Here is a 144,179-nt window from a genome sequence, read left to right as displayed (position 1 = left end):
GGGACACAAATATTTAATCTACAGCAATATTGTAAATAAAATGGAATATATTGAGTCTATAAGCAATATCTCCAGGCCTCCTGCACTAGACCTTCCAAAAGAATGTTTGAGGAAGCCTTCCAGTTAAGATCTCCATGTTTGATGATTCATTTGTTCATCCATCTATTCATTCATTCATTCATCTGAGTGCCTCTGCTAGCATCAGCCTGGCTCACAGCTGAGGAGGAATCAGCCAAGTGCATGAGATACTTCATCTCATTTTCAGGAAGGTCATGGGCAGCAGGCAGAGCATTGAGGGGGCAGGATGAGCCCACAGTGCTCTGGGAAGGCCTGGGGACAAGAGGAGGGATCCTTGCTCAGGATCACTGCTCCCAGACGACCAGCCAACATAAGCCAGGTCAGTGAATTTTCCAATGCCCACCACTCCAACTGAATTCTGAAAATGAGAAACCCACACAACCCACACTCAAATTCAAAAGGCTGGGGCCATGATGTTCTTTCAGCCATCTGCTGTCCACCTGTCTTCACAAGCCATTGGTCAGATTCACCGTCAGATCCCGGGCACCATCAACATGCTCACATGTACATGTGTGCATGGTCTCCTGGCTAATGAACACCAGGGCTCCCCTCCCCTGCGGGGCTTGGAGTTAAGTTCCAAGGCCCTGGGCTGCACACACATCTTTCTTAAATCAAAAGCCATGCGTGGTCCAGTGCTTGGACACTCAGAACCAGCGCAAAATGAAACGCTTGACAACATGCATTGTCCACAGTTAACATCACAGAAACTTGCATGGTTATATTTCATTTCTTCAAATGAAATGAAACCCAAAGCTCCATCCTGCATCTCAAGAATTCCTGTCATCCAGGCTCTGGAACTATAACCATGAAACCTAGTAAAATTCGGGGCTCTGATGGAGGTCCCAGGAGCCTGATTCCACCTAAGTCAGCCATCTTGATGTGATTGACATTGACCAAGAGTGGCTGTGCTTTATCATTTTCTATCTGATTGTGTCTAATTGGCGCAGTTGCCTTTAAACTATTTGTGTTTCCTACTTTGGGTCTCTGTGTTTACCCTTTGAATGGCCTGGTTAACAACTCCTATTTCACCTCCCTCTTTCCTTTTAGAAAAATGAATCTCATAAAAAATCACCAGACTGGTGACTGAGCAAATACTTTGGCATCATAAATTTTTAATTTAGAGGTTTAGCAAATGTGATGGAATATTTTTGTGTGCCCTTCTGATGTGTGCAAACTATTTTTGGTGTGAGGGCATTTACATAATATTGACAGACACAGGCTTATTTCACGCCCCCCTCCTCTCTTTTGAAATGGGAAGTGATGAGTCAAACCAGGACAAAACAGGTTCTGAGTCAGAAGACACGGGTTTGCCAGGTCAAGCAATTCAAAGTAACGTTCAGGCACAAAGTACTGGAGTCAGATGGTGAGACAGCCTTGGAAAGGTGAAATACCAACACCCAGAAAAGAAATATGTTTGTGCCCATCATCAGGTAGTTGCTGCTATCCCAAGTGTGAGAGGATGGAGCAAACTTTAATCACCTTTTGAGTGGAGGTAAATGATTTGAAGTCAGGCAGTGGGTCCCCAGTGGGGTCATGGGACCATCTGCAGGTGACTGGAGGGGTTATGGGAATGGGACCCTTCTTTCTCCCCTCTACATCACCCAGGAGGATGCATGTACCACGGGACACATTCTGGAAAATGGCTACTTAAAATTATCCCCCCAAACTGGTGAAACAGATACAGAAATGGAGATTCAAACAATTGGTGTAAAAATGCCCCAGACTGTCTACAAGAGAAGAATGAGAATTGTCTCAAGATGAGGGTAGCTGACCCACTCCCTACAAGAAGATGGGATCTAGGATCTATGGGAAAGAAGAAAATGGCATTTCTGTGGGTTCCATAGGAGAAAGCCTGGAACTGGACTTGATGTTTGTAACCTGCTTGGATACTTACAATAAGCTTATGATGAAATATGAAAGCTAGTTAATGTTTATTGTGGGCTGACTGCAGGGTTAGCTGTTGACTTGTGTTTCTGAATCCTCATATCAACCCATTTTGCAGACGGGGGACTGAGGCAAACCAGGTCTTTGCTACTTGCCTAAGGCCATCCAGGAGGTAGGGCCAGAGTTCAGATCCAGAATCTCTGCATTTCATGCTGCACAGGCTGCTTCTAATTTCTAAATTATGGCTCTGCTTCTCCAGAAATGGAAACTGGGGCTCAGAAGGGTCCAGTAATTTGTTTGCAGCCCCACAATGACAGTGAGGGAGCCTGGATCCACACTCGAACTGGCTGACTCCATAGTTGGTGCTGTTTCTGGGACACACCTGTCCTCTCCACCCCGGGGGCAGCTGGCATGCTCTGCCTTAGGGTATCCACTGAGGGCTGGCTGGATTGCTGGTTCAGTGGGAAGGCATCCTGTTGGCATGGAGACCACCCTAGCCATGGCTGTCTTCTACCATCTTCACTTCAGGGCCCTTGGGCTGTCTATGAGCATCCTGGCTTCTTGCTATCATGTTCATTTCCTCCATTATACTTCAAATTGCTTGATCTACATTGTACTGTCTCACCATTGATTCAGTAGTTAAATTAGCTGCTATTTCTCTCTCCTGCATTACAGGCTCAGAGAAATTTGCTTATGAATCAAATGTTCTGTGGGCTTGGAAGGAAAGCTTAATATATATTCATTACAGCTGAGCCGTAATCACCTTAAATCACAGGAACCTCGGTCCCAGGCAAACCACTAGTCTTGCTTGGAGCAGAAGCCCATCTTTTACTTGACTGGAGTATGCTGCTTATGCATGAATTTTCATCAGAATTCATGGAAGGACGTGCAAAGAGGAAGCAATATGTTTTAAAAATCTGTAATTTCAAACCGATGCAAGATTTTTTACATGTCCCCCTCTACATGTTCAGAGAGCACCAACCCCAGGTCCACCCACCTGACCTCCAGCCTGGGTCAGTATCACCATCCATCTCATGTGGAAATAAAGATAAATGTGGATGAGCTCAGAGCAATGATTGGTGAGATGCTGCACACTTCTGCTACCATCTGGGGCCATGATGCAGGTTCACACTTCGGCACTGCAACCAATTGGACCTTCTCCAGAAGAGCCTTCAAGGTCCCCACAGCAGACACTGGCACGTGCACCCCAGGGCTCTGCTCCCAGTAGGTGGTGGTGCTCAGAGGGCTGACTCAGACCCACGGGGTCTCTCACACCAGACCCTGCCCTCGAGAGGTGTGGGGTCTCTGCCCCTCGGGCCTGCTTTTCCTCATCTCCTGTGGACCCGAGCCCAACCCAGCACCTTCCAATTCAGAGACAGGATAGTAAGTGGCAAAGGGCACACTGTCACACTTCCTGGTCACTTATCTACATTTTAATAGGACAGTTCTAGACTCCTGACTATGGTCCCTGCAATAGACTGAATGTTTGTGTCCCCCCAGAATTCATACGTTGAAACCTAACCCCCAAAGTGATATATGGAGGTGGGGGTCTTTGGGAGGTGCTAAGGTCATGAGGGTGGACCCCTCAGGATGAGGTTAGTGCCCTTATAAAAGAGACCCCAGAGAGCTCTTTTGCTCCTTCCACCACATGAGGACACAGCAAGAAGATGGTCATCTGCAACTTGGATGAAGCTTCTGACAAGACACTGAATGTGCCCACTCCTTGATCTTGGACTTCCAGCCTCCAGAACCATGAGCAATAAATGTCTGTTGTTAATAGAGCACTCAGTCAAGGGTGTTCTGTTATAGCAGGCAGGACAGACTAAGACAGTCCCCCTCACCCTCCAGTGGGTCTCAAACAGGAGATTCTGGAGATGGAGGCAGATGAACGAGGGAGAATTCCAGGTGAGGTGCCTTGGAGAAATCCTAAGACGTGTCAGGTGTGGCCTTTCCTGAAAGTGGGCCCAGAGGTACCCCCAGGAGCATCAGGATGCTGGCATAAGGTGGAGTTCCCCAAGGATCTGTGAGTCTGTGTCAGGTCTATCTGTCCTAAAACGCCAGACTCCAATGCTGAAGCTGAGGGGTCAGTGATTTAGCTCAGACTGACACATCTGGGCAGGTGTGGAAGATCGTTGGGGGCTGAGCTTACCTGGAGGGCCTCTACCTGTGGGTGGTGATCCCACAGCTGAGATGGGCCTGTACCCACAGGCACCTGGAACTTCCTGTGGTTTCTCCAGAACATTTTTCTTTCCCAGTCATAAAGGAGACCAAAGCATTTCAAGTCACATTGCTGGGAAAACCAAGAGTAAAACTCCCAAAGCCAGAAGCTCGGGATATTTCCACTCTGCATGACAAGCACTCCCCGTCAGAAATTTTATTTGCGGATTTTATTAGAAACTAGTTTATGACACAAATTATGGGATGCCAAGGAAGTGTAAACGAATCAGAACCTGCTTATCTGTTTCAATGGCGAAATCCATGTCATGCAGGTTTTTATTGCCGTCCATTTAAAACAAAGCCTGATCCATTATGGTCTTACAAAAACATGCTTTACTCCTAATTCCATGGACAATATTCTACTTAATGAAATGTCTGAAATAACCACATGATAATATTCTTGACTGTGACTTCACATGGAGAGTCCAAGGATGGAGCAATGCCCAACCTCTTCACTGTCTTTGGAAATCCTAATAGAAACTCTGGAGTCAGTGTTCAAACCTTTATGGGGAACAGTGGGCAGAGGGCATCCCAGACAAGATATGGGAACTCTTGGGGCCAAGACTGAAGGTAAAGCAGGTTTAAAAAAAATTTTTTCCCCTGGAGGCTAAAGCGGAAACATTCTCATCCTGCTTACCACCTGGGCCTTTCCTCTCCCCGGAGCTGCATGCCTCCACATCTCCCTGGAGTGTGATTCACGGCCAGGGCTGACACTTAGGACTGAGTCACCTCCAGATCATGGGTGTGTGTGTGACAGGGTGATATATTTGTGTACAACACCCAAGTGCCCCAGGCTGAAGCAGATTTTTCCTAATTACTATCCTCCCAATGCCATTTAAAAATGTAATGAAGGCGATTACAGAAAACTCTTTAAGGTAGATCTAAATGAATAAATTTATTTAAATTCTTAATGAATTTTCATCTCTCCAAACTGGCAAGCTCTGGGGCTGGAATCACTAATTGTGGTGTTGGTGGGAGCTGAGGATGGGTGGCAGGGCTGACAGCCTAACGCTTAGCTGGGGGGAGTGGAGAGCTCATTTATTATCTGGGTCCCTGGGAAGCAGTGACCAATTACTCCATCTGCTCAACACCTCTCTTCCCAAAACAGACAAATTTAGCCCTAGACCAAAGTCCCATGTATCAGATCCAGCTGGGATGTAGGACCACCCCCAACCTAGAGACAGTCTCTAAATGCAAAAGCAACCAAAAAGAAGTACCTGGGAAAGGGGTCTGGGGGGATGCCCCATGGCTTGTTGGCAGGGAGGAGGGCCAGAGTGCTCTATTTTGTTCAAAGAGACTTGCCCTTGCCAGAGGCCAAACCGTGGACACACTGGATGGCTGCCTGCAGGGCTAGTGTCCTGGGACCCGTCTGAGTGCACCTGGGAACCAGCATCATGTATGCTCTGAGGCCTCCTCTCAGAGCAAATGTCCCTCATTTCCTTGAGCCTATTCTGCCCCACTTTTAGACACAAGAATTTTCAGTACTGTCCAAATAGCCCAAATCTACAAACGCCGTCCTTGACCTTCCTGAGATGGGCTTCTCTTTTATGAAGATTTGGGTCAAGGGTAATTTGCTTTCCTGCCTCTTTCCTTTAAATGCCTCTCTCCCCAAACTTACCCCACCCCTTCTGGACCTTGGAGTCACCACCGTCCCCATTGCCCCAATGAGCACATTCATCCATCCAGTTCATGGAGAGGCCTCTGCTGTCCATCTGTCTGTCTGTCTGCAGGGCTGGGTATGCAAGGGGTGTTCAGTGATGACTCACAGAATGAACCTCACTGGATTACTTGTGAAAAGCTTATCAAGAAGCTTAGGAATGCCAGATTTTTCTGGGCTCTGAGCAATTTATGAAGTTTAATGTGTCAAGATGTAGGGACAGAACTGAGAATAACCTAATCGTCTGTCCAAAGGACTCTCAACTTGACACAGGTTGAGTACCCAGCGTGCTCTTTGTTTTCCATCACCTTGAAGGGACCTTCTTGAGCCGACTGGTGGGTCATCAAGATTAATAAATACAAAGGCTTTAGCTGATGCTCAGCCACAGAAAAGGCAACTGGAGCTGCTCTTTCGTGACTGATTAATTAGGGAAAGACTCGGGGGCGTTAATTAGCGGTTGAGTATTTTCTGAGTTTTAACATTCATGGTATGCAAGTGTATCAATTTCTAACAATATCTAACAAGATCATTTGAAAGTGAGATTCTCCTGAGAAATGCAATCATGGTTTGGGGAAGGTGTGGGGCCCCTTTGGTTTAGTACAAACTCATCTAAGTCAACAGAAAGTTTGTTACCAATTGTACTAATGTTCTTTAACAAATGGAGAGATTGGCCAATAAATAAGCATTAGATGTAATTCTATCTACCTGTTGCATTTAATCCCAGAAGCAAGGACCATTACATTATGGAAGTTTGATGAATGTTTTCATGTGCTCATATGACTTGGAAATGAGTGAGTTTGCCCAGATGAGGAGAGAGAGCTGCATGTGAGGCCGAGCAGCTTCACGGCTTCCACGTGGAAAGCTCTAAATTTAAATCTGTACCTTTAGGGATTGTGAGACCAGAAGAAAACTGTTGGGCCCCAAAGGGACCATTTCCCACCATAATGAGGATTTTAAATGGAGCGTTTAAATTTTTTGAAAAGCCTTTCAGAAACGTTTGCATATGATGGTTTCTGAATTACTGGCAGAGATGAAATTAAATTAGAGAGAGAATATCTCCTCATTCTAACTTCGCAGCCTGAAGACCCTTCTCCCTACCCCAGGAGGAGGTCGGGGGGGGGGGCACATCCCAGGTACAAGCAGACCGGGAACCCAAGCAAAGGATTCTTCAAGTGGCCCCAGCTGCTGAATTTAAGCCCAGAAAAGAAAGATCCACCGTGAGAGGGACAGCCAGGTAAAGAAAGGTGGCAATGGAACCTGAGATTAAAGGGTCCAGAGAGTGGGTCCCCAGTGCATCTGCCTCTTCTTCACCTGGTTACAAGCTCACTAACCCTGGGGAGCTGTCAAATGTTAGCAGAACCCCCCTCAATTCACCCACAAGAATGGGTAGCTCTAACAACCATCCGCCAAGCATGGGTCAGTGCGGGGCTCCCTCTAAGTCCCGCCTGGGTCACCCCCTTGCATCTTCAGACTCTCCTGGACAGTGCATACTGTGAGTGCCCCATGAGAGTGGAAGGTGATGAATCTGAGAGGCTTCATTTAGAACATAATAGTTAAGAAGGCAGGAGGCAGCCTGTCTCTTGGGTTAGCTTCCTGCCTCCATCAGTTCCCAGGTATGTAGGTGGGTTACCTTTCTGAGCCTCCTCACCTGTACAACCGGGATAATAGGATTACCTGTCCCAGGGGAGTATTGTGAGGATAACATGAATTCATCCATGCCTTGCATGGACTCCACAAAAGTGGTCGTTGTTACAGAGGTTAAGTAATGTGACCATTGCAAGTAAATAGGGAAGCTGGGTTCCTACCAACTGTGAATCAGCCCCATATTGTACATTAAGAAAGGGGCAGTTGGGAGGAAATTGACTTTCCATTTAAAAAACATGTGCTGGACGACTGACTGAAGAGTGGTGAATAACGTGGATGACAAGCTGCAGAGCTGACAGTCATTTTTAACTTCCTAAGCCTCAGGGAATAAATGTTAGTGGTCATAGTAAGGGTGGTTGGTTCAATGTTTGGGAATCTGGTCCAAGTTCAGACTTCTTAGCAGAATGTACAAGGCTCCTTGAAGCCCAGCACCTGCCTTATCTCCTGGTGCTCCCATATTCTCTGCCCCAAACAGCTGCCAAGTCCTACCCACATGGCATGACGTGATAGGTGGAATAACAGCCCCCAAGATCAGGTTTCAGTTCCCCGAACCTGTAAATGACACCTCATTTGGAAAAACAATCTTTGCAGATGTGATTTACTTAAGGATCTTGGGATGGAGAGTTTATTGTGGGTCATCTAAATGGGCCCAGATGCCACCACATGTGTCCTTATAATAAGGGGGCAGAGGGAGATTTGACACCTGCACAGAGGAAAGGCCAGATGACCACAGACACACAGATTGCCAGCAGCCACCAGGAGCTAGAAGAAGCAAGGAACAGATTCTCCCATAGACCCTCTGGAGGGAGAGCAGCCCTGCTGATAACCTGATTTTGGACTTGTGGACTCCAGAAATACAAGCAAAGAAATGTATGCTGTTTTAAGCCACTCAGGTTGTGAGAACTTGTTACAGCAGCTCCAGGAAACTGACACACATGGGTTTTTCCATCTCTCTGCTCTTGATCAAATTGCTTTATTCTACCTGGAAAACACCTCCTGTTCTCCTATATCTAAGTGATCCCTACAAGTCCTTCAAGGCTCATCACAACCTCCTCCAGAAAGCCTTCTAGGACTATACCTCCCACTCCTCCCTCACTCCTCTCCTCTGTACCCCTCTCACAGCAGCCCTGGATGGCCATCATCTCTTTCCTTATGTTTCTCCCCAGCTAAACCAAGGAGTCTTTAGGGACAGGGATTGTCTTTCCTTCCAGTGACATGTGGCTGTGGGTGAACTGATATGTTTTATCTTTCTTATTAAAAGATCCCCCTGCAAGACTCAGAGGTGCAGCCATTCCAGGGACACACAAGGAGATTTCCAGGTGTCAGCACCTCCACTGTTTTGTGGGTACCAGTGGGGTTAGGTTCCCTACAAAGAGCCCACAAGTAGAGGTTAGCTTCTCAAAGCCACTGCCCACTGTGAAGACTGGGGTGGGGAAATGCCACCAGACCATGATGAGAACCACAGGAGACCTGGAAAAGCCTCCAGGGCTCCTGAGAGGAGAGTCCAGCACTTTGCATGGAGACTTGAGGCTCAGCTCACCAAGGCTCCACTGGGAGTTTCTTCCCGTGCTGGGAATAAAATGTCAGTGTGGAAGCTGCAGAAAGGGGCAGAAATGACCCTCACCATCATGGTCACTCAACAGGCATTGAATTGGGACTTGGAGGAGTCACTCTGTCCCCAGGTGAGCTTGCTTGGGCGAGCAGGGCCTCAAATGCCCTGCTTCTAAATGAGGGCCTTGAACTTGGTGGTGTCCACAACCTTTCCAACTCTCAAATGAGATGACATTTAATGAGGGCCTCCAGTGGAACAGTGCTGTATTGTTGATGGACTTGGCCAGACGCCAGTGAGACATGGACTTGTTTCTTCATGTCCTGGCCGTGGCCTCCACTTGACAGCTTCCAGACAGCAGAGTGTCCACATGTATCGGGTGCGGCTTCCTCTGCCAGCAGAGAAGGGATTCTTGTCTGTACTCACCACCGCTCTGCTGCCAGGGTGCCTACCCTTGCTCTGACCACCATGAATCTTAACTCCATGGGGATGGCCTGGGCAGAAGGCTGTGGTACCTGGGATCTCATACGTAGGGACTGGGGGCTTGGGTGTCATTAGGGTTGGTTTCCTTGGCCCCGGCAGCCTTCTTTGATGGCCGGTGGGTTCTGAAGATACTTTAGTGATGTTTCGGTGCCATCAGTAGCAGATGAGGCTCCAACTGGACCTGAATAATTAGGGTGTGGAATTAGAATAAGAACCAGAATTGTAGAAATGGAATAGAATAGGATCCATCACTCTCTAAGATGACCGTGGTGCAGTAATGACAGTGGTGGAGCATATGGGCTGAGTCACTATTTCTATTTCTTGCTGGCTGTGTGGCCTTGGGTGAGTTATCTCAATTCCCCAGGATTCTGTTCCCCAGCTGAAATGTGCAGGGAACTATAGTAATTGCCTTATTGGGGGTTGTGGTAGGCCACAAAATGCCCCTCTCTCCCCCAAGGTATACAGGTCAGAACCCTGTATATTCCTGCATTTGGAAGAAGAGTCTTTTCAGATATAAGTTTAGGATCTTGAGATGAGATCATCCTGGATTATCCCAGTGGGCCCTAAATGCAAAGGTAACTGTCCTTATAAGAGACCCACAGAGGGAGACAGACAGGCACACTGAGAAGACAGAGACTGGAGTGATGCAGCCAAAAGCCAAGGATGCTAGCAGCCACTGAACTCTGGAAGAGGCAGGAAGTATCCTCCCCCAGAAACTCTAGAAAAAGTATAGCCCTTTGGATGCATTGACTTTGGACTTTTGGGCTCTAGAACTGAGAGTCAATTTGTTTTAAAACATGTTTTTAAAGCCACAAAGTTTGTGGTAATTTGTTACAGTAGCCATGGGAAACGAATACAGGGTTTATGAGGATTAGGTAATTTAATACGTGTGAAGTGCTCAGAACAAAGTGAGAGCTCAATATATATCCGTAATTATGGCATTAACATGGGTTTCCACTTCGTTGATCTGCGTCTGCCTGATAACATGGGCAGTCTCACCCCATGTGAGACTGCACTGTGTGAAGATTTTAGTACTAGTCAGTCGTATAGTACTAAGCATTTCCTCTCAGAATTTATTCAGATAAAGTGGGTGGAAATCACCCATGGCCTCTCCCTTCGTTTACCAAATAAATATATTGAAAGCCTACTCAATGCCTGACACTGTGTTAATTTAATTTGTTATATATTATTAATTTTCCCACAAGCCCATTCATTAATCCAACAGGCATTTAGCGAGTGTCGACCGTGTGCCAATTATCATTCTAGGTTTTGGAGGTGGAACGGCAAACAAAATACACAAAACTATGCAAAGCTCCCCACCCTCAGGGAGTTAACTTTGCTCTGAGGAGAGAGGCAATAAGCAACATGAATGAGTAAAATAATAAAATATATTAGATGTGGTAATGAGTGTGGAGAGAATAAACAGAGACATAGGAAAGGCCTCACCAGGAACATGACCACTGACCAAGGTGCTGCAAGTGAGAGAGCAAGGCATGAGGACACATCTGAGGGGAAGACCACCCAGACTGAGGGAAACCTGGGGGGAGGCGTGGAGAGTGCAAAGGTCAGCGGCGAGGTGGGTGGGTGGAGTCAGATAGGGACGAGGTCAGAAAGGAAGTGGGTGGACCATTGTGAGTCCTTAGGTTTTGATTCTGAGCTTGCTGGGAACCAGCTGTAGGGTTTGTGCAGAAGGGGAACCCGACCCAACTGTGATTATGAATGTGTGTTCTATTTGGGATGAAGCTAGAGGGAAGTGGTGGTTGGAGCAGTACCACGTGGGTGGTCCGGGGAGATGTGATAGGTGTTTGGCTTCAGGGTAGCGTGCTGGAACAAGGACGGATCCCTTTATCCTGGGGCTGGGAAGAAGCAGCCAGTGAACAGGAATGAATGGAGGAATTGTGGTATGAAAGGGCCAACGGACAAGTGTGTTTCTGGGAGAGGCAGGAGACTTACAGGGTCAAAGTCTGCCACAGGTCAAGGAAGGTTATCCTGGGAACTGACCACTGATCAGTGTCCTGGAGGAACCTCAGAGACAGACAAGAAGCTGAATACCAACTCCCATTTTCGGTAACAGCACCTGGATTTTCCTCGCAGGAAACCCAGCTCCCTTAAGACATGAATCTCTGTAGAGCTGTCATGTCAGTCAAGAGCCCTGGTTGTCCTTGGCCAAGGTAGAACGTGGGGCCCAACTTAGACATGCTTTCTCACCTTCTCTCTCCTGGAAATTCTCATCTTCCACTGGCATAAGGTAAACCCAACCACAAAACAAAAGGTCATACTTAATCCCATCGAGAGGCACATGAAACTACTATCCACTTTTCCATCCTTCTATTTCCTTAAGGCTGCCTTAATTCCTGGGTATTCTAAGACTTTCTCCTTGATTCTGTCATCCCGTATAATTCTAATGGACCTTCCCTTTGCCGCTCAGGCTGCTACTTGGGCAGATGAGGAGACCTCTCGGATTGCCGGTACGCCTCCTGGTCAGTCCACCAAATACAAATGTGGCCTGGGAGCGACACCCTGAGATCAGGAATTGCACCAATGGCTACAGCAAACAGGACAACTCTGGGCAATTTTTGCAGTTTATTCTTCTCAGCAAACCTGAGAAGTCTTTTCACTTTGTCTCAGGATTGACTAAGGAAAAAAAATTTGAATGCTAAACCACATGTGCGTGCACTGGAGCATTTAACCTGTCCTGCCCATCCTTCAGGGACAACAGTTTCCTGTGGTGGGTGACCTGTCATCTACTATCAGTTTGCCTCACGCTGTAAACCCAAAAAGAGGTTGCCTACCTTGGATTTCTTACTTATGCATGTTCACATATACTCAAAACGATACCTGACTCACACTTTCCTTATTTCTATCTCCTAACAACACATCACAGACACACACACACATATGCACACCTGCATGTACAAACCCACGCACATATATACCACTACACACCACACACACACCTGATTTTCCTGACTATTCACTTACTTTTTGGTGAGTTTTACTGTCTAAAATGTCCCAATTACCCCCTCACTGGATAAGGTTTGAATTCACCTTTTGAGTTGCCAACTTTGAAAGAAAGAACACAAGACAAAACTTTTGGTTTGGCTCTGTTTCTCTCCTAATTTCATCATGCGTGCTAAATTTTTACTGTTGACATTCTCATTTAGGGGGAAAATCATTGGTTTGGCTTTTTAAAAACTATCAGATGTTTTACAGACCTTCTAATGGCATGTTTGGTGTGAAATTAATTATCAAAGATGCGCAGAGTTTTAAATTAGATTTTCTCTGTTCTTCAAGGCAAACAACTAGCTCTGTTTTTGTCCTTAATATAAGGTTCTCATTGCTGCCTTTTTTCCTCTACAATGAAATGATAAAACAAATCTTCAACTTATTTTAATGTGCTAATTGGGGGTTATTACAGCTCATTTTATTTACATTGAAATAAAAAAGCATCAATTCATTTTCTTTGCACAAACAACTTAGAAAGGATTTTAATTGCCTCCTATACAACACATATTTGTAAAAGGAAATGATATATAAAACTAAAGGCCTGGAAAAAATTTTGTTTGGGCAATGTGCTAAATTGAATCTATGGTTTTCTAAATAGACACCTAATGCCTTAAATGATTTCCCTTTTGAATGACTGATTCATACAAATGATGCTCCATACTTTGCAAGAAATAAATGCTGGTAGGAGGTAGAAAAATCCAGAAAAAGAAATGAACAGGAGATTATTTCAGAGCATTATGGGTGTCCCACTCAACATTTTAAGTTTTTTGTTGTTGTTTTGTAATAGGTGAACACACAATAGTGTAGACTAGTTAAAAGCTGAAATGCAGGGTTAGTGGATCCCACACCCGTGGATATGGGAAGATGCACAAAACCAGTCTTTTATGCTCAACTTTGACCCTCTTCCAGATTCATCCCTGTCAATCTCCCTCTGGTCCTTCAAGTTTCAGAATACTCACTCAGGGTTTTAAACATGTCATAGCTAATTATCGTGTGGGATGACAGATGCAAAGACATATAATCAGAATATTATCAGAAAATATTTCTGATTAATAGCTCAAGTCAAGCAAATATTTATGGGAAACGCTCACAAGTCACTGGTTTCTGGAATTACATTTTCTGCCTTTAGGCTTATTCTCACTTTTTTCATCTTTCAGAGTCAGAATCTTTATTTACAGAGGCTGGGGGAAGTCCAGCTCCCTCTGCTATGTTTTGCTCGTATGGAAAATGCGGGGAAGTAGCAACGACACACAGACACAGTCTTTGCAGACTCCCTACACCCTCTAGCTCCCTCTCTCCTGTCCTCTAACTCCTAACTGCGATGGACAGTGGATGCTGAGGGGCCGGAGCTGCTAGGGGCTCCTACTCCAAGCCAGCGACTGTGCAAGTTACGATCTTTCATTCACTCCTCATGACTCATGACCCCATGGGATGCACTTGGGTTTATGACTTTCAAAACCAGTGGATGGCTCCTGACTCCCCTTGTGGAAATGATTGGTCATGAATTTATCAAAGAAAACTTGCAGGGGACTGAGCCAAGTGGGCAAGGAAGCCGTGAGTTAATGCTGCTCCAATAGGGGTCAGGACTAACACAGTGAGGGAGAGAGATTAAACTCAGCTCAGGATACAACAGGACAGCAGGGGAGGGATTTATAGCCAACAGGAGGGCAAAGGGATCACTGAATAAAAAAAATTACCTTGAGGACCTTGATTGGATATTGTCAGGGGAGAGTCTCCCTAAACTGGCTTAGCAGGATTCTTGCTAAAACTAAAGTTGGGTCGAGGAGGAGTCCTTATCACCGTGCAGAGAAATTTGGAAGCTTGCGGAAGAAAGAGAAGGTTACTGGGAGACGCTTTAGCAACATTCTCTGCTTGGCTTAATGAATGAATGAGCAGAGCCTTGTGTGGGAGGAGGCTGGGACATAAACTGACCTCTTCCTGGGGTCACTAGAATATTCTAGCAACAGACAGGCTTGGGCCGACAGCCTTACTCCTTTGGATACTCTTCCCCCTTCTCCCCTATAAGCCTGGAGTCTCCTGAGATTGGGATGCCAAGACCCCAGTGTTCACTCAGCTCCACAGAGAAGGGGCTCTGAGCTCCCACCTGCACTTTTCCAAAACCAGTCTCCTGCTCACTCTCAAAGGTAAGGAAAAGGTGCCCCCAAGGATGTAAGCATCTTGCCGGGGACCAGTCACAAGGCACCGCCAGGGGTGGGATTTGGACTTGGCGGGGGTTTGGATCCACCTGGTGAGGGATGGATCTGAGCACAAGCGTGGCTCCCCACCGGCCCTTGATTCCCGGGATCACCCCATTCTCTCAGCTCCCAGATGTGCACAAAGTATAACTATGGACATTCTGAAAGCCACCTTAGATGTTGGACTGCAAAGTCTATGTCTGGCTGACTTAAGTTTCCCCTCATCTTTTTGGAGGCTGTGGAACGTTCCACTCAGCTGGGACCCTGGGTGTCCCGTGCTCAGAGCTGGCATCTGTGTGTTTCATCTCATTTCACAAGCATCCTGACACAGAGCCTGCAGTGTGTGGATCCCCTCAGGGTTCAGGAGGAGAAGCGGCTGGGTGTCGGGGGAGGAAACAAGCCAGATGGGAACGACAGGAAGATTGACCATAAAGGTAGCTAATCACACCAGGATCTGGTGAAGGCGAGGGAGGGGCCGGCTGCCCATGGTCTGGCTCATAGGCTGTTGCCTCACCTGTGCGACGCTGGATGCTGTTCTCAACCCTATTTTTAGTGCTCTGCAGGAAGAAGCGAGTGGTCAGCTTAGAACTTGAGTTTAGAGTTTCTTTTGCCCCCACCCTGGGGGAATTGAAACTGCCATCTCTTCCAGATGGTTGGTCACATCTGACCTCACCCTACCTAGATAACCAATTTCCTATGATTCCCCCAAAGAGCACAAACTCCCAACAAGAGGGTCCTTTCCTGCCCCAGATGTAGCAGGTTTATGGCACCAGACACCCCCTAACTGGGCCCCGTCTGTCTCCAAGGAGACACGCTCTCCCCAAACATTGAGTTTCAGCTGAGACCCATGAAGCTGGCTTTGATACCATCTAGTTTCACAAACCCCTAGAAAGGGTGGCAGAATATGACACCCCCAAATATGCCACCTTGGCATAGGACTATTTTGAGCTAAAGGCACCTGAGAAAACAGTAGGTGCAAGAAAGATATTCTGAATCCTTTTTCTTCCTGAAAGCAGGACATAATACTCCCATGTGGAAGATGTCCTCCCTGTACCAGGAGGAAAGAAATGTTCTTATCCTCAGAGATAGGAGTCGAGGATGAGAGAGAAATCTGTACAAACAGGCTTGTTAGCATGACTCCCACTGTCCTGAGGTTTCCCCATATGTTCCAGTTATTTTCTACAATCGTCCTCTTTATCCAACCTGGTTTGTGGGCATTAAGGTTTTGCCTCTTCCGTGGGTCTTCATTTTCCTGTGGGAGCTCCTATGTAAATGTGAAGATCTGCATGCTTTTCTCTTGTTCATCTGCCTTAGGTCAATTTGACTCCCAGGCCCAGCAGAGACCAGAGAGAGAGGAGGTAACATTTCGCTGACCCTCCACCTTCCTTGGTTTCCCGTGGCATTGAGAGTGCCCCCCGCCCCCATGCCCCTCTCACACATCCTGGGCTCTTTAACAGATTCAAAGCTGTTTGAAGAGTGATGAGACTCTAACATGGCCTGTGTCACCCTTATGGCTGAGCACCTAATAGGTATTTTTTTTAATGTGTTGTCCAAGCCTCACACTCTTGAAGAAAATGTCCCAAAATGCTAATAAACCCTAGGTTTTCTGATTGTTGTCCTAGGATGCTGTGCTGAAGAGGGGAGGGTGAGCCTGCATCCTCGGTGCAGCTGTTCCACCAAACCTGGGAAAGAATTTGGCTGTAAACTCGGCGAGAGGCTGCTTCCATCTTCTGTGTGTCACCAGCAAATAAGGGAGGCTCTTTATTAGCAGGGAGCCCTGGCCCCCCTCCCCTAAATTTTGCTGGCTGGGGAGATGGTAGCGCTCAGAGCAGACGGCTGATGGCTGATAGCTGGTGACGGCCACAGATTCTGAAGAGGTAAAAACAACTCATGGTCTCAGGTCTCAACAGTCTCTTCTTCCTCTTCCTTCACTCTGCCCTGCTTGCCCTCAGTGCAAATCCATCCTTCATTGCCTGGACAAGAGATCTTATTCAACACATAGTGCATCAGCAGAGGTTACCTTGAGCTGAGACCAGAGACCACTGGCTGCATATCTTCATTTTAAAACCGTAGCCACAGATGCCAGCTGTATTGACGGTGTGAGTTTCTCCCCGGGACCCACAGGGAGAAAAGATGCTGAGGCTGCTCCAAATGTTGCTGCTGCCCTGCCCGCAGGAGACAGCCTGCAAGGCGGGACCACTTGCGTTAGTTCAGGGAGCTGGGCATGGGGACAGCTTTCCTAAGCAGAAACAGCTGTGCCTTCCACCAGATGTGGAATTGTCATATTGTTTCTCCCCCCACCCCCTTCATTCCAGGGACCTTAGGCTATAATTGATTTTTGAATATGGCAATAAATCAAAGCTTTGAGAATTACAGAAGACTTTCCCCCCTGTTCCAAATGGCTCTGCTGCCCCTTCCCTTTCACACCGCGTTCTCTAAGCACCGAAAACGTGTGCGATATCCCAGGAATCAATGCCGAGAACAAATCTGTGTTTCAGTCTACAGCATTTGGAGTCGAAAAATAAAAATAAAACCCGAAATAGCATCCATCAATCACAGAATCTGTATCCTCTTGCTTTGGATGGGATGCTGACGTCCCCCTAGATGCTGGGGTGCGGAGTCAAGAATGACTCTCCATGGCAAAGTCAAAAGTTTCACTCCCAGCAAACGCTGTTTATTTCCATTTTTAAGAGACACATTTTGCATATAAAAGCATCCTCCCGCCGCACCATCTCTGCTCACTGTTCTCTCCTGAAAACGGGCCTCTGTAATTGGTGAGGAATAATAATCATAAAAAAAAGAGTGGGAGAGGCTGTACATAAAACCCTCTGTGTGGAAGCGAAGGATGAAAACAGAGAACGGCCTCTGGGCTAATCCGTGCGCTTTCAAATTTGCTATTTCTTTTGTTTTCTCTCCCGTGTCCCCCCAACCCTCCCAGATTTAAACCTCTCGCCTCTGCAGCTTCAAGCAAAAAACAAACATGCTTGATTCTCTTAATGAGAAAGCCCCAGCTGAGAAGCAAAGTGAAGGGAAACAGAAAACTCCAGATTAAACTCGATTAAACCTGAGCAACTCTTGACTTGTCACCGACTCCTCTTCAAATCTTACCTTCATCTAAAAAGTCTGGGGCGCCAGAGGCAACAGGTAGCCAGACAGATGGGGACGCCCTCTGAGGGAAGTTTGCATTCATTTCAGATGCCAAGGTCTGAATCCTGGCTCCCCCCAACCCCATCAAACAGCTGTGTGATTTGGGCAAGTTATTTCAGCTCCGTAGGCTTCAGTTTCCTCATCTGTAAAATGGGCCTGAAAAAGAGTATCTCTCTAAAAAAATATTTTTGTGTGTGAGGGTGAAAAGAAATGACCCATGTAAAGCATTTAGGATCTGTGCTTTTATTATTTTAAAAATACCACCAGCCCAGTGGGGTTGTGGATTCGTGAGCTCCAAGGCATCACCGTGACAGACCTGGTCCCTCCTGGCCCTCCAGGGAACCACGGCCTTTGGTAGGGCTGGCAAAGTCACCTGAGATAGCAGGGTGACAATGGTGGACAAGACAGGATGCTCATACACTGTCAATTCAGGAAGCGTGTATTATGGAAATCTGGATGAATATCTAGGGAAGATGCCAAGAAGAGGCAGGTGCCTGATTTGGTCTAATTGAAGAAAGTGTTTTCTAGCTCTGCTTAAACTGCTTTCCCGTGTTGATTTCTAAGCAGTACTTGGACAAGCTGGGCCTCTCCCTGCACACTTCAGGAGACTCTCTCTTAAAATTGTGAAACAGCTCAAGAAGTTAGTGGGAATAAAAATATCTGGAGATACTCCCAGGTGTCTGCTAAGTCATTGACAGCCCTTGGAAAGTTTCTAGTTTGTGGTTGTCTCCACAAAAAGATCTATTATGATTGCACACCATGAATTTACTCCTCAGAGTATGGATAGTTCTGGAAGGTTATGGGTCTTAGTGGAAAGGCTGTAAACTCAGATGATGTGGGTACACATCCTGCATCCCATCTTTGCCAAGTAACATCTGTGGGCCCTTGAGCACGAGGCTCCCCACCTGCTGTTGCGGACCCACCTGCTTGCTCAGAGGAGAAGTTGAGGATTGCGAGAGAGGATGCTTGGGAATCTGGCCTTTGATGGGTTGGCTGTAACTTCCCTTCCTTCCCTGACATTTGTTTCAAGACTCTTCCAGGTGTCCAACCCTCCTGGGCAAGAGAGAACTTTGATGTTAACTCTCAATTACCGACATGATGTAACGCAATTAGTTTTCCACTTGTAATGAATTCATTTCATGATTACAGGGCTGCTTAAAACAATGTGCGTATAATGAATGAATCTTCCATTAGCGTGCATGTCTGCTTAGGTGTAAATATTTGAAACACAGCTGTGTAAAATCAAAATTAAATGACATCATTTTGGTTGAGTTTGGTGCCAGAAATTGGGGGATATGCTCCCTCCACATCCAACAGGGTTTATTGAGGCTCTACTAGGTGTCAGGACCACTTTCCCAGGTGCTGGGGATGCGAGGGCAAATAAAACTGACAGCTCCTTGGTAGCATTGCATGGACGATGCACACATGTGAAGCCTAGTTCTTGACCCACTGTGTGCTTCTTTCCCTAGCGGACAGGGTGGCACCTCACCTCTGCCCCCAGCCTCACTCTACCCTCTCCTATCTGGTCTCCATCCTCACTGCACCATCCAAGTGATTTTGGTTGAAGCCACCTGTGATCTTCATATCTTAAATCCAAAGCACGTGTCTCAGACTTCATCATACCCACCTTTCTGCATTCTTCACATTAAACCATCACCTTCTCCTCAAACTGACAGCCCCTCTGGGCTCTGGACTGCCATACCACGAAGTGTTCCTGCAGGGGCTCACCTCCCTGCCCCCACAGGCACTCTCACCCACACCCGTGGCTTCATCAACACTGCACACGGGCACCCCCAAGACCTGCATCTCCTGCTCCCACGTCTTCGTTGAACACCAAAGCCTCATGGCCAATCGTCTCCTTGACCAAAAGCCTCCAATGGATCACCAAGTCAAAAAGTTAAAAGCCCCGATTTTCCATAACAAAGCCAATCTTACTTATTTGAAAGGATGGCCCACCATGAACTCAGTAAATAAGCCAGAAATCTAGGAGTCCCTCTGGCTATCTCTCTCTCCCTCACCCCCATATCTAACCCATCACTGAATCTTCCCAATTTTATCCCCAGACATCCAGCTGTTCATACAGTGTCCTCTGTCTCCAGTGTCCGCACCCCAAAAGCCACTGGTCTCTTTGCAAGTGCGCTTCTCAAATGCTCTTCACCCACTCTTGTCCCCTTCAACCCTTATTATTCTTTTCTTTTTAAGAATAATTACAAAGGGGGCAACTGGATACCCAAGAAATAGTCCTTGGCCAGAGTCTCAGAGGGCTTGTCCCTCCTCCATGCCTTCCCCAACCATACCCCTGCTCCTTTTTAACAACAATTCTCTTGCTTTTATTTATTGCTTTGCCACCTACAGAGGTATCCCTGAACAACAGGGTTTAGATTCTGTCGGCTGCTAATCTTACATAAAAAGAATTAGACTACATGTGTTCTCTGTGACTTGCTTGTGTAGCTTATCATTTATTGGTGAGTGGTTTTAGCGCTGTAACTTATTCATTTCCATTTCAAGTATTCAGCAATTCATTTATCTGATGTACAGCTGATAGACATCTGGGGTGTAGTCAGTTTGTTGCTCTGAAAATTCCCTGTGCAGGCCCCCTGTATAAAATACACAGCACCGCAATGGGAAGTGGGAAGTCCTGCAAGTTCTCATCCTTCTCATCACCTCCTGTTTTCAGGTCTTTAAGCTTTTACTCTTCTGAGGTATGTGGTATAGCTCATTATGGTGTTAATTTGCATTTTCCTAATTGGCAACGAGGTTGGGGTATCTTCATATATGTTTATTGCCCAATTGGATTTCATTTTTTTTGGCATGCTTACATAATGCCTGTGAGGCTGTATTGTAGATGCTTTTAATTTTCTGTATATTAAGATGTTATAGCATCCTAAAACGAAACAAAAACTTTCTAGCTGGGGAGATACTGCCCCTCTTTGAGGCATCAGATTCAAAAAGAGGGCAAAGGAGCCAGCAGGGAGCAAGCCTTTGATGTGCAAAGTGACTAACCCAGAGCCAGACCTCCTTTATCTGACCCTGCATCCCAGGAGGCAATTTTCCTTTGCCTTAATCATCCAGAGCCAGCTGCCATGTAACTAGGGACCACCCCCATAGCCCAAAGCTGGCCAGAATTATTCAAACTAGGCAGTCCTAAGCTGTTCACCTTGCCCCACCTTTTCTGCAGAAGCCTCACTGAAGACCTTGACTAACTGCTCCCCACCCCGACCCTGCTCCTGCCTGCTGACCACCTTGGTGCTTCCCCATGGGGCCCTGCATGGCACGCCAGCTCCTGTGTCTAGGACTCCTAAGGGGAACAAGCTGTGTTTTCCTGCACCTCTCCTCCACCTCCTCTTGCGACCACACCTGCCTGACCACCCCATAAAAGAATACAGAACAGGGGCTGTGGATGGATCCTGATAGGTTGTCCATCATCTCCAGGTTGATTCACACAAGTTCTCACTATCATCTGGACACTGGTCCTCTACTGATAAACGAATCCAGACACCTCTCTTCTGCTTGAGGTAAACATTCCTAATTTTAACGTCATCAAATTTATGGATCCTTTATTTTATAGTTAGTGCTGTCAGCACCTTGTTAAAAAAAAATCCTTCTCACCCTTCGTGATAATTCTTGGTAAAGGAAATGATCCCTCCGTGCTCTTCAATAGCTTTATGTGTTTTATCCTCCCCTGAATTTGTTGGTTGGCTTTTATGTGTTGCCTTTTTTATGTCTATGTCAATACAACACTATCTTACTCATTTAAAGATTGTTGTGGCAGATTTTTGGAGTAATGGTCCCCAGTAGATCACATCACTTGTGTGTTTCCATCTCACACTGTGACGGGCTCTGGGCAATGGGACATCAGAAAATGGGACAGAGAGACTTGATAAGTGCTCCTTCACTGGGGATTACCCCCTGGAATGCTGTACAAGAATGACCATGGCATGAAAGACCACATGGAGAGAATGGCTGGGCCATGCCAGCCACTGCAGCTGAACCCAGGCACACACTTCCAAATGCAGCCAGCGAGACAAGGCAAGCCTAGCAGAATTTGTGGGTCACTGCACAGAGGGGAAAAAAAGAGCCACTATTGCTTTGGGGTGTTTGGTTATCAGAAATAGATTAACTGAGGCGATGGCCTTGGTAATCTTGGGTCTCTGTGCTTCTATCTGGTCCACAGCTTTCTCTCCATTTCCCACCCTTCCATCCTGGTGTGAAACACTGACACCTCTGCCACAGCCTCTCACTGGTACCTTTGTGTCCACTTTGCTTCATACAATCTATCTGAATTCAAACATAGAAAAGTACTCAGAAAAATGTAACAAACTCCTTTGTACTCAGCATATTTTAAAAATGTCATTTGATATTTCAATTCAAATTGTTTTGAATATAAGAGCAATAAAGTCCCTTTGAGCCCTTTCCCAATAATACTCCCATCCTTCCTCTCCACAGGAAGCACTCCAGTAGGAACCATTATCCAACTCTTTGTATTGACTAAGATTCTCTCCTTGACCAAACTTCGGGTAGCCTCAAAGATTTTGTTTGTTTTTTGCGGTACACGGGCCTCTCACTGTCGTGGCCTCTCCCGTTGCGGAGCACAGGCTCCGGATGCACAGGCTCAGCGGCCATGGCTCACAGGCCCAGCCCCTCCGCGACATGTGGGATCTTCCCGGATCGGGGCACGAACCCGTGTCCCCTGCATCGGCAGGCGGACTCTCAACCACTGCGCCACCAGGGAAGCCCCAGCCTCAAAATTTGTGCCCTGTTCTCCACTAGGCCTCATCAGTGGGCCCTGTCTTCAGCCTGCCGAGTCCAGTGTTAGCAAGAATCCTGATAAGTCAGTTAGGTAAGAATGCCTCCACCCCTGATAGCTTATTACCTTGGCCTGCTTTCATCAAGAATCCTGTTGAATCACTTTAGCAAGAATCCCCCCATCTTGATGTCTGCTCTTCATAATTTTCATCCACTGACCCCTGCACCCTGCTTCTTGGCTATAAATCCCCACTTATCTCTTGTCTTTTGGGTTGAGCCCAATCTCTCTCTCTTATAGCAATAGTCTTCAACAAAGTCTTCCTTACCATTTTAACAAGTCTCAGAATGAATTTTTCTTTAACAAATCGCATCCTTTTGTCAAAGTTTTTATATGCCTACTATGCACACAAACACACATACCATGTTAATCTATGAAATATTTTTAGCATTGTATGTGTTACATTTCCATAAGGTTAACAATTCTGTACATTCTATTATGCCTTCTAAAATTCAACCTCATATTTTGAGCACTATCAGGCTGATTCAAACAAAACAGAGTCATTTTTCCAAGGACTGAGTAGTATTCCATCGTAAGACTACACCAAGATGTATTTACACATTTCCCACTTGGTGAACATTCAGTTACTTCATGTTTTTCCCTCTTGTTGACCTTATTGCAAAGGAGATCTTTGTGCACATAACCTGGTGCATGTAAATAAGAGTTTCTAGTGTAGGATATAAAGAGCAAAGCAGCATTTCTGGGATTTAGGGTTACACATTTCACTTCCCTAGGCAATGTCCAATGTTCTTTCAGAGGGGAAGCATCATGTCACATCCCACCAGCTATGGATGAGTCTCTCAACACCTTTGCCAACACTTGATATTTATATACATTTTTAAAATTTTACATATATATATATAATTTTATAAAAATAATTCCCTTAGAGGTTATTTAAGGAAAGGCCTATGAATATAAAATCTCTTCATCTTTATATGTCTGAAATGCATGTATGAATGTTCTTATTTAGCTTTCAACCTTGAATCATAACTATACCAATATAGAATTCTGGATTGGTTATTATTTCCTCTTTGCCTTTTGAAAATCTTTTATCTTTCCAAAGTCTTATGGCATTTATGTGCTCTCATTCTAATTGCCATTCCTTTATAGATAATCTTCTCTTCTTCCTGGAAACTTTTAAAATTCCCTCTCTGGTTTTTCAACCTCCTGCAGTTTTGTTACACTGTTTCTAGATTTGGATTTGTTTTCAGATTCTATCCCTTCAATACCTAAACTTTTTTTCATGACCTCTCTCTTTTTTTCAATTAAAGTATAGTTGATTTACAATGTTGTGTTAATTACTGTTGTACAGCAAAGTGATTCAGTTATACATATATATACATTATTTTTTAAATATTCTTTTCCATTATGGCTTATTATAGGATATTGAATATAGTTCTTTGTGTTCTATATTAGGACCTTGTTGTTCATCCATTCATGATCTATTTTTTATCTTCTTTTAGAGTGTCAATTTTTTTCCTTTTATCTCTTCTTTAAGTTTCCATCTCTTCATCCATCTGTGCAACATTTTGGCTGATTTCGTTAATATTCTCTTCAGCTCTATCTAGTTTCTTCAGTCCACCCATTGAATAGATTTTTCCCCTCATAATGTTGTTTTCTGGAATTTCTCTCTGGTTATTTTCACAACTACCTACCTATGTTTCTTACTGTCTGATCTTGCTCACAGCTTCTAGCTTTTCCTCTTCATGTCTTATCCTTTTGTTCCCTCATCTATTGTTTCTGTGTTATAGTTTATCCAGTATTTCTTTATATTAGAAGCAGGATAGGGAATTCCCCCACTTCAAATTTTTCCACCATTTTGCCTAAACATTTCCTACTTGTTTTTCACCCAGCAGCAAAAGTGAGCTGTTAAGAATGTATATCTGCCTAAATGGTTTCACTGGAAAATTTTACTAAATATTTTTAAAAAGAACATCAATGAGGGCTTCCCTGGTGGAACAGTGGTTGAGCGTCCGCCTGCCGATGCAGGGGACACGGGTTCGTGCCCCAGTCTGGGAAGATCCCACATGCTGCGGAGCGGCTGGGCCCGTGAGCCATGGCCGCTGAGCCTGCGCGTCTGGAGCCTGTGCTCCGCAACGGGAGAGGCCACAACAGTGAGAGGCCCGTGTACTGCAAAGAAAAAAAAAAGCACATCAATTATACAGAATCTCTTCCAGAAAATATAAGAGGAGGAAACACTTCCCAATTTATTTTATGAAGCTAGTGTTATCTTGTTACCAAAACCGAGAAAAAGACAATATGAAAAAACTCTAATGACAGCAACTACAGACTAATATTCCTCATGGGTATAGATTTTTTAAAAAATTCTTAACAAATTATTAGCAAATAGATTTCAGAAACATAGAAATTACACACAATGAACAAGTGGGGCTTATTCCAGGGAAATAAAATGGTTCAGTATTTGAAAAGTAATCAATGTAATCCATCATATTATCAGGTTAAAGAAGAAAAATTGCAATAATATATCAATTAATGCAGAAGATACATTTGACAAAATCCAGCACCCATTCATGATGAAAAAAAGAAATCTTGGAAAAACAGAAATACAGGGACACTTCATCAGCTTGATAAAAACATCTGCAAAAATAAATAAATAAATAAACAACTAACATTCTACTTAATGGTGCGAAACTGTACACTTTCCTCCTCAGAGTGGGAACATGGCAAGGATGTCTACTCTCATCACTTTTATTCAATATAATGAAGGATTTCTAGCCAGGGAGGTAAGGCATGTAAAAGAAATTAAAGACATACAGATTGGAAAAAAAGAAATAAAACTGTCCCTCTTTGCAAACGCCATAATTGTCTATGAAGAAAATTCCATGGAATCTCCAAAAGAAACTCCTAGAAGTAATAGATGAATTCACTAAGGTTGCAAGATCCGAGGTAAACATATGGACATGAACTGTATTTTTATATATTAGCAATGTACACATGGACACCAAACTTTAAAATGCAATATAATTTACAGTCACTTAAAAATTAAATGTTTAGATATAACTATAACAAACCATGTACACGATTTGTTTGCTGAAAAAAAGGCTGATGAAAGAAATCAAAGATCTAAATAAATGGAGAGACATACTGTGCTCACAAATTAGAAGACTCAAAACAGTAATATGTCCTCCTTTAATTGAAACACAGGTTTAGCACAATACATATCAAAATCTCAGCAAGATTTTTTGTAGGTATAGAAAAAATATTTTAAAATTCATATGCAAAAGCAAAGGAGCTATACTAGCTAAAATAATGTTGAAAATGAATAATAAAGAGGAAAGATTTAGTCTATCCAATTTCAAGACTTATTATGTATCTATAGTAATCTAGAATGTGTGGTATTGTCAGAAGGATAGACACATAGATCAATGGAACAAAACAGAAAACCATAAATAAACCCATGAAAGTGTTTCCAATTGATTTTTGACAAAGGTGCAAAAGTAATTCAACAGAGGAAAGATAAACTTTCCATCAAATGACATTTTTTATGGGTTAAATTGCATCTCCCCAAAAAAGTATGTGGCAATTTTAAAATCCAGCACCTCTGACTGTGACCTTATTTGGAAAAAAGGGTCTGTATATAAGTAATCAACCTAAAATTAGGTTATTATGGAGAGTTCTAATTCAACATGACTGGTGCCATTATAATAAAGGGACCTCTGGACACAGAGAGAGCCAAACATAGAGGGAAGATGAAGTGAAGAGACGGGGAGAGGCCATGTGAAGATAAAGGCAGAGGTCAGGGTGTTGCTTCTACAAGCTAGGGAGCAAAAAGATGCCAGCAACCACCAGAATCTAGCAGAGAGGGCTTGATCAGATTCTCCCTCACAGCCTCCGAAGGAACCAGCCATACTGAAACCTTGATCTTGGACTTCTGACCTCCAGAGCTGTGAGAGAATAAATGTCCATTGTTTAAGTCACCCAGTGTGTGGTACTTTGTTAATGGCAGCCCCAGGGAACTAATACAGTACTGGACCAAGTAGACAGCAATTGTCGAAAAAATAAACCTCAACCTAAATTTCACATCTTAAACAAAAATTAACTCAAAATGGATCATGGAATTAAATGTAAAACTATAAAACTTTTAGAAAAACCACAGGAAAAAAAATCTTTAGTATCTAGGGCAGCCAAAGAGTTCTTAGATTTGACACCAAAAGCATGATCCGTAAAAGGAAAAATGGATAAATTAGACTTCATCAAAATTAAAATCTTATGCTCTGTGAAACTCCCTATTAAGAGGATGAAAAGGCAAGCTACAAAATGGCAGAAAATATTTGCAAACCACGTATTTAACACAGAACTAGTATCTAAAATATACAAAGTACTCTCCAAAGTCAATAGTGTTAAAAAAAAGAAAAAAAATAAAGCAATCCAGTTAGAAAATGGACACATGACATGAGGAGAGATTTCACCAAGGAGGATACGCAGATGTCAAATTACCAAATGAGAAGATATTCAACATCATTAGCCATGAAGGGAATGCAAATTAAAATCTCAATGAGATACCACTACCTACCTATCAGAATGGCTAAAAGAAAAAAAAAAAATCCACAACTCCAAATGCTGACGAGGGTGCAGAGAAACTGGATCACTTACATTGTTGGTGAGAATTAAACATGGGACAGTCACTCTGAAAAAGTATGGGATTTTCTTTATAAACTAAGCATGCAACTAGCGTATGACCCAGCAATTGCACTCCTGGGCATTTATCCCAGAGAAATGAAGACTTATGTTCACACAAAAACATGGCCACAAATGTCTATTGCGTTTGAATGTCCTAATAGCCCCAAATTGGAAGCAATCCAATGTCCAATGTCCTTCAATAGGTGAATGGCCAAAAAGCTTTTGTACACTCACACCAGGTAATACTACATGCAATAGAAATGAACATACTATGGATACACTCAGCTGCCTGCATGACCAAAGAATTATGCTGAGTGAGAAAAACCAGTCTCAAAGGTTACATACTCTATGATTCCATTTATGTAACATTCTCGAAATGATGACATTATAAAATAGAGGACAGCATAGTGGTTGCCAGGGGTTGAGGAGGAGTTGGGGATCTGAGGGAAGTGGACATGGCTATAAAAGGGCAACAATGTAAGATCCCTGTTCTGTATCTTGATGTATCAACATCAATGTCCTGGTTGTGAGATGGTTTATAACTTTGCAGTACGTTACCATTGGGGAACATGGGATGTCCCTGTATTAGTTCCTACAATCACAGATGACTCTATAATTATTTCAAGGTAAAATATTTAATTTTTAAAATGAGGATGTTTATTACTCTCCATTGTGTAACCCCCCCATATGAGCTTCCTACCTGTCCTTGTAAGAAGACCTGGCCGTTATCATGGCTAAGGACCCCTGTGATCTTGTCTCTACCACCTTCACTCCCTCCCAGCTCTTCTTCTGGCTGCTGCCCGTGTTCCCACCACACTGCCCTTCCATGCCCTCCATCCTCAAATGCGCCATGACCTTCCTGCCTCAGGGCGTGCAATGCCCTCTCCTCTTCCTGAAAGTTTATGGTACGTCACACACTGAATTATTCACCTATAGTGAGAATTTTTGAACAAAAAATGTCCGGGAGCACCTACGATGTACCAGGTCTTTTCCACGCAAAGAGGAAACAGCAGCAAGCAACCCAGCTGAAATGCTTGCTGACACACAGCCCACCTTCTGCATTGTCCGTCTGTGTCTCTGAGGAGGGCAGAAGCTGCAGGACAGCATGGCATATGTATACCCCATGCAATATCTGGGATATACTTATACCAAAAGTTATTTGTTACTTATCTGAAATTCAAATTCAGCTGGGTGTTCTGTACTTTATCCAGCAACTCTAACTGGTAGGGCCTTCTGAGAAACCTCACGAGGTATGTCTTAGATCCACATGCTCAGGGGCTGAATGGGAGCATTCATCCATCTCTTCCTGTCCCCATTAGTGAAGGTTGACACATGAGATGTTAACTCCTCTGCACTTCTGGTTGTCTACATGATACAAAACACTTAGGCCAAAAATTAGTTGTTATTTCTTGTTCTATTGCAAAAGTCTCTCATGCTCATCCGCACATAGCAAGTCCATGTCAGTAGTTGTTGAGTGAACCAGTAAATGAATCATTGATACCTACACCCGTTCTCTGTCCCTCCTAGGAAACTGTGTGCTTTAAAACATCTCTTAGATCCCATATCGGATCCTCTTGGGCTCACTCTTCTTCCAGCTGCTGTGATGGGGACCAGTTCTGCAGAGTCTTGGCTGGCTTTATGCAGGTGCTACCTGGTAGCAACTTGCCTGAGGCCCATGGCACACCTTGCACTGCCGTCCCCAGGGTTCTCTGATGTCCAGTGTGCATGGGAACCCTATGCAAACCTGATCAGCTCTCTCATGTCAACAACCAGAAGTGTGGAGCAGTTACCATCTCCCCTGGCAACCCTTGGCTAATGGGGACAGGAAGAGATGGATGAATGCTCCTCCATTCAGCCCCTGAGCAGTGGTTCTAAGACACAACTCATGAGGCTTCCCTGATAAAGTACAGCATACCCAGGTAAATTTGAATCTCAGTCAAATAATAAATAATTTTTGGTATAAGTATGTCCCAAATATTGCATGGGAATATGAACTGTATCTGTATGAATAAGAACAGTAACTGCTGTTCATCTGAAATTCAAACTTAGCTGGGCATCCTGTATTTTTATTTGCTGAATCTGGCAACTAGCTGCTCATTAGTGGGGCCACGTCTGTAATGTGTCCTTGTGTTGACTCTCCCTCCTTCCCTGGAATCACAAATAAGCTGCTCCCGCTTAAGCCTTTGTCTCAGGCTAAGACACTCTTTTTGATTTTCAAAGAAAGACTTTTTAAAAAAGTCAACCAATCCAAAAATTAAGAAAACCCTCTTTCATAATCTGGGTCACCATGGTCTAAGTTAAAGGCATGCTCTCCACCCCAAGCCCCTACTGAGTTCACCGAATTTCCTTCTGAATATTCTTTATACCTTTTGAAGTCTGAGGGATATTAGCTAAGAAGACTAGTACTTAAGTGTAAGCCTTTAAAAAGTCGTTTGACCTGGTTAAGTCACCTGTGCCCTACTTTGGCAAAATGTTTTTGAAGTCTTCATCTCAATAGCAACAAATCTTCCCTTTTAAAAAAGCCCCATGGAGAAGCAGAGGGTAGTAAGGCATGATCCCCTCAGTGGGCTAGTTTCAGCTTCAAGAACTTTCCTTATTAGTGATAGACTAGTGTGTGCTTACATAATACACCAATTACTCAAAAGGCTTCATTCAGAGACAAATTCAGCCACAGATATTCTCCCGGGAGAGAGGCCAGCCTTCAAACATCTGTTTTCAGATAAGGGATCTGCAAAGCTTGTGTGTGTGTGTGTGTGTGTGTGTGTGTGTGTGTGTGTTGCAGGGGAGGGGGAACAGTGGTTATCAGAGGGAATTTTCCCGAACTACAAGGTAAGTCAAGGGCAGAGAAGAAGTCAGAGGTCTTAATAAGGAACAGGATGGTCAAGAATGGTCAATCTTTGGTGAGTGTGTATTTTTTTGTTACCATCTTTGTTAGCACACCTCAGAAATAGAAAGCTCCTGTTAGACCCAGAGATAAAGCCCTTTCTGCTTTATACGCATCATCTTGGGCGAGAATGTTCTGTTTCGACAGATTCATGATGTTGTGCCCATCCTGTGAAAGTGCCAGATGGGACTCACAAAATTATCTCAGTTTAACTGAAAGCTAGTTTTGAATGGCTGAAGAGTAAAGGGGCATTGTCACCCACCCGTGTACTTGGGCTGGTTCGTATCCCAACCCCACTGAACCTGGTCTATATTCCAAACTCCTCAGAGCATCATGTGTTGACCCAGAAACCAGGGAAGGGGTGCAGGCTAGCTACATCAGAGTCTCCGAGTGAAGGCAATGAGCCCCCCAGTCCTGGCACCCACCCAAGCCCCTGGATCAGGCTCTCTGAGGGTGGGGTCCATGACTCAGCATCTAGATCAGCTCCTCAGAAGGACTTTGTGTGCTGTACAGTTTGCTAACTGCCCAGTTAAAGGAGAGAGACCTCCTGCTCTTTCCTCTCTTCCTTCCCTTCAGAGTCACAGAGGCTAAAATGTCCCGTGTCCACATCTGCCTTTACTCCTGTTTCTCTTAGCTTTCGGTCTTTGTATGAAAAGAGTGGAAACTATTTCAGGCGGCTGAGTGCCCTCGCAATCCCATCCTCAAAGACATTTCATGTCACCTGAATCCCATTAGAGGCAAGACTGTCCCTGCTTGGGTACCTTCTGTCCTCTGCCCCTCTCTCTGCAGCTTTCTTGTGTCACCCACCGAGCCTCCACACCAACTCAACACCAGGAGAATGGAGCCCATCAGCAAGTTCTCAGCTCTGTGTATATCTGAAGCCTTGGCATCACCACAGCTGTTACTTTTTATAGCTTCTTTGCCCAAGTTTTTGGGTACCACTGAGAGATGAGTCACCAGGTGTGCCTCTAACTAGAAAAATTAGGAATCATTCAGTGCTTTGATGGTGCCAATTAGCTTCCCAGTATGAGCGCCAAGATTTTTTCTAATTAAGGCAGAAACGTTTCTCAGTCTATAATAATCTCATTTAAAATGTGTCCAAAACACCTAATGTGCCTTTGTTTAGGAACATCATTCCTAGGCATTTTTCAACTGTGTGAAGATAGATGGATCCCTGGGATGCTTACTGGTTATTCACCAGACACATATGTGGTACTGGTGTGGGGCTGTGGCTTTGCAAGGCAAACGGGCTGTTCAAGTTGAGTGTGCACCTCTGTATACTAAAGACCTGCTCATCTTTGGAAAGAGACTCATACCTTTAACCCCAAAGGAACAAAGATGTCCTTCGGATAAGAATAGTAGGTCTCTTGTCCTCAGACTTCTACCTCCCAAACACTGTGGAGGCATAGATTCAAATTTGACAAATTGCAATACCTAGGATTAAGGCTCTTCTAAAGCCCCAGAAAATGGAAAATCAGTGTCCAAGGCTGTTCCTGAATCCCATTTTTAGCAGAGTTCCGTACAATCCAAGATTCACTGGACCTTAAGAGCCAAGAGAGTGGGGATTGGGGTGTATTGTGATCACTGCTGCATCCCCAGAACCTGGAACAGTGCCTGGCCCTTGGGGGTTGCGGGACCAAATCAACTGTTGTCCAGCAAGTCACGTGACTTGCTCTTGTACTCAGTGAGATGCCTCCTCACAGAGCTTCATGACCCATGTTTCTGATCTCTTAGGTAGAGCTACAGAAAGCTAGAGCTCTTTGGAAGAGCTGTAGTTTACCCTGCATGCAATAACCATTTTCAGTCTATAAAACAACCTAATCCAACTTATTTTTGTACCCGTCAATTCCATAGTGTGTGAATGCCCTGTATGGAAGCTATACAACTCAGAGAAGTCTTCTTCCTCCTGGTAAGGGACATCCTCTCCCCATCGTGCGCTCTGTTGCACAGTAGAGCGATAGTGCTTTTGTAGACATTTCACATCTGCCTCTTTCCTGACTAAACTATCATTTTAAACAAGATCTGTGGTCAAGGGGGGAGATGAGCTGGCCTGACTTGTGCATTTCCTGCCCATTCACTGAGAGAGACAGGTGCTCATGAATGGTCAGGAGGAAGTAAAGCAAAGACCTGGGTTTTGTGTCTCTGGTGTGAGTCCTCAGGTCACTAAAGTTGTTGGGAAGCAGTTCTTTAGATGGTGATGTCAGTGTCCAGGCAGGGATCATGCCTCACTTTTCTTTGCATCTCAGGGCCAAGGACTGCATTTGGTTTTAGTAAATGCCGGTTGAATGAATGAAGAGGCTCCTCAGATGGTGTGTAATTAGAAAAGGCACCGTCTTCTCTCCTGCTGTCTCTAAATATTCCATCAGTGAGAAACGACATAGCCCCAGGAAACAACAAAATGAGCTGGCGTGGAAACCAAGCGGCACTTTTTGGAATTCAGTAGAGAAGCCAGAAGCCACTTCCTTGAGCAGTCAACAGGGATGCCTGAGAGCTTCTGCCCTTTACAACTTGGAAGACAAACAGCAAAAACTCTGAGATTACAATAAAAACCCCTCTGCAAATAACCACCGAGAACAGTGATGGGAGGGGAGGGGAGGGTTTGGCTCCTGGCCTCAGACTTACTGAGCAGGATGGGGGAAAGAAAGGAGAGAAAGAAACCCTCTTTGATCGGGAGGAAGTGAGAGCTCTCATTTATAAGAAAACATTATCTCCTGACCCATATGTTCCATTTTCTATTTAGCGCTAATTTACTGTAGTGTGACTGTGCAGCCCCGAGGGACAGGCTGGCTTTTGGGCACCTGCCAGGCAGCCCCTCACTGCCCAGTTTACTGAAGTCAGATCAGCTGGAGCAGATGCGAAGCAGGACGGTTAGTGCTGGCGGTAGTTCTCTTCAACCCCCTGGGTTGCAGGGTGCACCACTAACAAGCGTCCTTGCCATGGGGCTGCCTGGCCCAGGTGTCCCTTCTAAAGAGTCCCAAGGTCCCACTTGAACTTCACTTCTTGACCTCTCCTTTTCCCTCTTGTGTTAGTTTTCTATTATGACATAACACAAATGTAGCCACTTTCTACAACTCTCAAGAGTTGCCTTGCAGTGTCCCTGAGTCAGGAGTCCAGGCACAGATTAACTAGGTTCTCTGCTCAGGGCGACACAAAGCTTTAGTGGACATGTCAGCTGGGGCTGTGGTCTCACCTGAAGCTCAACTGGGGAAGGACCCAGAAGCTCATGGTTGTTGCAGCTCCTTGAAGGCCACCCAACTGAGGGCTCTCTTCCTTGCTGACTGTCAGCTCCTCACCAGGTGGCCCTCTCCAAATAATAGCTCACAAGATGGTGGCTTGTATCTTCAAATCCAGCACGTGGGTCCTCAAGGCAAGCACGGCAGTGCTACAACGTAACAATTGTAAGAATCGTGGTAACATAATCATGTATGTCCCATCACCATTACCATATTCTATTTGTTGGAGGTAGGTCATAGGTCCCACTCACACTCAGGGGGAGGGAATCCCACAAGGACCTGATCCCCTGGAGGTGGGGATCGTGGAAGCCACCTTAGAATCTTCCTGCCACTTCTGTCCACATTCCGTCCCTTGATTTTAAATTCTCTCAAAACCCCCAAATTTAAACACCAACTCCAAAATTCTAGACTTGCATATGTGATGCCTATTCTATATCTCCATTAGCAATCTAAAACTGAGATTGGATTTAATACATTCATGACACAATCCTGATTACCAACCCTTCAAATCTGCTCCTCCTGTGATTGTCCTCATCTTGTTTGATGGCAGCACCGTTTTTCTGAATTTTCAGACAAAAACTGCCTTTCACTCTTCTCTGTTATATCCCAAAGCCCAATTCCTGCTGCCTCTACATTGAAATTGTGTCCAGACTCTGAAGACATCTTACACTCTGCCCCACTTCTGCACCCAGACCAAGCCAGCACCCCCATGTTTCACCTGGACCAATGGCATCCCAACTGGATTGTGCTTCTGTGCTTGCCGTCCTTCTCAATAGTTTAGCCAGAGTGATTGTTTTAAAGGATTCTCCTCTACTCAAAACACTCCAATGGCTTCCATCTCAATTAGAGTTAAGTCCAAAGCCTCCACTATGATCCATATGGCCCCAGGTGATGGGCCCCAGAGTATGTGTTTGACTTTAATAAATGCAACCTTTCCATTGCTTTCTCCTCTCAAACCTCATTCACCTTCTGCTGTTCATCAGACACACAAAGCATTCTTCAGCCTCAGGGCTTTGTACAGGCTCTTCCTCTGATGCAATGCATGTCTCCCAGATATTCCAAGAAATTATTTCCTCTCTTCCTCAGACCCCTGCTCACACCTTACATTCTGCATTCTGAGCAGGACCTTCCCTGACCCTGATATGTGTGTGTGTGTGTGTGTGTGTGTGTGTATACACACACACACATACATGGCAGCCTAGCACCTTCTAACCCTCTTACTCTACTCAGTGTTTCTCTGTAGAACTGATGGAGTATGTGTTTATGCGTATATGTGTTGTTTGCTGCCCCCACTAGCATATAAGTTCCACATCTTTTAGCTCTCTTTCTCCAGGGCATAGCATCCTGCCTACTCAATAAATGTTGATTGAATGAATGAATGAATGGGTCCTAAAGTCACTCTAAATTTGCTATTGTGCCTTGGGGCACAGGGAAATCCTTTTATCCATCCTCTCTGTGTGTATGAGGTCTTCACCTCAATTATTTCTCTCTTCACTGAACCCTAGTTTAAGCCTTTCCAGGACTGGGGTCCAAGCTGTCTCTTTAAATAAACAGCATTTCTCCTTTTGTTCCTGTTTTCCTCTCTACTCATTTGGAAAGTTTCAGCGCGCGATTATGCTGGTATGACTAATATTTTATCCTGGCAGACGCATAGCTTGCAGGAAGTGATGCTCCCTCCCCACGTTAACTTCCAAGGAAAACAACAAAATGACAATGGTGAAGTCTGTGACAATAGTTATGGAGATGAGAAGGAGCCCTCCACAGAATAGAGCCTTTCTGTAGATGCAAATTCCTGATCCAACTCCTGCCAGCCATCTGACCTTGGCCATGCTGCTTGCCCTCTCCAAATCTCATTGTCTTCATACACAGAACAGGATAATCACACCACCCATGCCAGACTATTATGAGGAATACATAATTGAATGGATTCTCAAATGTCTACCACCGTGCCCAGCATGTAGTAGGAACTCAACAAATAGCTAAAATTAGCCTTCATGGGAGGCTGACAAAGGCTTCTACCTTGCAACATGGTACAAAGAATGAAATAACACCCACCTTTTTCCTTTTAAGAGCATTTTTGCTTTTAAAATCACTTTGGGCCACCAAGGGAGCTAGTTAGTTATGGTCTACCCCGTCACCAGGTAGCCAAACACTGAGTTAATCCTGATGGCGTTCTTGGAATATCAGAGGGCTTTCTCTAGAACATTCCACCCCAACCAGGAGAGGGCATGCTTTACTACAGCACAGTCAAGCGGATTTCTTCTAAATATTTGCTACACTTTGAATAGTGTGACTGAATCTAAGAACAAAGACAGGGAATGAAGGGACTTTTTGTCAACAACTCCTTTCTGCTTCAGAGAACTTAGCAGAGTGGTTTCTGAATCCTGACAACTTTCAAAATCTTAATTTGGGAGGTAAGCTTTCTGGTGAGGTCAATGTGGTCTCCCATAGAAATAGAGTAATAAAAGACAGATGCAATCCCCCCCTTTCCATCACCTCCCTCCCATCCCCAACTTCATGTCACTGACAATCATTGTTCTAATTATGAAAATATCACTTCCTGACAGAAAGATTCAAAGAGTTATATGATCTTCAACTAGATATTATACAACCACATTTTAATATCATTTACCTCCACAGAAGCAGCATAAAGAGATTAAACTTCCATCAAAATCGTCTGAGGATTCAACATTCTAAGCACAAGATATGAGTGGGCGAATACTGCTTCCTATGGAACCCAGAAGAGTGTTTAATAACGTTAGGAGCTGAGGCAGTCAGCTCCTCTTCTTTCTTAACCCAGCAGGATGCTTGGTTGTACCCACCCAATCCATTTTTCTTCATTTTCATAAACCTGGCATAGGTCCACCTTAAATTAATGTTAAACAGCTTTAGTAAGGCAAATTGACTTCAATTTCAAGGCTCTCCAGGAGCTGGCATGCATTAGTAGGCTCCAGTGGTTTCCAGTAGGTTCCAAAAGCATTTTTGTTGTTGTTTTAAACATTGGGGAACATCAAGGCTGGGAATGTTAATACACACTATGATTAAGCTACTGTTTTCTTTCTCAGCAGTTTAATTGTTCACAGTAGGACTGCTGCTAACAGGTGTATTACATATCCCATCACTTCCTTTACCAAGCTTTGCAGCCAGCTCATTCTGAGATATAAAAATCATATCAGCACAGAACTTCTTGTTCTGCTCCAGAAGAAAGGAGTCGCTATTGTAGCAGGATGGCAAACCCCATGGCATTCTAACAACTCCACGTCCTCATTCTTTCCCTCTATGAACAGATGCAGACGAAGTTCTCTTTCTTTATTGAGCAATTAAATCACTTGCAGGACGGCAGGATTGCAGTGGACCAGTGATCAGGGGTTTCAGGATCTCACGCTACATCAGGCACAAAGCAACAAATCCAGCAGAGAGGCCTCCATGGTCTAATCGAAGTCACTTTCCCACTCAGTTCAGGGGTCCTGCTGGCCGACCACCGTGCCACGTGGGAGTCCATCAGTCTAGCTAGAAGGCTTCAATGAAAAAGTGGTGTGTGTGTATGTTTCTTTATGTGTGTAAGTGCCTTGACGGATGGATGAAGAAACAGAAGGGTGTGTGTGTGAATGTGTGTGTCTACATGGATGAATGTCTGTATGTGAGTGTGTGTATCTGTGTCTAGGTGGATAAATGGATGAGTGGGTGGGTGGATGGATGGATGGTTGTGTGTGTATGTGTGCATGTGTCTTGATGACTGGATGGATGGATGGACACGTGAGTGTATGTGTGTGTGTCTAGATAGATAAATGGATAGATGGATGGGTATATGTGAGTGTGTATGTGTGTATGTATACATGGATGAGTGGGTAGGTGAACATGGGTGGACACATGTATGTGTGTGTGTGCATGTGTGTATGTCTAGGTGAATGGATGGATGGATGGACATGTGAATATGTGTTTTTGTGTGTGTGTCTAGATGGTTGGATAAATGTTTGTGTGTGTTGTGTGTGTATATAGTGGGATGGATAGACAGTCAAATATATACAAATGAATATGTATATATCCCAAACACACACACTAGCTTTCAACTTTATTAAAAACCCATCACGTGTTTGGCCCCCACGACAAGACTTACCCACTGACAGTTGTCATGAAGCTGAGAAAACTGCCTGAGGACTGTGATACCCAAGGAAGCCGCTGAAGATGCCCCTTGGAACCAACTTTTAAGTAATATGTTTTCCAGAAGCTCACACATCATGCTGGGGTCAACACCAGTCCCAACTTCCTTTCTCAGTTAGGAAGTTGGATGTATTCTCTGGTTACTCCCAAGTTTCCCTAACTGTTATCTTTATGAGATTTGGGCTATGAGATTCTTGGAAGAGATGGGAAAGGTTCAGAGGGGCACGGCCCACCGGCAACAGGGGGTCCTGGTCCTCCATCACTTGCTGCTGTGTCTTTGGCTCTAACCTGACACCCTCTGTGTTCAACTAACCAGTAACTCTGGATGATGGCTGGGCTCAAGCCACAGGCAGCATCCAATACCCCCATCCCACTCCCAAGGAATGGCACCATGAGGGCTCACACTTTCCCTGATTGCAATCTGAGAGCAGGGTGAGCAAACTGGGTTGGCAGGGCTGGGGGCTGCCCTCTGACCAATCCCAGGAACACTCTTGAATGACAGGACACCCCTACTCAATTCCCTATCACATCTTGGATAAGTGTCTAGAGGACATGGTCTTGATCAACTATGGGGCAGATTCGGCCTGGAACACAGCAAAATTGGAAGGTCCACTGTGTATGCACGGGATCAGCATCCTGAGGGCTCAAAGAAGTGTTTCAAGAGGTGCTTACAAATGTTACAAGATGCTTCTTTTGGTCCCAATGTGCTTACAGTCTAAATGGGGGTGGAGACACCACGTGACCACTCATGTAAATATTGCCCAAGGGTACAGTTCTGGGGGAGGTGCAATGTAACTTCAATAAAGGAGGCACAGGAGGCACAAAGAAGGTGCGATCCTTCAGCCAGGCTGCATGGAGGACCTGGAAGAAAGGAAGTGAACACCTTTTGAGCAGATGAAGAGGTGAGAGGAAGGCATTCAATAGCAGGAACAGGGAGGTCACCCCATGACATCTTAGGGGAGCATTAAAGAGGCTGTCTTTGCCTGAGCTCAGGGAACTTGAGGAGGAAGGGAGGCGGAGAAGGGGAGGGGGAGGGGAGGGGAGGGGGAGGGGAGGTGGAGGAGGGGAGGGGAGGAGGGGGAGGAGGAGGGGAGGAGGAGAAGGAGGGGAGGAGGGCGAGGGGAGGAGGGGGAGTAGGAGGGGAAGGAGAAGAAGGAGGGGAGGAGGAGGAGGGGGAGGAGGAGGAGACAGGTGTCATTTGCAGGATGGACAGGAAATGAAGAGAAATGTGCTTTTCCATCAGATCATTTTAGAACTTTCTAAACATCAGCACAGCAGCACTGAAGACGGGAATGGTTCCACTCATTCATGAGTGAGACCAGGCTTCACTCAAACATATTTCAATCGCGCCCACAGGTGAGCAGCGAGAGACGTGTGACTCTGAATTATTCTTTTATCATGCAAAGCTGCTTCCCTAAGGAGCCATGGGCTACACCCACAAGATGTTCACAAATGCCCTCTGTGTCCCCAGGGGCATGGCATGGGGGAAAAGACATGGGAATAAATGAGCCCTGAGCAGATCCCCCTGATCCAGACCACTGAGCCCTCCTGCCACCTTCCTGCGGGCTGTCCCCATCCTCACCCGTGAACACAGCTGCCTCCCACCAGCCCTCTCCCAACCCCTGTGTGTTGATATGATCACTGGTTTCTCTGCCCCTGCAGGTGTCTCTTCATAAGGAAACCAACATGCTAACATTTCATGGCTCCTATTCACAGCTTCTGATTCATCGTGCATCCCCTCCCCAGGATCTGGGGTCCTTGAACTGCGTGCTTTCCCTCCCAGATTCCTCTCTCCTCTTTTCCCCAGCTGGCTTAGCAAGTTTCTGCACCAGCCTCGGCCGCCCCACCCCTACATCAACTCCCTTCATTGGCAACAACCCAGAAGCTTCCACCAGAAACCGTAATCTGAATACCTAGAATGCTGAATGCTATCCTGCTCTCTGCTCCAAGGGCTGTTTCTTCCAGAATGCTCTGCACACAGCTGAAAAAATAGCCCAGTGCACTCTGTACAAACATCAGCTTCCATTCTTACAGATTTCAGGCACCACTGTGAAAAGATATGGTGTTTCTCCTCAAGAAGCTGGCAGGCATCTGGAGCTGAGACACCTGATTGCCTGAGATGAAATCTGAGGGTAAGAAGTGGATAGGACAGGGCAACAAGCTTTTGAAAAGCTGCTCGAATGGGCCTTGCAGATGAGAAAGGCCTTGGCCCTGGGGAGGAATGCAATGTCTGGGCTTGAGCAGGGATGGAACTGTTAGATGTGGACTTTGGAAATGGCAGCTCAGGGAAGCTCCCCGTATGCTCTGTTTTAATCCATCAGACAGTGGGTAGCTGGTAAAGGATTTGTGTCTTATAAGTTAATGTCTATTAAAAGGATTGCTCCAGAGCTCTGTTTATGCTGTAATTTTAAAGACTTAGAACTATAATGATTTTACTTCTTGAAGATCTTTTATTCTTCGGAGAAACACAATCTTACAGTGAAAATCCATGCGTACGAGTAATGTCAAGGTGGAGGTCAATATCCCCTGGTGTTTCCTCTACCTCAAAAGGTGTGTCTGTACTATTTCACAGAACAAGGACCCCAGGGGAGGGGACCATCAGCAGACCTGTCCCTGGTGTCATCTTTCCTTACTTACTCCTGCATTTTGTTACCCTGCAGCCAAGTCAGACAATTAGCCTTTAAGAATTTAAATACTGTGATGGCTTCCTTGGAACTTACCAACCTTCTCCTTCCCACTTTAGACTTTACTGTCCCATGACAAATATTCTCAGTTTATAAAATGGATTCTCAGAGGCTCTATTTTAACCTACACGCTTGTGCTTTAAATCAATAACCAATAACCAGCTTAAGCTCATTGCCTTATTAGCTGCCACACAGTACTGGTACCCAGTACAGTGTCAGAGCTGACAGCTGATGTTAAAGAATGCTCGGAGGTCTTAGCTTTCTGGTGTTTTTTTTTTTTTTTTGGAAGTTCTACAGCTGTCTGCAGTGTGACTGGAGAGCTAATAACTCTGAGACGTAGTACCATCCTCTCCAAGTTCATTTTAATACCGAAAACCAAAATGAACTATTAAAACTTAATGGTGCAGATTCCATTTCCTATTATTTTATTCTCATCTGGAAGCAAATCATATTCGCATAAGGAAGGGGAAAACTCTTGGGTTTTTTTCTTTTTTTAATTAAGAAAAAACATACATAAAAGTTTCTAGGGGAAAGAAAGTGCCAGTCAAACACATCCGTTAAGCAAATCGAACTCCACAAAACCTGATGTTATGGGCTGAATCATGTCTCCATCAAAGTTGGAGACCTAAACCCCTGTACATTCGAATATGACCATATTTGGAGATCGGGTCTTTATAGAGATAATCAAGTTAAAATGAAGTCATTACGGTGGGTCCCAATCCAATGTGACTGGTGTCCTTATAAGAAGAGAAGATTAGGACACAGACCCGCACAGAAGGACGACCACAAGCACAAGGGGAGAAGACAGCCATCTACCCACCAAGGAGAGAGGCCTCGGGAAAAACTAACCCTGCCCCTGCCAACGCCTTGATCCTAGACTTCCAGCCTCCAGGACTGTAAGACAACAAATTTCTGTTGTCTAAGCCACTCTGTGATACTTTGTTACAGCAGCCCAAGATGCCTCCCACACCTGAAACTGAGAGGTTACTGGAGTATCAAAGTTTTGCTCATTGTAATGATAACAGTAGGTAACATTTATTTATCACTTACTGCAGGCCAGAAAATGTCCTAAGTGTTTTCACATATCATCTCATTTAATCCTAAGAAATCCCCGTGAAGTGAGTGTTACTATGGTCTGCAGTCTTGCAGATGAGGAAACTCACCACAGGAATGCTAAGTAATTGGTTCAAGGTCATCCCATTATTGGGCAGAACCAGGTGGCCTAATCCAGAGTCTATTCTCTTAACCAGGAAGCCCTACCAAGTCACTCTGGAACCTTGGCTTTTGCTGGATGTGAAGCAAAATTGTGTGAGCCAGGAGTCTGGCTCCATTAAACCACCATACCTGAGCGCAGGCCTTTTACTGATGACTACCCACATCAACACACACACACGTGTGTTTCATCCAGGACAGCAAAGATGAGCTGACAGGAGAAGGAAGGACACCTTCCTTGCCATTGGCTGCCCTAGGACTGGCCTGCCCTTCTTCTGAGGCATGGTAACAGCCCAGAGCAGGAGAGCCAGGGTCTCGGACAGAGACAGCAGGGCCTGAAAGGAGTCAGGGACTCCAGGAACCGGATACAGAGATGCAGCAGGTGGTGGCCCAGGGTCCAAGGCCAGGATGTCCAAGGCAACAAGAGACAAGCAGAAACCTGGAAGAAGGGGCAAGTTCCAGCCTCCTTGGAACTGAGCTTGGGAAGCCCTGGGTCCCTGGCAACACTTTTTTTCTGGGCTGGGACCACATGAAGAAAAGGACAGCCCTACCCAGTGCTGGGTACCATGATGATACAAGGAACCCTAAACACATTCCCCAGGAAAGGTATTTGGCCAAAAGGGGCTGCATCTGCTTCCCCTCCTACCATCGAGGGGGCAGGAGGTGACCATCTCACCCACTCCCAAATGCCAAGATTCTAAGAGTTTCACATTAAGTTACTAACACTTACTGGGGACTTACTGTGCGCCAGGTTCTCTCCTCTGTGTTCCAACACCCACGATGTCTAAAACTGCTGTCACAGCCTTGTAAGGTGAATGTTATCACCGTGCCCATTTTAAAGATGAGGACACTGAGGCCCAGAGAGTGAAATAATTTGCCCAGAGACACACAACTAGCATTGAGACAACATGTGAACCCAGGTTTGACTCCAGCACCAATGTCAAACGTTAAGTGTCATGCTTCTCTTTATAACCCATGGGCTAGTCCAAGAAAGTAAGGCACATGCTACCCCTGCTGGGGGCATGGCTCTTCTCTCAGAAAGATGTGCTATTGAATATTTAATTCCCATGTAGGCCCAGGACCAAGTGGTGATAACTGAGTAATAACTATTTCTGATCAGAAGGATACTTTGAACCCTATTATATAACATCAAAGTATTTTTCAGGGACAGATAACATTTCACTGGTATTTCATGAAATATGATTAAAACGAAGAGAGATCCTGGCATTCAGATTTTCTAGGGTCTGTTCAAGCTAAAGACTTGAGGAGAACAGGACACCTTGTCTTAGCTCAAGCAATGCATCCATGGGGACACTTCTTCCCTATGCAGGGGGCCGACACAATGGATGATCACACTTACCTCAGCTGTGAATATTCTTAATAAAATTAACAAGAATCTAGAATTATGGGGGTACATACAACGTACCAGAGAGACCCATTCAAACAAGAAGCCACTTCTGTGATGGAGGGTAAATAGTTCCATTTAACAGATGAGGCAACTGAGGAGTCAAGGTTGGACCATGTGCCCAAAGCCTGTGTCTGGGGATCAGCAGAGCTGGGAAGTGAGTCTACTCTCTCCTCCTAGATCCCACAGAATAGCAGGTTCTGCTTCCTCCTTAACCAGCCAGAGGGCGGACACAGAGCCTGGATGGAAGGAAGACGAGGAACCCTTGTGTTCTCTGTCATGGCAGGTCTTCACTCTACTTCCCTAATCCAGAGTAGTAGTGTTCATCCTGGGACACGGCCACCACCTGGCTGCAGGTTAGCTCTCCAGCCTCCCGTTTTTCTAGGAGCGACCATACATGGATGTGACGCGTCCAGATTCCAAGTTGTGCCTTCAAGGAAGCTCCCACTGCTTGGCTCTCTCCCTGTCACCATTGAGGACAAGAGTATCACAGTGACATTGGAGGGATGCCCAGTAACAGACAAGAGGTTTGAGTCCTGCACTTTCTGGGAAGGAAATATATGAATTGTTATTTTGGCCGGTATTATTTGGCATCTCTTGTTTACAGCGGTCAAGTCAATATCCAAATGCATCTATAAAGACATTGGGGACAACTTCATCACTTTCCTTTTCCATTTTTGAAAGTTGTGAGGCTCTCATGCACACTTATAAAATAGCGTGTCACTTTCCAAAGCTTAAGATGATTTGGAGCAGAAAATGGTTCCCCAGTTTGTCTTTTGAACCAGTCAATAAATCTGGCAGATGTCCCTGAATTATAGCAAAGATGTTGGATCTACAGAGTACAACCATCTCAGCATCGTTCCTCGGAAGGAATGTGTGTGTCTCCTGGAAACCAAGGGCTCGAAGGATTTCTCTGCAGGTTCTTTATCACCTGTCAGCTTCATTCTTTCTTCCATCAACTGCAATGATGAGGCTGTAAAAGAATTATGTGGAAGGCGTTTTCTGGGAGCAAACAGGGATGGGGAGAACTGGAGTGGAAGGGGGGAATGGCTCCCCAAAGAGGCAAACTCAGTGAGTGGAATTGATGGAGACAACTGAAGATGCCAGGGGGCAAGATAATTGCAAAACACATTGTAGTTCTGATAACAAACAATTTTAGCAGGGAGGGCTCAGGGGCTCGGTGCAGCTTGGGGAAATCAAACTCAGGAAGACAGAAAGCCTTGGAAACCATCATCATGATGAACACTGGAGTGTGCCCTCCCCTGAAGGTCAAAAAGGCGCTGAAGGACAATCCAGCCCAGGCAGCGCCTGTCCATGACTCCTGGTTTTTAAGGGTAGCTTGGACTTTTTCAGAAAAAAAAGATGCTCATGGTCAAGGCACAGCATTTAGAGTTAATATCACAACCCAGGCAAAAGTAAGGAAGATGAAGTCACCCAATTATCTACCAGACGATGAATTTCAGCAAGAGTGTAGATTAAAATAGACTCAGAGAGGAATGTTCTGGAAACTGTTGTACATGTTCACTGAGAGAAACACACAAGACTATTTCGGACAGCATTCTTGGTTCTAGAAACAACGGGAACCCCTGAAATAAGGACTGTGGATGCATAAGTGTGTTGTGTCCACACTGTGGAATACACACAGCCATGGAGACAAAAAAAGCACAGACACAAGTATCAGCAGGGATGATTTGTGCCGAGGCCAAAAAAAAGGCAAGTTACAGAAGAATGTATACAGTTCATTCTTGAGAAATATTTATCTGTGGAGAGTCTACTATGTGTCAGGCACTCTCCTAAAGCAAGAGGTATAGACACACAGTCTCTGCCTCCAGAAAGCTTACATTCTCGTGGGAATAAAGACATTAATTCAATAGTTGTCAGATGGAGATGGTGCCATGGAAGCAGGGGGCAGGAAGGCAGACAGGAAAGGGCATCATTTAAAATTTAATTTGAAAGGTGTCACGAAGAAGGCAAGATTGAGCCACAAAGAAGAAAGAGTGGGGGAAAGGCATTCTAGGCACAGAGCAAGAATGGCATGTGCAAAGGCCCTGAGGTAGAAGGGTGCCGAGGATGTTGGAAGAACAGCAAGAGGCCAGAAGGTGGGACCAGAGTGAGCAATGCAGAAAGTAGCAGAAGCTGAGGTCTGTGGATGGAAACCTGGGAGCTCCAAAGGCAGAGGAAATGGGTGGTGCTTGGAAAGCTGCCACCATGAGGAGCTTGGCTTTAACTCTGCCATACAAGTGTCTTCAGCAGAGAGAAGGCATGAGCGGAAGGAGGGAAACTGAAGACGTTTATCCTGATGACCCAAGGGAGAGATGATGTTAGCTTGGGCAAGCAGGGGCACCAGACATAGTGGAAGGGTAACTGGTTTAAAAGATTCAAAAGTAAGCATATCATTTACAGACACGTGGATATTTAGAAATTCTCTAAAGAAAAGCAAGGGGTGAAGAGACATCATGGAAAAAGTTTATCTGGGGGGTACGGACAGGGAGAGAGGAAGGTTGATGGCAAGACATACATTCAGGGTTACCTATGCAATGGAGACCATTCATCCTGGTATGTGGGAATTTCTTTCAGTATTCTTTACATGCCATGTATATTGCATATAGTCTTTTGCATGTGTGAGATTTCATAATTAAAAATGACACATGCCATTAGTTGAAATCTCTAGCTACCTAATGTCTCTTTTAACATAAGAACATAAACCTTAAAAAAATAAAACAAGAAAGTGTGTGAATTCATCCATAGTCTTGGACCTAAAACCGAGGAGTCAGAAAATATAAAAATCAATCAATGCAACCATAAGAATATTAAAAGCCAAATGCAGAGTCAAATGATGAGAATGAAACAAAATAGACCAGAACTCCTGGGAAGGGCTCACCCTGCCCCATGGCAGATGAGTCCCCCTCTTCACACCCTGGGAGCAGCACACAGGACCACGTTGTTTGACCCTGGTGTCTTGGCAAATCCTGGGATGAAATATAGTCATTGCTACTCATGTTTTCAAAGGCACCAGAAGATGGGCTTGTCAAGAGACAGGTCTTGTAAGGGACACTTAAGAATTACCAAGAACCAGGGTTCAGCCAGATTAAAGCTCCATAGAGTTCCATCTGGATTCAGCTCACCTTTTTAAAACCATTTCAATGCCTTTTTGGAGGCTAATACAAAGGATCGGAAGATGAGAAAATGTATAAGGCTGATAGATACTGTCTACGTTTTATACAATCTACGCCATAGATGGAACTCTGTGCCCGAGGTAAAAACTCATGCTTCAGAGCACGTATATTCTGAGTGTTAGGACTGAGCGCCAGTGTAGAGTGGACGTTTACGTTTACAGGACTTGAAATTCCTCCAGCTCATGTTGTTTCAGTATGTGGATATGCTTCTGGCTGTTTTATTATTTAAGCCAATAAGTGAGGATTCCTCCAGAGCCCAGACCCCTCTTGAACTGGAGAAGGGGGTTGCTATAAATATTATTTGATAAACGATGTCAAGTTTTAATAAAAACAGGTGTCACAAAATTTTAAGTGCTTTCATTTCTGGGTCCCTGGGATTCGTTCCAATTTCAGAGTATTGCCAACTCCAAAATGAAATTACCTTAGATAAAGTGAGGTGTTTGGAGAGTATTGAAGAATGGTCCTGATTTGGGATTTTACCCTATGGCAGAGAACTGCCTGGTCAGGGAAATTTTGCAAGATGTGGGTGTGGTCCACAAAATCTTTTCAGAAAAAATCGATTCAATTCAGGGGCATATTTGCCTTTGTTTTGCAATAATCAGGGAAGATTTTCCAGCCAAACACTTCCGAAATATTTATTAATGAAACATCATGGGTTTCATAAATACCTTGTTTTCACGGGTTCTATTTCTTAAGATGTTCAAGATAATCTTGGTAAATAAATAACACAGTTTGGAAATTTTTGCCTCTTTCAAACCAGCTGGACTAAACCTATTCAAGAAGCTGAAGAGAGGAACATTTTGTGTGTGTCTTGGTTTATTTTCACATTGTTTCACAGCGCACGCTCCACGTTCCACGTGGGTGGCCTCAGGCCAGCCATGTAACCTGTCTGAGCCTTCATTTCCTCATCTGTAAATAGCCGTGTAATAATGGTGCCTCCTCCTCCTACGATGATGGAATTGTCAGATGATCCCACAGGGCTCGTGAAGGGCCTGCCATGGGGTCCATTGACAACAGCACCTGGCCCCATGAGCAGGTGCTGGGTCTGAAGACTTGCTAGACTGGCTGAGACGTGAGCACTTCCAGCCTCATCAGACAGGCGTGGCGGGGCACAGCAACACAGAATTTGCAAACGCACAGGCTTTCTCTGACCTCTCATTACTGAACAGCTCCCCTCCCCTCTCCTCCACACATTTCTGTTGTTGCTGTTGCTTTCATAAGAGGGGGACATTTGGTCAATTTTTCTTTCATTCAAGAAGATACAGCAAATAGCTCTTCTGTGTCCTGCCTTGTATATTCTCATTCTACTGGTGGAAATTGTTCCTCTTTTTCCTTTAAAAAAAAATGAATGAGTCTTCTCTACATGATCTCTTTGCATCATTGCATTTTACAGAATTGTCTTAAAGTTCCTTGTTTTTAATATGTGTGGTGACAATTCTTTCATCCATTTCTACTCACAAATATATATATATATATATATTTCTACATAAATGGAATCTTATCTTTCACATTGTTTTTATCTAAATTCTTTTCATTTTTAAATTTTTCTGCACACCAGTCACCCTTCTGCACAGGTAACTTGGTATACATCCATTCACACCTTTTCGTGTGCTCATGTGATCATATCTGTTTTTGTGTTTATACTGATATACACACATAAAACAATAGCGAACTCTCACAGTGTATGTACTATGTTCTCAGCATTACTTTCTCTTCACTCCCACTTAATCCTCACAGCTCTTGGAGGTAGCTGCCATTATTATTCCCATTTTTACATGTGAGGAATCAGAGGTACAGAGACGTTAAGGAAGCTGACCAATTTCACGTAAGATTCAAATGCAGGCTGGCAGTGTGGCTACAGGTCCATGCACTGAAGGAGTTCTTGGTCATTGCTTACTTTGCAAATTGGGATAATGTTATGTAAACTCTTCTGAGTCTTGCTCTTTACGTGTCACAAGACATTGCAAAAATCCATCTAATTCAACTCATTATTTTGTATGGCTGCCTGATATTCCACTTCATTCATATTCCACAGTAGAATTTCTGGGCATTTCCTTTGTTTAAAGTATTTTTGCCCCTATATACAACATTGCTAAAAAAATGAAAAATCTGGAACATTGCCTTAGGTAATGGTGCTTCTGTTTCTCTGAGATAATTTTTCTTTTTTTTTTTGAGGTACACGGGCCTCTCACTGTTGTGGCCTCTCCCGTTGCAGAGCACAGGCTCCGGATGCGCAGGCTCAGCAGCCATGGCTCACGGGCCCAGCCACTCCACAACATGTGGGATCTTCCCAGACCAGGGCACGAACCCACGTCCCCTGCATCGGCAGGCGGACTCTCAACCACTGCGCCACCAGGGAAGCCCTCTCTGAGACAGTTTTTTAAAAAGTATGAATGACACCAAAACTGACTGCAGAAGAAACAGAAAACTTGAATTGGCCAACTGACAAAGAAAACATTGGAAAGGCAATTAAAGATGTACTATTTGTAAAGAAATGAGTTCACAGTTAAGTCCCAACTACCATGTAAAAAACAGATAACTCCAGTATAATTTACACTTTTAACGGCATAAGGAAATATGGGAAATTATCAATTATAACATCCTGACTACCTCCAGCCCCTGTGGTACCTTCATGTAGATTAGAAAAGCTGCCCTGTCTGGGGTGATGCAGATCTGCCCATGATGCCTTAGACAAAAAAGAAGTACCCCTGCCTATGGACTTTCCCATCTGCACGGCTTGGTCACCAGAAGGCTGGATCTCAGTGTCACCTGCCCCTCACCAGGCACCTTTGTACACTTCACAAAGCACACAGCTCCTCAGGACAGTGAACCTGACCTCTGAAACCATAGTACAAAATGTAGTACAAAGAAAGACACTCATAGACTAGCTCCATTTATCAGTGTAGACATCACTGTTCCGAACAGTGTTTCAGCAAATTCATATATCTGGTGATATATGAAAAGAATAAAACTCTATAACCAAGCAGTGTTTGTTCCAAAAATGGAAACATGCTTTATATTTTGAAATTCACTACCACACATTTTTAACTTATTAAGGGGGAAAAAAAAGATATAAAAAAGTCCTGAGAAGACATTGGACAAAATTTTAGTAATCACTAGTAATAAAAATTCCAAGAAAAATATAAATTAAAAAAACCAATAATATAGGGCTTCCCTGGTGGCGCAGTGGTTAAGAATCTGCCTGCCAATGCATGGGACACAGGTTTGAACCCTGGTCCAGGAAGATTCCACATGCCATGGAGCAACTAAGCCCATGCACCACATCTACTGAGCCTACGTTCTACAGCCTGGGAGCCACAACTACTGAGCCCACATGCTGCAACTACTGAAGCCTGTGAGCCTAGAACCCGTGCTCTGCAACCAGAGAAGCCACCGCAATAAGAAGCCCGCTCACCGCAATGAAGAGTAGCCCCCCGCTCGCTGCAACTAGAGAAAGCCCACGCGCAGCAATGAAGACTCAATGCAGCCATAAATAAATAAAATTTTAAAAAACAATATGATAAATGTTATTTCTTCAAAACAAGCATCAAGTATCATTTTGAATGGTGAATAACTGAAATGATGTCTATTAAAATCAGGAAACGGGATAGTTGTTATCACCATTATTATTGACCATTCTTCAAAATTTCAGAGAATGTAATAAGAAAAATTAAAAAATCAGGACAAAGAGGAAATAACGCCCCCCTTCCCCATGTTATGATCACATATCTAGAAAACACAAGAGATTACAGGAAAAAAAATAATTCTGGTATTATTAAGGGATTTTTATTAGGTGCACAAATTAAAAAAACAAATAAAGAAAAACTAGTAGCTTTTCTTGGTCTTATAAATAATTTTAGTAACAGAAAACAGAGCTTGCTATATACCAGGCATGTTCTTAGTTCTTTACATGGATTAACTCATTTAATCCTCACCACAAAGCTGGGTAGATACAATTATCATCCCCATTTTCAAGATGAGGAAAGAAACCACAGGGAGGTGAAATAGCTTGGCCCAAACTAGAGTCATGGAAGAGTCAGATAGGAATCCAGGCAATTTAACTCCAGATGTGCCTTTAACCCACCTCCCTCTGCTGCTTCTCACTGCAGAACAGAAATGGGATAATTCAATTTAAACAGAAAGAATCTATATGCACACTGCTAAAAACTTCTCTGGTCATATTTATGTTCATTACACACACAGACACACACTTATATTCTTTTACATAAGTCATAAATGAATAACAGAATAATGTTATGCATGCTGAAGTTTTAAAATTTTCTCCCTTTATCTCCCTCTCTCTGTTTTCCTCTATCTCTGTCCATCTGTCTCTGTCTCTCCATCTTTCTCTGTCTCTCTCTCCCTCCCTCTTTCTCTCTCCCTCTTTCTCTCTCTCTCTCTCTTCCTGTCTCTTCACCCCCCTGCCATGCTACTGCCTCAACTTCCATTCTTCTTCTCCATCTACCATAATCACACCACTCCCAATCCATGTTAATTGATGTTTGCAAATCAGTGTCTGTCCATCCATATTTTTCACCACTGCCATATACTTACATACAAACGCACATATTTTCATACATACCAAAATTTTGTACTGTTTTCTAAAATGATGTCTTTATAACAAGTTTATTCTTTTAACCTCTGCATAACATTGATTTTATTATTGTAATTGTACCATTTTTCATCCAGTCATTACTTTCTTGGGAGGTATTGTTTTTTTTCCCCTGGGTTTTTAGTCACGTGGAATAAAGCAGCAGAATCTATTTATCATCTATAATAATTACATATTATATAATTATGAGTATATAACTTTAGGTACTGGCTTTTGTATTTTTAGGTGAAAAGATGGAATCCATATTTTAAATTTTAATTAATTTTGTCAAATGCTTTCCTCAATACCTGTTAAATGTACATTTCTACTAGAAACTAATAAGAATTTGCTCTCTGGAATATCTTGCCAACAGTAAGTGTAAAAGTTCTTAATTTTTCTGGCCAGATTGTTGTACAGAGATTTCTCTTTTTAACTTCAATTTGCTTTTGCCTGACCGCTGATGAGTAAGAGAGCCTCTCCCTATTTGCTAGTCACTTGGATTTGCTCATCTCTGCATTGATTACTTATATACACGGTCCATTTTTGGTTGAGTTGTCTTCCTGTTATTTGCCAGTTATTAGAGCCTTTTATATTATACTTATTAACCCTTTGCCTGTCATAGACACAGCAAATATTTTACAAATCTCTCTGTTTTTAATTTTAATTTCTTGTCAGCAGAAGCTTTTTTAAAAATTTAATAAAATCTATATTTTATCTTATAGCTTCTGGGTTTCTGGCTCAGCTTAATAAATTATTTCTTTCTTCTAGATGCTTTATATATTTGCAGTTGTATTTAGTGCGTTTGCACTTCATATTTTTTGTGGTGTAAGGAAGGAGCTGAGCTTTATTTTCTCCCAGAAAAATGACCAGTTACACTAGCACCATTTATTAATCCATCCTCTTCCCAGTGAAGTAAAATGTTCCCTACACTGAGATCTGTGTCTAGATTTTCTATGCAATCCCTCCACCAGAATGAATTGTGTGCAGCCTGTTTTGAAGTCTGATAAGAAGAGATCAGTGTTCTTGGTTGTCCCCAGTACCAATTCCTTCACATGGACCTGAAGATTATTTTTCTTCTAATTTCCAAAAAAGCCCCCACAACTAACCAGCCAACCAACAAACCAACCACCCAACCAAACAACACAGAGCACAGTCTGTCTCTCTGTCTCCCTCCCTCTCCCCTTCTCCCCCTCCTCCTCCTTCCCCTCCTCCTCTCCCTCTTCTTTCTCTCCTCCCTCCTCCTCCCCTTCTTCCCCTTCTTCCTCCTTCTCTTATTTTCCCTTCTTCTTCTCCTTCTCCTTCTTCTCCTTCTACTTCTTCTCCTTCTCCTTCTCCTTCTCCTTCTCCTTCTCCTTCTTCTCCTTCTCCTTCTTCTCCTTCTCCTTCTTCTCCTTCTCCTTCTCCTTCTCCTTCTCCTTCTTCTTCTTCTTCTTCTTCATCTTCTTCTTCTCCTCCTCCTCCTCCTCCTCCTTCTTCTTCTTCTCTCTTTTCCATAAAAGTCCTATATCTTGTTTGTTGTTTATTTGTTTCAGGTGCTTATCACTATAATAAAGAAAAACTATTGAGTTGTGTACACTTCTCTTTTAGTCACCCATTTTGTCAAATTTCTTTTTTAATTTCAGTAGTTTGTTACTTAACTGTCTTGGGTATTTTGATTCTGCAATCTCATCAGCAAAGCAAACAAAAAAGGACAGTTTTATCTCTTTTTTAATGTTTATACTTGTTTTTTCATTTTCTTATATCTTTGCCTTTCCTACAATGACAAAACAATGCTGAATAATTGTGATAGTAGAAATGTCTTAGTTACCAATTTTAAGTAAAACAGATGTAGTGTATGTCCATTAAGGATAATATTTGTTACTTTTTTTTTGTAAATAATTTTTGTCATATTTAAGTAGTATTTATTTATTCCTATTTTACTAAGGGGTTTGTTTTCATTTTCAATGGTATCTAAATTTTAATAATTGCCTTTTCAGTATTACTAGTTTGATCATAAGTGTTTTCCCCTTTTATTTTCTGTTAGAATAGATTATGTTGATAGATTTTATAACATTCAATCAGACTTTCATTGCTGTAACAAACATCATCTAAATTATTTAGATGCCCATTGACAGACGAATGGATAAAGAAGATGTGGTACATATATACAATGGAGTATTACTCAACCATAAAAAGGAACGAAACTGGGTCATTTGTAGAGATGTGGATGGATCTAGAGACAGTCATACAGAGTGAAGTAAGTCAGAAAGAGAGAAAAAGATATTGTATATTAATGCATATATGTGGAACCTAGAAAACTGGTACAGATGAACCAGTTTACAGGGCAGGAATTGAGACACAGATGTAGAGAACAAACATATGGACACCAAGAGGGGAAGTGGCAGGGGATGGGGGTGGTGGTGTGATGAATTGGGAGATTGGCATTGACATGTATACACTGATATGTATAAAATGGATAACTAATAAGAACCTGCTGTATAAAAAATTTAAAAATTAAAGAAAAGCCTAATGCTAATAAATAAATAAAGTAAAACAAAATACTTATTAAAATAATAGAATATCTATTTGTTGATTTTTTATTTTTAAATATTTAATTGTTTGTTATTTATATTTATATAACTTCTGTTTGGTAAGTTAGATTGGACTGGACTTTCCTCTTTTGATTTTACCTTGGTCATATTCAGCATAAGGCGACACTTGATTTTACTCCTTCCATCTTGCTTTATGTTATTTCTTTTACCTTGTTATTTCCTTCTCTTTTTTTCCTATTTTTTAAAATAGTATAATCAAATCACTATTGGCTTCTCTTTCCCCTTGTTCACTTGGAAGTTGTATTTGGATCCTTTTAATTAAAGCCTTCAGTGACTCTCTCCTCCCTGTGTCCACATCCAATAGCATTCCCATCAAGAGATGTGTAACAGAGCATGGTCCTATGGGGCCTTCCCAGGTCACACCCCCTCCTCCATGTCCTCTGCCTGCCTCTTGTATGTAGAAAACGTTAGCCAAAGAATAAATTTAATCAGAGAAATGAGAAAATGCAGAAACAAAAGAAAACAGTCAAACAAGACAAAATAATAATAGTTTAGCCATTAAACCAAGTCAGAGACCTTTAGTTTCTCCTCAAGGGCTATAAATGATATTCTGAGCCATGTCCTTGGAGCTGTTTTGCAGATACTGAAACCCCCACAAGGTGGAAGAAGTTAACAGCATGATGACCAGAATGCAGCCATTACATAAGCTGTCACAATTCTAAGAACTGGCCTCAAGGAAATAGGAACAAACTGACCCTGGAGTTGAAGATTAAATGTACTTAAAACAATCAAGATGATACTGATCAGGTCACCAAATGACCAATTTCAAGATGACTGCCAGAGATGGCTGTGCTGTTCTGCATTTACCACCCCCCAACCTGTGCACGCCTGAAATTCCCCTTTAAAATCTCTTGCCCACTGATCGACAACAGGGAGTTGGTTCTTTGGAACATGAGTCCACCTTCTCCCCAAGATTGTCTGCTTCCTCAATAAAGCTATCTTTCCTTTCACTCAACACTTGTCTTTCAGTATTTGATTCTTGAGCAATAAGCAGCCGAACCTGAGTTCATAACAGATGGAGTCAGTGTCCCCATCCTCTTGCATCTGAGCGGGGCTCGTGACTTCATTTAACCAAGAGACTGGGGCAGGGCTTCCCTTGTGGTGCAGTGGTTAAGAATCTGCCTGTTAATGCAGGGGACATGGGTTTGAGCCCTGGTCCAGGAAGATCCCACATGCCACAGAGCAACTAATCCTGTGTGCCACAAGTACTGAGCCTGTGCTCTAGAGCCCAGGAGCCACAACTACTGAAGCCCACGTACCTAGGGCCCGTGCTCCTCAACAAGAGAAGCCACTGCAATGAGAAGGCCAAGCACCATAACAAAGAGTATCCCCCACTCTCCACAACTAGAGAAAGCCTGCATACAGCAATGAAGACCCAGTGCAGCCAAAAATAAATTAATTAATTAATTAATAAAAAGAAAAACAGAGTGGGGCAGGTAATGTTGTGAAAATTCCAAAGTTGAGGACTTAAGGATCTTTGGGGCTCTGCTTCTGCAATTTGGTCCCTACCTCCATGCGTAGAAGCTTGGGCAATGCTCTTTAAGTATAAGAGACCCTGTGAGAACCTTCAAGGGACCTTGATAGCACATGGAGAGGGAGAGATCCAGGGGCCCCCGATTCCTAGCCAAATGCAGCTACACCAGTGACCACAGTCAACCCAAACAAATCATGAGAAATAACTGTTGTTTTAAGCCATTATATTTTGAGGCTGTTGTCATGCAGCAAGAGGTAACTGATTCCACAGTATTTTTCCATCTGCTATATTCATAATCAAACAAGCATTTCCTCATTATTGTATGAAAACAAGATACCAACTATTTTCTTCCACCAAAATAGTATTACCCCATCTGACGAGGCAGATGTGAATTTCAAATACATTGATTTCCACCTTCTCCCTCCCTCTCGGATCTGCTGAGAGCTCCGTGGTAGTCTGCAAGTATGTTCACTTCAGTCAGCAAACATATCTTTTCTATTTCAGGAATTCATATTTGGCAGTTATTTTACTTGCTTTACACATTTCCAGTCACTTTATCATTGTACATTTATATTTAACTCTGTGTGTGTGTACTTTCAAGGCTTCTGTCAGCTTTAATATTAAAAACCCCAGATATAGTCTCTGTGTCCCAGCCATGTTGGAGCTCTTTCTCACCTGTCAGATGAAGGGTTTCTAGTTTCCTGGAGGGCAATCCTTCTCCCTCTGTATCTTGTCCATGTTATTCCAGTCTTCAGTTTCCAAAGCAGCAAATGAAGAGCCTGATGCCAACCTGATTCCACTTTTCCTCTTCCTCTTTATATTTTGTGTGTTTAACTGGACTCCAACTAGTCAGGTAACTAATGCAGAACGGTATAATCTCAGGGGCTTGGTGAGAAGTAAAAAAGGACTGCCCCGTGGCTACATGGGATGAGACTGGAATGGTCGGCATCTTGGGGCCTATTTCAAAGAATGAGCTGCCTATGTTAATACCAGCAGATTGACTTTGTGTTGGAATGAATTACACTATGGTGCAGAGGTCATTCTCATGCTACTGAGCCATACTTAAGGACATTTTAGGTGGTGCATAATATACAAACAGAGAAGTGCAAAAATATCATCCTTCGTGAAGACGGCATAGAATACCCTCACACACAGAATGAGTTAAAGCTTCTGTTAACTTCTAGAAGCTTTATTGAGTTACCTGTGGTATCAAGGTCTTTGACTCACCTGGAATTGATTTGGGGGTATGGTGTGAAGTGACAGGGAGTCATGGTTTGTTTTTGCTCTTCATATATGATTACTCAGTTGATACAGTCCAATAATTGGTTACCTAATTGTCACAGGCCATTAACTGAAGGACCATTATTCTGGACTCTTTATTCTGTCCCATTCATATATACTTGTGCATGAATACCATATAGATTTAATTACTATACTTGTTAACAAGAATCTTTGAGTCTATTCTTCTTCAAGGTAATTTTGGCTATCCTTAGGCCTTTGTGTTTTCATATATAATTTAGAATCTAATTGTCCATTCTCTCTTTCTCCTTGACATGGTTGATTTAAATAACCATATTTCTATTTGTTTTCTATTTGTCCTATCTCTTCTTTGGCTTTTCTTTATCTCTTTCTCTTTCTTTTGGATTATTTTAATGTTTTTGTGTTGCCATTTTATCTCTTCCATTAACTTATTATCTACACTTCTTTGTTTTATTGATTTTTATAGTTGTTGTTCTAGGGTTTACAATATGCATATTTAACTCATCATAGTGAATCTTCAAACAATAGTATGCCACTTCACATACACTGTAAAATCTTTACAAGAGTATGTTTTTCTTTCTCACTCTTGTAGTTTGTACTATTGTTATCACATATTTAAATATGCATATGCTATAAATACATTTTTATTATTTTTATATTAAACAATTTTTAAAGATATTTAAAAATGAAGAAAATGTATTTTATATTTACTCACACATTTACCATTTCTTGTGCTTTACCAACTTTCATTTTGTAGAGCTAAATTTCCATCTGGTATTGTTTCTTTTTCCTCAAAGAACTGCCTTTAACATTTCTTGTACAGTGATGAATTCTCTGGGGTTTTTTTGGGGTTTTTTTGTCTAAAAATGTCTTTATTTCTGCCTACATTAAAAAAAAAATTCACTAGGCATAGAAGTCTAGGTTGACAGATTTTTTTCTTTTAGTACTTTAAACATGTTGTCCCATTGTCTTCTGGTCTGCATAACTTCTTTTTTTTTTTTTAACATCTTTATTGGGGTATAATTGCTTTACAATGGTGTGTTAGTTTCTGCTTTAAAACAAAGTGAATCAGTTATACATATACATATGTTCCCATATCTCTTCTCTCTTGCGTCTCCCTCCCTCCCACCCTCCCTATCCCACTCCTTCAGGTGGTCACAAAGCACAGAGCTGATCTCCCTGTGCTATGGGGCTGCTTCCCACTAGCTGTCTACCTTACGTTTGGTAGTGTATATATGTGCATGCCTCTCTCTCGCTTTGTCACAGCTCACCCTTCCCCCTCCCCATATCCTCAAGTCTGTTCTCTAGTAGGTCTGTGTCTTTATTCCTGTCTTACCCCTAGGTTCTTCATGACATTTTTTTTTCTTAAATTCCTTATATATGTGTTAGTATACGGTATTTATCTTTCTCTTTCTGACTTACTTCACTCTGTATGACAGACTCTAGGTCTAACCACCTCATTACAAATAGCTCAATTTCGTTTCTTTTTATGGCTGAGTAATATTCCATTATATATATGTGCCACATCTTCTTTATCCATTCATCCAATGATGGGCACTTAGGTTGTTTCCATCTCTGGGCTATTGTAAATAGAGCTGCAATTAACATTTTGGTACATGACTCTTTTTGAATTATGGTTTTCTCAGGGTATATGCCCAGTAGTGGGATTGCTGGATCATATGGTAGTTCTATTGGTAGATTTTTAAGGAAATTCCATACTGTTCTCCATAGTGGCTGTACCAATTCACATTCCCACCAACAGTGCAAGAGTGTTCCCTTTTCTTCACACCCTCTCCAGCATTTATTGTTTCTAGATTTTTTGATGATGGCCATTCTGACTGGTGTGAGATGATATCTAATTGTAGTTTTGATTTGCATTTCTCTAATGATTAATGATGTTGAGCATTCTTTCATGTGTTTGTTGGCAGTCTGTATATCTTCTTTGGAGAAATGTCTATTTAGGTCTTCTGCCCATTTTTGCATTGGGTTGTTTGTTTTTTTTGTTATTGAGCTGCATGAGCTGCTTGTATATTTTGGAGATTAATCCTTTGTCAGTTGCTTCATTTGCAAATATTTTCTCCCATTCTGAGGGTTGTCTTTTGGTCTTGTTTATGGTTTCCTTTGCTGTGCAAAAGCTTTGAAGTTTCATTAGGTCCCATTTGTTTATTTTTGTTTTTATTTCCATTTCTCTAGGAGGTGGGTCAAAAAGGATCTTACCTGTATGCAGAAAATTATAAGACACTGATGAAAGAAATTAAAGATGATACAAATAGATGGAGAGATATACCATGTTCTTAGATTGGAAGAATCAACATTGTGAAAATGACTATACTACCCAAAGCAATCTACAGATTCAATGCAATCCCTATCAAACTACCACTGGCATTTTTCACAGAACTAGAACAAAAAATTTCACAATTTGTGTGGAAACACAAAAGACCCCAAATAGCCAAAGCAATCTTGAGAACGAAAAATGGAGCTAGAGGAATCAGGCTCCCTGACTTTAGACTATACTACAAAGCTACAGTAATCAAGACAGTATGGTACTGGCACAAAAACAGAAAGATAGATCAATGGAACAGGATAGAAAGCCCAGAGATAAACCCACGCACATATGGTCACCTTATCTTTGATAAAGGAGGCAAGAATGTACAGTGGAGAAAGGACAGCTTCTTCAATAAGTGGTGCTGGGAAAACTGGACAGGTACATGTGAAAGTATGAGATTAGATCACTCCCTAACACCATACACAAAAATAAGCTCAAAATGGATTAAAGACCTAAATGTAAGGCCAGAAACTGCATAACTTCTGATAAGATGTTTGCTTACATGATTATTTTTGTTCTTCTATACATGATGTGTCTGTTTACCATAGTTATTTTTAAAATTTTCTCTTTGTTTCTGGTCTTCAACAATTTAATTATAATGTACCTTGGTATAGATTTTGCCTTGGGGTTCTTTGGTACTCTGATTTGTGGATTTGGGGTTTTATCAAATTTGGAAATCTTTCAGCTATTATTTTCTTCATATATTTTCTCCTCCTCCTCTTTATTATATGCCTACAATTATATGTATATTAGACAATTTATCCATAAGCCACTGAGGCTTTGTTAATTGTTTTCATGTTTTTCCTTCATTTGGAACAGTTTCAGTTGCTATGTCTTCTATTTGGCTCATCTTTTTTGCTGCAGTATCTCATTTGTTATTTATATCTTTCATGACAGTTGTATTTTTCATCTCTAGATCTTATTTTTAGACTACTTTAAATTCTTTCATGTTTCCCCTCATTGTATCTCCTTCATTCTTGAACATTTGTAGCATATTTAAGTAGTAGTTTTGGGGGGGGGGTTGTTTTGTTTTGTTTTGTTTTTTGTGGTACGCGGGCCTCCCACCGCTGTGGCCCCTCCCACTGTGGAACACAGGCTCCGGACGTGCAGGCCCAATGGCCATGGCTCACGGGCCCAGCAACTCTGCGGCATGTGGGATCTCCCTGGACCAGGGCACGAACCTGCATCCCCTGCATCGGCAGGCGGACTCTCAACCACTGCACCACCAGGGAAGCCCTAAGTAGTAGTTTTTATATGTTCATCTCCTAATTTCATCATTTTGTCCCTTCTGCCTTTAGGTTCTGTTAGGGTAGGTCTAGAGCAGAATGCAGTCCAACATTAATTTCATTTGTGTTTTAAGACAATCACTTTATGAGAGCTCTTTAAGTGTCTCTTTACTCTGGTTGGAGGAAACACAAACTATTTCCATCCTTGTTCTAGTTGCAAGAATGTTTTAGCTTATTACTTTTTAGAGGTTTCTTTTTTCACTCAGCCTTGTGGAGTTCCACTCCACACACATGCCAGTCCGCGCTCAGACACGTATCTGGGCACACTCTGCAGATCTCAGATCTCTGGGTCTTTCTCTCTCTCTCTCTCTCTCTCTCTCCAGTGACCTCCTCTCTGGTGTCTTGCCCTACTGATTCTAGCTCTCAGCTTCTGTGAACCCCAATCTCCTTCTCCTCAATTCAATGAGTCTGCTGTGTTCTATTTGGGTTGACTCGTCCTATACTAAGGACTGGAAAATGCCTCAGGCAGTGTGCTGGGACAGTCCCATAGCTTACTTTGTTTCCATTCTCTCAGGGGTCATAGCCATGTGCTTCCTGTGTCCAATAATGAAAAATGTTCTTTTATTTATTTTGTCTAGTTATGACAAGGGGGCAATTCTTGTAGTAGTTAATTTGTCACGGTCAGAAATGGAAATCTTATCTTGTAATTTTCCTGTCTCATAAAGTTCCTGTATGGTTTTGGTATCAAAGTTATGCAGATCTCATAAAGTGATTTTGATGGTGTTCCATTTTCTCAGTAAAAGTTTGCACAATATTGCAGTATTGAAGTTATTTCTTCCCTAAATGTTTGAATGCATTTACTAGTATAGCCATATGGGCCTGGAGTTTTCTTCGTGGAAAGGTTTGAATTACTGATTCAATTTCTTTATCAGTAGTAGGTTTATTAAGATTTTCTTTTTCTCCTTGTATCAAATTTAGTAAATTTTGTTGTTAAAGAAATTCTTCCATTTAATCTACATTTTTTAATTTATTGGCATAAAGTTGCTCAAAATATTCTCTTATTTTTATTTTTGGTAAGATGACCCTCTATTCTTTCAATCTGATATTGAAAAGTTGTGCTTCCTTTCTTTCTCTTAATTAGGCTTGCTAGAGATTTATTTATTTTATTAGTCTTTTCCAGTAACTAATTTCTGTCATTGTTGTTCTTCTTTATATGTGTATGTGTGTGTAACATATGTATCTTTATTTTTATTCAATATAATTTTTCTACCTTTGACTTTTCTATCTTCTTGATATTTAGATCATTGGTTTTCAATATTTATTACTTCTTTATGCATTTAAGGCTAAATCTTTCCCTTTAGATACTTCTTAAGCTGATCCCATAGGTGTTGATATGTCATATTTTCATTATCATTCAGTTCTCAATATATTCTGATTTTATTGTGATATATTATTTAAACCTGCCTTAATTGAGAAATATAATGCTTGATTTCTAAACATTTAGGGAATGTTCTAATTATTATTTTGCTAATGGTTCCTAACTTAATTGCACTCTGGTAAAAGAACATATTCTGAAAAATATTTTAACACTATACTATTTGCTGAACATTTGAGCAGTTTTGGTTAAAGTTTTAGGTAAACTTGGCAAAAGTGTGCATTCTGTATTTGTTGGCTACATTGTATTTGTATTTGTTCTCTGTGTTATTTAGTTCAAAATATTAATTTAATTTTCAGTTATTGCTCACTCTCCTGATTTGTGGCTTTGGAAATTTGTAAGTATTAATAGGCTTTAAATATTCTTCACTTATCTCTTAAAATACTGTTTCTTTTCCATTCTCTCTCAACTCTCATTTTGGGAACCCAACTGCAGGTATGTTAGAACTTCACACCTTGTTTCCTGTATCTCAGCACTCTTTCATGCAGGCTTCTTTTAATCTTTCTTGACCTTCCTAATTCAATCAGAATATTTTCTACTGTCTCATCTTTTAGTTCACTTGTCCGTCCTTCAGCTATACTTAATCTGTGATTTTACCCATCTAATGATTTCTTAATTCTAATAATTTTATTTTTAATCCTAGAATTTTTAGTATTTTTAAAATAGGTTTTATCTTACAGGTTTTGAAATGTACCATCTTGTCATGTACATTACTCATTCTGTAACACTAAGTATAATAATTCCAATATCATGATCAACAAGACTGTTTATATTGTCTGGTTTCTCTTTTAGATTTTGGTCACTTGGTTCTGTCCCCTGATGTCTCTTTCAATTTTCATTTGATTGTCTAATATTGTGTAAGAAATGTTACAGTGATCATTGGTATTCTAAATGATGTTACCTTCCTCTGCAGAGAATTTACCTTTGCTTTTAACAGCCAGGCACCTTAAACCAACTAGCGATCAAGCTCACTTCAAACTGGGGTCAGTTATATGAGTGCTGGTCAATTTCTGCTTCATTCTTAGTTTTACCGGGTAGACTTCAGAAGTCCTAACTGAAAACCCAGTATGCTTACTACAACCCCCTATCAGGTCTTGAAATTTAACTTTATCTCCTCAGCATCAAGAGACTGCCAAAAGATCCAGTCAACTGCTTATCTTCTTAGTTTCTACTTTCTGTTAAGTTTCTCATCCTCTGGGCTACTGCTTACAAACTGGTAAAGATCTTAAGGTGAAAAGTGATGGCAAATACTCAGCCCCTTCTCTCTACATTTTCCTCTTTGCCATCATTTTGATCTTTAGGTCCTGGTTTCCTTGGTAGCTCTTCAATACCTCCCTTAAATATATTTATTAAATTTTATTAATTCATCTTTTCTAGTTCTCTATGGAAGCCTTGGTTTAATTCAGGCTTGTCCATCAGAGCCAGAAGCCAAATCTCTTTTTTTCTTTTCTCATGTATTTTGTTTTTCCTCATTGAAGACATGTGATTTCTTTTCTTATCCTTGGAATTAGGAATTTCACAAAGAGTATGTTCTTTTCCATTAATCCTGCTTAGAACTTGTTAGCTTTTAAAATTGAATATCCATAATTCTTTCTTTAGCACATTCATTCATTCAATAAATATATCAATCACGTCCAGCAATTTCACTTCTAGGTATATGCCCAAAAGAATTAAAAGTAGGGACTCAAACAGATATTTTACACCCATGTACGTAGAACCTTTATTCATAATAGCCAAAAGGTGGAAATGATAAAAGATATTAGCCTTAAAAAAGAAGGAAATTCTGACATATGATACAACATAGATGAACCTTGAAGACATTATGTTAAGTGAAATAAGCTACATACAAAAGGACAAATGTGCTATGATTCCACTTATATGAGTACCTACAGTAATCAAAATTCACAGATTGAGAGAAGAATGGAGGCTTCCTGGTGTTGGGGAGGGGAATGAGGAGTTCATGTTTAAAGGGGACACAGTTTCAACTTGGGAAGATGAAAAAGTTCTGGAGGTGGATGGTAGTGAAGGTTGTACAACAACAAGAAAGTACCTAATGCCACTGAATTTATGCTTAAAAATGGTTATCAAGGTAAATTTTATGTTATAGATATTTTATCACAATAAAAATACATGTATACCAGGATCTTATTGGGGAACAGGCAGCACACTTGAGCTGGTGATCAAGGAGCTCTAATAAGGGAGCATGTACAAAGGTGGGACAAGGTAAGAATTGCTCAGGATGGCAAGGAACAGAGCCTGGGGAGGGTTAAGAGCCATTAGCACAGAGCAGTTACCAGAACCTGAAGAGAGCTGATGGAGAGGGTGCCCTGGTAGTAGCTGTGGCTTCTTGACCAACTTCCCTCTGACCTACGGTTGCCCTCCCCACACCTTGGCAGAATCCAACAGGACTCAGGAAGGCAAAAAGGCCCGTATGTGCATTTCCTCCAGGTCAGCCTCCTGAGAAAGAGAAAAGGTGGGTAAATGTGGAGAGCATACCTGGTGGAGGATGAGAAGAAACCCAGCAGAACTGATAGCTCCTGAGCACTTCTGAGCCAGCCATTGCTCCAGGTGCTTAGGTTAGAGTAATGAAACAAAGACCCCTCCTTATGGAAGACCCCTTCCACCTAACACCCAGAAACTAACTTCTATGACTTATGTAAGAATTACTGTATTATCGTCTTTCTTCTGATGTTTGTTGTTTTTCTGGAACTCCTATTATTCTCATATTTGGGTTTTGGATGCATATTCCAAATCACCTGTTCCTTTTGTTAATATTTCCATCTCTGGCTTTTTTTTAGGTCTTGAGAAATTTCTTTCATTTCATCTTCTAGCCCAGGAGTTGGCAAAATTTTCTGCAAAGGGCCAGGTGACAAATGTTCTAGGCTTTGTGGGTTATGTAGTCTGTCCCAATTACTCAACTCTGCTGCTACAATGCAAGGCAGACACCAACATATGCAAAGGGATGGGCGTGGTGGTGTTCCCATAAAACTTTATTTACAAAAACAAACAGTGGGCTGGATTTTGCCTGTGGCCCTTAGTTTGTGACCCCCAATTTAAGCCATTAAGTTGGGTCCTAACCATGATTTATTCTAACCTTCAATTCATCTATTCAGTCATCTAATTTTAAAAAAATCATATTTTGTTAAATTGTTGTTTTCCAGAAGGTCTGCTTATGTAATTTAATCTCCTCAATTTTTCTTTGATACTTTATCCAGCACCTTGGGTCCCTAAAGCCCACCAGTTTGGGTGCTCTGTTTCTTTCTCATGCTGGGTGCAGGTCCTTTGGGAATGTTGTTATTTTCCTTTGGCAATTCATGGCTGCATTGATCCTTGGTTCTGGGGGTACATTAGGTGGTCGAAATTCAACAACTCTCCTCTGATTGGCAGCAGGTGACAAGGCATCAGTTCCCTATCTGGGAACAAAGCACAAGGGCAGGGCTCTCTCTTCCCAGCCTTCTTGGGCTCCAAGGTTGGAGTTTCTGGGGCAGCAGCCCTTCTGCCCTCCATTTACCTGTACCCCAGCCCTTTGTGGATCTGTATCCCAGCAGGTCTCATGAGATGACACATCAGGCTGGAGCTCCACCTTCCTCTAAAGAATATGTGCTGACCAGTCCTCACCCCAGAGTCCCTCTGCCAGACTCTCACCAGCCCAGGAGGCACCATATTCTGCACAACTTCTCACAGCCAAGAACCCCAATGTATGCCACCTTGGTTTCCCCCTCCAGGCTCCACATACCTGCCAACCCAGAAGCTTCAGGTATGGCCTTCTGCAGCTGAATGTCGGCTGGGATGGAGGAAGAGCAGTAGGTGGTGATTTTAGGCTGCCATCATTTACTGTCAACATTAACACCAGAGCTTCAATCTGTCTAAGCATTGTGAGTTTTCAACTGGCAGCAGCCAAAGCTTTTCAGAGTCAGAATTTTTGGTCATCAGCATGAAGAAACAAGGACGCTAGGTGAATGTGGTGATGAGGTTCATACAGAAGAATCCAGGTCCAGACAGCAAACATGGATCCCCAGGCAGCCTGAGGGCAAGATTGGCATGGAGAGTGACTCTGGAGAAAGAAGATCTCTGGGCATGTCTGCATCTCAGAAAGTTGTTTTGCCTACCACGCTATGTGATGGGCTTCAGGCCAAGTGTCTGCCATGCTCCTTCCATGACATGAGCACGACCCAGAGCAGGTCCATAGGGTTGTGGTGTGAGGGCTGGAAGAGACCATTGGGACCATCAGCCACATCACCCCCAGTCCTCTGGTACTTCTCTCTTCCATCCTCTCCTCCTTCTAAACACACGCATCTCTAGAGCATCTTCAACCACCATGGGGTGGCCAGCATGGACCCTTAGCCTCTGCCCATTTATAAATATATCATGCACACAGGATCAGTGGTGCTGCTGAAATAACAAAGAACATGGCAGCAAAATTATCACTTGTTCACATTATCTTTAGAGAGTGACAGATGTCCATGTTCCTGACGTGGGTGTTTATGCAGGAAGACATTAAAACATTAAATATGACTTTATTTTTGACAGCAGACCCAATCCCCTATTCAATATCAATATGCCAGCATTATTATTATTTTATGAAAACAATAATTCACAGTTTGCTGAAAGAGAATAACAGTATTGATCTTCTGAACAGTGCATTTTATTTTCCATAAAATTTTTATGGAGCATGACAAGCCGTGTGCTGGCTCTGATCTCTTCTGCACATTACTGTACTAAGCTTTTGCAGATATAGAAATTATGAGAGCTGTGTTAATAAAATCAGCTCTGATGGTCTAGGAACAAAAAGTAAACATTTCCTCACTGCAGTTTTCTCCAAGCTTATTAGTTTTTGAGGTTTGTGAACTGACCTAAAAAGAAAACAAAAATCTCTCCTTAGTGAGCAGAAGGAAATGTGTTAGCAACCACCAGAAACTCTTTCTCAGAGGCTTCTTAATAGCATTGCAAATGCACATTTCAGAAGCAATTGAGCGTGAGCAAAGACATGGGGTGATTCAGACAGACCACAGCATGTCTCCCTACCCTGAGATAATATCTGTCTTCATATAAGAGTATTTCTAACATTGCTTGGAGTAGCTTTGTCCTTGGAAATACTTCTCTGAGGATCTCTAAAACCACTGCATTTCTCTAATTTCATTAAGTTCCACTCAGAAGTTGTTATTCCAACTGGTCCATTGGCAATTTGAGGGTGGAGTTATTTGGGTGATCTTTCTCAAGTCTCCAAATTCTATTTTGTGTACTACAAGGATTCACTACTGTCCATAGACATGATGTGTTTTAATAGCTCTCTCTCAAAACAAAAACAAAAACAAAAGAGTTACCATGTCAAAGTCTTGGTCTGATTGTGGTATACAGAGATACTCCCAAACAAGGGCATTTATGATTAACATCTGGAGTAGGATCATGGGTTTAATAGCCTCTTTAGCTGGCCACCTTCACTCTGCCACAAATATATATGGTGTGTGCACGCGTGCACGTGTCTGTGTGTGTGTGTATGTTTTCCAAAAACAGCCAACTCTCTGACAGCAACTTGGTGTCCAATAACTCAATCCAATTCTGTAATTAACTACCTGGAGTTACTACAGACCTTACAGGTTAAGAGCTTAATTCCACAAGGCTTCCCCTTCTTCAGATGCTAGCTGGAAATTGGATCCCCAGGTTACCTGCCCTTCTGCCTAGCAGACTACAAATTTGGGGATTACCACAATCCCCCCTCAGGTTCAACAACTTGCTAGAACGACTCCCAGAATTCAGGAAATCACTGTCTTTACTCTTACAGTTTTATTATAAAGGATATAACTCAGGAACAGCCGATGGAAGAGATACAAAATATGATGGAGGGTGGCCATGGAGCTTCCATGCCCTCTCTGGGCAAGTCACCAGCACTTCAATGTGTTCATCCATTTAGGATTTTTAAGGTGAGGTTTCATTATATAAACATGATTAAGTCATTGGCCATTGGTCATTGATCTCAATCCCCAGCTCCTCTACCCATGGGGTAAGGCTGAAAATTCTAATCCTCTAATCACTTGGTTGATTTTCCTGGTGACCAGTTCTCATCTTGAAGCTATCTAGGGGCTCACCAAGAGTCATCTCATTAGCATACAAAACACACTCATCACTCAGGAAATTCCAAGGGTTTTAGGATCTCTTTGTCAGGAACAGGAGACACATGTTAGGAGGAGGAGCAGGGAAAGGAAGGCATCCATCTCAGCAGCAGAAACCTGTATTTTATCTCCCTGAGTATAGTATTATAGAACATACATGCACACCCAGGCATTAGTGCTCTGCTGGACAAAGGGAGAAAATGTGTCTTCTTATCATTAGATTAAATCAGGGAGAGAGAGATTTTTATGAACTCATGATCTGAGCCTACTCCTGTCAAGGAAGCCATCAGTCTTCCAGTATCTTTCATTCTCTCTCCCCTTATTGTAATTAATCAAAAGTGAACTGTAAACTGACTCCTTTTTTTTCCCCACAGAGCTCCCAGAATAACAAATCCACTCAGCTTTTTCTGGTTATTAACTTATGGCATTAAAGAGATTGGCCTCAAGCATCTGCAGAGCCAGTTACACTGGACAGTGTGGAGACGTCCCATACATCACTTTCCAAGCTGTAACCCACTCACAGTGCGAGACGGAAAGGCTTTCACAAGATGGACAAAGATTCTCAGCAGGTAGGAGATGAGAAATCCCATAGCACCTTGAAGCTATAGTCTCAGTCCTACAGGGACTTGGCATGACCCAAGCTGACCATCAAGGAGACCTCTCCAGCTGGAAGTCGACTGCTATGTATACTCTAATACCCACTCCAAGGACCCATCCACTGTGAAGCCTGTCCTAAATCCCCTTGCTGAGGCTGGGTGTCTACCCTCCCCTTTGTCCTTCTCATTCTCTTTCTCTTTATAATGGCCAGCTCTGTGTGGGTATTACCTTTGCTCAGCCCCTCTGGACTGTGAGCTCCTTAGGCACAGGGCTTCACTCATGTGTTGTGCACATTGAATGCTGGTAGTAAAATTGAGGATGTGGAAGAACACAGGGACATTTGGAAACAGGTGGAACTCTTTTCATCACCATTCTTTATCATCTCTTGTGATTGCCAACACTGATGAGGCTGCTCTGCAATACAGATTGACTCACAAAACAGGTCAAGGATATTAACATTCTGTTGGAAATTTACCAGTGGGTACAAAATACCAAAAATAATCGGTTTGGGGAAAACATGGGTTTGAAAAACAAACTTAATCTAAAAATCAAAACAATGTTGACTCAGAAGAATGAATTTATTTTGGAAGCCAGCAATTTCAGATTTAATTGTGCTGATTTGTCAGTTTTCTCCCCCCTTCCCTTCTCTACAGTGCTTTGTTGAAAAAAAGGCTCAGAGCTGCCTGGGCTTTGATTTATCTTGCATGGCAGAAGACCCCCATGCTTTCAAATACAGACCTCCTAGCTAACTCTTACTTCAAGTGCAATTAGAAGGACTTGAACATCCCATTTGAAATTTCATCCTCATACTTTAAAGAAATTAGTTTGATGAGTGATTGCAAAGGAGTGAAGCTAATAACAAAACTAATTAATGCTGGAAAATACTTCATAGGCAGAGAAATTGCTCATGTACCTTCCTTATATTTAAAGAAAACTGAAAACCCCAGTGTCAGAAAGGGAATAAACCAGGAGGCCAAATCCCAACTCCCAACAGTTTGCCCACTGCAGCATAATTAAGAGATGCTTCCTGACACCTCTCTGCTTGAACCAGCATTTGTAAACAGTGAGGCCATTTAACCAAATTCACATAATTGCTACAGAAAACATGGCCCAGACTTCTAAATATCACCAGCACTCAGGAGAGAATAACAATTAAGAATGATGAAAGCTTGGGTGATGTATATGGGGAGGAAGAGGTTCTTCATCTCCATATCTCATTCTTAAACTTACTCCACAAAACTTGACAAGGCTTTTCAAGGTGGAATTCAAGATCATGTTGCCGAGGAATATGTGAATTATTTCTATTCTACTAACCTATGTCACATGACCCCAGCAGAATGGGGATGCCCGAGCACAGAAGTACTTGCAGCATGAACTCCCACTGTGTCCATCCCCAGCAGCAATCTCAGAGGAACAGTTTATTCTCATGCTTCTAAACTAAAGAAGTCTCAAGACTTCTTCATCTGTCTTTACTACAGACACCAGGCATCTCCAACTCCTTGTAAAATGTTCTAGTCCCCTGAATCCCTGATATTTTGTTAAACTGTTCTCCACCTTCAAAGTCCTAGTCACTCACTCTGATCGACCCAAGTCTTTGTCTTCTGGCCCACTTCTTGATTTTATCCTTCATAGAGAATCCCATCCAATCCACTTGCTTCTGTATCCCGTGCCTTCTGTTATGGACTGAATTCTGTCCCCAACCCCTCCAGTTCATATGTTGAAGCCCTAAACCCCAATGTGTCTGCATTTTGAAAGATGGCCTTTAGGGATGTAATTAAGGTTAAATGAGGTCATAAGGTGGGGTCCTAACCTGAAAGAATGGATGTTCTTATAAAAAGAGGAAAACACATCAGAGATCTCTCTCTCTCCGCACATGCACCGAGGAGAGGCCATGTGAGGACACAGCAAGTAGGTGGCCATTTGCAATCCAGGAAGAGAGCCCTCACAAGAAACCAGCCCTAACAACACTTGATCTGCATTCTGGCCTCCAGAATTGTGAGACAATAAAATTCTGCTATTATAACCCCCAGCTGTGATCTTGCCATGGCAGCCCAGCTGACCAGGACACCTTCTTTATATTCTCCAACCGTTCTCAGTTTCTTGTGTCCAATGTCACCCTTTATGCACTATTGTCATCACTACTTCTCAAAACTTCCTCTATGGTCAAAACCTCTTCCTTCTTCCACCTCCTGTATTCAATGTGCCTCAAGTTCTCACCAGAACCTCTGGTTTACTTACCATCTCCACATCCTCCCAACTCACCTTCCTCTCCTTCCTCACTTTTCCCCTTCTTTGCAGATATGTCAGCCCACTATTTCATTAACAATCTCACCAATGCCCTAAATTCTCTCATCTTTGGCCAAGAGAGCCCCTTCTTTTGGTTCCTGTGTCCTTTTGGCATGACCCATGGGTTTCTGAAAGCTTCCTTGCCTTCAAGCCAAGGTGTCCCAGATGCATATGAACGTTTTCTACTTCAGACCTAAAAATACTCCTTTCTGTAATAATCTCTGTTCCTTTTAGGGGGAAGTGGTATTTAGCAACCACAATCTGGATGGCAGGATGTTTATTACTTTTGGGTCATCATTGCTCTTAAGGTTTTCAGTGGATAGAATCAGAAAATACATATTTTTGGAAAGAAGAAAAAGAATATGATTTACACCAATACTTCCTATTCAGATTGAATCCATTGATTTCTAACGTGTTAAATGTCCTCCCTTCCCATCTCCACCCACTCTCCTTGGTAGCACCCTATTTATTTCTGCAAACCTTCTGAAGAGACTGTTTATACTTTTACTAAGTCAATTTATTCACACACTTGCATATTTACTCCTCCATCCACTCAGATCTAATCTGCCTTCCACCACACAGCAAGACTTTTTGTTATGATAATCAAACCCCTCAACCCAATGGACCTCTTCCAATTTTCACCTTTTTAAAGCAATATTTGTTTCTATAGACCCTCTGGTCTTTCTAAAACATTCTTCTGTTAATCAAGCCTCTTTATCTTTCTGTCCCTGTAAAATTCTTCTATGTTTCCTCTAATTTGCCATGAAATGTTTGTGGCACCCAAGGTTTGAGTCTATGTCCCTGCTCTCTCTCACCAATTCCTCTCTCCAGTAGAGCTCAGACATGCCCACAGCTTCAATGCCTCCAAACTTATCTGTTGCCCAGATGTCTCCTTTTCACCCCATGCACATAGATTTCTCTATTCGTGACTCTGCATAGATGCCACAAAGACATTTCAAACCTACCATGTCCAAAAGTAGCTTGATTCTCTACTCCATCCCCACCCGACCAATAGCACTGATCCTTTTCTGAGTGAATGCTGTCGTTTTCTCACCTGCTGCCCAAACCTGCTTCAGCTTGGTAACTAAAAGACCTGGCTTTGGAGTCACTTTCATGCCTTTGAATACGAGCTCTATCACTTACTAGTTGTGTCTCATGGTCTTCATTTCTAAAATGTGGGTAAAAATTGACCTTACCTCATAGGGTTCTTGTGAAGATTAAATGACATAACACAGGTTATATGCTTAGCATGAAGTCTGGCACAGCCATCACACATGTAGGTGCCTTTGCCACCTCTCCTTCAGCCTTTAGCTACCAAATCTAGCTATCAGAACAGATATTTCTCACAACAATGGATTGGACACCTCATTTGTGTCTATACAGCTTTCTTTCCCATACCTCTTCCTTCTCCTTCTTATGGGGTGCTTATTCCATGGGTGTCCTGTACTAAAGACCATGTCACAGAAGTGAAAGATGGCCTAGCAGAACTCATCAGATACTGATGAGGGAATTTTCTAGAACCATCAGGAATGAGATGACTTTCCATTGTTTTTATTGTGGTTCTGAGTTCATAAACTCTAAGTCTGATATGAGTCTCAAGCAGCCAGTTGTCACTGTATGCCATGAAAATAGAATGATTCTGACAGATAATAAAACCAACACAGGGCAAAGCTAAAAGAAATTAAAATAGATAGATGAAAAGAAATAGAAAGAGAGAAAGGCAGAGAGAGAAGAGAGAGAGGGAGAAAAGAGAAGAGGGAGAAAGTGTTAATGGTGTTACTTGAATTCCCGATCCTTCCTATGCCTGAAGCAAAACATTTTCCTGATTTTCCTAGTTGTGTAAGTCACAATATTCCCATTTTTCTTTTTTTTCTTTCTTTTTTTTTTTTTGCGGTACACAGGCCTCTCACTGTTGTGGCCTCCCATTACGGAGCACAGGCTCCGGACGCATAGGCTCAGCGGCCATGGCTCACAGGCCCAGCCTCTCCACGGCATGTGGGATCCTCCAGGACTGGAGCATGAACCCGTGTCCCCTGCATCAGCAGGCGGACTCTCAAGCACTGCACCACCAGGGAAGCCCCCATTTTTCTTGTTTAACCTACTCTGAGTTAGGTTTCTGAAACATGCAACCAAGATTCCTCCCTAACATAGCAATTTGTTCAAGAAAAGACTCAAGACATCTTGTAAGATATATAAAATATAGTGACAAATCATAAATTCAAATTCAGAATAAAAAGAGAACAATGAGAGTAAGATTATAAATGGATATAACAATGAATATAAAATAGTAACGTCTAAATTACCTCAACATTTGGAAGAGGTAAGACATACCTTTTGGTTCTAACGTTTTTCCCTCAATTGACTCATAAAGCGAACCCTGAAAGCTACACAATTCATAGCATACACAAGATTCTAAGCAGATAAAACGCTTAGGAGAAGTGCACCAACTCTTGGTCCTGAGACCAGACAGAAAAGCCAGGAGTCATAACTATTTCCCTCCATATGCTCTATGTTCTAGATAAATGAGAATGAAACCAACGTATCCATGCTTTTCAAAAAAGAGCTCATTATTTCCCTGCTGTGGCTGTAGGAGATTCTGTTGAACTCCCCCTCCCCCCATGTCCTTAACCCTGGCTCTACCTGCAGTAGAAGTTCTCCCCTCAGATGCCTGCATCTCTCCTCATCTTTGTCTTCTGGCTTCCTCTACACCGTGAGGGCTTCCCCATCTGCATGCAGGTATGGCCCAGAAATGAAGAGTCATTAATGTTCCTTCCCCCAGGGCAACATTCCAAGGGTGGCAGATGAGAGCTAGTGAATGGGTGCCCAGGTCCCCAACTTGGGGCAGGTGACAATTCTGAGGCACGTGCACATGGTTCCTCCAAGTGTCCACTGCAGCACTGAACATCAGCCTCCCACAGGAGTAGCCCACGTGTTGGCGTATCTTCTACTGGGCTTTCTCTTTCCTCTTTCACTATTCCTATAGTCTCACTTGAGCTTCCTGGGATAACCTCACAAATAAAATCCTTGCACTAAAGTCCTTGTCTCAGGGTTTGGAAACCCAAACAAAGACAGTCCCTGATTGTTCCTCCAAAATGTGCAGAGTAGTCTCTGCTGTCTGCCACACAAGCTCAGACGGAGGGTGCTCTCCCCATGATGGATTCTCCATAGCTCCCTCTGAAAACAAAGTGGGGTGTGCCATCCAACTCCACGCCCTCTCTTATGATTTCTTAAGAAAGTCCTTAGATGGAAAGTCCTGGTTTCTTTATAATCTAAACAGAAATTATGGATCTCTCTATATTAATCTTTTTAAAAAAATTTTATGATGCTTTGACATCTTAGGAGCCTTGCTAATCCTGGAAAGACTGCCCCTCTCAGGGTCATCTAATTCCTAGAGATAGCAAAGACTTGCCTGCAAGCTCATTTTTCACAAACAAACCAATCAATCCAGAGCCCACCCCTCCAACAACCTCCTTTATCTAATTCTCATACACCAAGCCCCTACCCTAAATCATTTCAGGGCCAGGTACCAGACAACTAAAAAACAACTATATAGCCCAGAGCCCTTGAGATAATTCAAAGTATCAAATCCTAAGCTTGCTCAAAATTGCATACCCTGCTTCACCCCATTTCTTCCTGTGAAAACTGCACTACCCTCACTCCTTCTGCCACCTGACCAGCCCTGGTGCTTTCCCATATGGCTCTACATGACATGGTGTGCCCCCTACTCTTGGGAATTGTTAGTAATAAATTCTTCTTACAAAGGCAGTTATCTCCATGTCTGTCATCTTACACCTGATTAAAACAAATTCTGGGTACCATCTAAACAGCCTCCTCTTCCTGCTTCTCCTTAAACCCAAAGCCTACTGGTACCTGGGCCCTCTGCACCATTTCAAGGCACCAAATATTAACAAGATGTGTAGTGAGTTCACTCTTCTGAGCCTGGGCTTCCTTAACTGCAAAGATCTGTCAAAAGATCTAAGAGAGAAATAAGAGAATGTCTGGGACAGATTAGATGCTCTAGATTATTGGGTTTTATTTTTCATCTTATTATTACCTTGGGGACAAATTCTAGGTTTAGATGGCCTTGTGGTAGAGTCTGATAAAATCATGAACTCCAAGGGTAATCAGTAATTCAATGGGTCTTGAATTTATGACTGAATGTATGAATCTGTTGCTTTCCTGGTTCCTGTGAAAAATATCTTCCTGTTAAGTTTTTTCTTCTGCCTCAGTTTTTGGATTCTGGTTTCATGCATTCAACTCAAAGGACTAAGATAATAAGTACACTGCCAATTATTCAGTTCCTCTGACGGTTTATATGGCAATGATTCATTATTTCATTCATCTGAAAATAAGTGCACAAGTATACAAAAATGACCAGCAGATGAAAGGGCAGAAGGAATTACTGTAAAGCTTGCCACTTAAGGCACACACGACAACCTCTCCTGGCTTTTCTTCCTATGATGTTAATCTTACATAAGTGGTTATTACCACATGAAACACAATTGAGATTATTTCAATTAATTATGTTTGCTACATAGTTTCAAAGATTATTCTACCATTTGCTAGCAATTAAACAGGCTTTCATGTTAAGTATGCCGCTTGAGGGTATGTCGAATAGGACTGTGGATATGGTAATTGAAATTAAACTTCCACTTGGAAGAAGTCTGTCCTTTGGAAGTCAAGTATCTTTGAGGTGGTGATTTAAAAGAGTAGGAAAAGCATGAATAATAACATGAATTAGTTAATAGGGTGACCAGAGATTTCCAAAGCTTCAAACCCATTTCTCCTTCTTAGAATAAAACAGTATTTCCCACTTTGCAAAAATAGTCTTACCAAGGAGAACCAGAGTTAGTTATAGGTATTTGCTGTCAACAAAGACTGATTGACTGCACCATGGGTTATGGTAGTGTGTTGGTTCAGTAGAAGATACAAGGTAATGGCTCCAACTGGGGCGGAGATATTTAGACACTGAGCATGTGGCAAAGGATGGGCATGGACCAATCAGAACACACTCAGGCCTTAACACTGGAGCAGTTTTCTAGAGACATACTTTTGGGCAAGGATTAAGCCTGGATTAGCTGGATGCTGGGGAGGTCCACACATGGCATATCTTCATTACCATTCAATTCAAAATATAATTTTAAGAGTAATTTCCTCTTGAGCTATGGATTATTTAGAGATGAACAGTTTAATTTCTAGGCAGTAGGTGATTTTCTGCTGATTGCTAGATTAAATCCATTGTGGTCAGAGAATATACTCTGAATTATTTTAATAATTTTAATCCTATGAGATTTTTTGCTGCTTCTTTATGGGGCACCATATGGTCAATCTTGATAAATGATCCCATGCACCTGAAAAAGAAATGAGCATTCTCTTGTTGGGTGCAGTGTTTTCTATATATCAATTGGATCTTGTATTAGCTGTCCTGTATGGACATATTTTCTTCCTGATTTTTATCTTCTCATTTTATTCATTATTGAGTTTGTCAAAATGTCCACATTGGTTATATGTTAATCTTCTTCTTGTAGTTCAGTCTATTGTAGATTTATATATTCTGAGGTTTTGGGTACTTACATATTTAAGTTTGTGATATCTTCCAGCTTGATTAATCCCTTTAGAATTATGAAATGTCTGAATATCTAATGATGCTGGTTGCCTTACAGTTTACTTTGTATAATGTTAGGTGCAGCTCTCTCAGGTTTCCTTTGGTTCAAGTTTACAATGGTTAGCTTTTTCCTTATACATTTACTTTCAATCTTTATGAGTCCTCATGTTTAAAGTATATCTCTCTTGTAAGCATATATAAGCTTTTTTTTTCACAATTTTTTTTGAATTTTATTTTACTTATTTTGTATGCAGCAGGTTCTTATTAGTTATCTATTTTATACATATTAGTGTATATATGTCAATCCCAATCTACAGTTTGATAATCATTATCTTCACCTTGCTTGCGGTATTAAGACCATTTATATATTGCATAGTGACAAATACATTTGGCTTATATCTGCCATCTTACACCTTATCAGTTTGATTCAGGTGTTTAATATTCCTTGTTTTTTTCTTTCTTGTGTTACTAAAGATTAGTCAATATTTTATTAATTCTCCCTTCTTTCCCCCTAAAATTTTGCCAGCTAATGGATAATGAATAAAATAAAGCAAATAAAGATTCTTGGAATAATACTTAGAGGGGAATGTCTAGCCCTAAATACAAATATTAAAAGAGAAGAAAGGTTGAAACTCAAGATCTAAATTTCCATCTGAAAAAAGATTTAGAAAAGAAGATCAAGGGAAAACCACCAAGAAAGTAGAAGAAAAGAAATTTTAAAAGATAAGAGCTGAATTGCTTTCTCCGTTTCAGAAAATCTTGGAGCTCACTTCTTTTCAACTCCATCTCCAAAAGTATCTAGTTAGCTGTCTGCAGCCATGTGGCTGACAGTGTATTGTTGCTCTGGCTGGGTGTCAGGCCTGTGCCTCTGAGGTGGAACAACTGAGTTCAGAACATTGGTCCACCAGAGAAGTCCTAGCTCCATGTAATATCAAATGGCAAAAACTCTCCCAGAGATCTCCATCTCAACCCTAAGACCCAGCTACACTCAACAACCAGCAAGATACAGTGCGGGACACCATATGCCAAACAACTAACAAGACAGGAACACAAACCCACCCATTAGCACAGAGGCTGCCTAAAATCATAATAAGGTCACAGACACTCCAAACACACCACCGGACTCTGTCCTGCCCACCAGAAAGACAAGATCCAGTTTCAACCACCAGAACACAGGCACTAGTCCCCTCCACCAGGAAGCCTACACAACCCACTGAACCAAACTTAGCCCCTGGGGACAGACACCAAAAACAACGGGAACTACAAACCTGCAGCCTGTGAAAAGAAGACCCCAAAGACAGTAACTTAAGCAAAATGAGAAGACAGAGAAACCCACAGCAGATGAAGCAGCAAGGTAAAAACCAAACAAATGAAGAAGAAATAGGCCAACTACCTGAAAATTAATTCAGAGTAATGATAGCAAAGATGATCCAAAATCTTGGAAATAGAATGGAGAAAACACAGAAATGATTAAAAAGGATCTAGAAGAACTAAAGAGAAAGCAAACAATGATGAAAAACACAATAAATGATATTAAAAATTCTCTAGAAGGGATCAATAGCAAAATAACTGAGGCAGAAGAACAGATAAGTGACCTGGAAGATAAAATAGTGGAAATAACTACAGCAGAGCAGAATAAAGAAAAAAGAATGAGAAGAATTGAGGACAGTCTCAGAGACCACTGGGACAACATTAAATGCACCAACATTTGAATTATAGGGGTTTCAGAAGAGCAGGAGAAAAAGAAAGGGACTGAGAAAATATTTGAAGAGATTATAGTTGAAAACTTCCTTAATATGAGAAAGGGAATAGTCAATCAAGTCCAGGAAACACAGAGAGTCCCATACTGGATAAATCCAAGGAGAAACACGCCAAGACACATATTAATCAAACTATCAAAAATTAAATACAAAGAAAACATATTAAAGGCAGCAAGGGAAAAACAAGAAATAACATACAAGGGAATCCCCATAAGGTTAACAGCTGATCTTGTATCAGAAACTCTGCAAGCCAGAAGGGAGTGGCAGGACATATTTAAAGTGATGAAAGGGAAAAACCTACAACCAAGATTACGCTACCCAGCAAGGATCTCATTCAGATTCGATGGAGAAATTAAAATGTTTACAAACCAGCAAAAGCTAAAAGACTACACCACCACCAAGCCAGCTTTACAACAAATGCTAAAGGAACTTCTCTAGGCAGGAAACACAAGAGAAGGAAAACACCTACAATAACATACCCAAAGCAATTAAGAAAATGGTAATCGGAACAAACAAATTGATAATTACCTTAAATGTAAATGGATTAAATGCTCCAAAAAAAAAGACACAGACTGGCTGAATGGATACAAATACAACACCCAAATATATGCTGTATGCAAGAGACCCACTTCAGACCTAGGGACACATACAACTGAAAGTGAGGAGATGGAAAAAGATATTCCATGAAAATCAAAAGAAAGCTGGAGTAGAAATTCTTATATCAGACAAAATAGACTTTAAAATAAAGACTATTACAAGAGACAAAGAAGGGCACTGTATAATGATCAAGGGAACAATCCAAGAAGAAGATATAACAATTGTAAATATTTATGCACCCAACATAGGAGCACCTCAATACATAAGGCAAATGCTAACAGCCATAAAAGGGGAAATCGACAGTAACACAAGCATAGTGGGGGACTTTAACACGCCACTTTCACCAATGAACACATTATCCAAAGTGAAAATAAATAAGGAAACACAAGCTTTAAATGATACATTAAACAAGATGGACATAATTGATATTTATAGGACATTCCATCCAAAAACAACAGAATACACTTTCTTCTCAAGTGCTCATGGAACATTCTGCAGCATAGACCATATCTTGGGTTACAAATCAAGCCTTGGTAAATTTAAGATAATTGAAATCGTATCAAGTATCTTTTCCGACAACAATGCTATGAGACTAGATAACAATTACAGGAAAAAAACCTGTAAGAAATAAAAAACATATCAAGGCTAAACAATACACAACTTAATAACCAAGAAATCATTGAAGAAATCAAAAAGGAAATAAAAAAATACTTAGAAACAAATGACAATGAAAACATGACAACCCAAAACCTATGGGATGCAGCAAAAGCAGTCCTAAGAGGGAAGTTTATAGCAATGCAATCCTAAGTCAAGAAACAAGAAATATCTCAAATAAAAAACCTAACCTTACACCAAAAGCAATTAGAGAAAGAAGAACAAAAAAACCTCAAAATTAGCAGAAGGAAAGAAATCATAAACATCAGATCAGAAATAAATGAAAAAGAAATGAAGGAAATGATAGCAAAGATCAATAAAACTAAAAGCTGGTTCTTTAAGAAGATAAACAACATTGATAAACCATTAACAAGACTCATCAAGAAAAAAAGGGAGAAGACTCAAATCAATAGACTTAGAAATTAAAAAGGAGAAGTAAAAACTAACACAGCAGAAATACAAAGCATCATGAGAGATTACTACAAGCAACTATATGTCAATAAAATGGACAACCTGGACGAAGTGGACAAATTCTTAGAAAAGCACAACCTTTCAAGACTGAACCAGGAAGAAATAGAAAATATAAGCAGACCAATCACAAGCAGTGATGTTGAGACTGTGATTAAAAATCTTCCAACAGGGCTTCCCTGGTGGCACAGTGGTTGATAGTCAGCCTGCTGATGCAGGGGACACGGGTTCGTGCCCCAGTCCGGGAAGATCCCACATGCCACGGAGCAGCTAGGCCCATGAGCCATGGCCGCTGAGCCTGCGCATCCAGAGCCTGTGCTCCGCAACGGGAGAGGCCACAACAGTGAGAGGCCTGCGTACCGCAAAAAAAAAAAAAAAAATCTTCCAACAAAGAAAATCCCAGGACCAGATGGCTTCACAGGCAAATTCTATCAAACATTTAGAGAAGAGCTAAAACCTATCCTTCCCAAACTCTTCCAAAATATAGCAGAGAGAGGAACATTCCCAAATGCATTCTACAAGGCCACCATCACCCTGATACCAAAACCAGACAAAGACGTCAAAAAGAAAGAAAACTACAGGCCAATATGACTGATGAACAAAGCTGTAAAAATCCTCAACAAAATACCAGCAAACAGAAGCCAACAGCACATTAAAAGGATCATACTCCATGATCAAGTGAGGTTTATCCCAGGAATGCAAGGATTCTTCAATATATGCAACTCAATCACTGTGATAAACCATATTAACAAATTGAAGGAGAAAAACCATATGATCATCTCAATAGAAAAAGCTTCTGATGAAATTCGACACCCATTTATGATTAACACCCTTCAGAAAGTAGGCATAGAGGGAACTCACCTCAATATAATAAAGGCCATATATGACAAAACCACAGCCAACATCATTCTCAATGGTGAAAGACTGAAAACATTTCCAGTAAGATCAGGAACAAGACAAGGTTGTCCATTCTCACCACTATTATTCAACAGAGTTTTTGGAATTTTAGCCACAGCAATCAGAGAAGAAAAAGGAATACAAAACAGAAAAGAAGAAGTACAGCTGTCACTGTTGGCAGATGACATGATACTACACACAGAGAATCCCAAAGTTGTTACCAGAAAACTACTAAAGCTAATCAATGAATTTGGTAAAGTAGCAAGAAAACTACTAGAGCTAATCAATGAATTTGGTAAAGTAGCAAGATATAAAATTAATGCACAGAAATATCTTGCATTCTTATACATTAATGATGAAAAATCTGAAAGAGAAATTAAGGAAACACCCCAATTACCATTGCAAAAAAAAAGAATAAAATACCTATGAATAAACCTACCTAAGGAGACAAAAGAGCTGTATGCAGAAAACAATAAGACACTGTTGAAAGAAATTAAAGATGATACAAACAGATGGAGAGATATACCATGTTCTTGGATTGGAAGAATCAATATTGTGAAAATGACTCTACTACCCAAAGCAATCTACAGATTCAATGCAATCCCTATCAAACTGCCAATGCCATTTTTCACCAAACTAGAATAAAAAATTTCACAATTTGTATGTAAACACAAACAACCCTGGGTAGCCAAAGCAATCTTGAGAAAGAAAAATAGAGCTGGAGGAATCAGACTCCCAGACTTCAGACAATACTACAAAGCTACAGTAATCAAGGGAGTATGGTTCTGGCACAAAAACAGAAATATAGATCAATGGAACTGGATAGAAAGCCCAGAAATAAACCCACGCACATATGGTCACCTTATATTTGATAAAGAAGGCAAGAATATACAGTGGAGAAAAGACAGCCTCTTCAATAAGTGATGCTGGGAAAACTGGACAGCTACATGTAACAGAATGAAATTAGAACACTCCCTAACACCATACACAAAAATAAACTCAAAATGGATTAAAGACCTAAATGTAAGGTCAGGCACTATAAAACTCTTAGAGGAAAATATAGTCAGAACACTCTATGACATAAATCACAACAAGATCCTTTTGGCCCACCTCCTACAGAAACGGAAATAAAAATAAAAATAAACAAATGGGACCTAATGAAACTTAAACGCTTTTGCACAGCAAAGGCAACCATAAACAAGATGAAAAGACAACCCTCAGAATGGGAGAAAGTATTTGTGAATGAAGCAACTGAAATAGGGTTAATCTCCCAAATTTACAAGCAGCTCATGCAGCTCAATATCAAGAAAAACAAAAACAAAAAGAAATAACCCAATCCAACAATGGGCAGAAGACCTAAATACACATTTCTCCAAGGAAGATACACAGACTGCCAACAAACACGTGAAAGTTTGCTCAACATCACTAATCATTAGAGAAATGCAAATCAGAATTACAATGAGGTATCACCTCACCCCAGACAGAATGACCATCATCAAAAAATATACAAACAACAAATGCTGAAGAGGGTGTAGAGGAAAGGGAACCCTCTTGTACTGTTGGTGGGAATGTAAATTGATACAGCCACTATGGAGAACACTATGGAGGTTCCTTAACAAACTAAAAATAGAATTATCATACAACCCAGCGATCCCACTACTGGGCATATACCTTGAGAAAACCATAATTCAAAAGGCGTCATGTACCACAATGCTCATTTCAGCTCTATTTACAATAGCCAGGACATGGAAGCAACCTAAGTGTCTGTCGACAGATGAATGGATAAAGAAGACGTGGCAGATATATACAATGGAATATTACTCAAACATAAAAAGAAACGAAATTGAGTTATTTGTAGTGAGGTGGATAGACCTAGAGACTGTCATACAGAGTGAAGTAAGTCATAAAGAGAAAAATATCATATGCTAAAACATATATATGGAATCTAAAAAAGAAAAGAAAAGTTATGAAGAACCTAGGGGCAGGACTGGAATAAAGGCACAGATGTAGAGTATGGACTTGAGGACATGGGGAGAGGGAAGGGTAACCTGGGATGAAGTGAGAGAGTAGCATGGACTTATATATACTACCAAATGTAAAATAACTACTGGGAAGAAGCCGCATAGCACAGGGAGATAAGCTCAGTGCTTTGTGACCACCTAGAGGGGTGGGATAGGGAGGGTAGGAGGGAGATGCAAGAGGGAGGAGATATGGGGATATATGTATATATATAGTTGATTCACTTTGTTATAATGCAGAAACTAACACACCATTGTAAAGCAATTATACTCAATACAGATGTTTAAAAAAAAGAGAAAGAAATACTGAGGAAAAAAAAGATATAGCTGAGATCAGTAAACTAGGGGAAAAACACCACAAAGTAGAGAAAAATTAATGCAGTCAAAAGTTGGTCACAAGATGTCAGAGAAAATGAAACAGTGATTCCATAAGTCCATTGGTTAAAAAAAAAAAGTCTGTCAATAATTCAAAAAGTTAGAATCAACGTTTTGGGACTAGAAATTAAATGAAAGCCTATGGCAATCATGCGAATGCTTCATCACAAAAACAAAAAACAACAAAAGAAAACCACAAAGAAACACGTGAATCTCAGTAAGAATAGCAAGCTTTGTGGTATTTAGCTTACCCTAATCCCATCTCCTGCTCCTAAATTCAGTGGTAATTCTGAAGAAAACAGTTCACAATGCTGGTATAGGTCCCAGCCAATACCAGAAGGAGTTGAAAAGACCTCATCCACAATGAATTGTGGTTGTTTGTTTTGACCTGTCTGGTGGCTCCCTGGAAGGCTGGCCCAAAGAGCTTGGCTTTGTGTCATGTTACTTGGAACTTCTGCCAGTCCTGAAGTGGAAACCCACAGGACATCTGCTGAAAACGTTTAGAGACAGATGTATTAGTTGCTGATGCCTGAGGCAATGAATAACAATTGGGGGAAACAATAGACTATCCATAAACTTGGGAGGAAAATATGGAGCATAAGATGCTTTGGGGAATAAACCCTTAGAAAAGCTCTAACATACCCTGGAAATCTAGAAGGCCACCCTCAGGACCAGGGCTTGGTTCATGCTTAGAAAAGACCTGAGTGACCCTGAGATTTCACCTATGCTCTGCACAAGCAGGAAGTGAATTCAGAGACAGGTTGTAAATTGCTTGGCTTAGTGCTAAAGGCATGCCCTAATATACAAACAACCCATCTTCAGAGACTGAGAAATTTTTTGGTCCCAGGCATTTAAGGAATCTCTATCCAATCAGTAGCTGACCACTAAGTTACTTGACAAAAGATTACAAAAAGATGACAAAGAATACAGACTTTACAAAATTGTTCCTTTAAAGTCACTAAACAAACAGATAAGCAACTACAACTACTACAACAAACAACAATGTAAACACTGCGGATGGGACAGAGTCTGAATTTCAGATTTTCCATATTTTAATATTTAAAATGTCCGGTTTTTGGGCTTCCCTGGTGTCACAGTGGTTGAGAGTCCGCCTGCCAATGCAGGGGACACGGGTTCGTGCCCCAGTCTGGGAAGATCCCACATGCTGCGGAGCTGCTGGGCACGTGAGCCGTGGCCGCTAAGCCTGCACATCCAGAGCCTGTGCTCCGCAACGGGAGAGGCCACAACAGTGCGAGGCCCACGTACTGCAAAAAAAAAAAAAAAAAAGTCTGGTTTTCAATAACAACAACAAAAAAAATGAGGGATCAATAGAAATTAAAAAGTATAGTCCCACACATTAGAAAAAAGCAATTGATAAAAACTGTCCCTGAGTCCAGACATTGGAATTACTAGAAAAGGACTTAAATGAACTATTTAAAATATATTGAAAGAACTAAGGGAAACCATACATAAATAACTGAAGGAATATGTGACAACAATGTTTCACCAAATAGAAAATATCAACAAAGAGATAAAAATTACGAAGAGAATTAAATGGAAATTCTGGAGTTGAGAATTATAATATCTGCAATAAAAATTTCACTAGAGTCTCAACAAGTTTAAGCAAGTAGAATACAGAGTGATTGAACCTGAAGATAGGTCAATTGAAATTATTGAGTCTGAGGAACCAAAAGAGAAAAATATAAAGAAGTGAACAGGGACTTCCTTGGTGATGCAGTGGTTAAAAGTCCACCTGCCAATGCAGGGGACACGGGTTTGAGCCCTGGTCCAGGAAGATCCCACATGCTGTGGAGAAACTAAGCCTGTGTGCCACAACTACTGAGCCTGCACACCGTAACTACTGAAGCCCGCATACTGCAACTACTGAAACCCACACACCTAGAGCCCGTGCACCACAACAAGAGAAGCCACTGCAATGAGACGCCTCTGCACCACAATGAAGAGTAGCCCCAACTAGAGAAAACCTGCATGCAGCAACAAAGACTCAAAACAACCAAAAAAAAAAACAAAACAGAAGTGAACACAGCCTCAGAAAATGTGAGACACCATCAAATGTATTATTATACACGTACTAGGAGATGTATAAAGGATCAGAAAAGATATTGGAAGAAATAATGGCCCCAAACTTCCCAAATTTGATGAAAAAGCATTAATTTACGCACACAAGAAGTTCAAAATACTACAAGTAGAACAAGCACAAAGAGGTTCACACCAAGACACATTATAATTAAACCATTAAAAGGCAAAGACAAAGAGACAATCTAGAAATCAGCAAGAGAGGAGCATTCCATCACATACAAGTTATTCTCAATAAGATTATAACTGATTTCTCATCAGAAACCATGGAGGTCACAAGGTATTGGAATGATGTATTCAAATTATCAACTCAGAATGCTATAATACATCCAACAAAATTTTCTGTCAAAAACGAAAGAGAAATGCAGACATTCCTAGATACACAAAAATTGAGAATTGTTGCTAGCAGTTCCACTGTACAAGAAATCCTAAAGAAACTTTTTTCAGTCTGAGAGCATGTGACCACACACAGTAATTCAAATCTACTAGGGAAAAACCAACAAGAACAAAGAGCATCGGTAAAGTTATTTATGTAATTACAAAAAAAAAAAAGCATAAAAGTAAATATCTCCTTTCATCTCTTAACTGATTTAAAGTGCAATAGTATAAAATTATGTATATGCACATGATTATATATTTTATATATATATAATATATTGCTAGGCCTGTAAAAATATATAAATGTAATGCATTTGACAATAACTATACAAAGGATGTGGGTGAGAAAAAAATTTCACTGAAATAAAAAAAATGACACCGATGGTAACTTGATCCACTGGAAAAATGAAGAAAATCAGAATCATTAATAATAAGGCTAATATACAAACTCTATAAATATAAATATTACTCTCATTTTTTTTCTCAGTTTCCTTGGTAGACATAAAATTATTTAATGTAATGGCTATCTAGTGTATTGCTGAGTTTGTAACATATATAGATGTAATATATATAATAATAATTGCACAAAAAGGAGGAAGTGAGAATATAGTTATATAGGAGTAAAATTTCTAAATCTCACTGGAATTGTTAGCATAAATTTGAATCTGATTCTGATAAGTTAAGATGTATATAATAAGCCCCAGAGTAACCACTAAAATAATTCTCAAAAAAACATAGTAAATCAATCATTAAAGTAAGCAAAATATTACACTAAAAATTATTCACTTAACACAAAAGAAAGTAGTAATGATGAACAGAGTAATAAAAATACATGAGACTTGTAAAAAGCAAACATTAGAATGGCAGACAAAAATTCAACTACACTGATAACATTAAATATAAATGGATTTAACACTGCTGTTAAAAGACAGGGAGTGTAAGAGTCAATAAAAATAAAGATGCAATTATATGTTGTCTAAAGACACACATTAGAATCAAAGATATAAATAGGTTAAGAGAAAAAAGATGGAAAATTATATACATGCAAACAGCGACAATAAGAAAGCTGCAGTTACTAAACTAATGTCAGCCAAAATTAACTTTAAAACAAAAATGTTGCTAGATCTAAAGAGGGATATTTTATAATGATAAAAGTGTGAATCAATCAGGAAGATATAACGATTATAAATATATATGCACCTAACAACTGAGCCACAGAATACATAAAGCAAACACTGATGATATTGAAGGAAGAAATAAACAAATCAACAAAAATAGATACTTCAATATCACTCTTCAATTAATGAATTGAGCAGCTAGTAGAAGATCAACAAGGACAAAGAAGACTTGAACAACACAATATGTCAATGAGACCTAATGACATTATAGAGAACTCCACCCAATGAAAGCAGAATACACATTCTTCTCAAGAGCACATAGAACATTCTCCAGGATAGACCATGTGCTTGGCCATAAAACAAGAATCAGTACATGTAAAAGGATTAAAATCATACCAAGTATGTCTGCCAATCACAATGGAGTATAATTAGAAATTTATAACAGAAAGAAATGTGGAGATTCACAAATATGTGAAAATTAAAGAACACAGGAAAACAAGGTTAGTTTAATATCCAAAAATTAATTAGTGTAACACACCATATCAATAGACTAAAGACATGAATCACATGATCTCAATAGACACAGAAAATCATTTGACAAAATACATCACACTTTCATGATAAAACAAACAAAACAAAACTCTTCACATTAGGAAGAGAAGGGAACTTCCTTCACATGTTAAAAGATATCTTTTTAAAAATCTGCATTAACACTGTGAAAGACTGAATTCTTTTCCCTAAGATCAGGAAGAAGACAAAAATTTTACTCTTGTCATTTCTACTCACATTGTACTAGGGGTTCTAACTGGGAAAATTAGTCAACAACAAGAAATAAAACATACCCAAATTGGAAAGGAAAATGTAAAATTATCTCTACTTGTCAATGACATGATCTTGTATATGAAATTCTAAGGCATATACTGAAAATGTATTAGAACTAATAAAGGAGTTCAGCAATGCTTCAAGAGGTAAGAAAAATCAATATAGAAAAATGAATTGTATTTTACACAGTAGCAATGAAAATATCAAAAATTTAATTAAGAAAACAATTTTATTTACAGTAGCATCAAAAAGAATAAAATACTTTAGAGTAAATTTATGCAATGATGTGATAGATTAATACTCTTAAAACTTCAAAACATTGTTGAAATAAATTAAAGAAGATCTAAATAAATGGAAAGACATCCACATAATGAATTGAAAGGCTCAATATTGTTAAGATGGCAATATTTTCCTAATAGATCTACAAATTTAATGTAATCCTTATCTAAATTCCAGCTGACATCTTTGCAGAAATTGACAAGCTGGTCCTAAAATTCATATGAAAATTCAAGGGCCCCAGAAAAGCCAAAACATCTTGAAAAAGTAGAACAGAGTTGGGGAATTCACATTTCATGAATTCAAAATTTACTACAAAGCTATAGTAATCAATGCAGTGTGGTACTGGCATGAGAGTGGATGTTTGTCAATAGTATAGAACTGTGAATAAAAAACTAAACTGTCACATTTTCAGTCAACTGAATTTTAACAGGAATGACAAGACTAATCAATGGAGAAAGAATAATCTTTTCAATAAAATGTATGGGGACAACTGGATATCCACATGTAAAAGAATAAAGTTTTGCCTTTACCTCACACCATATACAATAGTAAATTCAAGATAGATTAAAATCCTAAATATAAGAGCTAAAACTATAGACTCTTAGAAGAAAACACAAGTGTAAATCTTCATGACCGTGAATTGGACAATATTTCTTAGATATGTCACCAAAAGCACAAACAACTAAAGAAAAAATAGATAAAATAAACTTCATTAAATTAAGAACTTTTTTTCCTTCAAAGAACACCACCAATTAAGTTAAAAGACTACCCATAGAATCGGTAGAAATTCAAATTAGACTTATGATAAGAGATGAAAAACTTTGAATTTTAACTGAGCTCTGACTCCTATAAAACAGTGATGGTTAGGAAATTCCCCCACCCTTTTGTATTCTATGAAATGGCTTGCTAAAAAGAACCATTCCGTTCCATATGGCTTAGATAATACTTGAAGAAAACCCCCTTGTTTACCAATGACAAGGCTAGACACAGTTCCTCAAAATTTTCATTGTCTCATAAATAATTGGTTGAAATGTTTGTCCACACTGATCAATCTGGACTTAATGCTTGCTAACTTGACTTGATTAAATTTTAATTAGGCTTCTCCCCTCCCCAGAAGACCCTGGACCTTGACTCACCCTTGAGCTTAGACAAGCATTGGAACACAAAAATCCTTCTTGAGAATTGGCTGACCACAGAGAAAAACATTTCGAGCTCAACTGTCCAGTCAAACCATCTGCTCATCCCAGTCTCCACAACTGACTCCTTCTATCCTTGCTTACTCCTCCCTGCAAAAGTAAATCCCTTTCTACCTGAGATTCTTTAATATTCATGGTCAGAGAATTTTTCCTGTTATAATAGCTCTCTCCTGCCGTTACAAAATTAATAAAGTCCTTCCCTACTAATGTTCAGTCTTTCATTTTTTTTAATTGAGTATGTATATCTAGACTATACATAGAACTCATACAACTCAATAACAAAAAGATAAATAACCCAATACAGAAAATTGGCCAAAAGCCTAATAGACATTTTTCCAAAGAAGGCATACAACTGGACAATAAGTACATAAAAAGATGCTTGACTTCATTACTCATATGGAAAATACAAATCAAAATCATGATGAGAAACTATTTTATACGCTTGGGATGGCTACAATCAAAAGCTAGATAATAACATGGGACTTCCCCGGTTGTCCAGTGGTAAAGAATCCGCCTTCCAATGCAGGGGACCGGGGTTCAATCCCTGATCAGAGAACTAAGATGCCACATGATAAGGAGAAACTAAGCCCACACACACCACAAATACTGAGCTCATGCACCTCAATGCGAGAGCTCACGTGCCACAAAAACTAAAGAGCCCATGAGCCCTGGAGCCCATGCACCACAACTAGAGAGAGAAAATTCACATGCCACAAATAGAGAGAAGCCCACGCACTGCAACAAAAAAGATCCCTCACTCCTCAACAAAGATCCCACGTGCCGCAACTAAGACCCTACACAGCCAAAACAAATAAATAAATAAACTAGTATAGACTGCCCTTTATTTTTTTTTTAGCATCTTTATTGGAGTATAATTGCTTTACAGTGGTGTGTTAGTTTCTGCTGTATAACAAAGTGAATCGACTATACCTATACATATATCCCCATACCCCTCCCTCTTCCATCTCCATCCCACCCTCCATATCCCACCCCTCTAGGTGGTCAAAAAGCACCGAGCTGATCTCCCTGTTCTATGTGACTGCTTCCCACTAGTTATCTATTTTACATTTGGTAGTGTATATATGTCCCTGCCACTCTCTCACTTCGTCCCAACATACCCTTCGCCCTCCCCATGTCCTCAAGTCCATTCTCTACGTCTGTGTCTTTATTCCTGTCCTGTTCCTAGGTTCTTCAGAACCATTTTTATTTTTTTTTTAGATTCCATATATATACTCATTAACATACGGTATTTGTTTTCCTTTTTTGACTTACTTCACTCTGTATGACAGTCTCTAGGTCAATCCACCTCACTACAAATAACTCAATTTCGTTTCTTTATATGACTAATATTCCATTGTATATATGTGCCACATCTTCTTCATCCATTCATCTGTCAATGGACATTTAGGTGGCTTCCACGTCCCGGTTATTGTAAATAGTGCTGCAATGAACACTGTGGTACATGACTCTTTTTGAATTATGGTTTTCTCAGCATATATGCCAAGTATTGAGATTGCTGGTTGTATGGTAGCTCTATTTTTAGTTTTTAAGGGACATCCATACTGTTCTCCATAGTGACTGTATCAAGTTACATTCCCACCAACAGTGCAAGTGGGTTGCCTTTTCTCCACACCTTCTCCAGCATTTATTGTTTGTAGACTTTTTGATGATGGCCATTCTGACTGGTGTGAGTTGATACCTCATTGTAGTTTTGATTTTCATTTATCTAATGGTTAGTGATGTTGAGCATCTTTTCATGTGTTTGTTGGCGATCTGTATATCTTCCTTGTAGAAATGTCTATTTAGATCTTCTGCCCAGTTTTGGATTGGGTTGTTTGCTTCTTTTGATATTGAGCTGCATGAGCTGTTGTATATTTTGGTGATTAATCCTTTGCCAGTTGCTTCATTTGCAAATATTTTCTCCCATTCTGAGGTTGTCCTTTCATCTTATTTATGGTTTCCAATGTTGTGGAAAAGTTTTTAAGTTTCATTAGGCCCCATTTGTTTATTTTTGTTTTTATTTTCCATTTTCTAGGCGGTGGGTCAAAAAGGATCTTACTGTGATTTATGTCATAGAGTGTTCTGCTTATGTTTTCCTCTAGGAGTTTTATAATGTCTGGCCTTACGTTTAGGTCTTTAATCCATTTTGAGTTTATTTTTGTGTATTGTGTTAGGGAATGTTCTAATTTCATTCTTTTACATGTAGCTGTCCAGTTTCCCCAGTACCTTTTATTGAAAAGCTTGTCTTTTCTCCATTGTATATTCTTGCCTCCTTCATCAAAGATAAGCTGACCATATTTGCATGGGTTTCTCTCTGGGCTTTCTATCCTGTTCCATTGATCTATATTTCTGTTTTTGTGCCAGTACCATACTCTCTTGATTACTGTAGCTTTCTAGTATAGTCAGAAGTCTGAGAGCCTGATTCCTCCAGCTCCATTTTTCTTTCTTAAGATTTCTTTGGCTATTCGGGGTCTTTTGTGTTCCCATACAAATTGTGCAATTTTTTGTTCTAGTTCTGTGAAAAAATGCCATTGGTACTTTGATAGGGATTGCATTGAATCTGTAGACTGTTTTACGTAGTATAGTCATTTTTACAATGTTGATTCTTCCAATCCAAGAACATGGTATATCTCTCCATCTGTTTGTATCATCTTTAATTTCTTTCATCAGTGTCTTATAGTTTTCTGCATACAGGTCTTTTGTCTCCCTAGGTAGGTTTATTCCTAGGTATTTTATTCATTTTGTTGCAGTGGTAAATGGGAGTGTTTCCTTAATTTCTCTTTCAGATTTTTCATCATTAATGTATATGAATGCAAGAGATTTCTGTGCATTAATTTTATATCCTGCTACTTTACCAAATTCATTCATTAGTTCTAGTAGTTTTCTGGTAACATTTTTGGGATTCTCTATGTATACTATCATGCCATCTGCAAACAGTGACAGTTTTACTTCTTCTTTTCCATTTCGGATTCTTTTTATTTCTTTTTCTTCTCTGATTGCTCTGGCTAAAAACTTCCAAAACTATGTTGGATAATAGTGGTAAGAGTGGGAAACCTTGTCTTGTTCCTGATCTTAGTGGAAATGGTTTCAATTTTTCACCATTGAGAATGATGTTGACTGTGGGTTTGTCATATATGGCTTTTATTATGTTGAGGTAAGTTCCCTATATGCCAAAATACAGCAGAGGGAGGAACACTCCCAAACTCATTCTATGAGGCCACCATCACCTGGACACCAAAACCAGACAAAGATGTCAGAAAAAAAGAAAACTACAGGCCAATATCACTGATGAACATAGATGTAAAAAGCCTCAACAAAATACTAGCAAAGATAATCCAACAGCACATTGAAAAGATCATACACCATGGTCAAGTGAGATTTATCCTAGGAATGCAAGGATTCTTCACTATACTCAAATCAATCAAAGTGATCAACCATGTTAACAAATTGAAGGAGAAAAACCATATGATCATCTCAATAGATGCAGAAAAACTTTCCACAAAATTCAACACATATATACAATGGAATATTACTCAGCCATAAAAAGAAATGAAATTGAGTTATTTTTAGTGAGGTGGATGGACCTAGAGACTGTCATACAGAGTGAAGTAAGTCAGAAAGAGAAAAACATACTGTATGCTAACACATATATATAGAATCTAAACAAAACAAAACACATGTTTCTGAACAACCTAGGAGCAGGACAGGAATAAAGACACAGAAGTAGAGAATGGACTTGAGGACAAGGTGAGGAGGAAGTGTATGTTGGGATGAAGTGAGAGAGTGACATGGACATATATATATTACCAAATGTAAAATAGAGAGCTAGTGGGAAGCAGCTGCGTAGCACCAGGAGATCAGCTCAGTGCTTTTTGACCACCTAGAGGGTTGGGGTAGGGAGGGTGGGGGATAGATGCAAGAGAGAGTAGATATTGGGACATAAGTATATGTATAGCTGATTTACTTTGTTATACAGCAGAAACTAACACACCATTGTAAAGCAATTATACTCCAATAAAGATGTTAAAAAAAAAAAAGAGGTAGGAAGAAAGAGGTAGGCTTTATGAAAAAATATGTTGGTTCAAGTAATCTTTTTTCATCTATCTACTTAGGGTGCTGTAATGAAAAATTGTTAGAGATAAGAAGTGACTATTCTCAATCTAGTTAGATTTAGATATTGTACCAGTGTGACCACTTTAGAACTACTTCGTTTACATAATTTTCCTTCTAGCAAAAGTAAAGCATATATGAGCATCTCAAACTCCATGTTAAAACTGTGATTCAAATTAGAGTAATACATTTCAGAAGAAAAATAAAAAGACATTTTATGTCATCCAGACTCTTCAACATTAGCTCATTTAAATAACATTACAGGTTAATTCAGGCATAAATACTTAAAATAGACGAACTTAAAACCAATAAATAGGAAAACTATATAATTATAGACATTTACTACCTTGCTAAATCTAGAGAACCATAAGGAAAAGAACATTTTTGTTGGCAAAGATAAATGCAGTTCATACTCAAGACAATAAATACATGAACACTAAATGAAAGATAATTTTTAAATAACTTATCTCCTAAGTGCTTAAAAATGTTTTTACTTCACTTCTAGGTTAGATAAACTAGGTTTCATTTTTCAGCAAAAAGTATTCAGTTCCAAAAGTATTTATGAAATGAACATGCATTCAATAAATACAGAAAGAAAAGGAAAGAAAGTTAAACATAAAAGTTACCATATGTTCCAGCGGTTCCACTCCTGGTTATTACCTAAGAGAAATGAAAATATACGTCCATACAATAACACCAGTGTGTATAACAGTATTATTTATAATAGCTAAAATGTGGAACCAGCACAATGTTCATCAACTGATGAATGGAGAAATTAAATATGCTATATGCCTACAATGGAATATTTTTCAGCAATAAAAGGAAATGAAGTACTGATACATACTACAATGTAGATCAACCTTTAAAAAATTACGATACTAAGTGAAAGTAGTCAGTTACAAAGGAACATATATTGTATAACTCCATTTATATAAACAGTCCAAGACAGGTAAATCTATAGAGAAAGAAAGATTAATGGTTGCCTAGAGCTTTGTAGTTTAGGGGTGGGGATAGAATGGGTGTGGGAAGGATGGGGAAATGGAGAGTGACTGATGTGTGTACAGGATCTCTTTCTGTGATAATGAAAATGTTATAAAATTGATTATGTACAACTCTGTGGATATAATTTTAAAACTGAATTGTACACATTAAAATGGTGATTTTTATAGTATGTACATTATATGTCTATAAAGCTTTTATAAAGGGAAGGAAGGAAGGAAGGAAGGAAGGGGAAAAATGATAGAAAATGAGGTACCACCCAGACAATAAACCAAAGAAAGTTGAAGTGGCTATATTAATCTCAGACAAAGGAGACTTCAAAAGAAGAACTAATACCAGGAATAAATACAGACATTAAATAATGATAAAAGGGTCAATTTGCTAAGAAGACTTGACAAATCTTAAATGTGTATGTGTCTAACAACAAAGCTTTAAAATACCTAAAGCGAACAGTGATAGAACTGGGCTTCCCTGGTGGCGCAGTGGTTGAGAGTCCGCCTGCCGATGCAGGGGACACGGGTTCATGCCCCGGTCCGGGAAGATCCCACATGCCGCGGAGCGGCTGGGCCCGTGAGCCATGGCCGCTGTGCCTGTGCGTCCAGAGCCTGTGCTCCGCAACGGGAGAGGCCACAGCAGTGAGAGGCCCATGTACCGCAAAAAAAAAAAAAAACCAAAAACAAACAAACAAAATAAAACTGATAGAACTGAAAGGAAAATTAAATAAATCTATAATTAAATTTAGTGACTTCATCAGTCTTCCTCCCTTGAAACTGTATTGAAGTGTGCATTTTTGTCTTACTCCTTATACTAAGAGAAAACTTTCACTATTTCACTGCTAAGCATGTTTGCAGCAGGCAGCATTCATCAGATAAAGGAAGTTCCATTCTTTTTATAGTCTGCTGAGAGCTTTTTATGAATGGGTGTTGAATATGTCCAGTGATTTTCCTGTCTCTACTGAAGTGAAGATGAGATATTTCATCCTTTTATGTAAATGTAGTAAATTTTATTTATTGATTCTTCAATGTTGCATTCATAGACTAAAACCCAGTCGTTGGTGATGTATTATCCTTTTTTAAAAAAAAATGCATTTCTAAGTCAATCTGGTATTATTTAGGGTTTTTTTCATGTGTGGTCGTGAAAGATAAGCCTGTAATTTTCCTTTCTTATGTCATTGTTGTCAAAGTCATGCTGGCGTTATGAAAGGTATGTGACGTGTTCTCGATTTTTCCATGGTTTGGAAGAGTTTGCATAAGATTACTGTTATTTTCCCCTTAAATATTTTGAGGAATTCACCAGTGAAGTCATTTGTGGCTGAGGTATTCTTTGTGGGAAGCTAATGAATAATTAATTGAATTCATTTAATTGATATCGGAGTGCAGTAAGGGAAGCATGGTCTTTTCAATAGCTGGGGCTCAGTCAAGTTGACATCATGTGGAACAAAATAGACTTTCATCTCTAACTCACAGCATGCTGAAAAATCAATCCCAGGTGCATTAGAGACCTAAACGTCCAAGCACATCTCTGAAAACTTGAAATACTCAAAGACCTCTTTGCTTGAAGACAAAAAAACGCTAAACATATTGGGAAAATATGATAAAATTATACCATATTAAGGTTAAGAACATACGTTCAACAAAAGATACCATTGAAAGAATGAAAAGCAGCTATAAAATGAAAGATATATTTTTAATACATATATCTTTCAAGGGCCTCATGTCTAGAATAGGTAACTAACTTCTGAAAATCAATTGGAAAGACAGACAACCCAATAGAAAAATTAGGCAATAACATAAACAGGCATTTCCAGAAGAGAATATCCACATGGCTGACAAACGCGTAGAGGTGCTCAAACTTATTTGTTTTCAAAAATGCAAACTCATAACACTAGGGTAACAGCTACACCCAGTAGAATAGCTAAAATTGAAAAAAAAAAAAATACCAGTTAGAATGTGGCACAACCAACTCTATCACACACTAACAGTAATACTCATCTTTAGAAAAGTGAAATTTAAGATATCATTTTCAGCTACCCACTTCTCAAAATTTTACTTTGTACAACCACTTTGGAAAATTCTTTGTCAGTATCTACTAAAACTGAGTACACAGTTGATCCTTATTATTTGCAGATTTCATATTTGCAAATTGATATACTCACTAAAATTTATTTGGAATCCCCAAATTAATGTTTATGGCTTTCCACTGAAATTCATGGACGTGCACAGAACAACCGAGGTCAAACAAAATTATGCTCTGCTGTGTTGCTTCAGCTCTCATACTGTAAACAGGTGTCCATTTCATAGTCTATTTAGTACCTTTTTTTTTTTCAAATTTGTGTGCCTTTTATTGGTGTTTTTGCTTTAAAAATTCTCCCAAGCATAGTGCTGAAGTCTTTTCCTGCGTTTCTAAGCAAAAGAAGGTTGTGATGTGCCTTATGGAGAAAATATGTATGTTAGATGGGCTTCATTCTGGTATGAGTTATAGTGCTGTTGTCAGTGAGTTCAAGGTTAATGAGTTAACAGTATAAATTAAATAAGGTGTCTTTAATCAGAAACACACATAAGACAAGGTTATGTATTGATCAGGTGATGAAAATGTTTTAACAAGTGGCTCACAGGAACCTAACCCTGTATTTCCCCTAGGAGCAGTCTCAGTATTTGCTAATTCAGTGTTTGCAGTGACTTTGTAAGACAAGTATTGTGGATAATGAAGATCGACTGTTCCAACAATTCCACTCTTAGTCCTATATTCCAAATAGATATAGATATATGTTTCCCCCAAAAGACACACACACAAGAATGTTCACAGCAGCATTATTTTCAATAGCCTCAACCTGAAAATTTCCCCAGAGCTCATAACAATAACATAATTTTGGTTCATTCCCAGGGAATAAATAATCTCCAACTCTCAGAAGAACATATCTTACAGATAAAATGTTTAGTGAAAGCAGTCAGACACAAAAGAGTGTATATCGTATGATTCCATTTACAGAAAGTTCAAAAATAGGGCAAAACTAATCTATGATATAAGAAGACAGGAGAGTGGTTCCCCATGGATGGGTAGGTGGATTGCGGGGATTAGTGACTGAAGGAGAATGAGGAGGTCTCACAGATGTTAATAAAGTTCTGGTTAATGATTTAATGCTGGTTATATGGTATCTCAAAGTTTTCAAAATCCATTAATGAGTAAATCAGCAATTGCAATGGGTGTTTTTCTCCTCCAAAGACAAAGAGAATTATGAGCATTTAGCTATTTTTACTGTTTTGCTTCCCTGGGCTATTTTCAATACCCTCTAGCTCAGCTTGTGTGTAGATAGGCATTGCTATTCATCTCATCCAAGGAAGGACATTCTTTGGCTAGTTAATTCCTGGAACTGAACACTTTTTAGTTTTCCCAGCTCTGCTGGCTCTTGAAAATGGCTTGGTCTACACTGAAGATTTTAATTACAACCACACACTTCTTCCAGGGCAGGTAGATTTATCACTCAGAAACATGGGCTGGCAGAGTGGAGCAGGTAACATGTTTAATTTTGCATAATATCTAACAGCTCTCTGTGTTTAATTTCTCTTTTCTACTTCCCAGTAAATTTTATGAGATGATGCATTTGGCATCTTATTGTGGAGACGTCCTTAGTGTGTGATAAATAATATACTTAGTGTGTGATAAATAATATAATAACAGACACCCTTGACTTCTTCATGGATTAAATATGGGGCGTGGGGGTAGCTGGGAGGTAGAAATAATTAGGCCAACCCAAGGATAAAAAATAAAAAGTCACTAGATGGTCCCAGACAACTCTAGAAATATTAAGGGGTGTCCAGATGCATGAAGACAGATGCCTTTGTCATGTTGACCTCAGTTTCCTATTCCACAGTCACTCTCAAGACCTATTTATGAATTCAGGTTCTCTTGGGGCAGAAACTTTTCTTGTTTTTCTCACCAGTGTTTCTCCAGAGCCTTGAACAGAACCTTGAACATGGTAAGGGATCCATCCATTGCTTACTACTTCTATCCAAAGAAGAGAAACAATAAAATAACCACTCTAACCCAAGAGGAATGCCAACATACTGTGAGGAAGGCTGATATGTAGAATTAAGAACAGGCAATGTGGCCAGTCATCCAATTCATTCCTGTGACTCCAGCTTACAAATCTGGATTCGATGAGTTACAAAAGCAGAATCCTCTTGTTCTTCCAGGAAAGAGTCGCCCGTGCTCCATCAAAGTCAGAATCATGCATCTAAATGTTTTTTGTGACCCCTAATGTTTAGGCAGAGCCCACAAGTCCCTGTAAGTCTACCCGTATTTGAGAAAGCTTCATGTGCTATCCAAAACAGAACTAATGAAGGTGTCTACCCAAATCTAGAAATTTGGAATAGAACTGCTAGTGTGGGTCAATGTGGTCATCAGTTGGTTTGTTTATCCATCTGCCCTTACCTAGCTCTTAACAACAGAATGGTAAGGATCTTTTAGCTTCCCATGGACTTTGAACTGGCCCCAAAGATGGTCATGTCTATATTGTAGTTTTAAAGATTTGGTTTATTCCCCAGAACAGCTTACAGGGTCATCTAAGCAGCAGTTTATAAGAGGAACCATTTCATTCACCCATATGCCCTGTGTTTTTCTTATCTCCCTATTTTTATTATCTTTAATACCAATTCTCTGAAGCAGGTCTCAACATCTCCATTTAACAGAGAAAGGAAAGGAGATATTTGTGCAAGGTCACATTTTGATGCAGATCGCCCACGCCCTGTGGATAAAAAACAAATGAAGATTTAAGTTGGGGAGAAGATTCTGAAAGGATTAGTGTAAGAAGGGGGAAGGGACTATTGCAGTGAGCAAAGCTCCCACCGTGAGATCTGCAAGTATCTCAAAGGCCAGGCAGGACATGTTTTCCTTTTATGAGGAGGAGTCAGCAGGACTAGAAAGAAAGCGGTGTGGGAGGGTGGGATGAAAGGGTGGCCTGGCGGGACAGTGGATCAGAGACTGCTATACCCTGAGGCCAGCCTGTTTCCAGGAAGGGCTGTGGGCTGTCTCAGGCTGAGTCACAGGTCAAAGTCCAAGGGTCCAGAAGGAGGAGAAATGTTTAATTAAACTTTTGCTAACAAGCATTTTATTTTTATTGATCAGCAGGCACAATGAAGCAAGTCATTTGTGAGGCAAAGAATAGGAATTTGGAGGGTCTATGTCAGGGCTCATTGTAGGTAAACAAGGAGAGGGGCACTGTGTTTGTCATCTAAGTCACGTCAGGAGGGGGTCTTTGCAGTAAGCCATTTCTAGGATCACAAAAGTCTGAGGTGGGGGCTTTCTGAAACAGTCACTGTTTACCAGGAACACAGACTCGAGTCAACTCTAACACTGTCATGACTCAACTGAATTTCATCCTGATTTTGAGGTAGGTCTTAACATTCCCATTTACAGAGAAGGAAGGTGAGGTCAGACACTTGTACAAAGGCACACAGCTGGGACGAATCTCATCTGGGACTCAGACTCTAAAGTCAACACCCTTGGTTGCTGTTCTGAACTCTGCACCCAGAGTTTCAGGAGTCAGAGCAAGGGTAGCAGGATCAGATGTGGGCAGGGAGGTGGCCCTTGGCTCCTTTCCAGGTCCCCCACCAGCTTTTTCCATCTTTATCCCTATTTGTTCTCACCAAGCCATCTTACCCTCCAAAGCCACTATTGCATCTTTGAGCTGCCTAGTGTTTGCTCCACTGCACCCAATTTGCTGTATTCAACTGGGACAAAACATCATTATTCGTAAGCTCCACCAAGGAAGATCCAGGCAATGTTCTGCAGAAATACATTGGTCAAAGTCCATTTAAGGCCAGGAAATCAAGTTTGGAGGCACTATAATTATAATCATTGCTTGTGGATGGTTCTGTGCTGCTATATGCAAAGTCTATAATTCCCTTAGCAAGATGGCAGAACCTGGTACAGAACCCTGAACCTGAACCTGTAACAGGAAAAGCTACTATGCTCGCAAAGCCTCATGGGGGAGACTTCGTTGCTCACCCGCCAGAGCAACTCTCCATGGATTGATGGGAGGAGCCTATGGAAATACACAAATCAAACCTGGTGGCCATCCACCCAAGAGCATTCATGAGGGATCCTGTTTTGACTTGGCCTTTTCATGTAAAATGTGGTCATCCAGGCTTGACTTTTTTTCTCCTATAATTTAGAAGAAATTGTCGGTGAGGAAAAATGTTTTTTCATCTACCCTTCTAGGTTCGTGGCCAGGGCTTTGTAAATGAAACTGGCCAAAGACAGATGAACAAGAGAAAAATGGAAGTTTATTAACAAATGCATTGTGCATATGCATGGAAGCACCTAGAGAGGACTAATTCAAAAATGTGGTTAGAACTTGTGAAAACGCATTCTTTCTTGGATGGGACTTGAATCCAAGGTCTCTGATTTAGGAGGGGACTCAAAACCACTGTCTTTAAATTGAAACCACTCATCTGGTGTTAGGACTTACTGAAGCTCAGGTTCTTTTGTCTCATAACAGAAAGAAATCAGCATGAGGCAAAGGGATAGGCAAACAGTGGATTTATTAGCATAGGATGCTTGTGAGAGATACAAGTGGGCAGGCAAGGGAGCGCAGCCCTTAGAACAAAGAGGGCTACATTTTTATAATCAGAAAAAGTAGAGAGGAGACAAGACCACTCATTCTTTGGCAGACATCAAGACATACATCGTTAGTTCCTCCTTTGACGCTATATGGTTTAACCAGGGCTGTCATGGCGCTATTTAAATTATATGTATATTAACAAAAGGGTGGTGATATATACTAAAATATGGTAATTCATCTCAGGTTTCAGTATAATGTCCCCTTTCACCTAGTTTATTTCCCCTTTCACTTATATTCCTGTCTTGGCTACATGCAGAAATGCTACTCTTCAAGGACCATTAACTCTCTGACTTCATGTAACAAGATTCAGACCCCATATCTATTGTCTTATGTTTTAACTATCAGGACTTGTGGCTTGAGTGTGCCTGGTGCTTGAAAGCACGTGGTCTTCCTTCAAGGTAGAGTAGATTGTTGCTAGGTTACTGGATTCTTTTCTTGAGTGGTCATTAGCTTACAACAGTCTCCCAAACTTCCTTAAAATCCCCTTTCTGTCCTTAATCCCCTAGTGGGATTTCTAAACTAACTATTTAATTATCCTACTCTATCCCTATCATGTGGGCTTAAATATGAACAAAGGAAGAGGGGTGTTTTGCTCCTGGGCAGGGGAGGCAAGTTGTGTGGGAAAGTGGCCAGGAAAAGTATGGTAAACAAGGGTTGTTTAGTAGGGTTTGTTATGCAGATTAAGTTGGTGCCTCCTCCACTGATAAGGGTTAAGAGTCCTCCTCTTCCTTTAAGAAGGAGAGAAATACATCTCTACAAATGGAAATTTCCTTTATAAATGCAAGTTTCCTTTAAAATAGGAAAATTTTGCCCAGTCTTTAAAGCTTTTTCTGTGTCTTCTGGTTCTCAGTAAACTTTAGCTCAAAATAATCCATATGCCAAAAAGATATATTTTGGGGTGACACACTTTGGTACCCCCTCAAATTCAAACATTACAGAAATCTAATGCAGCCCTGTTAAGGGTTGAATTTTATCCCCCAAGTAATGAAAAACCCCAGAATCTGAGAAGGTGACCTTATTTGGAAAGAAGGTCTTTACAGAAGTAATCAAATTAAAATGAGGTCATGAGGGTGACCCTCACCTGTCTTTTTAAAAAGGGGAAATTTGGACACAGAGCCGTGAAGAGACACAGGGCGAAGATGACCATGGGAAGATGAAGGCGGAGATTGGAGTTATGCTGCCGTTAGCTAAGGAACATCAAAGATCCCCAGGAAACCACTGGAATCTGGGGGAGAGCCATGGGAGAGATCCTTCCTCACAGCCACAAAAGGAATCAAGCCTGCCCACACCTGGGTCGGGCTTATGGCCTCCACAGCTGTGAGAGAATAGATTCGGTTGTTTATGATGCCCAGTGTGGTCTTTTGCTACAGCAGCTCGAGAAACTGATGAAAACCCCAACACAAAAAGGAGTGTAAAGAAAGAATGTTGGTGAATGCGCACAATATATTTTGATCAGAGCAAGTGGCTGTATTTGTCCAGAAAAGCCTTTCCCTGGTGATAGACATCATCACTGGTGAGAAAAAGATGTGTCAAAAGCCTGGGTAATGGTGCATCCTGGGGCATCTGGGGCTCTAGTCACACAGATCAACCTGCACAAGTCTGATCAGAACATGGACGGCATTGGCCAAACCCACTCTCGGATGTGGTCCATGATCACAGCGACCTGAAATCCTAATTATCTTTCCTCGTGTGAGACTTTTCCTTTCCACCAGTGGCTAAATAAATTGAACATGATGGATAATTTGGCTTACTTATTTTTAGAATACCCTGTTCTTTAACCTATCTTATGAGCCTTCATTTAAATAATCACTCCGCGCTTCCCCCAACAGAGCATCTTCTGTTCCTTAATTACACCCATAATGACGACCCATGACACAGAAGTGACAATTACTCTAGGGGCTGCTTCAACTGTGTTTCTAAGTCATGATCCCTTATCTCTTCTGGCTCCCAGGGGCAAGGTCCCTAGAAAACCCCCCAAAGGAGCCTTGAGCTTCCATCTTTGGGGGATAGAGGTGTGCCTTGAGGATCATCCAGCTTTATATATTCCCTGGGAAGTTGCACTAGAACATTTGCTCACTGAGATTTAATCAGTAATTTCTTGTCCCTTCTTGCAGCGTCACTGGATTGTAATAGCACTTATTGTAAATACAGGTTCCATCTCAGTTATCTCACAAAGGATTTGCCTGTTCAGAGACCTGGCACCCTCCGACTATCTGACTCTTTTCCTTCTGTCTCCCAGAGTTTTGCAACACATCCTGCTGATGAGGGGTTTTGTGGCTTCTTTTGGATTAGGGTGTGCATCAGGTGATGTCTCCGGATGTTTTTGGAAGCCCTCCATGGCTCATCCTGCAACCGCAAACCCCAGATGGGCTCCATCCATGCAAAGGACTCAGTCCTGGGGGAGACCAGAGTGTTCCCATTCAAATCATCAGAATTTCAAGTGTAGTCTGTGCTTTACAGATTGCTTCTCCATCCGCCTTCCATAACAAAAGTATCCTCTCCAAGGATGGAGGAATACAGAACAGCAACCAAAGTATTTAGTCCAATGACCTGTCTGCAAACTATTGTTAATGAAATGCCATTCTTATGATTAACAGGAAATGCTATTAAAAAATTATTGCTAAAATAAATGAATTTCTTAATGAAAATTCAGAGAGATGTAGAGATATTGAAATTATTCTGAATGGAAGGAAAATGAAGTCACCATTATCTGGGAGAACGCAGATGACCTAGAGCTTCCCCATGAGAAGTGCCATGGGTCAGAGAAGGGATTTCACCCCTCCCCGCTCTGTCCATCCTTCCTTCCTCCCACCCCATATTTAGCTGGGGAGCATTGCACTCATCCTAGAGCAGCTTCTATGCACACACTTCCTTCTGGTGCATAATTTCTCCATCCTCACACTCTCCTGTGTTTACCGTATCAGAACTCACTCACCTATGATCTCTCTGTATTACATATGTACTCACGCTGAACATCCAGCCTGCTTAAATAGCAAAACCTTTTTAATATCTCCATATTTTGTTTTTTTCTTGAAATTTAAATTCTGCTATCAATAAGTAAAGTAGAAAAGCCAAATGTGCTTTTTGTTCTGATCAATTCTGAAGCTGGCTTTGAATTTCAGAGAGAAAGTTCTCATTACCTGTAGGATGAGTTTGGCTGTCTCAGAGGTTAAGAGACACGTCATCTGGTCTTTTTGCTTTTGGTTTCTCTCTTCTTGTCTGCTCCTGTGCACACCCCCCTTCCCAAATTCATCTACCTCCATGTCACTAGAATCAAATTCCCAGAGCCCATGTCTGGTCCTGCTTCAACACCTGGAGGATTAGTTTCCTGCTCTTCACAGGATAAGGGTTCAGATCCCCAGCATGGTACTTAAGACCCTTCAAACTTGTTGTCTTGCTCCTGAGCCTCAGCTGGGTTAATTCCTCTGTAAAATATTCTCTGGAATTATTGGAATAATTGTCACTTGCTGGGTAGTAAAGGATCTAACCTTGCCCAAAGAGAGGTCTGGCCTTTGCCTGAAGCTACTGGAAGGCATCTCTAGGTTCTTGGAATGTCCTGCCTGATGGGAGTGTCTTTGTTCACCTGAGGGCCTTGGTCACTGGGCAGTCTAACAATGTGATTTATGATGAGGACTTTGGGTCTTGCAGTGTTCACTCTACTCCCAGAGGACCTGGAAACTAAAGGTCAACCATGTGGGTAGTTGACCATGTGGCCACCATAAAGACTCTGGACACTGAGGCTTGAGTGAGCTATCCAGGTTGTCCATACTCTATACATGTTGTCATGTGTTGCTGCCATGAGGGGTTAGTATTCTCCATGACTCCACAGGGAAAGGACACATTTGGGACTCTGTAGGGCTCTGCTTCACGTGTTTCTTCTCCTTATTGATGTTAATGGATGTCCCTTCTCTGAAATAAACCATAATCATGAGTGTAACGGCTTTCAGTGAGTTATGTGAGTTCATCCAAGGAATTATTAGGACTGAAGGTGGTTCTGAGAAATCCCTGAACTTAAAATTAGTATCAGAAGTGGGCTGGACTGTGGACGCTGAAATCCACACTATCTTAAAATACACAAAACTGTTCCACTGTCCCATTTCTGTTTTTGCACTCCCCCCACCCCCCTCCTCTTTATTCACTGATGGAATCCTTTTCAAACTTAAAGACATACTGCACTGATGTAGTTATGTACTGGTCTCATCTGGTAATGAGGGATAAATGAGGGACAGTGTTAGGTTTAATTCATAAATGCTTTATGGCTTTGGTTTTCCCTTTAGTTAAAAAAAAAGAAAGAAAGAAAGATTGAATCCCAGCAGTGACTCTCAACAGAAGACCCTATGTCAGGGTTCTGAGTGAAGGGAGCAGACAAGAAGTGAGGTGTCTAGGTATCTTGTTTGATTCCACTTGTTTCTTTGAAGCGGTGGCTGAATTGGAGGTGGGGGGGAGTGTGTCCTCCCTCATGAGAGCAGAAAAATTAATAATTTATCAACTTCTATTCACATTCTCATTAGCTCCAGCTTAATTTAGATTAGAAATATCTGCCTCATAATATGAGATAATTTAACTTCCTACTATTTCCTTCAAGTCAAGTCTCTTTTGTATTTAAGACAATTTTTTTTCTGAAGTTCTACAAAAATACAAAAATGCTGACACTTGTCTTTGTTTTACTGCTTCCTTTTGGCCAGATCAGACCATCCTTTGCTGATGTGGGAAGATAGAGCCTTAATAAATGCTACCCAGAGAATGCTCAGAACAAAGGGAATTCTGAATGCCCAGGCAAAGTACTGCTGTGTTTATACAGAAACCCAGTCCATAGGACTAAACATATCAGCCCCCCCTCCCAAGAGGAGAACCCAAAAGTCCATATGCTTATGTCATCAGAAGCACCGAAACCACCATATGTCACTCACTAAAGACGGCACTGAGACTGCCCTTGGCCAAGTTCCTGATGCTTGCTGATAATGTATTTCCCAAGCACAGACATTTTCAAATCAATTACTGAGAAGTTAAATGACAGGCTATGATGCCTTCAGAAGATTGCAGTTCCAATCAGGTCTTTGGAGCCAAAACTCAGTCCCTGGTAGCTCATGTGACTGAGTCCACAAATCGGTTCCATCAGCAACTTAAGCTCTCTGAGAACTTCTGGACATACTTTCCTTACAAAAACTGTGGCAGCCCTTCGATGCCTTGGCATATAAATGAGTCAGTGCCAAGACTGGTAGTGACTGCCAGTCCCTTTTTGTTGGGCAAATTAATATTCCTTATTTAACAGGGGAGAAAATGCTGAGTTGTTTATCACTTGTTCATTAGTTTTAGCCAAATAAAGGATAAACATAATTACTCTTATAAACTACTGTGAGAGAGCCTAAAAATCATAGGGGTAAAAATGGAAGCTTTTAGGAAAACCTTTTTAAAAATGAGAACCTTGGGTATTAGCAGATGAGTGGGAATAACAGTTCTCATCTCTACTGGTGCCTGCCAACTCCATCTTGCTTTGGACCCACACGAGAAAGTTTGCCAAGAAAAACACTATTCTACTCTTGCATTTTCTATGGGCTTTGTCTTCACTGATGAGGTGTGTTGGAGGCGTTTTACTACTTGTTACTTCTGTGTGCAGGAATTAAAACTGCTGTACAAGCAAGTTCTCTGTTAAGTAGAAGGCCATTCCTGAAGCACTTACCTCTGAAGGCTGGACTCCCACCTCTGTTTCTGGTAAAGGTTTTCTCCTCCAACTGTTTCTCTGCCATCCCGTTCTGTTTCCATTCCCCGACATCTACAGTTTCAATAACTCAGGACTTGAGATTCTGCTTCTGAATGAATCTAACTTAATCTTCTGTGGTATGGACTGAATGTTTGTGTTCTCCCAAAATTCATATTTGAAGTCCTAACCTCAAGTGTGGCTGTCATTGGAGACGGTGTCTCTGAGGAAGTAATTAAGGTTAAATGAAGTTATAAGGGTGGGGCCATGATCTACTAGGAATAGTGTCCTTATAAGAAGAGACACCAGAGCGTTCTTCCCCTGCCCATGCACTGAGGAAAGGCCACGTGAGGATACAGGGAGAAGGCAGCCATCCACAAGTCAGGATGAGAGCCCTCACCAGGAACTGAAAATGCTAGCACTTTTATCTGGGACCTCCAGCCTCCAGAACTGTGAGAAAATAAGTGTCTATTGTTTACCCAATCTATAGTATTTCATTAATACAATCCAAACAAGCTAATACTCTCTATAGTTCTGGAAATCATAACATATACATACATGTACACACATATGTGCACATGCATGCACATATGTGTAAACACACGCTCCCTTTCTCATGTTTACCTCATTTCCCTGCCATCGTGTTTTTAGGAAGTAGTTGATGAGGTTGCTGGTGATGATGATTATGTGAAAGAAGAAAGGTACTAGGGTCAAGTGCTTATGTTTTCTTTTTCCCCCCTCAAAGTACTTATACATTTAGTACTTCATTTAGGGGGCCTGGATTCATACAGTCATGGTTTACTTGAGAAAGTCAGTCTCTGAAAGATGAACTTCAGTGAGCAAAACTGTCCTTCCTCAAGTTAATGAAAGGAAAATAAAACTCAGAATCTACAAATCTATAGTGATCTTTCCCCGGTGGGCGCAGGGTGTGATAAAATAAAACATAGATGCATAAAACAAAACCCCAACCTCCCTCAGTCACTGGGCATGAGCTGCCCCCAATGATGTGACCTCAAACAAGGCAGCTCTGCAGCTGAGACTGGCTCTGATGGAACTGCAGCTGAGGGCTGTCTATCCACATACCCCACTGCAGGGCAGCCAGTCCTTCCCAGAAGGGGGAGCTGGGTTACCTCTCTGTGTCTACAGAAAGGTGAAGCTCCCTGTGGACCCTTTACTGATCCCATTCCTATTTCCAAATATGACCACTATACTGAAGCAGGTTTAGATCCTTCCCATCAATGTTTTTACACAGTGAGCCGTCTGTATCTGCAGGTTCCACATTCACAGATTCAACTGTAGACCAAAAATACTAAAAAAAAAAAAAAAAAATCCAGAAAGTTCCAAAAAGAAAAACTTGAATTTGCCATGTGCCAGCAACTATTTACATAGCATTTACAATGTATTAGGTATTATAAGTAATACAGAGATGATCTGAAGTATACGGGAGGAGGTGCATAGGATACATGCAAATAATATGCTATTTCATATAAAGGACTTGAGCATCAGGAATTTTGGTGTCCATGGGGATCCTGGAACCAATTCCCCCACCGATATTGAGAGACGACTGTACTATAAATTACTGGCTCCATAAAAACTACTTGGTTCTGTTCAGTATGCTTTTGCTGTACTAATTTAATTCATTTTCAGTGATATAAAAAAGCTCATTGTGTTTCTCTGCTAAAATTTACTTTGTTATGTCCCCCAATAGATGTGTGAGGATTTCCAGTTTTTACTCTTACAAGCAAAGCTGCAGTGGACAGTCACCCGCCTGTGTCCCTGGTCTGAAGATTTCTCTAGGGCACAGGTGAAATGGCAGCTCTTGCATTTCTGCATCCCCACTGAACCTAGTGCAGTGTCCACATACAATTAATACTCAAGTATAAAACACCAACCTACAATTCTGCAACGATGCTCTCTAAGTCCCTTCCATCCCACACTCAAACTACCAGTTCTTGGAAGTCAATACTTAAACATCACAAAGCAGGTAGATTGCCGCTATTAGCAGTGCAAAAGCCAGTATTTCTTTTGAACTGAACTGTGTTTGTAAACCTGCCTTTTTGATCGAAAGTTTTTCTCTGAGAACTCTTTCGAGATGGAGAGACTTAGTGTAATATGTATGCAGATGTGGTAAACAAAAAAAAAAGAACAAATCTTTCAATCTTGTGTTTTTTAATGTAATCAACATAACATTCGTTACACTAAAAAATGAGGAGGTAATCAAAATAAAAACAAAGAATAGTCCTGCGAGCAGCTGAAGCCGATGTTTAGGCAGTAAAAGTCTGTTTTCATCACAGGACGCACCTTCCCACCCTCATCAAAATGTGTTTACTCTCACTGTCTCTGTGGTACAATGGAGCCACACAGGGTGAGCGCATATAATTTAGAGATTCAATGATGGATACTCAACAAAAATGAGAGGTGAGAAAATGAAAATTAATCATTTAAAAAACACAAATGATGGGTTCTTTTGACCTATTCATTCCAAAGAGCAGGTTTTTTTTTTTTTTAATGAACCCAGTGTGAACCTGAAATGATGGGTTGGCACCTGCTCCTCTTCTTCCCCAGCTGGGTGACCTAGCATGCTACCAGATCTCTCTGTGCTCTACATCCTTTACCTGAAAATCAGGTGTAATAATAGCCACATAGCACAAGGAGATCAGCTTGGTGCTTTGTGACCACCTAGAGGGGTGGGGTAGGGAGGGTGGGAAGGAGGGAGACGCAAGAGGGAAGAGATATGGGAACATATGTATATGTATAACTGATTCACTTTGTTATAAAGCAGAAACTAACACACCATTGTAAAGCAATTATACTCCAATAAAGATGTTTAAAGATAGATAAATAAAATAAAATGACATCATGGAGATAAGTAATAAAATTTTTTTTAAAAAAATTAGCACCTGTTGCATTGGCCTTTGTTGAGACTGAATGTGCAGAAGAAAGCCCTTAGGATAATGACCAGTACATATCGGGTGCTCAGTGTTGAGGATGAATAAGCCACAGCAGCCCCTGGAAAATTATAATTTTAAAATTGCAATAACTAATGTTAATGATCATGACCTTGTTTCATGGAATAAAAGAAATAATATTCAGTATTTTCCCCCCAGATGGTTTGTGAATAAAATATAACTCAATAGTAACAGATGAAAATATAAATATGTATATATATCATTATTAAAATGTGAATAGCAGTATAAAAATAATTGTGACCTTGATTCATTAAGAAAACAATAATAAATAGTGCTCATAATGCTCAATGTTTTCTCAGAAAGTAAAATGGTAAATATGATATTTTGGAATCATCTGTATACAAAAATACCATACAGAATGTATACAAATGTGCTAGGTTAATTATATCATCATTTCCCAAAACAGTATTCTTCAAGTGCCTTAACAAATTTTCCATGGAAAAGGTATGTTTGTGTTAAAGTATGTTTGGTCAATGTTGGCTTAAAGAAAGTTAAACAGGGATCTCCTCTTTGAGTAATGAATTTGGAAGTTAGATCTAATTTTTCTTGCTAAAATCAAATAGAAAATCTGGGAAAATATTAACAGAAAATTTTAAGCTAACAATGCAGTGAAGAATTATGGAACTAAAATCTAGTAGAGGAAGGAAACCCATAAAAGTAAGCCTGGCATGTAGAATTCCTTTTCCCCAGGAGGTGGCTACCGATTTGGAAGAAATATCTGAGGAGATAAGAAGCTGAACAACGTTGTTAAGAGTCACAAAGAGCTAGAGGGCCAAAATTGCAGTTGAGGGTCCAATGTGGGAAGCCCTGGTGAATCCATCTACTTGGTGTTGAGCCTCTGTAGGGCTATGCGCTAGCAGTAAAGGGGGAGGGGGTTGTAAGTAAATTTTTTTCTCCCAAGGACTTAGCTTTCTTTACATTAACTTAAGTCTCTGAACTTGGACTGAGATAGATCCTAATTGCCAGTGTCCTGAACTGCTTACCAGAAGCAGTATACATCTAGTACACCTGAAACTAGCACAACATTTAAAATCAACTATACTCCAACATAAAATAAAAATTAAATTTAAAAAAAAGAAGCAGTATACATCTTTGTGGTAGAAGTTAACGTCATCTGAGACCACAAGTTATATCTATGATGTTTTGGGGCACAATTTAGAACTCTTAGTGAAAAATAACCAGATAGAGAAGAAGTCCAGACAACACTAATGAAAACCAAGAAATGTAACAGATATTAAAAAGTAGACTCATAGAGGGAACAGAAGATGAAAATATCAAATGATGGCCTTAAAATGACCATAATTATTATATTTTAAAAATAAAACAAGATTAAAATTTTGGCAAAGAAATAAAGACCATAAGAAGTTATCAAATAGAAAGTGAAAAATACAATGATTAATATTAAAAGCTCAATGGACAGGCGGACAGATTTAACAATAGGTTAAATGTACTTGGAAAGAGAACTAGAGCTTTGGAATATTCATCAGAAGGAAATATCCAGAATGAAATATGAAGAGTCACAATAGGACTGAAAATAAAAAAGAGAAGTTAAGAAACATAAGAAAAGCCCTAAGAAGTTATGTGAAATTGCAGTCCCAGAGAAAGAAGACAGACAGCATGCAGTAGAAAAGACAGTCTTGGAATTTTCTAGGACTAATAAAATATATCAATATATATATCCAAGAAGCCCTACACACCTGCAGCAGAATAAATAAAAATGAAACCGCACACAGATGCAGCAGGATAAGACTGCTGTCATTCGGAGACAAAGAATAAAATCTCAAAAATAGTCAGAAATAAGAAGTGAGTTACATTCGAAATAGTCAAAATTAGACTTACAGCTCATACTACAACAGAAACAATCATAAAGGGAAGACAATGTAATGACATATTCATTCAAAGTGCTGAAAGAAAATAATTATCAATCTAATTCTTTGAGCAATGAGAATATTTTCAATAATGAAAGTGAACTAAAGTATTTTCAAACAAATAAATATCAGGAAATCCATGTTTAGCAGACTTTAATTAAAGGAGAGATATGTAGCCATAAAATTAAAATGCATAGAAACAATAGTATATGTTAGGAAAAGGGCAACTGTTATTCTAAAATCTGTGCATTGTCCAAGAAGAGATTAAGTTGCCAAGTGATATTACATTTTGAAAAATCAAGGATGCAGACTGTAACCACTAAGGTAACTACTAAAAGAATAGTAAAAGAGTTTTTAACAACCAAACAAAAACGGGGAGGTGGAAAGAAGTGAGACAAAACTGCTCAAAAAATCCAAATGAAGGCAAAAAAGAGGGAGACCAAGAAACATAGTTGGGACAAACAGAAAATAGTATTAATATGGTTAGTTTAAAAACTAAATGTCTAAATTACATTAAATGTAAATGGACTACATGTTTCCATAAAAATAGCAATATGCTGCTTACATGCCTTGTACATAAATTATAAGCATACAGAAAGTTTGAAGTAAAAGCATGAAAGAACACATACCATGCAATATTAACAAAATAAAATTTGTGTAACTATATTAATATCAAACAGAGTAAACTTTAAGGCAAAACACATTGCTAGAGATACACAGAGGCATTTCATTAAGAGAAAAGCGTCAATTCACAACTGAGTATAAACTTATACATTTCTATCACTTAGTAAAGTGTATTCAAATATTTTAAAGCAAACTGAACAGAATTACAAACAGAAATTCAAAAGTTTATAGTCACCTTGACAGATTTTAAAACAACTTTCTTAGTAATTTTAAGAACAAGAATAAAAATAAAGAGAGTCAAGACATTCTTGAAGAAGACAAAATAGAGAAATTGCTTTACCAAGCAATTAAATGAAATCAAATTAAATTTGTATGTTATATAATTAAATTATGTACCAAGACTTATTAAGTTACAGTGATTAAGATAGTGAGGTGCTTTGACCCAGGGGTAGAAAAATAGCCCAGTGAAACAGAGTGGAGTCCAGAAACAGATTATGCATATATGGACACCTGATTTACAGAAAAGGTGGCACTGAAGTACAACGGGAGAAAACAATTGTTTTCAATAAATGGTGTTGGGCCAATTGGATTTATATATGGAAAAAAAATGTAAACCCTACATCATACTGTACAAAAGAATCAATTTCAGATGAACTATAGACCTAAATGTAAAAGATAAAATACTAAAACTTTAGAAAATAATGTTAGAATATGTCCATGAATAGGATAGAGAACATTTTCTTAAGTATGACACAAATTCATTCAACATAAAAAGAATGAATAAAAATGGATTACATCAAAATTAAGAAATTCTGTTCATCAAAAGACAATGTTAAGAGGTGGCACAGTGGTTGAGAGCCCGCCTGCCGGTGCAGGGGACATGGGTTCGTGCCCTGGTCCAGGAGGATCCCACAGGCCATGGAGTGGCTAGGCCCGTGAGCCATGGCCACTGAGCCTGCGCATCCGGAGCCTGTGCTCCGCAACGGGAGAGACCACAGCAGTGAGAGGCCCGCGTACCGCAAATAAATAAAGACAAACAACCCAATAAAAAGTGTACAAGTGACTTAACTAAATAGTCTATTTTTAAAAAAAAAACAATTTAAGGATTCAACTTCACAAGTCAGCAGGGAAATGAAAATTAAAACCACAATGTGATATTACTTCATACCCACCAGAATAACTAAAATTGAAGTATCTTACAGTACCAACTCAAACTCTTATACAGTGCTGGTGGGAGTGTAAACTAGTTTAGCTACTTTGCAAAACTGTTTGGCATTATTTAAGTTAAACATATCTGATAATCTAGCAATTCCCCTCCTAGGTATGTGAACAACAAAAATACATTCACATACTTAGCAAGAGACAGCTACAAGAACGTTCACAACAACATCTGTCACAATAGTCCCTAAAGGGAAATAATCCAAAAGATTATTGATGTTAGAATGGACAAATAATTTGATATAATTAGACAAGCATATACTATATAGCAGAGAAAATGAATAAACCAAGCTCCATCCAACAAATGAATGGATCTCACAAACATGATGTTGAATGAGAGAAGCAAAACACAAAGGACCATATACCTCATACTTCCATTTATATAAAGTTCAAAACTGGAAAACTGCACTATGGTGTTAGGAGTGAAGACAATAATCATCTTGGGGAAGAATAAAACGAAATGAGATGGTGATTGAGAGGGAGGATGAGAAAGCATCTAGATTATCTACAACATGCCATTTCTAAACTTGTATGATGATAAATTAGATATTCACTTTGTGATCATTTGTGGAGATGTAATGCAGGTCTTCTATACTGTTTGATACATGACTTATATGTCAATTTTTTTTAAGTTCTATAAAAGGGAGAGAAAGAGAAGTTACATAGGTTTATTTAGTTCAGGACTTCTGTGAGAATTTAACACACATGAGTCTTCAAGTGTAGGAATATAGTATATAGTTTATTCTGATTTACTTGATCCCGGAAAACTTCTTCTTAACCACTGAAGGATCTGTGGTTTCCAGGGAATAGTTTGGGAATCTCTGAATTTCCTGTAGTTCATAATCATCCATAGCAATCCCTATGCTATTATAGTTATTTCTAGAAATCAACAGGAACAAACCTTATTTGATAAATGTACAGAAGGCTTGCTAGAATGTTGACCTCAGGATTGACAACTATAGAAGCCTCACTAATAAGATTACATTTAATAGCCAGAATGCAGCCTTGACTGCTATAACAAAATAACCCAAAATAAGAGCGGTGTGCTTATACAAGATAGATCACATTTCTTGGAAGTTCGGCTACCATTCCAAGGCTGGTATGGTGGTTCTACTATCATCAAAAGCCAAGGCTCATTCTGCCATCTTGTTCTGCCACCTTTCTATAGGAAGCTTCCTTCTCAGGCCCATGATGGCTGTTGGAGCTCCACCCATCACACACCCACATTTAAGCTAGTGGTATTAGGGAAAGGGGAAAAGGTAGGAAGGAATGCCTCTCATTTTTAGGGGATAGCCTAGAATTAACATATATTATTTCTACTTTCTCACCATTAGTCAGAATTTAGTCACATGGCCACACCTAGCTGCAAGGGAGGCTGGAAACAGCATCACTGACAAATTAATATATAGATTTATTTTACTAAAGGGAGAGAGAGAGGATAGGGATTTGGGGGAATGTCCTTGATCCTTCCCTAAGTAAATTCCTCCAGAGGGAGTTTTAAAAGATAATCCCTTTCGTTGGTATATCCTACAAACAATATCAGTGATAAAGTACAGGGAAATCAGAACATAGATAAAAGTAAAAAAGACCTGCAGAAAGGAACAATGATGGCCAGTCTCAGTGGCATTACGTCAACAGGACTCTGGTTATTTCTGTGTTTTAGACGAGGGAGGCAATCTGGACAATGTTCCATCTTTGACAGAACACCTAAGCAGCTGGTTCACCAGGAAAGTGCTGCAGAGAATGTTTCGATCAGATGGCCAATATGTGTTGAACATCTGTTTGTGTGAAGTCATGTCATATGTTGGAAACAGCAGGAGCTTTGGGGGTCAAAAGGACCTGACTGTGAACTTTGCTCTGCCACTTCCTACGGTATGATATTGCATAATCTTCTAACCCCAAATCAAAAGCAAAGGCCAAACCCCACCAATGTCTGGGTTTTCATTTTAGTGTCTTTTCATCAGTATTGATTGCCTCTTCCCATGAATCTGATTTCAGTGTGTAAACGTTGCTGCTTCTCCCGAAACCCCACTGCCTGCAAGACACCTAATTAGCAGGTGCATTTTGAAAGACACCTCACAAAAGTATCCCTGTGTATCTGAGCACAAGGACTCTCATTAGTGAATGAGAGGTGATTATTTATACCACTTCTATAATTAAAAATTCTGAAAACTAATTACAATTATCCATCAGTATTTCAACATGCCAGAACTGAAGATCTTAACCTTCCTTGCTGCATTGTTCTTTCTTCTCTTCCCATTCTAATCTCCTCAAGGGCCCCACTGCTTTCCTTTTGAAAACTCTGCAGTAGCTCTCTAGTTCCCAGAACGTAATTGTTTGTTTTCCATATATTTCCTCCAGTTCCCGGCTGTTAGAAGGGCTATTTGTTTGTCATCTCTGAAATTGGAAGGGAAGTGCCAACAATTGCTTCATCGTAATTCCTTGGCTATACAAATAGATATTTGAAAGATGGAAGACTCGGGTTGCAGCCGGTGTGCCTATGTCCTGATTTGTTTCGCGACCTGTTCTTGTCCTGTGCAACCTGTCAGGGCTTCTAGGTGTCTCTTGTAAACATCACATGTAATTCATAGCCATTAATTCCACCAATGGATCAAAAGGGAGACAAACCAAAATATCAGAAGTTCCAGTTAATTAAAGTAACTGCGTTGAGAAGACTCATCTGAGTCTCTCTTGCAAGTAATTTTTGAACCCTAGATGAAGCAACAGAGAAATTTCAATCTGTTGGTTACATCTTCATCATCATCATCATGACACCACCATCATTATAATTATCCCAACACATCGGCATTGGAGTCCCCCCTCACTGGGTGCACAACACCCCACACTGTGGGCATGGGAGTTCATGCTGGCATGGAAACCATCCAGGCCTGCTTCAAGCAATGGCCATATGCCATTTCACAAGATAGGATAGCTTCTGGAAATTGTTCTGTAGATTGCTTCTCAAAGGCCCCCAAGGAAGCTGAATTTTCCAGCCATGTGTGTCTGCACGGGCTTATGGTTTAAAATGACCTGGTGAGGAGTTTCTCACTAAAAGACTTTGGATAGTGCTAAGAAGGGAGATTTAGGCCACTACCAAGAGCTGGCTTTGATCATCAAAGTTTTGCTAGAATCAGAGAAAAAGTTCTCCACTTTCAAAGCTAAGGATAGTAGGTTGGAAAGTATAGTCTCTGGACCAACTTCACAGAGTCACAAAAAATTAATAAGCTTGTTTGGCTGAAATGACTGGCAACTTTTGATTCTCTGCCTTTTGGTTTTATCAACTAGAACACTAGACAGCCATCCCTTAACTATGGGGGGCCATTTTGTCAGGTAGAGGTGTGTCCCACCCTCCCTAGCAGGAACTGCCATTCTCCCAAAGCAACAGGACAGAATTGGGGAAGATGAAAGATGGAGGTTGCTCTGGCAGTGTCATACTCTGGCAGGGGTTGACCACAGGTAACAGGCACAAGAGATAATTTCATCTCAGCCTAGCAGAGTTGCTTTACAAGAAAGACACTGGGAATTTGACTATAATCCATGATCATTTTCCTTCCTTCCATCTGTACTTCATAGGATGGATTCCAAATTGCACTCAAAGTAGAGAGAAAATGGGACCAAAGGCAATATAACATGCTTATATGCAAATACCAAGCCAGTGGAAGTCTTCTCAATTGGGAATTACCATAGATATAAAAAATAGATTTTTAAATTATAGTTTATAAGTGTCCTGTGCCTCCCCTTGTTGTAGGAGGGTACTTCCCCCTCATGTTAAATTAAGACATGCTCATGTGACTTGCATTGGCCAATGGTAGGTGAGCAGTGTGATATGCATCATTTTCTGTTGAAAGCCTGAGGAGTTAGCATGTGTGTAACCACTATGTCTTCTCTATCACTGTATCACCACTGCTACCATGATGGACAGCAATGTTCCAGAGAGAGCCTGCACTATTAGTGTCTGCTATTATTGTGCTGGCCAAAGTAACAAGAAAAGCCATTGATCAATTTTATAATTACGTATGTTATAATTTCTGCAATAACCACAATATTGTAACTTCCAATACATGAGGGGAAGAGAAAAGAATGAGAAAACAAATCACTTCAAAATATGCTTAAAAAAAGAGAATGAAAAGAAAAATAGAAATGTCAGAAAAATTAAATGACACAGTATGAAATTAAAATGTATCATTTTTACAATCCACATGAAAAATACTGTCATATTTTCAGTTCACCGGTGACATATCTAGAAACTAAGAGTACAGTGCTTAAAAGTAAAGGCATAAAAAAAACATACTTGACAAATACTAATAAATCAAAGCTAGTGTCACTGTTTTTGTTTTTAAACATCTTTATTGGAGTATAATTGCTTTACAATGGTGTGTTAGTTTCTGCTTTATAACAAAGTGAATCAGCTATACATATACATATATCCCCATATCTCCTCCCTCTTGCATCTCCCTCCCACCCTCCCTATCCCACCCCTCTAGTGGTCAAAAAGCACCGAGCTGATCTCCCTGTGGTATGTGGCTGCTTCCCACTAGCTATCTACTTTACATTTGGTAGTGTATATATGTCCATGCCAAGCTCTCACTTCGTCCCAGCTTACCCTTCCCCCACCCAGTGTCCTCAAGTCCATTCTCTATGTCTGAGTCTTTCTTCCTGTCCTGCCCCTAGGTTCTTCAAAACCATTTTTTTTTGTTTTTAGATTCCATATACATGTGTTAGCATACAGTATTTGTTTTTCTTTTTCTGATTTACTTTACTCTGCATGACAGACACTAGGTCCATCGACCTGACTACAAATAACTCAATTTTGTTTCTTTTTATGGCTGAGAAATATTCCACTGTATTTATGTACCACATCTTATTATCCATTAATCTATTGATGGACACATAGGTTGCTCCCATGAACTGGCTATTGTAAATAGAGCTGCAAAGAACATTGTGGCACATGACTCTTTTTGAATTATGGTTTTCTCTGGGTATATGCCCAGTAGTGGGATTGCTGGGTCATATGGTAGTTCTATTTGAAGTTTTTTAAGGAACCTCCATACTCTTCTCCATAGTGGCTGTATCAATTTACTTTTCCACCAAAAGTGCAAGAGGGTTCCCTTTTCTCCACACCCTCTCCAGCATTTATTGTTTGCAGATTTTTTGATGATGGCCATTCTAATTGGTGTGAGGTGATACCTCATTGTAGTTTTGATACGCATTTCTCTAATGATTAGTGATGTTGAGCATCCTTTCATGTGTTTGTTGGCAATCTGTATATTTTCTGTGGAGAAGTGTCTATTTAGGTCTTCTGCCCATGTTTGGATTGGGTTGTTTGATTTTTTTTGATATTGAGCTGCATGAGCTGCTTCTATATTTTGGACATTAATCCTTTGTTAGTTGCTTTGTTTGAAAATATTTTCTCCCATTCTGAGGATTGTCTTTTTGTCTTGTTTATGTTTTCCTTTGTTGTGCACAGCTTTTAAGTTTCATTAGGTCCCATTTGTTTATTTTTGTTTTTATTTCCATTTCTCTAGGATGTGCGTCAAAAAGGATCTCACTGTGATTTATGTTATAGAGTGTTCTGCCTATGTTTTCCTCTAAGAGTTTTATACTGTCTGACCTTACATTTAGGTCTTTAATCCATTTTTAGCTTATTTTTGTGTATGGTGTTAGGGAATGTTCTAATTTCATTCTTTTACATGTACCTGTCCCATTTACCCAGCACCATTTATTGAAGAGGCTGTCTTTCCTCCATTGTATATTCTTGCCTCCTTTATCAAAAATAAGGTGACCATTATGTGTGTGGGTTTCTCTCTGGGCTATCTATCCTGTTCCACTGATCTATATTTCTGTTTTTGTGCCAGTACCATACTGTCTTGATGACTGTAGCTTTGTAGGATAGTCTGAAGTCCAGGAGCCTGCTTACTCCAGCTCTGTTTTTCTTTCTCAAGATTGCTTTGGCTATTCGGGGTCTTTTGTGTTTCCATACAAATTGTGAAAATTTTTGTTCTAGTTCTGTGAAAAATGCCATTGGTAGTTTGATAGGGATTGCATTGAATTTGTAGATTGCTTTGGGTAGTATAATTTTCACAATGTTGATTCTTCCAATCCGAGAACATGGTATATCTCTCCATCTGTTTGTATTATCTTCAATTTCTTTCATCAGTGTCTTATACTTTTCTGCATAGAAGTTTTTTGTCTCCTTAGGTAGGCCTATTCCTAGATATTTTGCTCTTTTTGTTGCAGTAGTAAATTGGAGTGTTTCCTTAATTTCTCTTTCAGATTTTTCATCATTATTGCATAGGAATGCAAGAGATTTCTGTACATTAATTTTATATCCTGCTACTCTACCAAATTCATTGATTAGCTCTCGTACATTTATGGTAGCATCTTTAGGATTCTCTATGTATAGTATCATGTCATCTGTAAACAGTGACAGCTTTACTTCTTCTTTTCCTATTTGGATTCCTTTCATTTCTTTTTCTTCTCTGGTTGCTGTGGCTAAAACCGCCAAAACTATGTTGAATAATAGTGGTGAGAGTGGACAACCTTGTCTTGTTCCTGATCTTAGAGGAGGTGGTTTCAGTTTTTTACCATTGAAAACAATGCTGGCTGTGGGTTTGTCATATATGGCCTTTATTATGTTGAGGTAAGTTCTGTCTATGCCTACTTTCTGGAGGGCTTTTATCATAAAAAAGAGTTGAATTTTGTTGAAAACTTTTTCTGCATCTATTGAGATGATCATATTATTTTTCTCCTTCAATTTGTTAATATGGTTTATCACATTGATTGAAGTGAGTATATTGTAGAATCCTTGCATTCCTGGGATAAACTCCACATGATTATGATGTATGATGCTTTTAATGTGCTATTGGATTCTGTGTGTTAGTATTTTGTTGAGGATTTTTGCATCTATGTTCATCAGTCATATTGGCCTGTAGTTTTCTTTCTTTGTGACATCCTTGTCTGGTTTTGGTATCAGGGTGGCCGTGGCCTCGTAGAATGAGTTTGGCAGTGTTCCACCCTCTGCTCTATTTCAGAAGAGTTTGAGAAGGATAGATGTTAGCTCTTCTCTAAACGTTTCATAGAATTCACCTGTGAAGCCATCTGGTCCTGGGCTTTTGTTTGTTGGAAGATTTTTAATCACAGTCTCAACATCAGTGCTTGTGATTGGTCTGTTTATATTTTCTATTTCTTTCAGGTTCAGTCTTGGATGGTTGTGCTTTTCTAAGAATTTGTCCATTTCTCCCAGGTTGTCCATTTTATTGGCATATAGTTGCTTACAGTAATCTCTCATGATCCTTTGTATTTCTGCAGTGTCAGTTGTTACTTCTCCTTTTTCATTTCTAATTCTGTTGATTTGAGTCTTCTCCCTTTTTTTCTCTTGAGTTTGGCTAATGGTTTATTAATTTTGTTTATCTTCTCAAAGAATCAGCTTTTAGTTTTATTTATCTTTACTATCATTTCCTTCATTTCTTTTTCATTTATTTCTGATCTGATCTTTATGTTTTCTTTTCTTCTTTTAACTTTGGGTGTTTTTTTTTTGTTGCTGTTCTTATTTCTCTAATTGCTTTAGGTATAAGTTTAGGTTGTTTATTTGCAATGTTTCTTGTTTCTTGAGGTAGGATTGTTTTACTATAAACTTCCCTCTTAGGACTGCTTTTGCTGCATCCCATAGGTTTTGGGTCGTTGTGTTTTCATTGTCATTTTTTTAAGGTATTTTTTGATTTCTTCTTTGATTTCTTCAGTGATTTCTTGGTTATTTAGTAGTGTATTGTTTACCTCCATGTGTTTGTATTTTTTCCTGTCATTGATATCTAGTCTCATAGCATTATGGTTGGAAAAACTACTTGATACAACTTCAATTTTATTAAATTTTACAAGGCTTGATTTGTGACCTGGGATATGATCTTTCCTAGAAAATGTTCCATTAGCACATGAGAAGAAAGTGTATTGTTTTGTTTTTGGATGGAATGTCCTATAAATATCAATTAAATCCCTCTTGTTTAATGTATCATTTAAAGTTTGTGTTTCCTTATTTATTTTCATTTTGGATGATCTGTCCATTGTTGAAAGTGGGGTGTTAAAGTCCCCTACTATGATTGTGTTACTGTTGATTTCCCCTTTATGGTTGTTAGTATTTGCCTTATGTATTGAGGTGCTCCTATGTTGGGTGCATAAATATTTACAATTGTTATATCTTCTTCTTAGATTGATCTCTTGATCATTATATACTGCCCTTCTTTTTCTCTTGTAATAGTCTTTATTTTAAAGTCTATTTTGTCTGATGTGAGAATTTCTACTCCAGATTTCTTTTGATTTCCATTTGCTTGTAACATCTTTCTCAATCCCCTCACTTTCAGTCTGTATGTGTCCCTAGGTCTGAAGTGGGTCTCTTGTAGACAGCATATATATGGGTCTTGTTTTTGTATCCATTCAGCCAGTCTATGTCTTTTGGTGGAAGAAATTAATCCATTTACATTTAAGGTAATTATCGATATGTATGTTCCTATTACCATTTTCTTTAATTGTTTTGCATTTGTTATTGTAAGTCTTTTACTTCTCTTGTGTTTCCTTTCTAGAGAAGTTCCTTTAGCATTTGTTATAAAGCTGGTTTTGTGGTGCTGAATTCTCTTAGCTTTGCTTGTATGTAAAGGTTTTAATTTCTCTGTCCAATCTGAATGAGATCCTTGCTGGGTAGAGTAATCTTGGTTGTAGGTTTTTCCCTTTCATCACTTTAAATATGTCCTGTCACTCCCTTCTGGCTTGCAGAGTTTCTGCTGAAATATCAGCTTTTAACCTTTTGGGGCTTCCTTTGTATGTTACTTCTTGTTTTTCCCTTGCTACTTTTAATATTTTTTCTTTGAATTTCACTTTTTAGAGTTTGATTAATATGTGTCTTGGCTTGTTTCTCCTTGGATTTTTCCTGTATGGGACTCTCTGCACTTCCTGGACTTGATTGACGATTTCCTTTCCCATATTAAGGAAGTTTTCAACCATAATCTCTTCAAATACTTTCTCAGTCCCTTTCTTTTTTTCTTCTTCTTCTGGCATCCCTATAAGTCGAATGTTGGTGTGTTTAATGTTGTCTCAGAAGTCTTTGAGACTGTCCTCAATTCTTTTCTTCCTTTTTTCTTTATTCTGCTCTGTGGTAGTTATTTCCACTATTTTATCTTCCAGGTCACTTCTCCATTCTTCTGCCTCAGTTACCCTGCTATTGATTCCTTTCAGAGTGTTTATAATTTCATTTATTGTGTTGTTCATCATTTGTTTGCTTTTCAGTTATTCTAGATCCTTGTTAAACATTTTGTGTATTTTCTCCATTCTATGTCCAAGATTTTGGACCATCTTTACTATCATTACTCTGAATTCTTTTTCAGGTAGACTTCCTATTTCCTCCTAATTTGTTTGGTCTGGTGAGTTTTTACCTTGTTCCTTCATCTGATGTGGGTTTCTCTGTCTTCTCTTTTTGTTTAACTTACTGTGTTTGGTGTCTCCTTTTCACAGGCTGCAGGTTTGTAGTTCCTATTGTTTTTGGTGTCTGCCCCCAGTGGCTGAGGTTGCTTCAGTGGGTTATGTAGGCTTCCTGGTGGAGGGGACTAGTGCCTGTTCTGGTGTATGAGGCTGGATCTTGTCTTTCTGGTGGGCAGGACCGTGTCCGGTGGTGTGTTTTGGAGTGTCTTTGACCTTATTATGATTTTAGGCAGTCTCTCTGCTAATTTGTGTTCCTGTCTTGCTAGTTGTTTTGTATAGGGTGTCCAGAACTGTAGCTTGCTGGTTGTTGAGTGGAGCTGGGTCTTAGCATTGAGATGGAGATCTCTGGGAGAGCGTTTCACATTTGATATTATGTGGAGCCAGGAGTTCTCTGGAGGACCAGTGTCCTGAACTCAGCTCTCCCACCTCAGACACACAGGTCTGACACCTACCCGGAGCACCAATACCCTGTCAGTCATGAGGCTCAGAGGAAAAGGGAGATAGAAAGAAAGAAAGAAAGGAAGGAAGAAAGAAAGAAAAGAAAAGTTATTAAAAATTAAAAATTATTCTTAAAAATAAAAAAATTAAAAAGTAATTTAAAAGAAAAAAAAGAAAGAAAGAAGAGGGCAACCAAACCAAAAAACAAAACAAAACAAATCCACCAATGATAACAAGCACTAAAAACTATTCTAAAACAATAAAATAAAAGGACAGACAGAACCCTAGGACAAATGGTAAAAGCAAAGCTATACAGACAAAATGACCCAAAGTCCACCACCTCAATTTTGGGATGATTCATTGTCTATTCAGGTATTCCAGAGATGCAGGGTACATCAAGTTGACTGTGGAGATTTAATCCACTGCTCCTGAGGCTGCTGGGAGAGATTCCCCTTTCTCTTCTTTGTTCACACAGCTCCTGGGGTTCAGCTTTGGATTTGGTCCCGCCTGTGTGTGTAGGTCACCTGAGGGCTTCTTTTCTTCGCTCAGAGAGGACGGGGTTAAAGTAGCAGCTGCTTATGGGGCTCTGGCTCACTCAGGCCAGGGGAGGGATGGGTACAGAATGCGGAGTGAGCCTGCAGCGGCAGAGGCCAGTGTGACGTTGCAACAGCCTGAGGCGCACCATGTGTTCTCCTGGGGAAGTTGTCCCTGGATCCTGGCACCCACCCTGGCAGTGGCAGGCTGCACAGGCTCCCAGGAGGGGAGGTGTGAATAGTGAACTGTGCTTGCACACAGGCTTCTTGGTGGCTGCAGCAGCAGCCTTAGCATCTCATGCTTGTCTCTGGTGTCCGTGCTGATAGCCGCAGCTCGCACCCATCTCTGGACCTCGTTTAGGCGGTGCTCTGAATCACCTCTCCTTGTGCACCCCAAAACAATGGTCTCTTGCCTTTTAGGCAGTTCCAAACTTTTTCCCAGACTCCCTCCCAGCTAGCTGTGGCACACTAGCCCCCTTCAGGCTGTGTTCATGCAGCCAACCCCAGTCCTCTCATTGGGATCTGAACTCCAGAGCCGGAGCCTCAGCTCCCAGCCCCTGCCCACCCTGGCGGGTGAGCAGAGAAGCCTCTCAGGCTTGTGAGTGCTGGTCAGCACCGATCCTCTGTGAGGGAATCTCTCTGCCTTGCCCTCTGTACCGTTATTGCTGCGCTCTCCTCCATGGCTCTGAAGCTTCCCGCCACCCCCCCGCCACCCCGCCCCGTCTCTGCCATTGAAGGGCCTTCCTAGTATATGGGAACTTTTCCTCCTTCACAGCTCTATCCCAGAAATGTAGGTCTTTTCCCTATTCTTTTCTCTCTGTTTTTTCCTTTTGCTTTTGCCCTACCCAGGTACATGGAGGAGTTTCTTGCTTTTGGGGAAGCCTGAGGTCTTCTGCTAGCGTTCAGTAGGTGTTCTGTAGGAGTTGTTCCACAGGCAGATGTATTTCTGATGTATTTGTGGGGAGGAAGGTGATCTCCACATCCTACTCCTCAACATCTTGAAGGTCTCCCCTAGCACCACTCTTTTAAGATCAAACTGGACTTGAAGGGAAAAACTATTATCTAAGAATAAGAGAGTTACTCATAGTGACAAATGATTTGATTGACCAGGAAAACATAATGATTTTAAGCAGGTATGCATCAAACAGCACAGGTCACAATACATAAAGCCAAAAATGATAAATAAAAAATAAATACACAAAGACAAAATCATACTGGGAGATTTTAAACGCTTCATCTGGGGATGATAGAATAATCTGACACATGAAATATCTATATAGTAGCTTTGAATTAGCTGATTTAAAAAACCTGACCCAATGGTCATATAAAATACTGCACTTAAGAGAATACATAATCTCGTCAAACACACTAAGTAATAAACCCAATCTCAACAAATAACAAAGAATTGATATCATACGGACCATATTTGTAAATAAAAATGAGAGTCAGGAATCAATATTTAAAGATATCTGAAAAATTCCATATGTCTGAAAATTTTAAAACTCACTCCTAGGGGCTTCCCTGGTGGCGCAGTGGTTGAGAGTCCGCCTGCCGATGCAGGGGACGCAGGTTCGTTCCCCAGTCTGGGAGGATCCCACATGCCATGGAGCGACTGGGCCCGTGAGCCATGGCCAGTGGGCGTCCGAAGCCTGTGCTCCGCAACAGGAGGGGCCACAACAGTGAGAGGCTCGCGTACCAAGAAAACCCAAAAAAACTCACTTCTAAGTAACTATTTAGTCATATACTAGGTCGTAATAGAAAGTAGAATAAATGTAGACTAGGAAAATAATACATATTGAACATACTAAGACCATATATGTATATACATCCTTAAGTGATGATGCTAGAAAAGAAGACAGTCTGAAAATTCATGAGAAGATAATTCATCTAAAAAAGGTAGAAAGGGGCTTCATTGGTGGCCTAGTGGTTAATCATCTGCCTTCCAAAGCAGGGGACACGGGTTCAATCCCTGGTTGGGGAACTAAGATCCCACATGTTGTGAGGCAATCAAGCCTGCGCACCACAAGCACGTAGCACATGGGCCACAACTAGAGAGCCCGCATGCCACAACTTCAGGGCTCACATGCCCTGGTGCCTGTGCACCAAAACTACAGAACCTGCACACTGCAACAAGGAGACCGTGCACCACAGTGGGGGATCCTTCATGCTACAACAAATATCCTGCATGCTGCAGCTAAGACCCAACACAGCCAAAACTAAAATAAATAAATAAATATTAAAAAGATAAAAAGGTAGAAAAAGAATAGTAACATAGATACAAAATAAGTAGATGAAGATGATAATAAAGAAAAAATTGAAAAATAGAAAATAAAATATGGTGAGAATAGAGCTAACAACTGGTTCTTTAATGAATCTAATAAAGTTGATAACTTTTTGGCAAGATTTATCTAGAAAAAGGGAAAATGCACAAATGAAAGATGTTAAGGATAATGCTGCAACATAGAAACTAATAAGAAGATACTGTCATTTCAATACATTAAAATTTAGACAGATAAAATATTTCACACCAAACAAATAAATCCATATATTAAAAACATACCAAAATATAGCAAGAGATAAAATGATCTCCAGTTTCTTTGATGACACTAGCATAACATTGATTAGAACATGTGACTAGGGCTTCCCTGGTGGCGCAGTGGTTGAGAGTCCGCCTGCCAATGCAGGGGACATGGGTTTGTGCCCCGGTCTGGGAAGATCCCACATGCCGCGGAGCAGCTGGGCCCGTGAGCCATGGCCGCTGAGCCTGCGTGTCCGGAGCCTCTGCACTGCAATGGGAGATGCCACAACAGTGAGAGGCCGGCGTACTGCAAAAACAAACAAACAAACAAAAAAACATGTGGCTAAAACAGTATAAGAAAAATTACAGTCCCATCTTTTTCTTTAAAATCCTAAACAAAATATTAAACTAAATCCAGCTTGATTTATAACCATAATTAATCATGAGCAAGTTGGGTTTATCTCAGAAATAGAAGGTGGATTTAGCATTATGAAATTATAGCAGTTTACCACATTAATAGATTAACAGAGAACAATCGTATGATTGTCTCAACAGATGCAGAAGAAAAGTTTTTGGCAACTTCTAACATCGATTCGTGACAAAACTTCATAACAAACTAAGGGAAAGGAGCCACTTTAATTTTGGTAGACTATCTTTAGAAACATGCTTCATCAGATTTCATTCTTAATAGTGAAACATTAAAAGCAGCTTCTTTAGAAGTAGACCAGAGTGTTCACTATTCCATCTGTGTTCAACATTGCATTAAGGGTTTTAGCCAGTTCAGTAAAGCAAGAAAACTGTCATAAAAATTGGAATGAAAGAAACTATATTTGTTATCTGTTACGGTTGCCCTATAGGAATGGAATAAACTCCTGCCAACTAAAGAATGTCCACTCACCATTCAGCTCTACCAGGATAGAGTCATTAGCCACTGTGGGTCACTGACCTTCAACACACCCTGAAAGGATTTCAGGGCAGAGATCAGGAAGGAGACACTCTGTGCTCTGGGAAAACTGGCAGAGCAAGCCTTCAGAGAGTTAGATATTTTCAGGAGAAAATTTTATAAACCCAATTTCCTGCATCTTCCCATACTTAGAAAAGCACTAAAATCATTAAATAAGTACCTGCTCCTCGTGACTAGCAGCAACCTTCAACCAAGATGAGTGCTTGATTGCAGGTACCCCTTCTCCGAAGTCACATATATATTGACCTCCCCTCTGCAACCTGCCCCTTCAGAACAGTTCCTCAGAGCTATCTCCCGGGCTATAGTCCTCAGTAAGTCCCTCAATAAAACTGGAGCTCACAGCTCTCACGTAGTGGGTTTTTATTTCAGTCGATACTCTGCCCACTCAAAATTTGGTTGGGGTGTGGAGCCTGATGATACCACACATACACTTAAAGGGTATGAAAATGTTTATTATTCACATAATAAGACTTTCTGGAGAGAGCAGGGCAGGATCCCAAGTTGGTCCAAAAATGGCTTGAGAAATCAGGCCCAGGAAATTGGCCTGTGGTTTTTACGGTGTTTAGGTTCCCATGTGCAAGGCCTGGGGCTTGAGTGGTTCAAACCTCATGCTTGACCACACAGGTTTTCTCATCAGCTTGCTCAGTTGTGGGGCAGAGAGGAGGTGGGAGGAGAGTTAAGAGCTGACAGCAGTCAAACATCAAAATTGGAGTCAGACTCTTTATTACACTATTTAGAGACGATATTATTGAAATTAGAAAAGTGAAAACACTGCAGATTAAGTATCAAAATTACTAAAACATAAAACAGTAACATTGCTAGGTATTAAATCTGTAGACAAATTCAGTTGTATTTATATAAACTAGCAGCAACAGGTAGACATTTAGATTAGAAGAAGATTTACAACAGCATCAAACACTACCTAGAGATGAATCTAACAAAAATATAGGAACTGTCAGAGAAATTTATAGAATATTAATAAAAATTACTTTTACAAAATTCAATAACAGAAAGCTCTCAATTCTGCCCAAATTAAATGAAATCTATTCAAAGTTCTATTCAAAAGAGCAAAGCCCTATTTTGAAACTTTATTAAAAAGAGCACTGGCTCTTCCATTCTTTGGCTAACTGACACATGCTCTTTCCGCAGAACAGTTGGTTTTGGTTGAAATTTGTCGCATGGCTCTGCCAAGCTGTGAAAGGCTGCAGAATGTGGGGAAGTAGACAGAATTACTGATAAGCACCATCGTCCCTGCAAAATATCCAGTAAAACTGAGCATGCACAAATCTTCTGACAAAGTTTAGATCATGAAGAAACTCTTGAACATATGCACTAGAAGGTGTTGACTTAAAGGAAGATACACAACATGAGAGTTGTGAGTTTAAGTTTTTTTCAGGGTCTTACTGAGGACCATAGCATGGGAAACAGACTTCCAGATAGTTCCGAAGAATTTCTCTGAAGAGGTAGGGAAGGAGCAAGTATATATATATATATAGATAAATTTGGGGGGGAGCTAGGAAATAAATGTAGTCAAACATACATCTTGGTAAAAGATTACTGCCAATCACAAATAACAGATACCTCAAGTTAATGATTTTAGTGCTTTTCTATGTAAGAGAAGATGCAAGAATCTGGGGTCATTGAAATTTCTCTTGAGATATGTATCTTAACTATCTATGGGCTGTTTATCCAAAGCACAGAATACTTCATCCTAGTTTTCATATCCTGAATTCCCCTCAGGGTGCGCTGTCAGTGGGCAACAGCAGTGGAGTGTGATTTAACTCTTTGTTTGGATGGTGAGTGACATTCTTAGTTCCTTCTTCTTTTTTTTTTTTCTTTCCACTGAGGCATATCCAAATCTGTCTTTACCAGCATTGTTCATAATAGCAAAAATGTTGGAAAGGATCCAAAGTCCATCAACTGTAGAATGGGTAAATATATTGTACCTTCTCACAATGAAGTATTATCAGTGGGGGCTGGAGTCAGCTATGCTGCCTTGCAAGAGCTAATTGTGCACCTTTCTTCCCAACTCTGCTGGGAGGGGCTTTACTTTACACCACAGAAGTGGGCAAATTGTACAAATCAGGGTTTTTGCACTTTGGAGAGCTTGTTGTTAAACATTCACCAACACACCACTGACTGTGCTGCAGTAAGGGTGACAAACTATAGCCATACGCACCAGCATGGTTAAATCTGTGTATAATGTGTAATATGTGGAGAAAAAGAATAAAGTTATAGAAGAATACACACAGTATTATCCTACTTATCTAAAGTTTCAAAACTGACAAAAATAAGTACAAGAATAACCAGGCAGTTAAGGAAAAAAAAATATCAAGGAAACCAAGGAAATGGTTCATAGCAAATTTTGAATGTGATTATTCAAAGGAGGTAGATCCAGGGGATTGAGAAGAAAGAACACATGAAGGAGGAAGTTTGGTTCATGGCTCTGTTCCATTTCTTGGCTTCAGTCATGGGTCAATGAATAGTCATTTTCTAATAGATCTTTTAATTGTTCATACCTATGTTCATCTGTTCTTTGGTGGGTGGCTGGGTGTGTTACATTTAACCACTTACAAAAACTTATAAAATAGTAAAGTTAAAATCAGCACTGGAGAGAATAAAGAGCAAAAATGACAGGTGGAAAGACAAATATTAATAAATGCTGTGGAGGGAACACTGGATTCAGTCTCCTAGAATGCAGGGAAAGAAGACAGAGCTGAAATGAGGCAGGATAAGAGGATGGACATGACACCCAGGTAAGTTAGAAGTTGTGGTTCTTCCTTTTGGGTGTGTGGGTGTGGGGAGGGGAGGGATGAGATAAGAGTCATTGATAGAGAATAAACATTTAAAATGGAGAAAATTATACATTAAAAAACCCTCTGATCAAGCAGCTCAAAGGAATGTTTCAGAAAAAATTAATGAAAAGTTATTTATATCTAGATGTACCTGGGGAAAAATTATTTTTTAAAAAGTGGGTCAAGGGAGTCTGGTCAAGGATAAAGGAAGAAAAAAAATCACATTGGGTGCAATCTTTTCTGTGTTCCATTTCTTCCGGCACTTGTACTGAAGTGTCCACAGGGTTTTGAAGGTAAATGTTTGTCCCTCCAATTTGTGTCTAATGGAGCTTTCTTACATGCATTAAGGTAATTGAAATATACTTTGAGAATGGTCAGGAAACATATTATTCTCATATGATTTATTCCATCAGACCAACCAGGTAATCACAGTGTAAAACTCAAGAAACAGGAAGACCTAGCTTTTTTTTTTTTAAACATCTTTATTAGGGTATAATTGCTTTACAATGGTGTGTCAGTTTCTGTTTTATAACAAAGTGAATCAGTTATACATATGCATATGTCCCCATATCTCTTCCCTCTTGCATCTCCCTCCCTCCCACCTCCTTATCCCACCCCTCTAGGTGGTCACAAAGCACCGAGCTGATCTCTCTGTGCTATGCGGCTGCTTCCCACTAGCTATCTATTTTACGTTTCGTAGTGTATCTATGTCGATGCCACTCTCTCACTTTGTCCCAGTTTACCCTTCCCCCTCTGCATATCCTAAAGTCAATTCTCTACTAGGTCTGCATCTTTATTCCCATCTTGCCCCTAGGTTCTTCTGGCTTTTTTTTTTTTTTTAGATTTCATATATATGTGCTAGCATACAGTATTTGTTTTTCTCTTTCTGTCTTACTTCACTCTATATGACAGTCTCTAGGTCCATCCACCTCACTACAAATAACTCAGTTTCATTCCTTTTTATGGCTGAGTAATATTCCATTGTATATATGTGCCACATCTTCTTTATCCATTCATCTGTTGATGGACACTTATGTTGCTTCCATGTCCTAGCTATTGTAAACAGAGCTGCAATGAACATTTTGGTACATGACTCGTTTTGAATTATGGTTTTCTCAGGGTATATGTCCAGTAGTGGGATTGCTGGGTCATATGGTAGTTCTATTCTTAGTTTTTTTAAGGAACCTCCATACTGTTATCCATAGTGGTTGTATCAATTTACATTCCCACCAACAGTGCAAGAGGGTTCCCTTTTCTCCCCACCCCTCCAGCATTTACTGTTTGTAGATTTTTTTGATGATGGCCATTCTGCCCAGTGTGAGATGATATCTCATTGTAGTTTTGATTTTCATTTCTCTAATGAGTAATGATGTTGAGCATTCTTTCATGTGTTTGTTCACAATCTGTATATCTTCTTTGGAGGAATTTCTATTTAGATCTTCTGTCCATTTTTGGATTGGGTTGTTTGTTTTTTTGATATTGAGCTGCATGAGTTGCTTTTATGTTTTGGAGATTAATCCTTTGTCAGCTGCTTATTTTGCAAATATTATCTCCCATTCTGAGGGTTGTCTTTTCATCTTGTTTATGGTTTCCTTTGCTGGGCAAAAGGTTTTAAGTTTCATTAGGTACAATTTGTTTATTTTTGTTTTTATTTCCATTTCTCTAGGAGGTGGGTCAAAAAGGATCTTGCTGTGATTTATGTCATAGAGTGTTCTGCCTATGTTTTTCCCTAAGAGTTTGATGGTGTCTGGCCTTAAATTTAGGTCTTTAATCCATTTTGAGTTTATTTTTGTGTACTGTGTTAGGGAGTGTTCTAATTTTATTCTTTTATATGTAGCTGTCCAGTTTTCCCAGCACCACTTATTGAAGAGACTGTCTTTTCTCCACTGTATGTTCTTGCCTCCTTTATCAAAGATAAGGTTATCTTATGTGTGTGGGTTTCTCTCTGGGCTATCTATCCTGTTCCATTGATCTATATTTCTGTTTTTGTGCCAGTACCATATTGTCTTGATTACTGTAGCTTTGTAGTATAGTCTGAAGTTAGGGAACCTGATTCCTCCAGCTCCGTTTTTCTTTCTCAAGATTGCTTTGGCTACTTGGGGTCTTTTGTGTTTCCATTCAAATTGTGAAAATTTTTTTCTAGTTCTGTTAAAAATGCCAGTGGTAGTTTGATAGGGATTGCATTGAATCTGTAGATTGCTTTGGGGAGTAGAGTCATTTTCACAATGTTGATTCTTCCAGTCCAGGAACATGGTATATCTCTCCATCTATTTGTATCATTTTTAATTTCTTTCAGCAGTATCTTATAATTTTCTGCATACAGGTCTTTTGTCTCCTTAGGTATAGATATTTTATTCTTTTTGTTACAATGGTAAATGGGAGTGTTTTCTTAATTTCACTTTCAGATTTTTCATTACTAGTGTATAGGAATGCAAGAGATTTCTGTGCATTAATTTTGTATCCTGCTACTTTACCAGATTCATTGATTAGCTCTAGTAGTTTTCTGGTAGCATCTTTAGGATTCTCTATGTGTAATATCATGTCATCTGTAAACCGTGATAGCTTTACTTCTTCTTTTCCAATTTAGATTCCTTTTATTACTTTTTCTTCTCTGATTGCTGTGGCTAAAACTTCCAAAACTATGCTGAATAATAGTGGTAAAAGTGGGCAACCTTGTCTTGTTCCTGATCTTAGTGGAAATGGTTTCAGTTTTTCACCATTGAGGATGATGTTGGCTGTGGGTTTGTCATATATGGCCTTTATTATGTTGAGGAAAGTTCCCTCTATGCCTACTTTCTGGAGGGTTTTTATCATAAATGGGTGTTGAATTTTGTCGAAAGCTTTCTCTGTATCTATTGAGATGATCATATGGTTTTTCTCCTTCAATATCTTAATATGGTGTATCATGTTGATTGATTTGTGTATATTGAAGTATCCTTGCATTCCTGGGATAAACCCCACTTGATCATAGTGTATGATCCTTTTAATGTGCTGTTGGAATCTGTTTGTTAGCATTTTGTTAAAGATTTTTGCATCTATGTTCATCAGTGATATTGGCCTGTAGTTTTCTTTTTTTGTTACATCTTTGTCTGGTTTTTGTGTCAGAGTAATGGTGGCCTCGTAGAATGAGTTTGGGAGTGTTCCTCCCTCTGCTATATTTTGGAAGAGTTTGAGAAGGGTACGTGTTAGCTCTTCTCTAAATGTTTGATAGAATTCACCTGTGAAGCCTTCTGGTCCTGGGTTTTTGTTTGTTGGAAGATTTTTTTTTTTTTTTTTTGCAGTACGCGTGCCCCTCACTGTTGTGGCCTCTCCCGTTGCGGAGCACAGGCTCCAGATGCACAGGCTCAGTGGCCATGGCTCACAGGCCCAGCCACTCTGTGGCATGTGGGATCTTCCTGGACTGGGGCATGAACCCGTGTCCCGTGCATCGGCATGTGGTCTCTCAACCACTATGCCACCAGGGAAGACTTGTTGGAAGATTTTTAATCACACTTTCTATTTCAGTGCTTGTGATTGGTCTGTTCATATTTTCTATTTCTTTCAGGTTCAGTCTTGGAATGTTGTGCATTTCTAAGTATTTGTCCATTTCTTCCAGGTTGTCCATTTTATTGGCATATAGTTGCTTGTAGTAATCTCTCATGATCCTTTGTATTTCTGCAGTGTCAGTTGTTGCTTCTCTTTTGTCATTTCTAATTCTATTGATTTGAGTCTTCTCCCTTTTTTTCTTGATAATTCTGGTTAACGGTTTATCAATGTTGTTTATCTTCTCAAAGAATCAGCTTTTAGTTTTATTTATCTTTGCTCTCATTTCTTTCATTTCTTTTTCATTTATTTCTGATCTGGTCTTTATGATTTCTTTTCTTCTGCTAACTTTGGGGTTTTTTTTGTTCTTTCTCTAACTGCTTTAGGTGTACAGTTAGGTTTTTTATTTGAGATTCTTCTTGTTTCTTAAGGTAGGCTTGTATAGCTATAAACTTCCCTCTGAGAACTGCTTTTCCTGTGTCCCATAGGTTTTGGGTCGCTGTGTTTTCATTGTAATTTATTTCTAGGTGTTTTTTTATTTCCTCTTTGATTTCTTCAGTGATCTCTTGGTTATTAAGTAGTGTGTTGTTTAGCCTCCATGTGTTTGTATTTCTGACAGATTTTTTTCTGTAATTGATATCTAGTCTCATAGCATTGTGGTCAGAAAAGATACTTGATACGATTTCAGTTTTCTTAAATTTACCAAGGCTTGATTTGTGACCCAAGATATGATCTATCCTGAAGAATGTTCTATGAGCACTTGAGAAGAAAGTGTATTCTGTTGTTTTTGGATGGAATGTCCTATAAATATCAATTAAGTCCATCTTGTTTAATGTATCTTCTAAAACTTGTGTTTCCTTATTTATTTTCACTTTGGATGATCTCTCCATTGGTGAAAGTGGGGTGTTAAAGTTCCCTACTATGATTGTGTTACTGTTGATTTCCCGTTTTATGGCTGTTAGTATTTGCCTTATGTATTGAGGTGCTCCTGTGTTGGGTGCATAAATATGTACAATTGTTATATCTTCTTCTTGGATTGATCCCTTGATCATTATGTAGTGTCCTTCTTTGTCTCTTGTAATAGTCTTTGTTTTAAAGTCTATTTTGTCTGATATGAGAATTGCTACTCCAGCTTTCTTTTGATTTCCATTTGCATGAAATATCGTTTTCCGTCCCCTCACTTTCAGTCTGTATGTGTCCCGAGGTCTGAAGTGGGTCTCTTGTAGACAGCATGTATACAGGTCTTGTTTTTGTATCCATTCAGCCAGTCTGTCTTTTGTTTGGAGCATTTAATCCATTTACATTTAATGTAATTATCGTTATGTATGTTCCTATTACCATTTTCTTAATTGTTTTGGGTTTATTATTGTAGGTCTTTTCCTTCTCTTGTATCTCCTGCCTAGAGAAGTTCCTTTAGCATTTGTTGTAAAGCTGGTTTGGTGGTGCTGAATTCTCTTAGCTATTGCTTGTCTGTAAAGGTTTTAATTTCTCCGTCCAATCTGAATGAGGTCCTTGCTCGCTAGAGTAATCTTGTTTGTCGGTTTTCCTCTTTCATCACTTTAAATATGTCCTGCCACTCCCTTCTGGCTTGCAGAGTTTCTGCTGAGAGATCAGTTCTTAACCTTATGGGGATTCCCTTATGTCTTACTTGTTGTTTTTCCCTTGCTGCTTTTAATATTTGTTCTTTGTATTTAATTTTTGATAGTTTGATTAATATGTATCTTGGTGTGTTTCTCCTTGGATTTATCCTGTATGGGACTCTCTGTGCTTCCTGGACTTGATTAACTATTTCCTTTCCCATATTAGGGAAGTTTTCAACTATAATCTCTTCAAAATTTTCTCAGTCCCTTTCTTTTTCTCTTCTTCTTCTAGGACCCCTATAATTCAAATGTTGGTGCATTTAATATTGTCCCAGAGGTCTTTGAGACTGTCCTCAATTCTTTTCATTATTTTTTCTTTATTCTGCAATGCAGTAGTTATTTCCATTATTTTATCTTCCAGGTCACTTATCCATTCTTCAGCCTCAGTTATTCTGTTATTGATCCCTTCTAGACAATTTTTAATTTCATTTATTGTGTTGTTCATCTCTGTTTTTTGCTCTTTAGTTCTTCTAGGTCCTTGTTAAACGTTTCTTGTATTTTCTCCACTCTATTTCCAAGATTTTGGATCATCTTTACTATCATTACTCTGAATTCTTTTTCAGGTAATCTGCCTATTTCCTTTTCATTTGTTAGTTCTGGTGGGTTCCTGCTTTGCTCCTCCATCTGCTGTGTTTCTCTGTCTTCTCATTTTGCTTAACTTACTGTTTTGGGGGTCTCCTTTTCACAGGCTGCAGGTTCATAGTTTCCGTTGTTTTTGGTGTCTGCCCCCAGTGGCTAAGTTTGGTTCAGTGGGCTGTGTAGGCTTCCTGGTGGAAGAGACTAGTGCCTGTGTTCTGGTGGATGAGGTTGGATCTTGTCTTTCTGGTAGGCAGGTCATTGTCTGGTGGACAGAGGGAATCATTATGATTTTAGGCAACCTCTGTGCTAATGGATGGGGTTGTATTCCTGTCTTGCTAGTCGTTTGGCATAGGGTGTCCAGCACTGTAGCTTGCTCGTCATTTAGTGGAGCTGGTTCTTGGCATTGAGATGGAGCTCTCTGGGAGATTTTCACCGTTTGATATTACGTGGAGCTGGGAGGTCTCTTTTGGACCAGTGTCCTGAAGTTGGCTCTCCCACCTCAGTGGCACAGCCCTGACGTCTGGCTGCAGTACCAAGAGACTGTCCTCCACACAGCTCAGAATAAAAGGGAGGAAAAAAAAGAAAGAGAGAAAGAAGAAGCTAAATTAAAATAAAGTAAAATAAAATTAATTTATTAAAGTAAGAAATAAAAATAATTATTAAGAAAAAAACATTTTTAAGTAAAAAATTAAAAAAAAAAAACAATGGACAGACAGAACCGTAGGACAAATGGTAAAAGCAAAGCTATACAGACAAAATCACACACAGATGCATACACATACACACTCACAAAAAGAGAAAAAAGGGAAATATGTATATATATCATTGCTCCCAAAGTCCACCTCCCTAATTTGAGATGATTCGTTGTCTATTCGGGTATTCCACAGATGCAGGGTACATGAAGTTGATTGTGGAGATTTAATCCGCTGCTCCTGAGACTGCTGGGAGAAATTTCCCTTTCTTTTCTTTGTTCGCAAGCTCCCGGGGTTCAGCTTTGGATTTGGACCCGCCTCTGCGTGTAGGTCGCCTGAGGGCGTCTTTTCTTTGCTCAGACAGGACGGGGTTAAAGGAGCCGCTGATTTGGGGGCTCTGGCTCACTCAGGCCACAGGGAGGGAGGGGTATGGAGTGCGGGGCGAGCCTGCGGCAGCAGAGGCCAGTGTGACGTTTCACCAGCCTGAGGTGCACAGTGCGATCTCCTGGGGAAGTTGTCCCTGGATCACGGGACCCTGGCAGTGGCGGGCTGCACAGGCTCCCAGGAGGGGGGTGTGGAGAGTGACCTGTGCTCACACACAGGCTTCTTGGTGGTGGCAGCAGAAGCCTTAGCGTCTCATGCCCATCTCTGGGGTCCACGCTTTTAGCCACGGCTCGCGCCCGTCTCCGGAGCTCCTTTAAGCAGCACTCTTAATCCCCTCTCCTCGCGCACCAGGAAATAAGGAGGCAAGAAAAAGTCTCTTGCCTCTTCAGCAGGTCCAAACTTTTCCCCTGACTCCCTCCCGGCTAGCCCTGGTGCACTAACCTCCTGCAGGCTGTGTTCACGCCGCCAACCCCAGTCCTCTCCCTGCGCTCCTACTGAAGCCCGAGCCTCAGCTCCCAGCCCCACCCGTCCCTGCGGGTGAGCAGACAAGCCTCTCGGGCTGGTGAGTGCTGGTCAGCACCGATCCTCTGTGTGGGAATCTCTCTGCTTTGCCCTCTGCACCCCTGTTGCTGCGCTCTCCTCCACGGCTCCAAAGCTCCCCCTCTGCCACCCGCAGTCTCCGCCTGCAAAGGGGCTTCTAGTGTGTGGAAACCTTTCCTCCTTCACAGCTCCCTCCCACTGGTGCAGGTCCCGTCCCTATCCTTTTGCCTCTGTTTATTCTTTTTTCTTTTACCCTACCAAGGTACGTGGGGAGTTTCTTGCCTTTTGGGAGGTCTGAGGTCTTCTTCCAGCATTCAGTAGGTGTTCTGTAGGAGTTGTTCCACAGGTAGATGTATTTCTGATGTATTTGTGGGGAGGAAGGTGATCTCTGCGTCTTACTCTTCCACCATCTTGAAGCTCCACCCCAGCCCTAGCTTTAAAGAAATCTGTTTCCTTGGCACCAAACTCATAAAGCAAAGCTAGATTGTGTTATGTTATCCTTCATCTGCATCTACAATGCATGAGAATATCTAACCTGTAGGATATCCTTTACTCCACAAGTCAGATGGAGGCTTGTGATATTTAAAGAGCAAATAAACAAAATATAAAAATATAAATAAAAGCACCTGTTTTGAATGATACAAATGAATTTATTTACAAAAGATAAACAGACTCACAAACTTAGAAAACAAATTTATGGTTACCAAAGGGGAAAGATGGGGGTAGGGAGGATAAATTAGGAGTTTGGGATTAACAGATACACACTACTATATAAAAATAGTTAACCAACAAGGACGTACTGTATAGTACAGGGAACTCTACTCAATATTCTGTAATAACCTATATGGGAAAAGAATCTGAAAATATAATCTATATACATATTGATGTATATCTGAATCATTTTGCTGTATACCTGAAACTAACACATTTTTTTTTTTTTTTTGTAGTACGCAGGCCTCTCACTGTTGTGGCCTCTCCCGTAGTGGAGCACAGGTTCCGGACGTGCCGGCTCAGCAGCCATGGCTCACGGGCCCAGCCGCTCCGCGGCACGTGGGATCTTCCTGGACCGGGGCACAAACCCGTGTCCCCTGCATCAGCAGGTGGACTCTCAACCACTGTGCCACCAGGGAAGCCAGAAACTAACACATTTTAAATCAACTATACTCCAATATAAAACAAAAAAATTTTTAAAAAACACCTTTTTTGTTCTATTCTTGCATTTATTAAACAATGTCTAAATTTATTCTCTTGTTTTTATTTTCCAGCTGTATGCTGTGGAGCACCAGGGTGGCACACAGACACCTCAGAGGTGTTGCAGGTTTAAAGCTTAATAAAAACAAATTGTGTGTTCAGATGTGTTCTATGCTAAAATTTAACTTATTGATGACACTCCCAACACATTGCCTTGGATAATGACCTCAGAGTAAGCTAAGAATTGATCTGTTCCCTGCATCCTCACGCATTTAAACTTCTAAGTGTGTCGCTGACCCAGCAGGTTGTACTGTGCAAGCATCCATTTACAATTTGGGAAATTTTATGTCCATTCTCACAACACCATGGAAACAGGCGAACTTCTTTAGCACGTGTGTGTTTTGAGTGATGGCGGACTCAGGCTTGACTGAGTCTATTTCTGACTCTGTGTAACCACCACTCTGGAAATACCAAGAGCAGCTCATTACATCAGAACTATATTATAGATATTTTATTTATTTATTTATTTATTAACACTTACTGTAAATCTTAGGTGTTCCCGTGTTGGCTTTTCTATTCTCTTGAAGGAATATAAGAGACCGTATTTGTGGATTCAGCTCTGAAACAAAACTGTCTGACAAGTCCTCTTTTTAAACAGCCAACAGATGTGCTGGGGAAATGTGTGTGAATTTGTTATTTGCAGTGCTCCTTGCCTTTGAGGGCAGGTGAGTATTCAACAGATTTAATGTTTGCTCAGTGTAAATAGTCATGCTCTGGTGGTGGCTTTTAGTATTAGAAGAGGAGTGTGGGATGCAAAAGCAGAGAATCAGGGTCCTGACAATCCTACGGAGAGGTTTGCTCTGAGAGAGAAGGTGGAGGTGTCTGCTAGCTGGTTGGGGGAGGAGGTGAGAATATGGAGGACTTTTTTTTGTATTTATGAAGGGCAGAATTATGGATTTTTTTTTTCTTTTTCATGCTTCTCTGGACTTCCTAAAGTTTCTGCAATGAGGATACACTGCTTTCCTTAATTATAAGATACACTTTATTTATCTATTTATTTGACTGCCCTGGGTCTTGGTTGTGGCACGTGGGATCTTTGGTTGTGGCATGTGGGATCTTTTAGTTGCAGCATGTGGGATCTTTCAGTTGCAGCATGTGTGATCTAGTTCCCTAACCAGGGATCGAACGTGGGCTCCCTGCATTGGGAGTGTGGAGTCTTAACTGCTGGACCCCCAGGGAAGTCCCATAAGATACACTTTAAAAGCAGTATACGTAGTTATGTATCATCTGCGTGATGCCAGACACATAAAATATGGCTTGAATCAGCAACAGTGCACATGGGCTCAGAACAAAAGGCTGGCTGGCACTGGCTAGCCCAGCCTCAGCTCTCAGGAAGTCAGCTAAGAGGTGCATGGGCTGCAGAGGTTTCTCCTACTCTTCTCTACTTTGGTTGGAAAATGCCACCGCCTTCTGAGCAGGAACTGCCTTATTCACCATTGTACAGATCTTCCTCAACCCAATAGACCCATCATAAATGGAAAATATCATTAAAGAAAAAACTGCATTTAATACACCTAATCTACTGAACGCTGTGGCTTATCCTAGCCTACCTTAAATGTGCTTAGAACACTTACATTAGGCCACAGTTGAGCAAAATCATCTAACACAAAGCCTATTTTATAATAAAGTGTTGAATATCTCATATAATTGATTGAACACTGTACTGAAAGTGAAAAGCAGAATGGTTGTCTGGGAACAGAGTGATTGTAAGTGTATTGCTTTTTTTACCCTCGGGATCTCGAGGCTGACTGGGAGCCGAGGCTGCCTCTGCCCAGCGTCACAAAAGAGCATTGTACTGTATACCACTAGTCTGGGAAAAGATCCACATTCAAACTTTGAAGTACCGTTTCTACTGAATGCAGATTGCTTTCACACCATCATAAAGTAAAAAAATTCTTAGTCGAACCATCATTAAGTCAGGGGACGATCTTTGTTCCTAGGACCTAGCATACTCCTTCATGCATAACTGCTCTTCAGTAAATATTTGTTGCAAGTGAAAAGGTAATTTTCAGAAAAAGATAAAATCATGACCCTCCTACAGGTATAAAAACGAACACTTGTTAATGATTTTATTTTACTCATATGATATGAAGGACCTAGGTAGATGTTATAACCTGTTCAAGGGAAAAGTCAAAACAGCACAAATTTATATCTAATAAGGGCATGTTGAAATGAGTTGTGAAGAGAGACAAAATTGGTTTTCTACAAAGGGGGAGGAAGCCAATTTAAACCACTATCAGGCAGAATAAGCTTTACATACCTATAATTTTCCTACAATTTGCAAATGGTTGCCAAATAGTTCAAAGATAATGGACAGGACTAGAATCTGATAACCCAGAAGGGCATGATACAAGCCATGAAGTTTTCTGCAAATGAATGAATCACTGATGTCATCTTGACAAGTAGAAAAGAGAACATTAATCAGTAAAAATACCTTTAAAGCAGGATCCTTAGTACAAGATATTAGTGATCACTTTTAAGACAAAACATTGTGATCACTTTTAAGACAACGCATTGTGTTCCCAAGTTGTGTGTCTGTCTGCTTTGTGAAGACACAGGGACTGGGTTGTGTTCTTGTTTAGTGTCCTTGTGCTGCAGGGAGTAGTCCCAGGGCAAACTCTGCCCTGAGGATTTTGATCACATGCTGTGAGCATCTCTATCCAAAGCAGGCTTATCTGTAGCAACATGCTACTCCAGAATTGTACCTTATATTTGTTAGATTTCACATGCAGCCAATGGCTTCTACTCCCAGTGTGCTCACTTTACAAGCCAAAACTGGTCCTGATGCTCTTATTCATAACTGCTGGAGCAGGACCCGACAGGTAGCCAACCCTGACTATGATATTTCCACAGCCTGACTGGTTACCTGGCATGAAGCGTCCACATTTAGGCAGCAGTTAGCAACTGTGCATTGATTGTGTGGCTGATCCAGAAGTGAGGGGAACTCAACCTTGCTCAGCACCTGTTTGTTCTGCTGGGAATGAAGGCTCTTTGCAGGCAGGGAGCGGAGTAGATCCAAGTAGCTTTTTTTTGGAAATAAAATGACTGGCATCCTTCTCGATGAGTAGAATTCAGTAGCAATTTTATTTAAAATAATAATAAATTATAGTGTCCATTTGCTCATTAAATTTTTACAAAGCACCAGGCAGTGTGCCAGTGGTATCATATGTAATATATCTGATCATTATAACCAAACTGGGAGCTTTGAGTTCATCCACCCATCCATCCACTCATCCACCCATCAATCCATCCACCCATCCATCCATCCAACCAACCATCCATCCAACCATCCATCCATCCATTGTTTATCAAATTCCATTCTATGGACCAGGAGTTGTACTAGCCACACAGCAAGATGAACAAGACAAACACTGCCTCTGCCCTTGGGGAGCTAACTCAATCCATCAGCAAATCTCATTGGCTGTATTTTCAAAATATATCAAAAATCTGATCACTTCTTGCCACCCCATTTCTACCACCCTGCTTGAACATTCACAATCCTTAGAAAGACCTGAAAGGGCCTCACAGCCTTGTCCTACCTAGTCCTCTCTCACTTTGTTTCTTAAGTCTCTCCTCCCTCCTCAGTCTGCTGCAAGCACACTGGACTCCTCACTGAGTTACTTTCAGGATATGAGACATGGGCTGCCCTACAGTTTTTGCATGGACTCCCTGTCCTCTCATCCTGGCCCATTCTTCCCCTAGAAAACAACTTGGCAGACATGATCACCTCCTTCACACCTCTTTCACACCTATACTAAATTGTCCCTTTCCAATACCTTAACAAGGGCAACCTAACTCCCATTTCCAGCACTCTTAACCCTCCTTACTAGCTCGACTTTGCCTTTTGTCCATTCTAGGCAAGCATTTATTTAAAATATGTCTCTTTAGGCCTACTGGCATGTAAACTCCTTGAGGACATTGATATTTGCCTCTTTTGTTCCTTGATGTGCCCCAGATGCTCATAAAAATGCCCAACATAGGGTAAAACTCAACAAGTTCTTACTGAATGGATAGATGAATGGATGGATGGTTGGATGAATGGATGGATGAATGAATAGTCTAAGCAAGGAGAGTTAAGCTAGCACAGTGGTTTTCAACCAGGGGCCAATTTTGCCCTGGAGGTGATGAAGGACTTCAAAATACTCCATCCCCCAAATATGCCACTTTGGTATAAAGATTACTCTAAGCTAAACACATTTGAGATTAAACAGGTGCAGGGTTCTCCTTGCCCCGTCCCCTTACCTGACTAAAAGTAGCAACTTTGGGGAAATAAGACTGCCATAAATTCCTCTTAAGGGTGGATTTACTCCCAGAAGCAGTAAATAAAACTCATCAAAATCCCTTTCACAGGGAATTTTTCAGATCGTAGGTGATTGCTAAGTACAGGGACGATGTTAGTTTGTTTCAGAGGCAACTTTTCCTATCACATCAATTTTGCCCACCCACTGAGCAATAACAACTACTAAATGCACACCTACCTGCTAATAACAGCCCTGATGGGAGAATGCTCTATGGTACATGATGTGTACTTACACTTGTCTCTCCCTTGGTCCAGCTTGGTCATGGGTCCTGCCTATTTGGAAGCTTTCATTGCAAGGTGCTCCCTAATGTGTCCCAAAGCAGCATGGGACCATGAACAGCCATCTCAGAGCTAGGACTTGCTACTGCACCTGCACCTTCTGAGACACATCCTCAGCAGCCTCAGCCCCTCTCACCTCCATCTATCAGACTACCTTGATCCCTTTTGTTAAAGACTGTATTTGCTTCAGTACTTCTTTACTTAATAGGAGTTCACACATCATACCAACTGTGTAAGTGATTCTTAAAGACTTGTTTTTTATTGATGCTCTGGTTATAAAATGGAATAGGTTTTGGATAGTTGTCCCTGTACCCTAATGTTCCTATTAGCATGTTCTCTTCGACCCCACAAATTTTTAGAACTTTAGTTCCCAGGAGTAGAGATGTGGTGTTTTGGTAGTTCGAATTATTTATTCAAAGTGCTTGCTACCCCTCCCTAATGGAGCTGTTGCTTAGGAGGGTGCCTCTCTGATGCCCTTTCCTGTGAGATGAGACAAGTGTATCCCTATTACGTCCAGGCTTGGTCATGTGACTTGTTTTGGCCAATGAAATGTGACAGGAAGAGACGTACCCATAAATCAGATCTGGGTGAAAACTTTAAGAGCTGTTTAAGAGGGGTTCTGCCATTCCTCCTTTTACTCTGTTCTAAGCCTGAGTAGTGGAGTCTGGATCAGGGAAGCTGCCTCGACATGAATGGAGAAAACATGGAGATGAGCTGAAGCCAACCCACAAAAAGCCATGTAAGGTGGGTGGGAAGAATGTTTTGTATCCATAAGCCACTGAGATTTGGGGGCTGTTTGTTACCATGGCATAACTAATGAAAGCTGACAGAAGCATAAATTTCATCAGGAATACCTGTGATTACTCAGTCCCAGGGTAACTAACAACAGACCTCCCCTGCACGGAACAAGCCTTTCACCACCTGGCAGGTGGCAGACTTAAGAACAGTGTTAAGGGCTGAACTGTGGGCCCCCAAATTCATGTCAAAAGCCTTAACCACCCCCAATGTGACTATATTTAAGAGGTAATTAAAGTTAAGTGACATCATAAGGGTGGGGTCCTTATCCAATAGAACTGGTGTCCTTATAAGAAGAGGAAGAGATACTGAGGGTTTTCTCTTGCTGCACCCGCAGAGGGAAGATCACATGAGACACGGGCAGAGGGGGACACACAGAAACGAGGAAGGGAGCTTCACCAGGAACTGGTCCTGCAACACCTTGATCTTGGACTTCCAGCCTCCAGAACTGTGAGAGGATACATGTCTGTTATTTTGCTCCCCACCTTCCCGCCCCTCACTCTGTGGTGCTCTACTATGGAGCCCAAGCTGACTAATCCAGACAGACAGATCTCTAGAAGAGGAGGGAAGAAAAGGGATAATCTGGTCACTCTCAGTTCCTTCCCCCAAACTCACTAATCAGGGAAGTCCCTTCCCCCCTGGTGAATGTGGAAATGACAGGGATACTCCAGGGTGTCAGTCTAAAGAAGTTCCTCCATGAAAATACGAAGAGTGGGCAAAAGGTGGGGCCATGCCCTCTTCTATCAAGGGGGATGGGATGGACTTTGCAGTAATCCTTGTGCTGATGAGTGCCAGTGAGAATATAGATCATAGATGGACTGAGAATGAGGGGTGATGGGTTACAATGTGGACAGGTTGGACTGGGAAAAAGCAAAGGTCAGCCCCAGACAATAGAGAGATGGGTGTGATGAACACCATGAGAGGGACACAGGAGGAGGAACAGGCTCTTGTAGAAAGACAGCTCACTCTCAGACTCATGGTCCCCAAAATCTGTGGTGCTGCCCAGTAGCAATGTTCTTAATTGGGTAGGTTTGGAGGTGGAGATGTTGTTGTTGTTTCACCAAACTGATTGCTCTTCCTGCACCCTCTACTCTCGTATTGGTGGGGTTGCATCCACATGGCTACGTCCTGGCCAGAAGATATGGGTTGAACTAGC

The sequence above is a fragment of the Delphinapterus leucas genome, chromosome 1 (genome assembly GCF_059928025.1).
Source record: "Delphinapterus leucas isolate spDelLeu-1000000601 "Yukka" chromosome 1, BTC_Dleu_Yukka2, whole genome shotgun sequence".
In the NCBI taxonomy this organism is placed as follows: Eukaryota; Metazoa; Chordata; class Mammalia; order Artiodactyla; family Monodontidae; genus Delphinapterus; species Delphinapterus leucas.
The sequence above is the reverse complement of the archived record's forward strand: the minus strand, read 5'-3'. Positions refer to the sequence as shown.